The sequence below is a fragment of the Macaca nemestrina genome, chromosome 16 (genome assembly GCF_043159975.1).
Source record: "Macaca nemestrina isolate mMacNem1 chromosome 16, mMacNem.hap1, whole genome shotgun sequence".
In the NCBI taxonomy this organism is placed as follows: Eukaryota; Metazoa; Chordata; class Mammalia; order Primates; family Cercopithecidae; genus Macaca; species Macaca nemestrina.
The window spans coordinates 50,658,586-50,802,764 of record NC_092140.1 but is presented as its reverse complement, the minus strand read 5'-3'; the positions used below and the strand labels follow the sequence as shown (position 1 = coordinate 50,802,764).

Sequence of the window (144,179 nt, the reverse complement as noted above, 5' to 3'; positions counted from 1 at the left end):
ATAAGAAGGCATATTCTTCATGGCCAATGCAGAATGGCCAATGCAGTTTTTTTATTCAAATCACTAAGAAGCATTGGCATACATATTTTTTGTATTAATCTGGGTTTTCCAGGGAAACAGAAATGAAGAAGAATAGATGATAGATAGATAGATAGATAGATAGATAGATAGATAGATAGATAGATAGATAGATAGAAAAAAACTGGCTCACGGCATTATGGAGGCTGAGATATCTCAAGAATTGCAGCCAGAAAGTTGAAGATCCAGAAAAGCTGTTGGGTCAGTTCCAGTCTGAGTCTGAGTTCAAAGGCAGAAGACCAGCGATCCAGTTAAAAGAGTGGATCCTTCCATACTTCTCTTTCCTTCCTTCCTTATCTTATTCTTCCTTACAACATTTTCTTTTGTTCTTTCCAGGTCTTCATGGTTAGGATGAGGCCCATCCACACTGGAAAGAGCAATCTCTTTTACTAAGTTTACCTATTCAACTGTTAATGTCATTTTGCAGACACCCTCACAGACATAATTGGATTAATATTTAACCAAATACCTGGGCACTCTGTGGCCCCATGAGGCTGACACGTAAAATTAGCTATCACATTGTTTGCCTCCTGCACTGTCTCCTAAAACAACAGCAGACACATTTTGTGTGTTCCAAAAGTTTTATAATTTTGAAGCCCACTTTTCAAAAAACAGAAAGGTAATATTAAAACTAAAAATAAGTAGCAAAAGTAATAGTAATTTAGAATAAGAGAAAAATCCTATCAAATAGAAATTTTACAAATAGCAAATGATAGTGATCACCATGAAGGGATGAATTCCACCTCTTCCTATCCAGGGCCTTCAGGAAAAAGCAAATAGTGTCAGTCTCGATCCAGATAGTATCACATCTGTAAATACAACACAATGATACAACAAGAAAATATAAATAAATTTATTAAATTAGTCGTAAGAAGAAGAGATATTAGATATGATATATATTTAAAAGAAGTTGCCTGCCAGGAAGGGTTTCTTAGTACTGCTACTGATTTTAATAGGAATCTAGATAAAGTCTATAACTTTAAAGGCATGATTTAAGGAAGAAGCTTTATTGGAGAATTGGAATCTTCACAAGAGTAGTCACCAGGACTACTACTATGAATAGGTATGCCAGTAGTAGAAAATCTATGCAACTTATTTGGCATAGATTTCATTTCAGTTCAGTGACCACGTCTCAATATGAATCTCCCATAGGAGATTTGTAGTTTGCATTTAGAGTCTCAAAGATGTTTATTTTGCTTCTACACAGCCAATGGGCCAAAATAGCAATTGATTGTGTGTAGGTCAATTGTGTGTTAAACACTCCCTATAGCCAAAAGCTGTTCTACTCCAGGGTCATTTTGCAATTGATCTATTGCTGGTCCACAATCAGTAGCCTTCTTCATTTATTCAAATGGCTTTCAGTCTTTCCTATTAAAACAAACTTTCAGTCACAAAGAGAATCTAGTTCTGAAAAGTTAATGCAGTCAACAGATCATCAATTCTTTTTGAGCAAGATAATGTGTCCCTTGGAGGTTATGATGATCACTGGGTGCAATGGCTATTCCATCATTACCTTTCCTGTATTTTGCTTTCATCCCAAAGGGACCAACTCCCATACCCGGGGAGGCTCAGCTGGCCCTGATTATTAGATTCACCCCCAGAAGGCTGTCCCAACCCTAGAAATAGCACATGGATTCCTTTCGCTTTTTCCAAAATGCTCTAAGCAAGCATCAGTGGAATTAGTTAGGCTACCATCAATAATATAAGGAATTAAGATAAATTCCTTAAAGTATAAAAAGTAAAACAGTTGAAATGCCAAATAAAACAGGATAAAATGGAATTCACTAAGTTAAAGAAAACTAAAAACTGAGAACATGCTTTGATAAAATTGTATTTATGCAATTTATCAGGTTTATATCATTCCTTTATAGCCTTAGTTGTATTCCTTATATGATATCTTATGGCTTTCATTTAATGTTAAATTTAATAATTCTTGAAATATTTGTAATTTCTATGGCATATCATTAATACGACAGCAATACTTATGGCATACAGAGTTCCACAAAAGTCTGTATTGTTAAACATACTTTTCTTGACGTAACTAAAAAAACCAAAAAACCTTCACTCCTGTAGATGACTCATGAATAATTAAAATACTTGCTAGCCAGTAATTAGAATCCTAACACTAACACAAATTATTGAAAAGTATAAACAATTGTCACTTTAGCCAAGAGCTCACACTTTTTCTTGCAAAAGAATGCGTGGTCATGATTTGTTTAGCCTGCTTTCCATACAGAAGAAAGTTTGCTAATAAGAATTTCAAAAGATCGGATAGCAGAAAACTAGATGTAGAAGAAAAAAATGAGTTACATATGTCTGAAATTGAAAAAACAGTCTTTGTAAAGTAATAGTTAACCATGTTAAAATAACAAAGCAATTTCATAGATGAAATTATGTGTATGAATAGCAAAATATCATTTTTATGGTAAAGAGGACAGATTAATTTTATTGCTTACCTGAGATGGGCTTGTGTAAAAAAAGAAGAGCCATAGGCATATTTTATCATCTGAAATTTCTTTGTAATGCTTTTAAAATTGCCAAAGAATATTTATTTTTGGAAAAAATTACTTCATGTACTCTTTGATTATTTTTAACAGAAAGTTCTCATTTGATTTTAAGTAAGTGTGCAGAATAGTAAAGTTTATAAAACCATCTTTTATTATAGATGTTTGGCCCAGTTTGTTTCTAAAATATGTAATTTATGAATTCACCTTTGTTAAAATCCATGTTTTTCACTCATTAGTTGAAATATATTTTTCTATATCCTTTTTATGTAAAGATCTCCAACTCTGTGTGACTGTGATTTAATACATCAGGAATAAGGAAGTAACCTGTAACTAGATAGGCTTATTGTGTATTAATTCAAAATACTTAATATCTGAGATGGGTCAAAAACATAGACTTGGAAGCATACTCCATCCAGGAATTTTCAGTGAAGATGAAATTAAATAATTCTTGAGGAGCTTGTGTTATTTTCAGATTGAAGAAATCCTGTATTATTGAATAAGTGTTACACAACAGATTCAAATCTACACTTACCAAGAACCGGTTGTGTTTCATGCGTATGTTGAATTAATTTGCATTATTTATCCCATTTAATATTTATAACAGCACTATGAAATTCTTTTTATCTTATTAAGTGAATTAGTAGTATGGTATGGATTTGTTTTATTTTTTAAGGAGAGTATGGATTCATGGGTTCGCTTTATTCATATTTTAGTTTGTACCTATGTCTCTTTTTTCTCTATGATTCTATGAATCACCTTTTCATTTCAAAAATGTCATTTCTTCTTAAATCATCAAAGTTTAAATCATTTCCTTATAAATAAAATCCTTATATCCAGTCACCAGTCATAAATGTGAAGCTGATTAAGAAACTTGCAGAAAATGTAAATCAACACTATTCTTTCTTCATCAAGCAAGTCAGAATAAAAATAAAACAAAATAGCAGCTGAATTCAACAGAATATTTCATAAACTGCAGAATAAATACTATATTAAATTTTGGATTATCTTTATCACATTATTAATGAGAATATGATCATTAATAGCAATTATCACATGCTTAGGTGCAATGGTTATCAAGGTGGAAATTTCTGGAATTAACGTTTTGCATAATAAGAAACAAATTTGGTACCAATTTAGAGATCTGAATTGGACTCCTAGACTAGCTTATTTGGCAATATTCAATAGTTCATTTACAACCTCCATTCATGGGAGAAATATAAAATTATTTCCTGTGGCAGATAAGATCAAAAGGCAAAAATTAGACATTTGTAAGAATAAAGTTTCTTTGTAGTTTTATTACATTGTTAAGAGATGATCTGGCTGGACACAGTGCCTTATGTCTGTAATTCCAGAGCTTTGGGAAGCCAAGGTGGGAGGATCACTTGAGCCTACAAGTTCAAGACAAGCCTGGGTAACAAAGTGGGGCCTGATCTTTACAAAAAAATAAAAAAATAAAAAATAAAAAAAAATTAAAAAAAATAGTTTGAACATACCTGTGTTCTGTACCTGCAGTCCCAGCTACTCATGAGGCTGAGGCAGGCAAGAGAATCGCTTTAGTCCAGAAGGTGGAGGCTGCAATGAGCCATATTTGAACCACTGGACTCCAGCCTGAGTGACAGAGAAAGACCCTGACAAAAAAAAAAAAAAAGGAGGGGAGGTAGTGGCTAGGTGTGGTGGCTCACACCTGTAATCTCTGCACTTAAGGAGGCCGAGGCAGGAGGATCACTTCCATCCAGGAGACCAGCCTACGCAACACAGTGAGAATATGTCACTACAAAAGTTACAGGAAAAAAAAAAAAAAAGCCAGGCGTGGTGGCTCACCTGTAGCTCTAGCTACTTCAGTGGCTTAACTACTTAGGAGACTTATGTGGAAGGATCAACTAAGCTCTTTTGGCAAAGGCTGCAGCAAGCTGTTATCACACAGCTGTACTCCTCCTGCCTGAGCAACAGAGTGAAACACTGTCAGGAAAGAAAAAAAAGAGAAAGAGAGAGAGATTATCTGTAATTTGGTCATAATAATCAAAAAGTAAATTATGATCCCTAAAACTTTGTATTTAACGTAATATCTTGAATTGTCAATGTAAGAACATACCTGCATGTTGGAAATTTAGAAATGAGAATCCCCACAGTGCTACTGATTTATGTACATTAGTTTTGTATCCTGAAACTCTAATGAATTTATTTATGAGATCTAGGAGCTTATTGGATGAGTTCACGGTTTTCTAGGGATACGATCCTATCATCAGAGAACAGCAACAGTTTGACTTCATCTTCTCCAATTTGTATGCTCTTTATTTCTTTCTCTTGTCTGATGGCTCAGGTTAGAACTTCCAGTACTGTGTTGAATAAAACTAGTGAAAGTGTTTGTCTGAAAAAGACTGTATCTTTCCTTCATTTATGAAGCTTAATTGTTTTAGATAGAAAATCTTTGGCTGATAATTGTTTTGTTTTAGGAGGCTGAAGATAGGATTTCATCCCTTCTAGCTTGCAGGTTTTCTGCTAAGAAGTCTGCTGTTAATCTGATTGGTTTTCCTTTATTTGGTTACCTGGTGTTTTTCCTCACAGCTCTTAAGATTTTTTTCTTCATCTTGACTTTAGATAACCTGATGATGATGAGCCTAGGTGGTGATCTTTTTGCAATGAATTTCCCAGGTGTTCTTCGAGCTCCTTGTATTTGGATGTCTAGACCTCTAGCAAGGCCAGGGAAGTTTTCCTCAATTGTTTCCTCACAAATGTTTTCCAAACTTTTAGATTTCTCTTCTTCCTTAGGAACACCTATTATTCTTAGGTTTGTAACATAATTCCAACCTTCTTGGAGACTGTGTTCTTTTTTAAAAGAATATTTATTTGTCTTTGTTGGATTGGGTTATTTCGAAAACCTAGTCTTCAAGCTCTAAAGTTCTTTCTTCAGCTTGTTTGATCCTGTTGCTGGGGCTTTCCAGTACATTTTGCATTTTTCTAAGTATGTCCTTTATTTCCTGAAGTTGTGCTTTTTTATTTACGGTATCTATTTCACTGAAGATTTCTCACCTCATATTTTGTATTTTTTTTCATTTCCTTAAGTTGGACTTCATCTTTCTCTAATGTGTCCTTGATTAGCTTAATAATCGACTTTCTGTATTCTTTTTCTGGCAATTCAGGGATTTCTTCTTGGCTTGGATCCATTGCTGGTGAGCTAGTATGACTTTTGGGGGACTGTTAACAGTTCCCAAAACTAAGAACTTTGTTTTGTCATATTACCAGAATTGTTTTTCTGGTTCCTTCTCATTTTGGTAGGCTATGTCAGAGGAAATATCTGAGGTTCAAGGCTGCTGTTCAGATTATTTTGTCACATAGAGTGTTCCCGTGATGTATTACTCTCCCCCTTTTCCTAGGAATGTGGCTTCCTGAGAGACAAACTGTAGTAATTGTTATTTCTGTTCTGGATCTAGCCACCCAGCAGGGCTACCAGGCTCTCGGCTGGTACTGAGAGGTGTCTGCACAGCATCTTGCTGTGAATCACCTTCAGGTCTCTCAGCTGTGGATACCAGCACCTGCTCTGGTGCAGGTGGCAGGGGAATGAAATGGACTCTGAGAGGGCCCTTAGTTGTAGTTGTTTTACACACTAGTTTTGTGCTGGTTGGCCTCCTGCCAGGAAGTGATGCTTTCAAGACAGCATCAGGTGTGGTAAGTATAGGGGAGGATCAGTTGGTGGGCAAGGCCCTAGAACTCCCAAGAGAATATGTCTTTGTCTTCAGCTACCCAGGTGGGAGGGGAAGAACCATCAGTTTAGAGTAGAGTTAGATGTATCTGAGCTAGGACTCTTCCTGGGTAGGGCTTGCTGCTCCTGCTGCGGGGGAGGGAGGTGTGGTTCCCAGGTCAATGGAGTTATGTTCCCAAGAGTATTATGGCTACCTCTTCTGTGTCATGAAGGTTGTCAGGGAAGTGGGGGAAAGTTCGCAGTTTCAGGCCTCACCTAACTCCCCCACAACCCAAAAGGCTGGTCTTACTCCCAATATTCCCCCCCACAACAGCACAGTTTGTTTCCAGGCAGTGGGTGAGCAGGGCTGAGAACTTGCCCCAGGCTACCACCCTCCCAGCTGAGAATGCAAGCAGGGCTTTCATATCTTCCCTCCTGTGGAGTCTGCATCCTGGATTCATGATTTTCCCTGAGCTCTGGCAGCTGTCCCCAAGGACCCCAGTAATACAAGTCAGAAATGACTTTCCTGAGGACCCAGAGGGCCCACAGGGCTTTTTTAGCTGCTTCCTCTACTCCCGTATTTCACTTGGCTCTCTAAATTGTCTCACTTACAGGTAATTTTATGGTCAAATCCTTTCCTGTGATCCCTCTCAGGTTCCCCAGTGCAGATGTGTATTTGGGGGAGGATGATTCCTTTTTCCCACTTTCACAGTTTGGGCACTCACAGTATTTGACTGTCTCCTCGGTCCTGCAGGAACCATCTGCTTCCTTCAAAGGGTCTGTAGATTCTCTTCCCTTTCCTGGTTTATTTTTGCAGTAATTCTTGGAGCAGAAGTTCACAATGTGAGTCTTCACATACTGATCTGTCTGTCCGAGTGGGAGCTACAATTTAGTCCTGCCTCCTATCTGCCATTTTTTGCTACTAAATTCTTATTTTCCATTCCTATTAGTATATTATTGTAAGACTGGTTTCTGTGTTAAGATTGTGATTAAAACAAAACATCAAAACCGTTTAGAGAGTTATATAGATTTCAGTTTGTTCTGCTTCCTTTCTTCTATTTTATATTTGTTCTGATTATATTTACTGAAATGTAATTTTATGTTTGTTGAATCTAATAATAAAAAAATGGTTTCTATTTTGTGTGTATAATGTTTAATCTCATTTTATTTTTTATAACATTTTTATTCTCATAATTGTGTCATTCCACAAAAGAATGGGGAAAAATAACCTTTCAGCTCAGATAGTTGGAAAAGCACTGCCATTAGCTCTTTTAGTGGTGTGGTATTATATATATTTGTCTTATTTATTTTTTGCTATATCACAGCCATTTTCACATACTCTAAACTTCTAGCATTGCACGCTGCATGTTCCATGCTTTTCGGAAGAGTAATGAGTAAATAAACTTCCAAGGCACTTGAAGTAAGCGATGAATTCACAACAATGGCTACATATGGTGGCCTTGAGCTTCAGTAACTTCAGGTAGCAAGAAGGAATCACAAATTCGTGATGTACCCAGGATGAGGGATAATTTGGAGTTCACAGGCAAATGCGAAATGCACATGACATTTACAGTCAAAATTTAACTTTTTCAAAACTATGCTAGGTAAACAAAACATGGCTTCAGACTCAACTTTTCTTGCATTTTCAGGACCTCTGCTTAAAACAAAAGGCTTTAAGTAAACAGTTGGAGACAAAATAATCTAGTTAAAACATCTTACTTTTCCGAAAATTGCCTTTAATTGTATGTCTTTCTACATTTTTAGTGTCTATTAATCTATCCACCTATCTCTCTTTAAATATATCCAAATATCTGATACCTATAACTACAATTGATCTCTTTAGCTGTTGTTCTGAACTTTCAGTTCCCTATAAGACTCTGTATCCAGTTACTATTTCAAACACCACAGACTAAAACTGAACTCATCTTACTTTTCTACAAGTCCCAAATATGAATTTCACATTTTTATTAGTGCCACAATCTTTTACTCATTCATATTTCTAAGCCTGTAGTCATGTCTGATTTTTATTCTAACTTTTCATATACTCTATTGGTAATATCACAACATGCCCAGCAGTTGTATTTTTTTTCTTTATTCTGACCTGCTTGCATAATTTCTGACCCAAATGTCCTCAGCCATATTTATATATGCAAATCAAAACAATATTTTAAAGCCCAGCTAAAATGTCATAACTTTCCTAGTTTCCTTTGATTCTCTCAGCATAAAGTAATCTCTCCCTCCACTTTAGTATTTCAACACTCTGTTTTAAACATCTTTTGCTTAGAGAACAACTTTATTGTATAATATCATTTTTCATTTTGGAGGCAGAGGATGTCATTTATGTCTTTCTGTATATACCATACTATCATGAAAACACTGTCATTTCTATATTACAAAATCAAATTTGCAGAAGGAAGTTTTTGCGAAGATTTCTCAAATTATGTTTCTCAGTAATTTTAATATTATACAGAGATAAATACTATCAAAGGAGAGGAGAGTACATATTTAATTCTTTTTCACTTAGACTACTAAACAAATATAAAGGATTATATTGTCATTGAAATTGTTGAAAATTGCATTCTGAACAATAAATGCCTTTATTTGCTGCAAAATAAAGTATTTTTAAGTCATATGGAAGAATTTCATCATGTAAGTAGTCATGATGAAAAAGAAGCAATTATTGCAGAGCAATAAATAATAAATGGTTAAACTGGTAAACTAATAAACAAAATGCATTAACTATCAGAATGGGGAACTTACTGATAATAGCTTGAAGAATGTACACAAACTTGAGGGAAGATTTCCACCCTATTTCATAGAAAATTTTGATGTCATTAGAAGTTCCAGACACATGAGAAGAGTAAACTGCAAATCCACATGTAAATACAAGTTTTGTTTTGTGTTTGTTTCTAAACAAAGCAACTAGATAAGAAGAAAGGCAAAATGATGATGATATTATAAATTTGATTTCAAAAAGTACTGTATCAGACGCGTGTGGTGGCTCACACCTGTAAGGTGGGCAGATCGTTTGAGTTCAGGAGTTTAAGACCAGCCTGGCCAACATGGTGAAACCCCATCTCTACTAAAAATACGAAAATTAGCTGAGCATGGTGGCTCAGGTCTGTAATATCCGCTTCTCGAGAGGCTGAGGCAGGAGAATTGCTTGAACCCAGAAGGCAGAGGTTGAAGTGAGCCAAGATTGCACAACTGCACTCTGGCTTGGGTGACAGAGTGAGACCTTACTTCAAAAATAAAAAATAAAAATAAAAATAAATTAAAAAGTGCTGTGTCTAATAGAAATAGTTTCAATTCTCTAGAAAGTATTTTTCAACTTTCACAGAAGCTTTAAGGCATATATGATAAATGTGCAATATGTTTATAAAAGTTATGAAGTTGGTGCAAAAGTAGCCATGGATTTTGCCATTATAATACCCTCTTGGAAACAGAAACATTGAAATCATATAATCATGCCATACACAAAGACATGTATAATTTAAAGAAGTAGAGATTATTATAAATATTTATACTAATTCAGAGTTAAATGACTGATTAGTTGATTAATTGATACAATCAACATTTATAGGGAACTATTACATGCACTACACTCTCCACAGCTGAAAAAAAAAGTACATAGTATAATTAGTTTCCTCAGTGAATGCAGTCTGGTGAAGGAGACATACATAAAAATAGTTTTAATGCAGGATGTGATTTTTAAAACTTTCTGTAGAATTCTTTAGGAGCATAAAAGAGATAAAATAACTGAGAATGAGAGAACAAGAATATAAAGAAATAGCTTTGTATAGATGAAGTATTGACTAGCTCTTAAAAGTTGTATCAGTATTAATGTGTTTTTGTTGTCTATTGCTTGCAGTGAATCACCCAAACTTTAGTGGTTTGGAACAATAACAATTATTTTATATCTTTCACAGTTCTGAAGGTTGCCAGTTTGAGACAGACAATTTTCTTTAGTGGTCCTTCAGGAGTTCATATTCAGATGGAGGCATAGGCTAGAGTCATACTGAATTTTTCTTCATGCAAGTGAATGCTGGTTGATGCATCAGGTTGACTGAGGCCAAATCTGGCACATTCGGTCAAAAAAAGGGAACAGAAAAAGGAAAAGGAAACTCTACAAGACCATTTTACGTTGTCTGACTTTCTTTGTGGTATAGTGGCTTGGTTCCAGGAGTCAGCATCCCCAGAGAACAAGGCAGATTTATGTGACCTTTTTTTAACCTAGACTAACATGTCATTTACCCTCATTTCCACTATATTCTATTAGTTAGGTCAGTCACAAAGGATCGCCCAGGTTCAAGGAGAGGACTTTGAAAGAGCATGTGGAATAAAACATACTATATCAGACATGTTTGGAAAAGACAAGCTGTCACTCTGTGTTTCATATTCAACTTATGAATGAACGAAGAGAAGCAGGAAACTTCAGCCCAGTTAGCAGCTTGCAGAGAACATTGTGATTTTCTCGCCATTCATTGTATTTGCCCTCGATTAGATGCCCTTGTGGTTCCAGGGGCTGAGCCAATCAACAAACTTCCTTCCCCTAGCCAGAGCCATTGCTTCACAGATAAGTACATGCCCCGATTCACCAAATCTAAAGAACGCTTAGGACATTTTTCATGACTGAAAAACTCTTCTTCTCAAATATGGATCAAAGCTTATGTAGCCTAACAACTATTTGAAGTCATTTTATGTTCATGAATAGTAATGCATTAAAGTGAATTTGAAACTATGAGTAGCAGATAGGACAGATGAGAAGTTTTACATTTGTGACATTATTGAGTCACTGGAATGGGCAAACCTTGAAGTCTGCACTATCTTCCAACTGTGTGAGTTAATAAATTTTACATGATTTATGCCAGTTACCATGGAGTTTACTAGAAACCTAAACACTCCACAGTAAATGATTTGGACTGCACCTTGCTAAGAACATGAGATAATTAATGAATTTGTAATGTGAGAGGTGGATTGATCTGATATTTGCCCTAGGAAGATAAGCTCAGAAGCAATATGTAACATGTGTTGGAAAGAGACATAACTGCAGACCAGTTATGAGATGTGAACTGTCCCAGATGATAATGGAATTTTACTTAGGAGGCTAAGAATGGAGATGGCATGTCAAACATGAGAGTCATTAGGAGATTTAACTGATTTTTAAAATCATAGGATTCTGTTGAAAGTAACTGGCTATATAATAGTAGTATAATTCAAAAAATATGCAACATAAGAAGAAAAGTTGGATTCAGGGAAAAACAAAATGTTTCTAGTTTAGTATGGGTGTGCAGGGAACATTTTTTTTCCTCTATCTAGATTTCTGATTATACTTTTTGAATTTTATTTAAAAATATGTGTTTTATTAGCTGTCTTGCTATGACTTTTATGAATATCGAGAATCTAACTTACGTTCAGGAGAGGACAGAATTGTAAGCAAGACACAGACCTTGTTTTTGAAGTGGTTTAGAAAGATTTTTAAAAATAATTTTGTTAATAGATATATTGATTTTGCATTGTTTTAAAACATATTTAATAACATTGACAGTGGAATTTAGGGTAGGATCCTTTCTATTATTGCTTCTCATGCTTTTGTCTTCATCTCAGTACTTCAGCACCACATAATAATCATTTTTTAATGCATTAGAGGAGAACCAAAGTAACTAATACAAGATCTTTCCTGCTACCTCGTAAAAATTGCTACTCCCCAACTAAGTTGGTGCTCTGTCATTAAAAGACTTATAAATATAAAGAACATTTTTCAAAAGGCTTCCAATTACCAGGGAGAGGCCAGGGGTCTCAGACAATTCTTTCCTGGGGCGTGCATTGAGGAAGATTATAGTGCCCTCCTAGGTATTTAAACAATTTCCTGACTGGTAAACTGTAATCCTGGATAAAGTGTGCCTAGAGATTAGCAGCTTGGGTTTGCTGTTATTTCTGCTATTTTCTCTGCTGGGTAGAAACTAAATATCATCTTCCAAGGTGACAAATAAGTCCCAGTTAGGCAGTGCACACTAAGTCATCTTAGATGTAGCTTCCAAATTTTATGGATATACTTGACATATGTTAAAATATTATGTAAAATTGAATAACTTTATCTACTTGAATAAAATTATTTTAGAGACTCTGCTCTGATTACTATTATGATTGTATCTCTTCTTACTCAAATTCTAAGGAAGTATCCTGTTAGTTCTGGAATACAGACAGTATCATTTGTCTCCCAAGTACTATGAGAATACCAGAGCAAAAAAGCTTTATAATCACCGGCAGAGTTTAGATATAGCTCCTTTAAGGTGGATGTAAAAATTATAATATAGTAATATAATTTAGCTACACAGTGGTAGGTCTGAAAAGAAACAAGTTCAAATTTACTATTTTTTCTCTTAGAACAAACATCAAGAGAAAATTATAATTAAGAACAAATAAACTGACATCTTGCTCCTCAAAGTTTCTAGAACTTAAGGTTTTGATCAACTTTGTATTAGGTATTTCAAAAAAACAGTACTGCACTATTTTTTTCAGATAACTTTTAAAAACCACAACTCTTTTATATTTGACCTCTCTCTGTTCACCTTTCCCTTCTCCAACCGTGGCAAATCCATAAAACCAATTTTCTTTTCTTATTATATTATTCTGTTAAAAATATTTCTGTTTTCCAGTGGACACAGGCTGACATTACAGGTAGATTAACATGAACATGATTTATTCCCTCCTCTGACTTTTTTAGAAAGCTGGCCTAATTGCTGCCATTGTTATTAAGACTACTACAGGAAGTCAAAGTGTTTATCTTCCCAGACAGGATTAAGAAAATATACTGTGGAGGTGCCTTTTCACGACCTTGAAAAAAACTTGTACATACAATTTTGCATCCTAATTTCCCTCCCCACTATAGCTCCAGGAAGCACTATGGCTAAATTGGTTAAGCTGGCATTGGTACTGACAGAGGACAAGAAACCAACCAAAACGAGTTACCTGAAATTTAATCTAGTCCTAGATGCCAGCTAGTATCCAAGGAAAACTTCCATCCAAATTTAGACTATTGCAATTTAAAAGTACCTTTATTTGATCTAAATCAAAACATGTTTTGAAAATGCTTTCTTTAGAAATGTATTAAGAGCAAGTTTCCATAGATAAAGAATGACTAAAAGTAAAAGTAGTTACATAATTCAGTGAAGATGCTGTAATGCAATACTTTAGCTTTTCTCTGTTGAATCTCTTTGAAATAATTAATTAATTTAGGACTCTGTCACAACCTTTGATAAAGAGGGCATAATTAATTATAGTATTCAGTTCAATTTAAATGGACAGTCTTTTTTCTGTTTTCTGTATTATTACTTTATGTCCTCATGCCCCACTTTCACTTCTTTTCTCACTGCCTTCCTGTTGTTGTTTCATTAATATCTATTTTCATTCACAATCAATGACAGCGATCTATTTATATCTCTATCTCTATAATCTATATCTCTATCTATCTATATATCTAATTCTGGGTTTACTTGTTGTCTTTTTCATTTGATACTCTGCTTTAACTTATATCCATGATGTTGAGTGAGTGTACATTCAGTTTATTGATTAAAACAACTGCATAGTACTAAGTGGTAAATACTCAGTTTGCTACCTACTCTCTATCACTGTAAACAACTGCTGTAGGCCGGGCACAGGGGTTCATGCCTGTAATCTCAGCACTTTGGGAGGCTGAGGTGGGTGGATCATTTGAGATCAGGAGTTCAAAACCAGCCTGGCCAACATGGTGAAAACTTGTCTCTACCAAAAAAAAAAAAAAAAAAAAAGGCTGGTCCTGCTGTCAGGCACCTGTAATCTCAGTTACTGGGGAGGCTGAAGCAGGACAATTGCTTTAGCTGGTGTGGTGGAGGTTGCAGTGAGCCAAGATCACACCACTGCACTCCAGCCTGGGTGACAGAGCAAGACTCTGTCTCAAAGACAAAACAAAAGAAAACAAAACAAAATAGCAACAACAAAAAATAGCTGTATATATCCCCCTTACGAAGCTATGTGAAAATGTCTTTAGGATATTATGCAAGAGTAGAGTTACACACAAGTATTTCAAATCACTCTCCTCAATGACTATACTAGCCTATATTCATTCTGTTACATATGTATAAGTCTAGTGAAGCTTATAAATATTTAGTAATTACAAAATTGGTAAATTAGGGTTTAAATAAAATAATAAATTATATATTATATCAAATATCTTCATATATAAACTACTGTTTGGCTTAAAGATGTGATCATGCAACACTACTCTAGTCTTGAAACACAAGTGACATATATTTGATACTCATTTGATACATATTTTTATTAAAGACACACATATTCATAACAAATGCATCCAAAGTCAGAAAAAGTGTAAATCACATGTATGAAATTTTGTAGGAAAAAATCCTAGGAAAATACATATAACATATTCTGTATCATATTTCAAGTAAATGTGTGTGTGTATTTCTTTAGTTTTAAATTTATATATGAATATATATATATATTTAAGGCATCTGTTGCTATCAAATTTACTGTATGAAATATAATTTACATTATTTGACTTAGCACTCATGGAATAAGCATGCTTGTATACTAAAAAATAAAATTGAAAGAAAACCAAATATTTTTCTAAACAATTGCAACATTATTAGTAGGATTTGCTAAACTAATAAGATGTTATATGTAGCTATCTTTTGGAAAAGCCAATTAGAAACACAAATAGAAATCAATATGGTCTCACTTCTATTGGGAATTGCAAGAATGGGTTATATCCAGTGGGAAACTGAGAGAAAAAAATATTTGAAAGAACTTTGAAAAATGAGGATACCTGACGAATAAAACTTACCTTCTTTCTGTCAATCCTTCTTAGTTATTGAGGTAAAACTTGAATTATTCAGGTAGAATTTATTCCTATCACAATTCTATTTTCAACTGGCAAGGATAATATGAAAAAGAGGAAATAATTGAATGCCTCCATTTATTAATTTTTATTTGGTAGTCTAACTTGCTAGGTTTGCAAAGTGTTCAGACTGAGTGTTATATATTAATTTAAGAATGATCCTGGATTGTTTTCCAGTGCATTTATAGTGGCAAGGATACATTGATCAAATGCATAAACCAATAAAGTTACTTTAAAAGAATATCATTAATCCAGAGTTGTGACATGATAAAGTTCCAGGCAAAAAGAGAAAGAATTACTCCGTTATGTATTTTTAAAAGATGATTTATGAAATAAGTCAAATGATACTACATTAGGAATAAATATTTTTAAAAGGAAGTGCTTTCTCACTTTAGTTTTAATGGCTTTTTAAAGCCCCAGACCAATTATTGTTTAAGTAAAAAATCATTATATAATATATAGAACCAATGAGACAAAAAATACTTATAAAACCACTACACTAACAGAATTACTTAGCAGAGTGAATAATTATTTGTTCTTTCCCATCTCACAGAGATGCAATCACAGAAAATAAAATTGTGTGTACTTTGTTTGTGTGCTTTAGGTTTATACAGACTTATATATATTTTCCATGTTGCCACATATTCTTTATTGACTTAAATTTAAATGGATACAGACACAAGCTAAAGTAAATACAAGGGGACTTCAAAAAGTGCATGGAAAATGGTATTAAAAAACAAAATAAAAATAAAAACTTTATTTATTAACATAAACTCCATCGAGTTCAAGGCACATTTTTAAGCAATAATATTAGCCATTTAGTTCATTCCTAAAGAACTGAGGGTCCTGGGAATTTGTCCATGTCAATGAAGTCTTTTCTGTATTATTGCCTGAAGATAAATGGATGGCCTTTATATATATATATATATATTATATATTATATATATTATATATTATATATTTTATATATATATATATATATATGTTTAAGATTAGGAAACAAAAAGAAGTCATAAGGAGTCAAATCAGGACTATAAAGTGGATACCTAATATTTCCCCTGGAAACTCACACAAAATTTTCCTTGCTTGATGAGAAGAATGAGCTAGAGTATTGTCATGGTGAAGAACAACTCTCTGGTGAAGGTTTCCTGGGTGTTTTTTCACTAAAACTATGGCTAACTTTCCCCAAAACATTTTCATAATAAGCAGATGTGATCATTCTTTGGCCCTTCAGAAAGTCAACAAGCAAAATGCTTTGAGCATCCCAAAAACCTATTGCCATAATCTTTTTTTATTTACCAGTCACTTTTGCTTTGACTGTGTCACTCCCACCTCTTGTAGGCATTGCTTTGATCATGCTTTGTCTTCAGGATCATTCTGGTAAAGACATGTTTCATCTCCTGTTACAACTCTTTGAAGAAATGCTTTAGAATCTTGATTCTGCCTGTGTAAAATTTCCACTGAAAGTTATATTTTTTTCTGCAGCTAATGTGGGCACAGCTGTTTTGGCACCCATCAAGAGAAAAGTTGGGCCAACTTTAATTTTTTCAATCAGAATTGTGTAAGCTGAACTCACTGAGATGTATATGGTGTTGGCTATTGTTTCTGCTATTAATTGTGGGTTTATTTCCATTAGAGAACAAACAAGATAAACTTTTTTCCCTGCAAATTGCTGTGGATGGTCACCACTGCAGCCTTCAACCTCAATATTGTCTTGTCCCTTCTTAAAATGAGTTATTCATTTGTAAGCTGTTGATTTCTTTGGGACATTGTTCCCATAAGAAACTTTTCATAAAACGTCAAGAATTTGATCATTCTCCCATCCAACTTTCAGCATAAATTTGATGTTTGTTCTTGTTTCAATGTTAGTAGCATTTGTATTTTCTTATAGGGCTCTTATCCTTCTTGATACCTCAAACTAGATCCCAATTCAGACATGTAATAAGAAGTTAGTGTTATTTTATTTTGGTGCAAAAAGATTTGAAATCCATGCATTGTGTTTTTCATAATACAAATTTTACAGAACTTTATGAAGATCAGTGGTATACTATGATCCATTGATCCATTATCCTGTTATTGGAGGTTTGAATGTGTTTGCAATTACAGGTAACATCATTAAAATGTCTTCTTCATTTTAATTGTGCCATTTTCCAAATCACATTTTATATATTATTAAATATGAATTATTGAACAAAATTATATAAATAGTTTTTTAAGGCAATATTGCCGTATATTTCCAAAATTGAGTGCTTCCGTTTAAAAGCTTCATTAAACCACACTTAATTTCTACTTTGCTTCCTTAGCATTTTTTTAATCAATGATATTAAACTTATTTTATCAATAAGTTGTTTAGTAATGGTATTTATTATTCTGTTCATTCTTAAAATTTTTTTGTGTTACAAACAAATTACTATCTCATTTTGTGATAAACAATTTAATTATTGAAACAATTCAAAGTATAACAACCTATTATAATTTACTCAGTTGTCTTCTTTTTATCCTCAATATATGTAGTGACGATGATTTTTAATATTTAAAACATTGTATTTACTGCTTAATGATAACGTTTTATAATAATATTCACTCTATATAAATAAAAAGAGACTATGATATATTATTAGCTACAACGTCCCACCAATAATCTCTTCATTGTTAATGTGATATCTGGATCAGCCTGACAGAATTATATCTGGTTTGAAATATAAATCTTTGTATTTGTAAGTAAAGGTTAAAAATTTGTTTGATTTCTGATTACATAATGTTTCTTTTATATGATTAAAAAATTAAGGTTGAAGTACTTTATATTCACTAAATGCACATGCCACAATGTCTTATTTTTTTCTCCTTGCTGACATCAAATTTTATTTATTTCTTTACTTATTTAGAGGCCGAGTTTTGCTCTCGTTGCCCAGGCTGGAGTGCAATGGCGTGATCCTGGCTCATGGCAAACTCCACCTCTCAGGTTCAAGTGATTCTCCTGCCTCAGCCTCCTGAATAGCTGTGATTACAGGCATGTGGCACTATGCCCCGTTAATTTTGAATTTTTAGTAGAGACAGGGTTTCTCCATGTTGGTCAGGCTGGTCTCAAACTCCAAACCTCAGGTGATCTGTCTTCCTCGGCCTCCCAAAGTGCTGGGATTACAGGTGTGAGCCACCGTGTCCGGCCGACATCAGATTATTTTTAAGAGCACTTACTTACATGAAGAGGGGAGAGAGAAGGGAGTGTCCTGAGCTGCAAACAACTTTTAAAATATAGAAAATGCCAGAAATATCTGATCAAAATATGTTGATCATCAGACTTATAAAATTGTTTGTCTTAAAAATATATTTTAATTACTTCAGTGTTCATTTGTTCAACAAGTACTTATTGCATATGTACTATATGTCAGGTATTGCTGAGATGGAAGACAAGTAATTACCCTCATGGAGCTTACATGAATGAGACAGATATAAAATAAACTAATGATGTAGACAGTAACAGACAATAGAAAGTGAAGGTATTGTGTGTGTGCGTGTGTGTGTGTGCGTGTGTGTGTGTGTGTATTGGGAGATAAGCATCAGAGAATAATTTCACATATGTGGTTGTTGAAAACTTCCTTATGGAGATGACATTTATAAGCAATACTTGTCGGAACTCTTACATACAGTTAGCAGATGGTAACATTTAAGTCCCGCACAATGCTGAAGCGTGCCATTCATAATGGAGTGGCTGGCATCTTGGCTATGAATAACCTGTGCCAGAAATTTTTAGAGAGCCCTTGGATGTGCAATGTATGGGTTGATTATGTACTTTTCCTTTATAGATTCTGAAGCTTAGGGAGAAAGAGAAAGAGGGCATACAAACGAGGGTCAGGTTACTTTTATTTGGTGTATAAGGCAAGAAATTCCTTCACTTAATACTCCAACCTCATAACAGCATCTGACTTAATTCTGATTCTATTTGTTTCAGTATTACAGAGAGAATGGTCTCTCCAGTGCTGTTTACAAGCACAAACTCTCTGTTCCCTTTTATATGCGGTTTCACAAAATATTATTTCTCTCTCCTGTGTTATAATTCTTTCCCTTTCTATCACATACTTTTTTACAAAACCAAATAAACTCTCATAATCCTTCCTGAATAATTTGCCTAGCTGTTGTCCTATCTTTTATGTCCCTTTACATAAAGTTTTTCTGTCCCTCTATACATTTTCCTAGAAATTACAGGATAAACACCATTTTAAAGCTTTTTCACTTGTGAATATTCCTCCCATAGTTTCTTTTTACACTTGGACTTCTTGACAGAGAAAAATATCATTTTTAGGAATGAGTCTGATGATCATATCATTTTAACAATGTTTCCTTCTATCAATATTACATTTCAGTCACACAGTGTTAGAAACCTCTTTCTTTGCACTATTGACCTTAAGTTACTTGATAAATGTGTCTTATTCAATTTATTGTTCACACTACTAAGCCTAGAACATATATATAATGAGAGTTCCATAAATATTTTTTGGATGATAGATTGCTTAAATGAATGCATGAATACATGTTAATTGGCTAGATATTAGCCATACGGCCTAATAATTATTTAGTTCAATCCAATAATGGAGAACCTACCATCTGTGAGGCACTCAGATATGACCTGCTAGTATAAAGCAAGCAAATGAAGAGTCTGAAAATGGCTTTTCTCATTATTTTAGCAGAAGAATTAAAAAAGGCAATATAAATCACAAATGCAACATAATTTCCCGTGAAGAGATATGCAAAAACTTACCTGGCACCATAGAGGAGAGAGTAATATATTTAACTGAAATGGTCAAATAAGGCCTTTTGGAGAAAATGATGTTTGAAAAATAACTTAAGAGAAGTAGACATTCTCCAGACAGATTAAGATCACAGTCATATAGACAGAAAAAAAGAACATGTTAAAAAATGATGAATAAAACAATTATACAGAAAATAAGAAGGCATTACCGTCAGATGAATCCAGAAATAAATTATTAGTATAAGTTACTGATGTTTTCTTGGGGATAAGTGGACTTTATTGAAAAGTGACTTGGTCACATGTACATATTTTTAAGAAGGGACTATACTGAGAGCAATGTAGAAGGAGAAGGATTAGAAATTAGAGAAAGTGAAGAATTATAAAAATTTACTATTTATCAGGCATTCTGCTAAAAATTTTAATTTATTACTTTGCACTTTACCCTAGCAGTTAAAATGTAACTTAATTTTACAGATGAGTGATATGAAAGATAAAAAAAAAATACCAAAAACACATGAGAAGTTCGTGGAGTTTAAATTTGAACTCTGTTATTTTTATTCTCTGTTATATTCTGTGAATTTAGGCTATATAATTTAAACAATGCACTATACTATTTCCCCCCAAAATAATCATAGACATTTATAGAATATCTGACATGAACTTGATAATACACTGTAGTATTACATAGATTTTCTCATTTAGTGTCCATAATATACTCAATTGAAAACCATTTTTCTTATATTGTGGATGAGCAAGCTTAAGATATGAAAGTTGGATAATATAAACAGATTTATACAAATGGTCAAATACAGAAAAAAAGTTGTCTGAGTTCTAATTCCAATGCTTATTCTACTCTAAGTCATTATGGTAATTCATGAGAATTGCCATACTAAATAGAAAGCAGAGGTCTAGAAAATAGATAAGAATTAGAAAAAGAGAGTGTGAATTTGTTTAGTAGTATCAGACTGTTATTTGGGTGAATATTAGAAAACAAGTAAGAAATAATAGCAAGAATGGAGTCAATGATATATAAGAGCTGTCTATGAAAAATGAACTCAAAAAAATAAATTTTACCGCATTTCCTTTGTGGTGTTGAAATTAGCAATTGATGTAAAACATTGTAAATTGATGTAAAAATTGTAAAATTGATAAAAAACTAAGCACATTTGATATAATTTTATTTTCAAAGAAGAAAACAAAACTTTCTGGCATTTCTAGACCATTTTTCATTGATATGCTATTTTGCAGCAGGATAGATACAAGAGTATACTTGTGACCAATCCGTATGACTATTGAAACATAAACCATTCTACCCAATTAATTACATTTCCTTAAAAGAAAAAACTTATAAAATGGATTTAAAAGAGAAATTTCAACTTCTAGCTAAGTTAGTGGCATTTATCATAACACCAGTGAAAGTTCAAATATTTTTTTGTCTGTTAACAAGAACAAAAACTCTGCATATTATCGATGTAACTCTTATTTGTAGTATTCTATGATTGATAATTAAAATAATTTAACCTATATTAAATCCCAAGCAACTTTGGTGCTTAATCATATTATATGTATTTGACATTTTATATATGAAAAGCTTGACTAATAGCAATTAGTGGAAGTCAATTTAATAATTATAAATTATTTATAAATGTCAAATCCCAAATGTAAAAATGAATAAATTATGAGTGTACAAGCGAGCTAAATAAGTCTTTAATTTTGACATGATCAATATATTGAAGCTTTAAAAATTTTTGTCTGAATATTTACAAGCAATATTTATAAATAGTGTCTCAGGAGCAAAGTAAATCAGGTTTCAGAAGCAGGGCATGTTACCATATGAGTGGTAATTTTGAATTAAATTGAACGTCATGGATTGCTGTTTGTTCCACCACGTGTTCCCACATGAATATAGACACAAAATTCTTCAACAGTACACTAACAAACAGAATATAACAATATATAAAATGACATATATTATCTAAACAATTGGGACTTATCTAAGGAAAGCAAAGTTGGATTAACATTTGATAATCAACTACTGTAATACCATACCATAATAATTGAAAACAAGACAAAAGGCACATGACAATTTCAATAAACACAGGAAAAAATCATTTGACTAAAGCCAATCCCCTTTATCATAATAAAGGCTACTCAACACACTAGGAAAAGAATGAAATTTCCTCAATATGACAAAAAGCTGCTGCAAAAACTCAACAGGCTGCAAAATCTTAATGGTGAAAGATTGAATGTTTTTGCCCTAAGTTCAGGATCAACACAAGGATATCCAATTGTATAACCTCTATTCAATACTGTTCTGGAGGTAATAGGCTGGAAAATTAGGTAGAAAATAATAAGAAAGCACTTTCCAGGTTGATATAAATTATTAGCTCTAGTAATTAGAGCTGCCTCATTGTATAACTACTTACTTTGACATTTACCATTTTCACACCAGTTTCAAGTTGTTATTTGGTTTTATATGGCACCCATATAAAATGCATTTCAGCAATAAAGAACCACTTTTGTAGATATTAAGTGCCTTTTATTAGGATTTTCTCATCTTTCCTTTGATGCTGCAGTTTTCAAAGTGGGCTTTCCAAGCTGAATTTGAATGTTGCCATTGTGGTATCTTTTCTATTACCCTGTATCCTTACCCTCATCAAGATTATTCAACTACACCTCCTGTGGTTTGTATTTTTTGCACGTGATTTCATTGTGTTATTTATAGAATAACGTTATAACAATTCATTCTGTTTCTCTCTCACATGATGCTATAAACTATATGATGGAAGGGACTGCATATCAATCACATCTGTATTTTTGGTAATTACTCAGTACCTGGTACAAAAGAGCAAGAAATAGGTGAAACATAGTGATGATACATCTATCAATGGAAATATCCAAGCTTGGATGAAATAACTACCCATCAGGAATTATAGAGAAGCACAGGTGATAACAGATCAGATTGTGGTTTAATATATTCCAAGAAGTTTTCTAAGTCTAAGAATTTAAGTGTATGAGGCTAATATGTGTAATTATTTTCTTAGTAATTATATCCATGTGGATTACAGGGTTTTAATAATTAACACTAAAACATAAATAGTGCAGTGAGTATATTATTCTGTAGTAAAACATACCCTGAACTTATCATAATATAATTTCACATGAAAGAATAAAGTCTATGCAAAAATGTATGATATATGCATATTAATACGTTATAAGAGTGTGAACATTCCAAAGTAACCACATGAAAAAGAAGACTCAGAACTACAGATGTTTTTCTTCTGAATTTTTTCAAGATTTTCTTTTTTTCTTTGAAATTTTGCAGTTTGAATATGTTATGCTCATGTTTAGATTTTTTTAAATATTTAACCGTCTTAGTGTTTTATAAGTTTAGTGGACCTATGGCTTTGAGTCATATTCATATTTGAAAATTTTCAGCCATTATTACCTCAAGTATTTCTTCTGTTTCTTTCTTCTCTCTCTTTTTCTTCTGATGTTTTAATTTTGCATTTGTGATACCTTTTGTAATTGGCCCATTGTTCTCACATATTCTGTTCATTTGTTTAATTCTTTCATTTTATTCTCTGTTTATCAGTCTGAGAAATTTTATTAGACATATCTTCAAGCTAAATTATTTCTTCCTTAGCCATGTTCAGTCCTCTGATAAGTCTGTCAAAGGCATTCTTCATTTCTGATACAGTGTTTTTGATTTCTAGCATCTCCCTTTGATCTGTTCTTAGACTTTTCATTTCTCTTTATTTCATTTCATTACCCATCTGTCCCTGTGTGTTGTTCTCTTTTTCTGTTAGAGTTTTTAACACATTAATCATAGTTATTTTAAATTACCTGTCTGATAGCTCCAAAATCTACTTTGAGTCCGTTTCTGATACTTGCTTTGTCGCTTCATTATGTGTATTATTTTGCCTCATAACGTGCTTGTAATTTGTGGTTGAAAACTTAACATGATGTATTGGTAAAAGGACCTGAAGCAAATAGATCTTTAGTGTGAGATTTTATGTTTATCTGGCTAGGAGTTAGGCTGTTTTTACTGTTTGTTATTGCTGTAAGTGTCAGAGGCTAACATTTCCTCTTATTGCCTTTTGTTTCTTGTTGTTGTCCTAAAGTTTCTCTAACAACATTTAAAAAGTCAGAGTCTTGGTTATTTCAATTCAAATCCCTTGTTTTTAGACAGAGTTCTGATTAATGTAGTGCTAAGTTGTAAGGTTTCTCTATTAGGGTAGAGAAAATCATTTGATAAATTGTTATCTCCATATGTTAGTGGATGTCTTGACTTTTTCCATTCAGGAAGCTCTATCTGAGGTATTATTTGCAGTTGTAGCTAAATATTAGTTAATTTCACTCTAAACTACTATAATTATTTCAGATCTATCTCTCTCAGGGGCAAAACCATGAGGGAGTAGAGGGGTCACCGGGACTAGAGAAAGAATTGCCTTGTGCTGCTCCATATTCCATCAGTCAGAACATATTCCCCTTTTGTCACGATTTCACCACAAGTTATTCACAGATACATATGTTCATGACAAGGAAACTTAATTTCCCCTCAATACTATCCCAAAAATTCACATATTTTCTTCAAGGTAAATATATTTAAATGTTCAGAAATAGCCTAGTTTATTTCCTGTTGTATCTTTTGTTTTTATCTATTTCTAAATCTAATTGATTTATAATACACTTGCTGTTTACCCATCCCCTAATAGGATGGCAGTTGTCCTAAAAATAGAATTCAAGGCTTGAGATTTTTAGGTATGACATTAAATGTGATACCTGAACTCAGTAAACGATTTTGAAGTCAGTCTTTATGTGAGTTAGAAATGAGTATTTATTGCACTAAGACACTATATTTGAGGCTTTATTTGTTACATCTTACTGGTATTACCTTAACCTGTTACTTCTCGACTTCTATATTTTTCCTGGAAATAATAAGCTTTGTTGGTGCAAGTATAAGCACTTTAGAGAACACATTGACATTACTTTCTATCTGTCCCTTTCAAAAATGTATACTTCTCAGCTCTCTTTGCTACAACCTGTTGCCTCCAAATTTAATCTCTCAAGCTATCGATTTTTTATGGCTTTATTTGCTCCTTGCTAAACCCAAAGTCTAGTTATATTCTAAAATTATTCATCCTTAGACTTTTTTTTTTTTTTTGGTATAACTGGGCTGCTCATCCTAAAGTGTGTGAACCTCTAACTGTCTGCTCAGTTACTGTAGAGTACTTACATCTTTGTTGAAAGCTCACTCAAATATCACAAAAAACACTCCTTCAATTGGGGATTTAAAAATTTTATTGCATGTAGAATACCTTTTGAATGTTATTGCGTATCTCATAGCAGTTTTCACAAGCAGTTGCCAGTTTTTTGAAGCTTTTATTCTCACCTTGTTGCCCATACCAGTATTTTGCTGAGAAATCACTTTTCTTTCTAAATCTGCCATGCAGCTTCTTGTCCTAATGTAAAAATATTTCTGTCCATATATTCTCTCCTTGTTCCATTTTGACTTACTGAAATAGAAGTATTTTGTTAGTTACATGATTAAAAAATACAAATTGTTCAAATATAAAATGCAATTAAAACCATAGATATTTGTTGCATGCTTCTTTTTTGCACTGCTGATAACAATGATGCCATAGCAAATTGTAAATTTATGTTAGGGTTCTTTATGTCTATCGCTGCATAGTGATACAGTCTGCATTTCTAATCTCACCATTGCTTCACTTGGCCATGAATAGGGCCGTTATCTAGCTAGTATGCACCAGTGGGTCCCAGGTTGCTCCAGTATGGCAGGTGTGCATTTTGTTAGCTAGAGCCCATGCTAGAGCAATTGTTATAGAAATTCAATGTAATCCTTGATCATATGTTTGAAAGATAATATTTATAAGGTTGCATTGATGTTTATCAGCTTATGTTGTTCTGCCATTTAATTTCATTAAATAATTTATTAAATATGTGTGTGTGTATATATATATATAATATATATATGTTTACTTTGTGTTTGCCTTGTGTGCACAAACAAAATCATCTACCGTTCGTCCCCACTTATAGCTAACCTGTAGTTAGATGAACTTAAACAAATATTTGCCTAGAAACTCTGCCTGTCAACTGTACATGAAGTGTCTACTTAGTAAAACCTTAAGGTTGTTTTTAAACTCAGCACTTTATAATTCACTTGAGCAATTTCCCTCAGTTCAAATGAAAATGAAAAACTGAACTATCCAAGATTTTTTCTATAGTAGAACATTCTTGAATCCTTGAATTGTGAGCAGACAATTTCCTTACAGCTCCAGAAATGTAATGATACTTTGAATCAATAAAGATACATGAGAAGGGAACTTCTAAAAATAGGCATCCAATAATTCTAAACTAAGATTCTTAAATCACTCCACAAGGATAGGATTGCTTCAAAACTTGGTACTTTTTGTCGAGGGCTTTTTAGTAAGAGTGCAAGAGCTTGAATCAACTTTAGAGGGTTCATCATTCCGTTGAAAATAGGAAGATCATCAGTCTTACTGACATACCTTCCTCTTGAGCTAAAACAGTTATTTTTTAAAATTAAAAGATTGAAATACTACTCATAGAATCAGACTTCGTCATTCATAGGAGCAAAACCTAGACAGCATGATTCATTTAAACTGCCTGCTTTCAGTATCCACACACTTGTACATGAAGGAGGTATAATTCTTATTGATTACTTTTACCCAAAGGGCTATGTCTCTTGTTTTCTCTGCCCTAATATTTAAAAGTGCATTATTTTAAACAACAAAGCAACATTCTGTATGTTTTTTTCTTTCTTTGATTCTGTTACAGTCTTAACAACAGAATAAAACTAGCTAAGGAATATCTTTGAGTTCAAACAAATGAACAAAATAGCAGCAGCAATGCTCCCCTAGTTAAAACAAGATATAACATTTCAATCCTTCAAACTCAATGGATAATTTCCAGTATGTTTTTCATTGTATTTGCCATATTTTGCATACTGGATTTTTCAGTTTTAGAACAGAAGCAACATCAATTCTCTGAAAATATTGCTGAGCCAGTACATGGATTCAAGTAACTCCCTCCTATGCTTAAATAGAATAGTAAATTAATGAAACTTTGGAATTGGATCCCAGTCATAGCCAAGTCACTAACAAGCTATGTCAACTGGGAGGTGCCTCTTAAATTCTGTCTGCTTCCATTTACTGATCTTTAACATAGAGATTACACTAACCACACCAGGTTACCATAGAACAGCTAAATAGAATAACATGTGTCAAGTTCTGCCATACAACCTGGTAATCACAAAAGATTAATCTCTGTAAAACTCAGCAAGACATAGACAATCACACTTGTGCGTGCACACACACACACACACACACACACACACACACCCCACAGGACAAATAAAGTTAACACTTCTTCCTCTTTCTTAAACTTTCTTCTTCAAATTCAGAGTGGCATATTTAAGAAACAGAAGGATATCCTGACAATTACTATAGATACTAACTAGTTATAATGCCTAGTGTGGAGATGGTGAGACAATGAGAGTACCTTGTAAATCACAAAATAATTATTTCATCTGGAAACATGATGTTTCAGCAGACAATTCTTGGGGTGGCTGCTGGGTTCTTAAATTTTCTTCTCTGTAAATGGCCAAATCAGCATGTGTGAAGCAAGTTCACTGTGCACTGGTTGCCAACTTGTCTGGGTCTGATGAGACAGAACACTCATGTATACAAGTTACATGAATTGAGTTTATTATTAAAACTTACAGATAGGCAACAAGAGACAACAGGACCCTGGGAATCAATATGAGTCAATCTCCTAAGCTTCAGAAACATTGCTTGGAGCAGATGGAGTCTACTGTGTGTGTGCCCCCTTGTATTGTAGTTGAGAGACCCTGAAAAGCAGCCCCTCCTACGTTTTTTATGCAGGGGCAATGAGATCCCCAGAATAAAACGCATCCCATTTCTAGGGGGAATTAGAAGAGATCCTGGGCTGTTTCAGGCATCTTCTCATAATCTCAAGGTGTTGCATTCCCAGCACATTCTACAGTTATTCTTGAGAATTACAAGAAAGAAAGGGGATAAAACTGGTTTCGTCCAAGCCCACCCAGAGAACTGTCTTACAGGATGAGATCCCAAAATCATAGCCACAATATCTGATTGTGGAACAATTACATTCTTTCTCTCCTCATAAGAGGCATTTAAACTTTACAAACCCATGTCCAATTCTTAAGATCTAGAGAAATGTTAGCTTTACCTACTCTTCTGACTTGGATTCAATTTTTATTTCTGGAACCTGGAGTTTATCTGCCTTGGTTTTAGCTTTAATTGTGCATTAATGACTATAAGGCAAATCACTGGGCCCACAAAGCTTCATACTTGTGGAACACCTTTCCTATACAGGCAAGGTACTCAGTAGAGCAGTATCAGGAAAAGGATATGCACTGAAATTTGTCCTGATAGCTAAGGCACAGACTTATTCTTCCTTACACTGTTCGGTTGCCTGGACCTCCAGGTCTCAAACCATCACCAGCATACCTACAAAGCACTTTGTACCATGAAGTCCAAAGTCTGCCCCGATCTCTTATATAAGCTGGCTATGTAAGCACATTCCAGCTATGTGACCAAGCTTTATCTTTCAAAACCTTTCAGGCTTCACTAAAATTAAGTTCAAAATCACAAATTCAATTACTGTTACTAAATAGCTAGGATGGTATGGTCTGCTCCCAAAACAACTCACAGATCTATGATTACAAAACATTATTAGTTTTTATTCCATATATTCAATAGCATTGGCCCAAAAGTCTTGTCAGGCTCCCAGAAACCTTGGGAATAAGAATTGGTCAATCCAGAGTAGCTGATTAGTCCATTTTAGGTAGTCTCAGATGCAAGTCTGTATCTAAAACTTACTTTCCTTCATTATTGGTTTCAGTATTTTAATCTGAAATTAGGCAAATGAGATGGGGAAAACAATCCTTTAATATTAGTTCAATTTGTTCTATTGACTGGATGTCCCTTAGTTTCTTTTCTTCACATCTGAAGAAATAAAAACTGAAAGCAGTTTAATTACTTGTTTAAAATCACAAGGTAATAATGAGACCTGATTTTTAAATTGTCCAAAATTGTCATTGAGCACTGCAGTGTAAGAGACCATAACTGGATCTGTATCTATCAAGGTGGAGTCTTGTCACATAAAGTCTTCTGTTCATTATGTCAGTAGGCTTGTAATAGGAATATTTTGAACCAGAATACTGTAAGACTCATTTTTTCTGTTTCTTGAATCCAAGAAACATGTAATGTCATACTTACCTAATCTATGCTTCTATTACAGTGGACACTTTTGATTAAATGGTTTCTTTAACAAAAATTTACCTGGCACCTAAAACAATGTTTTGTGTATATTATCAATTTAAATATATATATTGAACATAATTTTCACTAGATAGAAGAAATAAGCTACTGTAGAAAAGTCCATTTCAAGAATAATGTTTCTTTTTCTTTTTTTTATTATACTTTAAGTTCTAGGGTACTTGTGCATAATGTGCAGGTTTGTTACATATGTATACTTGTGCCATGTTGGTGTGCTGCACCCATGAACTCGTCAGCACCCATCAACTCGTCTTTTACATCAGGTATAACTCCCAATGCAATCCCTCCCCCCTACCCCCTCCCCATGATAGGCCCCTGTGTGTGATGTTCCCCTTCCTGAGTCCAAGTGATCTCATTGTTCAGTTCCCATCTATAAGTGAGAACATGCAGTGTTTGGTTTTCTGTTCTTGCGATAGTTTGCTGAGAATGATGTTTTCCAGCTGCATCCATGTCCCTACAAAGGACACAAACTCATTCTTTTTTGTGGCTGCATAGTATTCCATAGTGTATATGTGCCACATTTTCTTAATCCAGCCTGTCACTGATGGACATTTGGGTTGATTCCAAGTCTTTGCTATTGTGAATAGTGCCGCAATAAACATACGTGTGCATGTGTCTTTATAGCAGCATGATTTATAATCCTTTGGGTATATACCCAGTAATGGGATGGCTGGGTCATATGGTATTTCTAGTTCTAGATCCTTGAGGAATCACCATACTGTTTTCCATAGGGATTGAACTAGTTTACAGTCCCACCAACAGTGTAAAAGTGTTCCTATTTCTCCACATCCTCTCCAGCACCTGTTGTTTCCTGACTTTTTAATGATTGCCATTCGAACTGGTGTGAAATGGTATCTCATTGTGGTTTTGATTTGCATTTCTCTGATGGCCAGTGATGAGGCAATAATTAATAGCCTACCAACCAAAAAAATTCCAGGACCAGATGGATTCACAACTGAATTCTACCAGAGGTACAAGGAGGAGCTGGTACCATTCCTTCTGAAACTATTCCAATCAATAGAAAAAGAGGGAATCCTCCCTAACTCATTTTATGAGGCCAACATCATCCTGATACCAAAGCCTGGCAGAGATGCAACAAAAAAAGAGTATTTTAGACCAATATCCCTGATGAACATCGATGCAAAAATCCTCAATAAAATACTGGCAAACCGGATCCAGCAGCACATCAAAAAGCTTATCCACCATGATCAAGTGGGCTTCATCCCTGGGATGCAAGGCTCATTCAACATACACAAATCAATAAACATAATCCAGCATATAAACAGAACCAAAGGCAAAAACCACATGATTATCTCAATAGATGCAGAAAAGGCCTTTGATAAAATTCAACAGCCCTTCATGCTAAAAACGCTCAATAAATTCGGTATTGATGGAACGTACCTCAAAATAATAAGAGCTATTTATGACACACCCACAGCCAATAGCATACTGAATGGGCAAACCTGGAAAAATTTCCTTTGAAAACTGGCACAAGACAAGGATGCCCTCTCTCACCACTCCTATTCAACATAGTTTTGGAAGTTCTGGCTAGGGCAATCAGGCAAGAGAAAGAAATCAAGTGTATTCAGTTAGGAAAAGAAGAAGTCAAATTGTCCCTGTTTGCAGATAACATGACTGTATATATTAGGAAACCTCATCATCTCAGCCCAAAATCTCCTTAAGCTGATAAGAAACTTCAGCAAAGTCTCAGGATACAAAATTAATGTGCAAAAATCACAAGCATTCTTACACACCAGTAACAGACAAACAGAGAGCCAAATCAGGAATGAATTTCCATTCACAATTGCTTCAAAGAGAATAAAATACCTAGGAATCCAACTTACAAGGGATGTAAAGGACCTCTTCAAGGAGAACTACAAACCACTGCTCAGTGAAATAAAAGAGGACACAAACAAGTGGAAGAACTTACCATACTCATGGATAGGAAGAATCAATATCGTGAAAATGGACATACTGCTCAAGGTAATTTATAAATTCAATGCCATCCCCATGAAGCTACCAATGAATTTCTTCACAGAATTGGAAAAAAACTGCTTTAAAGTTCATACGGAACCAAAAAAGAGCCCGCATTACCAAGACAATCCTAAGTCAAAAGAAGAAAGCTGGAGGCATCATGCTACCTGACTTCAAACTATACTACAAGGCTACAGTAACCAAAACAGCATGGTACTGGTCCCAAAACAGAGATATAGACCAATGGAACAGAACAGAGTCCTCAGAAATAATACCACACATCTACAGCCATCTGATCTTTGATAAACCTGAGAAAAACAAGAAATGGGGAAAGGATTCCCTATTTAATAAATGGTGCTGGGAAAATTGGCTAGCCATAAGTAGAAAGCTGAAACTGCATCCTTTCCTTACTCCTTATACGACAATTAATTCAAGATGGATTAGAGACTTAAATGTTAGACCTAATACCATAAAAACCCTAGAAGAAAACCTAGGTAATACCATTCAGGACATAGGCATGAGCAAGGACTTCATGTCTAAAACACCAAAAGCAACGACAGCAAAAGCCAAAATTGACAAATGGGATCTAATTAAACTAAAGAGCTTCTGCACAGCAAAGGAAATTACCATCAGAGTGAATAGGCAACCTACAGAATGGGAGAAAATTTTTGCAATCTACTCATCTGACAAAGGGCTAATATCCAGAACCTACAAAGAACTCAAACAAATTTACAAGAAAAAAAACAAACAACCCCATCAAAAAGTGGGCAACGGATATGAACAGATATTTCTCAAAAGAAGACATTCATACAGCCAACAGACACATGAAAAAATGCTCATCATCACTGGCCTTCAAACATAATGTTTCTTTGAGAAAACATTTAGAAAAAGATGCAAAAGATAGTACAGATAACTCATATTTTTCTAAAGTAGGTCATATTTTGTTTTCTATTAGGAAAAAATACACATTCATGCCTTTAGTTGTTTTACAAATAAATACAAGTATAACATATTTATCACTAATGGTAAAACATACTCAAGAGGGCTTATTTCTCCAATGCTAACAGACACATTTGTGAAAGTAATTTTTTTGAGACAAAGTCCCACTCTGTCACCCAGGCTGGAGTGCAGTGACGCAATTTCGGCTCATTGTAACCTCTGCCTCTCTGGTTCAAGCGATTCTTCTGCCTCAGCCTCCTGAGTAGTTGGGATTACAGGCTCCAGCCACCAAGCCTGGCTAATTTTTTGTATTTTAGTAGAGATGGCATTTCACCATGTTGTCCAGGCTGATTTCAAACTCCTGACCTCAGGTGATCCACCCGCCTCAGCCTCCCAAAGTGCTGGGATTATAGGCATTAGCCACTGTGAACAGCCAAGAAAGTAATTTTAAGCATCAGTTTTCTCGGCATCATTGTAATCACCACAGATAAGGTATACTTTTAGGACAATCCGATAACATTATCTCAATAAACAGAAACTTAATTGTTCCAGTTTCTCAGGCCAAAAACCTTGAAATCATCCTAGGCTTTGTGTCCCCACATTTAATTGGTCATCAAATCTAGTCATAGAAAATTCTAAATTATATCAGCAATCCATCTATATCTCAAAACTTCAGCGGTTATTTCTTTGGCCCAAGTCTCCAGCATCTCTGGGTCACTGTGATTGCCTTCTGAATTGTCGCTCTGGTTTTGTGCTATCACCTCTCCTCAGTCTATTTTCCATCCAGCAGTCTGAGTGATCCTCTTCAAAAGTAGATCTTGCCTCTCCTTTGCTTCACAACTTCTCACAGTAAAAGCCACAGTCCTTACAATATCCCAGAACATCTAGCGCTTTTGTTTCCTCCCGAGCCTTTATCTCAATTCCTCCCATTCTGCCACTTGTTCACTCGTCTCAGTTTCACTAACCTCAATCTTTCTCGAAACTGTCAGGCACACTTCTGCCTCCAGTTCTTTGAATTTGCTCTTCCTTTCATCTCAAAAGTTTATTTCTCAGACATATGCCTGCCTAGCTACCTGGCCTCTTGCAGTTCTTTGTTCACATACCCGCTCTTCAGTAAAACCATCCCTGGGTACACTATGCCCTTCCCATCATTTTTTTTTTCCTTTGATTTTTGTCCTTGATATTTGTGACTGAAAACATGCCAATGATTTACGGAAACTTTTTCTATAATTATAAAATAAATCTATCAAATGTGGGAATGACTAGAATGGCCAACCTCCGTGGTTGATGAAGCTGCTAGAAATGTTTAGTTGCCTAAATTAGTTGTTAAGGTATGTGCTTTCAACTTGGCAACTGTAATGCAATTTAAAAACATATCCGATAAAGATTATTTGTGAAATGCCTAGTAAGAGTCAAGGCACCTAACTGAAATAAGTAAAAGTGTTTAAGCCAGAAAAAACAATTATTTTATTGTATTATAATAAAAAGAAAATCAAAGTCTCCAGTCCAAGATTTTTGTTTTTTATTCTTCCCTTGTTTCCTCTCCCCCTGCCTGTGATTATATCACCTTGACTGGAACTATTATTCAACAGAGAAGTCCTTCAAATGTAATTGCAAAGTCAGAGACCTACAGGGAAATGGGGATCAAAAACTCTCATCACTCCAGATGCTACAAAGCCTTCCCTTCCAGATGCTACCGATTTTACTCCCCAGGTATTTTTAAATTAGGAATCTGTCTTAGCTGGTACAAGAAGACAAGAGGTCAAGCTAAACCATATGATTCACCTAAACCTATTCAAAAAAGAAAGTGTCCTAGGAGTCTTGTTGCTATTATAAAGGATTACTTAGTGAATCCGATTGCTGAGTTTCTAAATATCTCAGCAGTTTGACAAAACTCGATGTTTTGACTTATCAGGCCAGAGTCTGAAAATAGTGAAACCTTTATCAGAGTCTGTCTGAAATCACAGAGGCTGTTCAGAAATACTGATGACTGCTTACTGTGGAAAAAAGCAGAAGTGCTGCTTCCTGGACTAGAATGCCACCATTACATTTTCAGGACTTACTTCTCAGCAGAAAACAGGATGATATACTTTGATCCTTGTTCCTGAAGTGTGTTAATAATTACTTAGGAATATAATTTTAGAAGATAGATATATTTCTGGGCAAGAAGTCTAAAATGAGAAAAGAGTATATTTTAAAATATCCAATGCATGGATAAGGATATATTAATAAACTTTTCTTTCATTTGTTTGTTCTTGGTATTGAGTTTATAAAATATATGAAAAAAATACATTTGATTATATTACTTCTTTCTAACTCAGAAAGGCATAACTATTGACAGGCATCAAAAGTTGTTCTGAGAACAACTTGTATCTAAAGAATGTGAGTAGAACTCAGAAGGATATTATATTTGTTTATTGAGCCTTTATTCTAAACTTTCGTAGGTATTCCATGTCATAAAGACAACTCAATGTACTAAATGTGCTAAAATCAAACTCAGACTAACCCTTTCATACAGAAAGAAGGAGAGTGGGGAAGGATACAGCAATAAGAAGGAGAAAGAGATTAAGGCAAATGCTGTTTAAAATTGCGGAGGATATTTAAGAATCCAAGTAAAGATTACTATTCAGAGAAGAATAATGTCATTCCTAGGCAGAACTTCAAGTCTATCTGGCCAAAAACTAGCTGTGTGACACAGGCAAGTTTTCTAGCCTTTTTATGCCTCAGTGTTCTCACCTATGAAATGATGAAAGCTGATTATCAATAAATCAAATGATGAGGAAACTAATACCAATCCTCTCACTGAGATGTTATGAGGATGAAATAAGATAGTAATGTTAAATATTTCTTTAACAGTTGTTACAATAACACGTAAATATGTCTTAAATGTGCTATTTAGTCCTTCCAATAAGTCCATTTGTAGATAAATGGAAATAATATCTACAAATGGACTTATTGGAAGGACTAAATAGCACATTTAAGACATATTTAAAAGGCCCAAGAAAGTTATTTTTAAAAAATATCACTAAGTCTAATTTTCTATTGCTTTGCAGTAGAACTGAGTTTCTTCCCAGTAAATTAAAAAAACTTCCAAATTTTACTGATTCATCTACAAGACTAAGAGGTTGATAATAAGATTGTGGATATTAATCAAGAGTTATTGCTATGTTCCTAATGCTCTTTATAACTTCAATTTTTAAACAAATATCTCAACCTTGTAAAATTATTCTAATGAAGGATGCCATTCTAGTCTTGTGAAGGTACAAATTCAAAAATTCTGGAAAAATGTATACTTATGTATACTTTCTATGATTTTTCTTAAAAACCTGAAAACATACAAAGCTTTGAAATAGGAATGAAAGCCTTATATATGTTTTTCTAGTATTTATTATTACACTTTCTCTTAGGAAATATTTTTAAAATTTATTTTTTTGAGTATTTTTGTGTCTTTTAAAATGGAGAAAAATATAAAATAAAAATAAAACCGATGAAAATACAAAATACAAACAATCCTATTTTATGTGAATGTATTATAGAATGTATTATCTATATTTTAATTTGTTAGCTAAAAGATATATTCTAAAGCCTAGATGTGGACAAAGTACCATTTTGTTCCTTAATACATATTTCCCAAACATTTTTATGTTTCTAATAGGAAGAAGATTTGACATCTGAAGGATGTCTGTACATTGATCCTCATAACCCTAGGGCTTTTACCACCTGTCAGAAAATTTCATTACATTAATAATTCATTTCTTTAGTTGCTTCTCCACTTGTTTTAACATCCAAAAACTTTACTAAATTCAATATGATGGTTTATATGGTGGTTTTCTGATTGAAAATTCTTCAATTTGTCAGATTAGTAGGATATAGGTAGAAAGAGTGTGCTGTATAATTTACCAAAAAGGTTAGTTTTCTTCCATGTGAAGAAATTATAAGCAAAGTTTTAATTCTGGATGCATGTTTTAAATGCTTAGTTAATAGTAGAGTATACATTAAAATTTTAATAAATTTAAATGCTAATACAGTGAACAAAATAATTTACAAGGTCCAACTAAAATTCATATAGATCATTTTCTTAACCCATAGAACACAGAAGAAAAGTTTGTCATTGATGACTGGTAAGTTCAATTTTTTTTTTCATCTTACCTAGCATATATCCTTCATTTTTTTCTCTTCTCCTTTTATTACTGTAATTTATTGCTGTTTTTGTTGTTAATTTTACCATTCTGTTCAAGCAATGAAGAATATGTAGAATATAAGTTGGTTTTGGTTGAATAGTATTGAAATCCAGAGTTTATAAGATTTTGGATTAATATTTATAATAAAAGAGTTCAAAAAACAACTAAATTAGGAATGCTGTCTTTAAAGTAGACTTCTTGTAGTCCACAATAAAGGAAAACTATTTTATAGATAACATTTCTAAAATATAATAGAAAAAGAAGATAATTGCCTGTATCAATAATATAGCATATGATGAAATTGGAATAAATAGAGGCAGGCTTTTCACCTCTAAATAGTGGATGTTTTGCTGTATTACATAAGAACAAAAGTTAATTTTGCAGCTGGCTTTAATATCTTGTTCATGCATATCACTGGGCTATGATACTACAGAAAGTTTTCTATAGTACGAATTTGAAACCATAATTCCTCACATTATAAATTAATACAGGTTCACCTAAGATTATATTTTGAAAAATTTATCTCAAGTACATTATTATATGTCACAAATAAAAATGATTTTCTTTTTTTTTTTTTTTTTTTTTTTTTTTGAGACGGAGTCTCACGCTGTTGCCCAGGCTGGAGTGCAGTGGCGCGATCTCGGCTCACTGCAAGCTCCGCCTCCCGGGTTCCCGCCATTCTCCTGCCTCAGCCTCCTGAGTAGCTGGGACTACAGGCGCCCGCCACCGCGCCCGGCTAATTTTTTTTTTTTTTGTATTTTTAGTAGAGACGGGGTTTCACTGTGGTCTCGATCTCCTGACCTTGTGATCCGCCCGCCTGGGCCTCCCAAAGTGCTGGGATTACAGGCTTGAGCCACCGCGCCCGGCATGATTTTCAATTAATATGCAGTAATTATAAATTATTTATTTTCCAAATTGTAGATTTTTCAGGAGCAATTTTAAATGATTCTCTTATCTTTTAATTAAATCAGTACATTCTACAATAGGTTGGTGGTTGTAATAATATTAAGGCATTTGGATTAAACTTTTGATTGACAATTTTTGAAAAGTAAATGTTCTTAAAGTGCTGTCTTAACTTTTTTGCAATTGTGTTTTCCTAAGAAAAAATTTTTAAATACCTTTTACTGTCATAACTACAACTTTTAAATCTGATTTTCAAAAATGCATTGATTTATTTTAATTATAAAGATGACACTTATCTTTTGAAAATCAAGGATTATTAATAGTCAATTTAAAATGCCAAATGGCAAATGAATGCATTCAGCTCTAGGCTCTCTGTTTTAAAGTCATGGAACTTTCAAGAAATGTTCACTTTGAAGTAATCATGCAATATTGTGCATGATTTTCATCACCATTGGGTGATTAACTTTAAAATTGTATTTTTCAAGTAAGTATGTTATCCCTAACAAACTTAAGTATATAGCAAAATTTCTAAAACATGGAAGAGCGAATGATATTGCAGCTAAACCACATATCAGGTCATCTTCCTTTTCCAGCAGCCGGAAGGAGTGAACTTTTCTGTATGTTTTAAGTTAGGCCACAGTAAAATGACTTGCTTGTGACAATGAATATCATTAAAAAGTCAGGAAACAACAGGTGCTGGAGAGGATGTGGAGAAATAGGAACACTTTTACACTGTTGGTGGGATTGTAAACTAGTTCAACCATTATGGAAAACAGTATGGTGATTCCTCAAGGATCTAGAACTACATGTACCATATGACCCAGCCATCCCATTACTGGGTATATACCCAAAGGATTATAAATCATGCTTCTATAAAGACACATGCACACGTATGTTTATTGCGGCACTATTCACAATAGCAAAGACTTGGAATCAACCCAAATGTCCATCAGTGACAGAATGGATTAAGAAAATGTGGCACATATACACCATGGAATACTACGCAGCCATAAAAAAAGGATGAGTTTGTGTCCTTTGTAGGGACATGGATGCAGCTGGAAAACATCATTCTTAGCAAACTATCAGAAGAACAGAAAACCAAACACTGCATGTTCTCACTCATAGGTGGGAACTGAACAATGAGATCACTTGGACTCGGGAAGGGGAACATCACACACCGGGGCCTATCATGGGGAGGGGGGATGGGGGAGGGATTGCATTGGGAGTTATACCTGATGTAAATGACGAGTTGATGTGTGCTGACGAGTTGATGGGTGCAGCACAGCAACATGGCACAAGTATACATATGTAACAAACCTGCACATTATGCACATGTACCCTAGAACTTAAAGTATAATAAAAAAAAAGTTAAATAAAAAAAATGAATATGAGTAAAAGTAATAGCTCTCATTTCTGGGCAGAAGTATTTAATTCCTCATCCTTGATTCTGCAGATCCAGTCCATGTGAATACATGTTTATGAGTAGGTGCCCTGCAGACCAAGGAACTTAACTAAAATGCTAACATAACTTTTGGAAAATTGAGAATGCTTGGAACTGAGAAATATAATTACATAGTGTCATATCCGTTGTCAACACAACATAACTGTTCTATCCTGACTGATATATCCTACATTAAAAAAATGATGATTGATGCATTTATCTAAGCTAACCTATTGTTGTTATGAAGTCAAGAGTCAAAGTCAAATTCCATTTAACAATTTATTATAGCTTCTTCATATTGCTTTGTCTTCCATTGGGCTTTCAGATTTACTTTTTTCTGAGCTAATCTTATTCACATGTGCATAGTATTATTATTAGAGGAGTAATTAAAGTAATATGCATTCTTTATAAATTATCTGCCCTTTGCAGTGAAATAAAATCGTCGCTCAGTATAACTTAACCTTTTCATAGTTTATAATCCATGATGGAGCATAAATAATGTGAATTCTTTAAAATGAAGCTGTCAGAGGAAGAAATTACTGTCTCATTAGACAACTAGGTTATAATAGTTTTGAATTATACGTAGTTACTTATTAGCAGCTACAATTATACCTCATATGGGTATTTGGAATTCATGCAGCTTTAATAAATAACTTTGTTGAGATGGTGCTCTGAACATGATAAACCGGTCAGTTTTATGTTATTGTTTAATATTTTTCTTATAATTATATAGTTTGGCATATATATGTATTCAAAATAAGGCAGTGTGGTTTTATTTTTCACTGGCTTATTTTTATCATTTAATTAAACCTAAAAACTATACTGAGATAGACAGATACAAATTTCCTTTTTTCAAATGTATTTTTTTTGTTTTCTTCATGTTTTCAAACTTTCTTATAAATTGCAGTATTTGTAACATTAGAAAGTAAATTCTACACTTATTATTATTCATAAGAGACAATTTTTGAAGTTAGGTTGGGTAATTTTCAACAAAATGATGCTATATCTTCTGTGAAAGCATGAGTTTTGTTGTTCAAACGTTTTAAAGGATTTGAATACATAAACCAATTTTTAAAAGTCACCTATGAAATTTCTTTATTCATTTCTGAACATCTGGCTATTTCTTGTTGAATTAGGTTTTAAATTAATATTTTAATGTTTCTAAAATATAATCAATCAGAAATACTTCATTATTTATTTCACTGACTTTCAGTTACAATACCTATTTCAAATAAACATCTATATAGGTTGTGATAGATGGAACACATTTTGCTCGAAGTTACACACACTCGCAAACACACACACACACATATAAACAAACACACAAACAGAGATGAAATTAATTACTCTAGGTCACTGACTATTTTGTTTAATGCACAGTTACCATTTAAACCATACATTCATCCTTTGATATTATGTAGTGATTGGTTCTAGGACCCCTTGTAGATACAAAATTCCCCTTAGTGATACAAAAATGGTATAGTATTTCCATGTCACCTATGCATATCCTCCCATATACTTTAAATCATTTCCAGATTATTTATAATACATAATACATTTACATATATAATGCAATTTATATATGTAACACTATATTTTATGTAATGCTAGATTCATATATGTAATGCTATATATATTACATTATATATGTAATATCTTTAGATATTATATCTTTATATATGTAATATCTTTAGATATCTAAAGATATTACATATATAAATAATGCTATTTATATATGTTTATATATACAACTATATGAATAGTTGTTTATTGTATTGTTTTTTATTTGACTTATTTTTATTGCATTTTATAAGCTTTTTTTTTTAATAAGAGCTTGATTACATCCATGGATAGGGAACCCATAAATATGGAGGACTGAATGAATATAATAAAATTTTAAAATAAGAGAAATTGTTAGTAAATTATGTAAGACTCATTCATCTTCAATATTTTAACATTATTTATTAAAATGAACACTTATTTACAATGCTTTTATTATATTCTAAGCACCAGACTATTCAAGGAGGATTAAAAAAATACCAGTGTATACAAAAAATGCACCACTAGTGGAAGTAATATTTTTATTAATTAATAATGAAGACTGCCCCTGATACGGTTTTGCTCTGTGTCCTCCTGAAATCTCTTGTAATTCCCATAATCCCCATGTGTCAAGGGTGGGACCAGGTGGAGGTAATTGGATCATGGGGGCGGTTTCCCCGCTGTTGTTCTCATGGTAGTGAGTGAATTCTCACAAAATCTGGTGTTTTTATACACCTCTGACATTTCCCCTTCTTGTACTAACTCTGTCCTGCCACAATATGAAGGTGTCAGCTTCTTCTTTGCCTTCTGCCATGAAGTTTTGTAAGTTTCCTGAGGCTTCCCTAGCTATTCAGAACTGTGAATCAATTAAACACTTTTCCTTTATAAATTACCCAGTCTCAGGTATTTCTTCATAGCAGTGTGAGAAGGAACTAATACAAACCCTTTGTTTGCTATTTCATTAATATCTTTAAGCAATTTCTAATTTGATTTTTTAAAATTTGAATTTTTGTAGGTTTATAGTAAGCGTACATATTTATGGGGTACATGAGATATTTTGGTACAGGCATGCAATGTGTAATAATCACAAAGTGGGAAATTGGGTATCTATGCCCTCAAGCATTTAACTTTTGTGTTAGAAACAGTCCAATTATACTCTTTTAGTTATTATTAAATGCCAAATTAAATTATTATTGACTATAGTCCCCTTGGTGTGCTATCAACTACGATTTTATTTACCCTTTTAAATTATTTTTTGTACACATTAACCATCCCCACCTTCCTGTCACCCACCAACTACCGTTCCCAGCTTGGTTACCATTTGGTACCGACTACCATTCCCAGATGGTTACCCAGAAGGTAACCATCTTTTAAGCAATTTTTATGACCATTTCTTTATGTTTTTAAGTACTTGTAATTTTTATTTATTTTACTTTATTATTGTATTTATTCATTTATTTTATTAAGTACTTGTAATTTTATTTCCATTTGGTGCATATACACATTGCAATCCCTATATTAGGTAATGGAAATACTAGTATAAAAAATGTACTTTGAATAATAGCACTTTCCATCTGATAATCTAAGAGTCATTGCTATGTAATATACAATTCAAAACATATTGTGGCTTAAAATAGCTGCATTTATTTAGCTGACAAATAGGTTGGTCAGCTGGAAGATGACTACTCTAAGAGAGTTTTGTTCAATTTTTAGAGGTCAGTTAGAGGATCAATGACAGTTTGGTTTTGCTAATCTCGGCTAGGGTTTTCTCTGTATCTGTAAACTTGGTAGAGTTGAAACAGTTGACTCAGCTCTACCTCACATATTTTCTTATGCACCACCATCCTAGATTGGGCTTGTTCACGTGGAAAACTTCAGAAATTCAAGAAAAAGAGCAAAAATTTACTAGATAACTTGAGAGAGGCTCAGAACTGACAACCTGTCACTTCTGCCACACTCTACTGACAGAGGCATGTCCCAGGTATATTAGTCAGGGTTCTCCAGACGAACAGAACTAATCAGATATATGTATATCTGAATGGGAGTTGATTAAGGAGACTTGATTCACACAGTCACAAGGTGAAGTTCCACAATACTTCGCCTGCAAGTTGAGGAGCAAGGAAGCCAGCCATGGCTCAGTCCAAATCCCAAAACCTCAAAAGCCGGGAAGCCGATACTGCAGCCTCCAGTCTGTGGCCAAAGGCCTGAGAGCCCCTGGCAAATCACTGGTGTAAGTCCAAGGGTCCAAAAGCCAAAGAACTTGAAGCCAGATATTTGAGGGCAGGAAGCATTCAGCATGGGAGAAAGATGAAGGTCGGAAGACTCAGCAAGTCAGCATTTTCCACCTTCTTCTGCCTTTTCCTAGTCAGTCTGGCAGCTAATTGGATGGTGCCCACCCACACTGTAGGTGGGTCTTCTTGAGGGTGGGTCTTCCTCTCCCAGTCCACTGACTCAAATGTTAATCTCTTCTGGCAACACTCAGAAACACCCAGATACACCCAGAAACAATACTCTGCATCCTTCGATCCCATTAAGTTGCCATTTAATATTAACCATCACACAAGGCCAGCCCTTATGAAAGGGTGAGAAAGTTGACCACATTTCTTGGGAGAATCTGCTAAGTCACATGGGAAGGGTTTTGGCTACAGAGAAGGAAATAATCATAGCCTTTTTTCTTTTTTCAAGATAGTAAATCTGATATGAAAATAAATGTACATTTTGAATAAACATAATAATGCTTTTCTATTTTCACATTTGATATCTAAGGCCATATCATGTGCATGAAAACTAAATGGGCTGGAATTCATAGAATCTGTGAATTTTGTTTAATCTAGTTCTCAATTATGATAAATACATGAGAGAACTATAAAATTTGTAAGTAAATTTCCAGTTTTGTCTTCCATTTCTGCAACTTTTTATACCAACATTAAATACTCATTATTCCTTCAATGGGCTTCTCATTTATTTCTTTACTTATGCTCTATACTTTAGGCCCACATAAAACTTAATGATGTATGAGCATAGCCTAAACATCCCCTTTGTTTCAAATTCTGTTTTCTCTAGAACAAAGTCACATGTCTGGAATCTCAATCTGACTTTTTTCTTTTTGTAATTTCTTTGTCATATTAATGTATATAACTTTTGATATAAAATCATTTCCATTTCAAATATTGCTTGTGTGTGTTTCTTCTCTTTGTTATTAGAGAAGTTTTTAATAGAAAACATTTTACTCACCAATTTTTTATTACTACAGTGAGATAATTTTTTTTATTAGAAGCCTACAAAGGTAAGAATATTAGTAAACATTGGCAGAATGTTTCAACATAATTGTAAAAGCTTTAAAGTGGTTGAAGCAAAGTAAATAATTTAGGAGAATGAGGTAAGCAGAAAAGGAAATGTCTACATGGCTACAGAGGGAGATTTTAACAGAAATAAGCCAGAATTTTACCCTCCCCCCAAACACAGACACATGAAACTCTAAAACAATTAGAAACTAAAGGCATGGGTAATTGGGACTTCAAAGGTGATGCGAGTCTAATTATTATTTCAGTTTAATAGGTGACAACAATGACATTTAAGGAGGTTAAGTGACTGCCATAGGTTTCACATCAATAGTAATTTGTGAGACTTGTATTAGATCTTCAGATTCAACATCTGGAGTTTAAGAAAAGCTTTCTTTTACTTTGGAAATCACTTTCCAACAATAGCTAGATCTATTAATTTTACTTAAACAGCGTATTTACCTTCCACTCTCTATTATCCTGTATCATGTATTCTAACTTTTCTTATATGTTCAATTATAATATATTTCTCAAAGGTTTTAATGGCATAACAATAAAAGGATGGCAGGAATTTAGAAAAAGAAAATTCTCTGTATGATCCCAGACAAGTTAATGACTTTGATAATCAACTGATTCAATTGTAACATGAGAAAAATTAAACTATTATAAACTGAATGACTGCCCCTCCCCCAAACCCATATGTTGAAGCCCTAACCCCCAGTGTGACAGAATTTGGATATAAAGTCTTTGGAGGTTAGATCAGATGAGGTCACGAGGATGGAGCACTTATAATAATGGTGTCAGTGTCCTTTCAAGCAAAGACTCCATATGGCTTGCCTTCTATGCATGCACAAAAAGGAAGTCATGTGAGCACCAGTGAAAAGGCAGCAGCAGTCAATAAGCCAGAAAGAGAGGCAGAACCTGACTATACTGACATCCAGACATCCAGGTTTCAGACTTCTAGCCTCCAAAACTGTGAGAAAATAAATTGCTATCATGTAAGCAACTCAGACTACAACACTTCGTTGTGACAGTCTGAACTGACCAATACAAAGTACTAATCCATGTAAGAATTAACTGAAGGAAAAGAATAAACAGTTGACTTTTCTTCAATCTTGTTGGTAAATATATGCAGGGAAATGATGGATATGAATAAAAAAAGTTATAAAAATAGTAACCACAGCATTATATAAGTAACCCTGCCACAGGCATGCCATGTTTGTATTATTTATAATAAACTGTATTCTAACATAAGCATTTATTCTAATTTGCAAATAAAGATTGTGCAGAGAAGAGTTAATGTAGCAGGCTGGAGACTGATATCCTTAGAAATAACTGTTCTTATGGTTGTCTTTTAGATGATCTGGGAACATGGATTACAGGAGAGTTCCTACCATTCCCAAAATTTATAAGAGAAACTATTATACCTAAACTTTTTTTGAAAACAGTATGGTTTTTGACAAATACCTACTTACCTTCTCAAAACTGGGAATTTTGATATATACAAAGCAAAGAGTGCCTACGTGACCAACCCCAGTAAAAACCCTGGGCACTGAGTCTCTAATGAACTAATTAGAATATGCTAATGAATGAACTAATAAAATATTGATAGACAATATTTCATACGTATATGAAATATTTCATATTTCAATATTTCAGTATTTTATATGTCATAACTCATTGTTGGAGGTTATAGGCCTGTGTGACTCCACTGTGAGTGGACTTTTGGATACTTGTACCTAGTTTCTTGTAAAGTTTTCTGCAATCACCTTTTACTTTTGCAGATTTAGCTTTGTATCTTTTTGCTGCATTTAATAATAGCCATGAATATAACTATATGCTAAGTTCACTGAGACTTCCTAGCAAATTGCTAGTCCTGGGATAAGTCTTAGGGACCACTGATATAGGCTCAGGGAGCATAATTTATTTTCCCTCCCCATTTTACCTGATTGAAAGAATCTGTGATGTGAAAACTCACACGGCCGGGCGCGGTGGCTCAAGCCTGTAATCCCAGCACTTTGGGAGGCCGAGACGGGTGGATCACAAGGTCAGGAGATTGAGACCTTCCTGGCTAGCCCGGTGAAACCCCGTCTCTACTAAAAAAATACAAAAAACTAGCCGGGCGAGGTGGCAGGTGCCTGTAGTCCCAGCTACTCTGGAGGCTGAGGCAGGAGAATGGCATAAACCCGGGAGGCAGAGCTTGCAGTGAGCTGAGATCCGGCCACTGCACTCAAGCCTGGGCGACAGAGCGAGACACCGTCTCAAAAAAAAAAAAAAAAAAAAAAAGGAAAACTCACAAGTAATAGAGAGAAAAGAAAAAATAGTATTGAAAAAATAGTATTAATATTACCATGAAGCTACTTGGGAGCTCAAAGGTGCAGTGAGTCAGGATTCCTCCACTGCACTCCAGTCTGGGAAACAGAGTGAGACCTTGTCTTTAAAAAAGTATTTAATTAATTCATTTAATATTAACATGAAGAAGAAAAATATATTATTACCTGAATCAAGATCATGTTTGGCATACCTCAGTTTATCTTTAAATTACACAAGTTCAGTTTCACTTAACAACCTTTTATTTAAAGGTGTGTATCAAAAAGATAGAAAACCAAATCAAGTTTATTTAAAAATACTACATCAGTCCCTCTTTCATCACTTCCTCCAGAGTATTCAAAGACTGTTTGAATCTCTTTGAAAGTTTCTAAGATCTTGGTTTATGAATTTGGGTTCTCCTGTGGTGGCTGCATATAAATTTAAGACAGTTAGGTCTTCTTGTTGAATTGAACCCTTCACCAGTATGTAATGCCCTTCTTTATCTTTTTTGATCTTTGTTAAAGTCTATTTTGTCTGAAATTAGAATTGCAATCTCTGCATTTTTTTTCTGTTTTCCATTTGCTTGGTAGATTTTTCTTCATCTCTTTATTTTGAACTTATGTGTGTCACTGCATGTGACATAGGTCTCTTGAAGACAGCATACTATTGGGTCTTGCTTCTTTATCAAACTTGCAAATATGTACCTTTGAATTGGGGCATTTAGCTCGTTTACATACAAGGTTCTATTGATATGTGTGGATTTGATCTTGTTATCATAATGTAAGCTATTAACTATGCAGATTGTTTTGTGTGATTGCTTCATATTGTCACTGGTCTGTGAACATAAGTGTGCTTTTGTAGTGGCTGGTCTTCCACTTCCATATTTAGTGCTTCTTTCCAAAGGTGCTGTAAGGCAAGTTAATTGATAACAAATTCCCTCAGCATTTCCTTGTCTGAAAAGTATCTTATTTTATCTTTTCTTATTAAGCTTAGTTTGGCTGGATGTGAAATTTTGGGTTGCAATTTCTTCAATTTGAAAATGTTGAATATTGGCACCCAATATCTTCTGCATTGTAAGGAGATACCTTCTCACACCAGTAAGAATGGCTATTACTAAAAAGTCAAAAAATAACAAGGCTGACAAGGTTGCAGAGAAAAAGAAAGATTTACACACTGTTGATGAGAGTGTAAATTAGTTCTACCATTGTGGCAAATGGTGTGGCAATTCCTTGGCGACCTAAGAACAGAACTACCATTCAGCCCAGCAATCCCTTTACTGTGTATACACCCAAAGGAATACAAATTATTCTATCACAAAGATACATGCACACGTATGTTCATTGCAGCACTATTCATGACAGCAAAGACATGGTATCAACCTAAATGTCCAGCAATAACAGATGGGATATAGAAAATGTTGTATATATACACCATAGAATACTCTGCAACCAAAAACAAAACAAAACAAAAACAAAAACAAAACAAGATTACTTTGCAGGAATATGGATGGAGCTGGAGGTCATTGTCCTTAGAAAACTAACGTAGCAACAGAAAACCAAATACTAGAAGTTCTCACTTAAAAGTTGAGCTAACTGATGAGAACACAGGGACAAATAGAGGGTAATATCAGACACTAGAAGCTGTCAGAGGATGGAGGTAGGGAGTGGATTAGGAAAAATAACTAATGAGCACTAAGCTTAATACCTGAGTGACAAAATCTAATCGGTACAACAAACCTGTGATGCAAGTTTACCTATGTAACAAATCTGCACATTTACCCCTGAATTTAGAATAAAAGTTAAAACAAAATTTAAAAAAGAATATTTAAGAGGAATTTAGAGGGTCCAGTTACTTGTTATAAATTTTAACTCCAGAGAAAGCAAATACTTTCCTTTCCTTGGTCTTCTTCTTCTAATTTTCTATAAGAATTCTCATTGGACAGGAATAGAGAAGAGCACATGAGCTTATCTTAGTCTCACATTTATGGAATACTTTATTTTTCTCTATTTTCTTCAAGTTCTGTTTTCCCTGAATGCTATTCTCTTTTCTGCGAAGACATTCATCTCTTTTCTGCAAAGGCATTTCTGTGAAGACATTCATCATCATCAGGTATTTTAAGCTTGGGTAACACCAATTTTGTGGCCTATAAATATGAGCTAATCTCTTTGGGCATAAAGACCAGAGCAATGAAGTTTGCATGGATAAGACCTAAGGCCAGCAGACAAAGAGGACACCTATTTGAGAATATCAGGTCTCAGTAAATATACTGATTGTATTATGTGCCTGTGCTCTGGACATAGGTGTACTGAAGAAAGGCATATAGGTATAAATGGGAAGGAGAAAATAATCATTGTGAGAGGAAAATCAGTAAGAATATGGAAAAACTAAACCAAAACAAAGGGAAACTTCTGCTATGGAAGTTTCCTTGTACTGCTTTCACCTACTTCATGTTCTTTTCTGTCAAAGATTAAAGAAGGCCTTTTACAATCAAATAGCTATGGCCCAATAACAAATTAAAATTTGCTGATGACATAATATTTACTTCTAATTATGATTTACATAATTTATTTATTAAACAAATATTTTTCAAGCCACCACATTTTGCTAGATAGTAAGAACACAGTGTTAAGCAAAATTTAGTTCATTTAACTATGTATTGGTTTTAAGAAATCGAAATAGATCACTTTAACACAAATTATTTGGCTGATACTAAAGCTGCCATATAAAAGTGTTCTGCTTTTCTAGTGGATGTTTTCATAAGAAAATTAATAATATATTTATATTGTGTTTTTAATATGCTTTGCATTTAAAAGAGGAAAACTGTTTCCTTCATAAAAGATGAGAAGATAAGTGATATGAAAACTTGTAATTAAGATGACCTTGGTTCTAAAGTTATTAACTAAATATTGGATTTGTTCAGAAATTAAGATATAATACAGGTCCTTGGATTAAGAATGTTTGCCATCATTCATTATTCCATAATTGAGGTCATTGGACTTGTAAATGTACTATGGCAAAATTAATTCACCAATGCAATATCTAAAATCCTTTAATTCTGTACTTGGAAGTTTGAAAATATGTCTTTCCATATCTTGAAATCCTTAAATTGAGTATTATGTGTATGTATAAATGCAAATAGTATATAAGTCATAAAATTGAATATTAACATTGGCTAAAGTTTAAAGAAAAATGACAAATTAAATTGGTAGCTGGTTATGATAATGTTTATGCTTTTAGATTTTATAATGATAGAGAATATTTAGTTTACTATGTCATCTTTTAATTTGGAAATTTTTTTTAATTATGGAGACAGTATGGGGAATTTTATCTCACTTATACTTTGCTCTTAATTATAGTATGCATAATGTTCTTAAAAACTGTTAACTAGGGTTAGGCTAATGTGCTAATAGATTATTTGATAAATCATTATTATTATAATTTTAGATAGTTATTAATCTATTCTTGCTCAGACTTCTTTGATTAAAACTTCCCTTTAGATATGATTTTATATGTTTAGATCACTCTGCCATTTGAACTTTATTAAATTAAGAGAATTTTAGGTACAAGCTAATATGTTGGGTTGATTGGGAAAATGACTACAAGTTTCAATTTTCAATATTAATGTCATCTGCAAATCCTCTCATCAAGAGTTTGAACGTATTTTCTCACTCTTAGTTAGCCTAGGCTGGCTTTTCTTTTCTTGAGCTAATAAGAGTTATAGTATGCTAGTTGCAAGCAGTCCTAGAGTCTTCACACATTTCCATTTTCTATTGAAACCAACATGAGAACAAGTCTGGGCTAAGTTGTTAAAAAACAACAGTGTAGGTGGATCAGAAATAAATTGTTCAACTGAGGACATCCTTGCACAGTTAGGCCACAGCCAAATCAATTCGTGGCAGACAGAAACCTGAGGCCAGATTAACTGAGTCTGCCCTAGCAATCTCACAAACCTATCAGACTAATGAGAAATAAGTGTTTTTGTTTTAAGTCGCTGAGATTTGTGGTCTTTTATTACAGAGTGATATTTAAGTGGTATGGCTAGGAAACCTATTTTTTTGTATAAATATTATACTAATAATAAAAATTGGAAAATTATTTTAGAAATTGCTTCTGTGAGTGCAATAGTGAGATTCTGCTGACACATTTGTTATTAAGCACAAGTCTTAATTTCTTTAAAATTTTGCATTTAAGATGAGTTTTAAATTAAAATATTTTTCATCAAAGAACTGTAATAGATTCTAATAAATGATACGCATAGAATGAAAAACTCAATAAATAAAATTAAGAACCTAATGAATGGATTTAAAACACATTATACGTAGTTAATAAGATAGGTAATAAAGGACTGAAAAAAGAAAGAAATGTCCAGAGTAAAGGATAGTACAGAGTCATAGGAGGTAGAATCAAAATAGCAAACACACTGGTAATTGAGTGCCAGGAAAAGAGGAGGAAGAAAATAAATCAGCATCAATATTTGATGACCTTTTGCATGAAAGGTTCATGAAATTGATGTAAGGCATAAAACTATGAATATAAAAACCACTATAAATACTAAGCAGGATAAATAGCAAAAGAAAAATATTCTGACACATGACACTATGCAACTATTAAAGATCAAATATGAGAATAAAAATAATAAAAACCAGCCATGAAAATTTGCATAAGGTAAAAAAGACTAATTATTTTAATGCTAATTGGTTTTAAAAATGAAGAAACTGATCTTTCAATGTCATGTGTAATTTATTAAGGCAAATATTCCAAATAAGAGAACAGGGATTAAAAGCCATGTATACCCAGCTCAAAAGTTCATGTGCTTTTCACTGCCCTGCCTTCCCCCACTTCACATATTCCCAACTTCCACAGATTACTTGACTTAAATTGGTTTCTTTAGTTGTACGTAAGCTGAATAAATGATATGTTTTTATCTTTAACGTCTTTGCATTTTTCTGGTTGTTGTCCATCTTAAATACATGTAATCTAATTGTACGCTACATGACTTCAAATTGTGTGCAGAGAGACATCAAGTAAGTGCTGTGGCTAATTAAATCTAAAATGGTTTAATAAAACATAAAATTCTCATTATGATCACGATTATCATCACCCTCATCATCAGAAAATAGAAGTGCAATGCCTGTACGAACATGATATATCTTGTTAGGGTTATAATATGCAAATTTAGACTGGCTTGATTTGGATTCTAATTTCTTCTATCACTGGCATTGAGCTTTGAAGATGTCACATAATCCTTATGTTTTTCCTTCTATAAAATAGGAAAAGTAAAAATGATTTCCTCACTGCATAATTTTGTTAAATAAACAAAATATTCCATATAAACCAATTGTTGCAGTGTCTAGTACGGGAAAACCACAAAATAATTGTTAATAAAAATAAATATTACTATTTAAACCAAAAAGTCTAGTCTTGAGAGTTTATAAAGTGATACCGAAAATCTTAAGAGCACATTAAGGCTTTTTCAAAAATGAAAAAATTTGAGTAAATATAAAAGTTCTGACAATCGCATTTGTACAGGCAGTACATTTTGCAGAATGAATTTATACATAGAAAAAGAGTTTGGAAAAACTATTTAACATCATTTTTACCTTGAAAAATCTTCAGCTCTCCAAAAGTGATTTCACCAATTTTTGGTTTAATTTAGGGAATTTTCACTACAAAAATACTTGTGAAAAACTCAGGATAAATGATACTACTTTAGTCATTTTTACACAACATTCAACATATATGTTAAATGTACTTGACGTTTTAAAATTTATCTGTATATATCTTGTAGCATAAAGAGGATGTCAATGTCAAATCTGTCCCATTTATATCTAGAAAACAATCAGAAGACCTTAACATTTTCAAAGTATATAAATGTATTCTATTAAAGATAAACTTGAGAATATATGAATAAATATGATAGACTCAAAGCAAATAAATTACATCACCTTATAAAACACAAAGAATGTAGAATTATGCTGAAATTAATATAGAAAACCTGAAGCAACAATAGATGAAAAACAAGCTTTATCCATGTCTATTTGATGTCACTTTACTGTGACAATAACTTTAATACATAATGGAAAACAATGCTGCCTTCAGATGGCAATACATCATCATGAAGCTTTATTATTTGACTAAAAGAAGTGATTTTATTTCATTAAATTTTGTCCCTAAGACATGGTCACTCCACACAACCTTAGTTTAGCAGTCACTATTATCAAACTCAAGGAAATTATAACAACATTTATGCATCTCTCTTGACAATAGTTTTATGTAAGGAATAATTAGTTAAAGACTCTATTATTAAAAAGCAGACATCTAAAAGAATTCTCAGATGCATTGCAGCATAATTTCTCACCACTTGATACAAATAAAATACAAGTTTTCAGGAGAAGCATGCCTTTTACTGCCCCAGGGAACAGAGAAGCCACATTCAAAGGAACTCTTCCTTTGGGATTGCATCCAAGAGTGGCAGACAAATCTTTTACACTTGTGAAAAAAGAAAAAAAAAAAAGTCCAAAGAGCTCCTGCTTATACATTCACACTTAATAAATCCAATTTTAGGCATATCCCTATTAAAATGAGAACAAATCCCCTGAAACTTTCACTCCTCACTCTCTTCACTCTTCAATGTCTTTATTTTAGACTTCCGTTTAGATTTTTGAATAAAGTTCAGCTTCTGCTAATTTAGTGTGCCGTGTTTAAAAAAAAAATAGTGCTAGTGCATTAACATAGAAAGCATATTTGCAAACATTCAACACACCACACTTATTCAGTAACCTCTGGGCATAGGAACTACCTGCGATTTTATTTTTTTATTTCCCAAGAGATATTGCTGGGTAAATTTTCTTAGCATCACATGGATATTTATTTTCTTGCTAACATATGATCAACAACTATCTTTTAAATAAAACTTTTTTTTTGCAATTTAAATAAGCAAGAATACATGAATACAATTACACTGAAAAAACAAAATGGCAAAATGTTTTATTCATCCACTAGACAAATACATATTGGGTGCCTACTGTGTGCCAGGATATTTCAGATTCTTGGGAGACAACAAAACAAGCATAAATCTTGCTCACCTGGGAGCATATCGAACATGGCCAAGAGAGATAAATTACTCAACAGGAAAATGTAGAACACTGCCAGAGTTTGTACTTTTTTTAGTTGTAATGGAAAGCTACTGGAATGTGTTAAGCAAAGGAGGAACAGGGAATGACTTAGGTTCATGGAGAATCATTCCTGCTCCTTTGTGGTAAGAATGGAAATGAAGAAAGCAGCAAGGAGACGATTACGGAGGTCCAGGTATGAGATGATAGTGATCATTAGAAAGTAGGCACCAAGGTTAGTGGGGGTGATCATATAAAGTGGTCAGATGTAGTATGTTCATGTAGGAGGTAATCTCTTAAAATGTTTATGTCTTGAATATATTTATCTTTTTAATAAATGTGTGAAAATTTGGGTAGTTCCCAAATTATCAGATAGAGGAATGTTTTAAACTACAGAGATGGTTACAACCTGTTGGTTAATTTGCATCTTATAGTAATTAATCACTTCAAGCTATGTAAAAAACAGTTTTTATAGTTTTTAATTTTTTTCATTGTGAACATAGTAAGTGGAAAATATTTAACTGACAATCAACTACTTTTGAAAACAAGTATTACTTTTGAAGTAATCATATTTGAATATGAGTTAACAATGATAGTTTTGTATTTTAAATATATATCTATGCGCATTATTAAATAATATTTAAAGACTAAAGTCTTTAAAATTTGTAACTTCTTTGAAAACATACAATTTTAACCTATTAAAATATTCGGTGGATACATAGTTGAGAATAGCAAATACATAGTAAATACTGGCTGGGCGCGGTGGCTTAGGCGTGTAATCCCAGCACTTTGGGAGGCTGAGGTGGGCGGATCACAAGGTCAGGAGATCAAGACCATCCTGGCTAACACGGTGAAAGCCTGTTTCTACCAAAAATACAAAAAAATTAGCCGGGTTTGGTGGCGGGCGCCTGTAGCACCGGCTACTTTGGAGGCTGAGGCAGGAGAATGGCGTGAACCCGGGAGGCCGAGCTTCCAGTGAGCCGAGATCGCGCCACTGCACTCCAGTCTGGGCGACAGAGGGAGACTCCGTCTCTAATAATAATAATAATAATAATAATAATAAATAGCAAATTCCTGTTCAACTACCTCAGTTGAAGAATCCCAACTATTTCTTGCCATATAATTAGAGAGAATGAAACACATTGACACAAGAAAGTGTAAAGTACAAAGGAGTGTATTATTTTATGATTCTGATAGGAAAATGACTATATGGGCAATTATTTGGCATGCACTAGTAAGCTGAACCAAATTTTTATTCATTAAAAATGGCAGTTTCTTAAAATGTTAAGTTTGGTATTTGACCCTCTATAATGTAGTGTTTTGGTTTTTTTTTTTTTTTTTTTTTTAATACATTAAGTTCTCGAATACATGTGCAGAACGTGCAGGTTTGTTACATAGGTATACAGGTGCCATGGTGGTTTGCTGCACCCATCAACCTGTCATCTCTGTTAGGTATTTGTCCTAATGCTATCCCTCCCTTAGCCCCCCACCTGCCAACAGGCCCCAATGTGTGATGTTCCACTCCCTGTGTCCATGTGTTCTCATTGTTCAATTCCCACTTATGAATGAGAACATGCGGTGTTTGGTTTTCTGTTCCTGTGTTAGTTTGCTAAGAATGATGGTTTCCAGCTTCATCCATGTCCCTGCAAAAAAAACATGAGCCCATCCTTTATTATGGCTACATAGTGGTGTGTATGTGCCACATTTGCTTTATCCAATGTGTCATTGATGGGCATTTGGGTTGGTTCCAAGTCTTTGCTATTTTGAAAAGTGCTGCAATTAACATGTGTGCATTTGTCTTTATAGTACAATGATTTATAATCATTTGGGTATATACCCAGTAATGAGATTGCTGAGTCAAATGGTATTTCTGTTTCTAGATCCTTGAGGAATCACCACACTGTCTTCCACATGGTTGAACTAATTTATACTCCCACCAACAGTGTAAAAGTCTTCCTATTTCTCCACATCCTCTCCAGCATCTGTTGTTTCCTGACTTTATAATGATCACCATTCTAACTGGCATGAGAAATTATCTCATTGTGGTTTTGATTTGCATGTCTCTAATGACCAATGATGATGAGCTTTTAATCTTTTATTTTTTATTCCTTATACTTTAAGTTCTGGGATACAAGTGCAGAACGTGCAGGTTTGTTACATAGGCATACACGTGCCATAGTGTATGCATCCATCAACCCGTCATCTACATTAGGTATTTCTCCTAATGCTATCCCTATCCTAGCCTCCCACCTCCCTACAGGCCTTGGTATGTGATATTCCACTCCCTGTGCCCATGTACTCTCATTGTTGAACTCCCATTTATGAGCCAGAACATGTGGTGTTTGGTTTTCTGTTCCCCTGTTAGTTTGCTGAGAATGACCGTTTCCGGCTTCATCCATGTACCAGCAAATGATTCATCCTTTTTATGGCTGCAGAGCATTCCATGGTGTATATGTGCCACATTTTCTTTATCCAGTCTATCGTTGATGGACATTTGGATTGGTTCCATGTCTTTGCCATTGTGAACAGTGCGGCAATAAACATACGTGTGCATGTGTCTTTATAGTAGAATTATTTATAATCCTTTGGGTATATACCTAGTAATGGGATTTGTGGGTCAAACAGTATTTCTGGTTCCAGATCCTTGAGGAATCGCCACACTGTCTTCTGCAATGGTCGAACTAATTTACATTCCCATCAACAGTGTAAAAGCCTTCCTATTTATCCACATCCTCTCCAGCATCTGTTGTTTCCTGACTTTTTAAAGATCGCCCTTCTAACTGGTATGAGATGATATCTCATTGTGGATTTTATTTGCATTTTTCTAGTGATCAGAGATGCTGAGCTTTTTTTTCATGTTTTTTGGCCACATAAATGTCTGCTTTTGAGAAGTGTCTGTTCATATCCTTTACCCACTTTTTGATGTCTTTTTTTTTTTTTTTTTTTTTTTTTTTGTAAATTTGTTTACATTTCTTGTGTATTCTGGATAGTCGACCTTTGTCAGATGGATAGATTGCAAACATTTTCTCCCATTCTGCAGGCTGCCTGTTTACCCTGGTGACAGTTTCTTTTGCTGTGCAGAAGTTCTTTCGTTTAATTAGATTCAGTTTGTCAATTTTGGCTTTCTTTGCCATTGGTTTTGGTGTTTTCGTCATGAAGACTTTGCCCCTGCCTATGTCCTGAATGGTATTGCCTAGGTTTTATTCTAGGGTTTTTATGGTTTTAGGTTTTACATTTAAGTCTTTAATCCATCTTGAGTTAATTTTGTATAAAGTGTAAGGAAGGGGTCCAGTTTTCCCGACACCATTTATTAAGTAGAAATCCCTCCCCATTGCTTGTATTTGTCAGGTTTGTCAAAGGTCAGATGGTTGTAGATGTGTGGTATTATTTCTGAGGCCTCTGTTCTGCCATTGGTCTGTATATCTGTTTTGGTACCAGCACCATGCTGTTTTGGTTACTGTAGCTTTGTAGTGTAGTTCAAAGTTAGGTAGTATAATGCTTCCAGTTTCGTTCTTATTTCTTAGGATTGTCCTGGCTTTACAGGTTCTGTTTTGGTTACATATGAAAATTAAAGTAGTCTTGTCTAATTCTGTGAAGAAAGTCAATGGTAGTTTGATGGGGATAGCATTGAATTTATAAATTACTTTGGGCAATATGACCGTTTTCATGAATTGATTCTTCCTGTCCATGAGCATGCAATATTATTACATTTGTTTGTGTCCTCTTTAATTTCATTGAGTAGTTGTTTGTAGTTCTCCTTGAAGAGGTCCTTCACATCCCTTGTAAGTTGTATTCCTAGGTATTTTATTCTCTTTGCAGCAATTGTGAATGAGAGTTCATTCATGATTTGGCTGTTTGTCTATTACTGGTGTATAGGAATTTGTGTGATTTTTGCACATGGATTTTGTATTCTGAGACTTTGATCAAGTTACTTATCAGCTCAAGGAGACATTGGGCTGAGATGATGGGGTTTTCTAAATATAAAATCATGTGGTCTGCAAATAGAGACAACTGGACTTCCTCTTTTCCTAACTGAATACCCTTTATTTCTTTTTCTTGCCTGATTGCCCTGGCCAGAACTTCCAATACTGTGTTGAATAGGAGTGGTGAGAGAGGGCATCCTTGTCTTGTGCTGGTTTTCAAAGGGAATGCTTCCAGTTTTTGCCCATTCAGTATGATATTGGCTGTGGGTTTGTCATAAATAGTTATTATTTTTAGATATGTTCCTTCAATACCTAGTTTATTGAAAGTTTTTAACATGAAGTGGTGTTGTATTTTATTGAAGGCCTTTTTCTCATGTATTGAGATAATCATGTTGCTTTTGTCATTGGTTCTGTTTACATGATGGATTATATTTATTGATTTGTATATGTTGAACCACCCTTGCATCCCAAGGATGAAGCTTACTCGATTGTGGTCGATAAGCTTTTTGATGTGCTGCTCAATTCAGTTTGCCAATATTTTATTGAGAATTTTTGCATCAATGTTCATCAGGGATATTGGCCTGAAATTTTGTTTGTCGTGTCTCTGCCGGGTTTTGGTGTCAGGATGATGCTAGCCTCATAAAATGAGTTAGAGAGGAGTATCTCTTTTTCATTTGCTAGAATAGTTTCAGAAGGGATGGTACTAGCTCCTCTTTGTACCTCTGGTAGAGAAGATGGGTGTGAATCCATCTGGTCATGGGCTTTTTTGTTTGTTTGTTTGTTTGTAGGCTATTAATACTGCCTCAATTTCAGAACCTGTTATTGGTCCATGCAGAGATTCAACTTCTTCGTGGTTTAGTCTTGGGAGGGTGTATGTGTCCAGAAATTTATTCATTTCTTCTAGATTTTCTAGTTTATTTGCTCACAGGTTTTTATAGAATACTCTGATGATAGTTTGTATTTCTGTGGGATCAGTGGAGATATCCCCTTTATAATTTTGTATTGTGTCAATTTGATTCTTCTCTTTTTTATTCTTTATTAGTCTGGCTATCAGTCTATCTCTTTTGTTAAATTTTCAAAAAAACGGCTCTTGGATTCAATGATTTTTTGAAGGGTTTTTCGTGTCTCTATCTCCTTCAATTCTGTTCTGATCTTAGTTATTTCTTGTCCTCTGCTAGTTGTTGAATTTGTTTGCTCTTGCTTCTCTAGTTCTTTTAATTGTGATGTTAGGGTGTTGATTTTAGATATGTCCTGTTTTCTCCTGTGGTCATTTAGTGCTATAAATTTCCCTGTAAACACTGCTTTAGCTGTTTCTCAGAGATTCTGGTATGTTGCATTTTGTTCTCAATGGTTTCAAATAACTTATTTATGTCTGCCTTCATTTCGTTATTTACCCAGTGGAGCAGGTTGTTCAGTTTCCATGTAGTTGTGCAGTTTTGAGTGAGTTTCTTAATCCTGAGTTCTAATTTGATTGCATTGTGGTTTGAGAGACTGTTTGTTATGATTTCTGTTCTTTTGCATTTGCTGAGGATTGTTTTACTTCCAATTATGTGGTCAGTTTTAGAATAAGTGCTATGTGGTGCTGAGAAGAATGCATATTCTGTTGACCTAAGGTGGAGAGTGCTGTAGATGTCTACTAGTTTCACTTGGTCCAGAGCTGAGTTCAAGTCATGAATATCCTTGTTAATTTTGTCTAATATTGACAGTGGGCTGTTAAGATCTCCCACTATTATTGTGTGGCAGTCTAAGTCTCTGTGTAGGTATCTAAGAACTTGCTTTACAAATCTGGGTGCTCCTGTATTGGGTTCATATATATTTAGGATAGTTAGCTCTTCTTGTTGCATTGATCCCTTTACCATTATGTAAGCCCTTCTTTGTCTTTTTTGATCTTTGTTGATTTAAAGTCTGTTTTATTACAGGTTAGGATTGCAACCTCTGCTTTTTTTTTTTCTTTCCATCTGCCTAGTAAATATTCCTCCATCCCTTTAATTTGAGTCTATGTGTGTCTTTGCATGTGTGATGGGTCTCCTGAATATAGCACATCAATGGGTTTTGACTATTTATCCAATTTGCCAGTCTGTGTCCTTTAATTGGGGCATTTAACCCATTTACATTTATGGTTAATATTGTTGTGTGTGAATCTTATCCTGTCATTATGATGCCAACTGGTTATTTCGCCCGTTAGTTGATGCAGTTTCTTCATAGCATCGATGGTCTTTACAACTTGGTATGTTTTTGCTGTGGCTGGTACTGGATTTTTCTTTCCATATTTAGTGCTTTCTTCACAAGCTCTTTTAAGGAAGGTCTGGTGGTGACAAAATCTCTCAGCATGTCTGCAAATGATTTTATTTCTCCTTCACTTATGAAACTTAGTTTGGCTGGATATGAAATTTTGGATTGAAAATTCTTTAAGAATGCTGAGTATTGGCCCCCACTCTCTTCTGGCTTGTAGGGTCTCTGCAGAGAGATCTGCTGTTAGTCTGATGGGCTTACCTTTGTGGGTAACCCAACCTTTCTCTCTGGCTGCCCTTAACATGTTTTCCTTCGTTTCAACCTTGGCAGATCTGATGATTATGTGTCTTGGAATTGCTCTTCTCAAGGAGTATCTTTGTGGTGTTCTCTGTTTTTCCTGAATTTGAATGTTGGCCTGTCTTGCTAGGTTGGGAAAGTTCTCCTGGATGATATCCTGAAGAGTGTTTTCCAACTTGGTTCAATTCTCCCCATCACTTTCAGATACACCAATCAAACGTAGGTTTTGTCTTTTCACATAGCCCCATATTTCTTGGAAACTTTGCTTGTTCCTTTTAATTTTTTTTTTCTCTAATCTTGTCTTCACACTTTATTTCATTAAGTTGATCTTCAGTCTCTGATATCCTTTATTCTGATTGATTAATTTGGCTCTTGATATTTGTGTATGCCTTACAAAGTTCTCCTCCCGTGTTTTTCAACTCCATCAGGTCATTGATGTTCTTCTCTAAACTCTTATTGTAGTTAGCAGTTCCTCTAACCTTTTTTCAAGGTTCTTAGCTTCCTTGCATTGGGTTAGAACTTGGAGGAGTTTGCTATTATCCACCTTCTGAAGCCTGCTACTGTTCATTAGTCAAACTCATTCTTCATCCAGCTGTGTTCCCTTGCTGACAAGGAGTTGTGATCCTTTGGAGGAGAGGAAGCATTCTGGTTTTTGGAATTTTCAACCTTTTTGCAGTGGTTTTTCCTCATCTTCATGAATTTATCTACCTTTCATCTTTGATGTTGGTGACCTTCAAATGGAGTTTCTGTGTGGACATCCTTTTTGTTGATGTTGATGCTATTCCTTTCTGTTTGCTAGTTTTCCTTCTATCAGTCAGGCCCTTCTTCTGCAGGTCTGCTGGAATTTGCTGGAGGTCCACTGCAGACCCTCTTTGCCTGGGTATCACCAGCAGAGGCTGCAGAACAGCAAAGATTGCTGCCTGTTCCTTCCCCTGGAAGCTTTGTCCCAAAGAGGCACCTGCCAGATGCCAGCAAGAGCTCTCCTGTATGATGTGTCTGTCAACCCCTGCTGGGAGGTGTATGTCAAGTCCTGCTGGGAGGTGTCTCCCAGTCAGGAGGCACAAGGGTCAGGGACCCACTTGAGTAGGCAATCTGTCCCTTAGCAGAGCTTGAGCCCTGTGCTGGGAGATCAGCTGCTCTCTTCAGAGCTGGCAGGCAGGAATGTTAAAGTCTGCTGAAGCTGTGCCCACAGTTGCTCCTTCTCCTGGGTTCTCTGTCCCAGGGAGATGAGAGTTTTATCTATAAGCCCCTGACTAGGGCTGCTGCCTTTCTTTCACAGATGCCCTGTCCAGAGAGGAGGAATCTAGAGAGGCAGTCTGGCTACAGAGGCTTTGCAGAGCTCCAGTGTGCTCCACTCAGTTCAAACATTGTGGCAGCTTTGTTTACCCTGTGAGGGGAAAACTACCTACTGAAGTCTCAGTAATGGTGGATGCCCTTCCCCTGATGACGCTCCAGTGTCCCAGGTCGACTTCAGACTGCTGTGCTGATAGCCAGAATTTCAAGTCAGTGGATCTTAGCTTGCCAGACTCCATGGGGGTGGGATCTGCTGAGCTAGATCACTTGGCTTCCTGACTTCAGCACCCTTTCCAGGGGAGTGAATGGTTTTGTCTCACTGGTATTCCAGGTGCCACTGGAGTATGAAAAAAAAAAAAAAAAGTTGTTGTCTGACCAAATGGCTGCCCAGTTTTGCACTTGAAACGCAATGCCCTGATGGCATAGGCACCCAAGGTAATCTCCTGGAGGTTGCTAAGACTGTGGGAAAAGCATAGTATCTGGGCTGGAGTGCATTGTTCCTCATGTCACAGTACCTCACAGCTTCCCTTGGTTAGGGGAGGGATTTCTGACCCCTTGTGGTTCTGGGGTGAGGTGACTCCCCACCCTGCTTTGGCTTGCCCTCCATGGGCTGCACCCACTGTCTAACCAGTCCCAGTGGATGAGCTGGGCATCTCAGTTAGAAATGCAGAAATCTTCTGTGTTGATCTCGCTGGGAACTGCAGACTGGAACTGTTCCTATTTGGCCATCTTACTAGTCATCTCTTCTATAATATAGTTTTTAGAAATTCTTTCTAATTTGAACTTGCATATATTCTAGACATTTCATTCCTAGATATTTATGCTCACACGAAGATTTACGGACAATGTTTTATAGCTTTATTTGTAAAGCACCAAATTGGAAATATTCCAAATATCCATCAACAGGTAAATTAATAAACGAATTGAATACCTATACAAAATACTATTTAGACATTTTTTAAAGTGTTGATTAACACCAAACTGTGAATAAATATGAAAACAAAAACATGTTAGTAAAATAAACCCCACGAAGTGAGTACATAATGTGAGATTCCACTTATATAAAATGCTTAAAAAAAGAAAAAGAAACTATAATGACAGAAAGGAAAATAATAGTTGCAGAAAGGAGAGGTGGTAGGACTCTATATGAATTACAAAAGAAGATACTCTTGGGGCTGGTGGGTATACTTATCAATTTAATTGCAATGTTTATTTGAGTGGCTTATATGCATATCAATTCAACAAATTAAAGACTTGCTGCACTGATTATTTTATGTCAATTAAACCTCAACAAAAATATTAGAATGTATCAACCAGCATGTTAAATATTACTAGAAGGAAGCACTTTTCAAAGGATTAATATAAGGGATTATAGTAAATCCTAACATTAAATAAGTTTTTATTATTATACTGTATATTCTTTCATATTATTATGTTTTATTTTTGCTTACGTTTTGGCTCTTTGAAATCTGTTAGCAAACTAGATATGGGAAATTTGCTAACTATTTTTAAAATTGCTTCATAATTCTGGAGTCAGTAAATAAATGGGGTATAAATACAAACCATATGGGATTTTTGAAATATACTGTCATGCTCACTTTGGCAGCACTTATATTAAAATTGGAACAATACAGAGAAAACTAGCATGGCTGCTGCACCAAGATGACACACACATCTGTGAAGCATTCCATATTTTTACTGGAATAGCCAGTTTAGAGAGAAACATAACTGACCTGATGGAACTGAGAAACACAACATGAGAAATTCACAGTATCAATAGCAGAATAGATTAAATGGACAAAAGAATCTCAGAGCTTGAAGACTATCTTTCTGAAATAAGATGGACAGACAAAAATAGAGAAAAAATAATGAAAAGGAATGAGCAAAACCTCTGAGAAATGTGGGACTATGTAAAAAGACTGAACCTACAACTGATTGGGCTGCTTGAAAGAGACAGAGAGGACAGAACCAAATTGGAAAACATACTTTAGGATATCCTCCAAGAGAACTTCCCCAACCTAGCAAGACAGGCCAAGATTCAAATTCAGGAAATCTAGGGAGCCCCAGAAAGATACTTCACAAGAAGGTCAACGCCAAGACACATAATCATCAGATCCTCCAAGGTTGAAATGAAAGAAAAAATGTTACAGGCATCCAGAGAGAAAGTCTGGGTCACCTACAAAGTGAAATCCATCAGACCTCCCAGTGTAAACCTTACAAGACAGAAGCAATTTGAGGCCAATATTCAACATCCTTAGAAAAAAGAATTTCCAACCCAGAATTTCATATCCAGCCCAACTAAGTTTCATAAGTGAAGGAGAAATACGATTATTTTCAGACAAGCAAATGATGAGGGAATAAGTCACCACCAGGCTTGCCTTGCTAGAGCTCCTGAAGGAAGCACTAAATATGAAAAGGAAAAACTGTTAGTAGCCACTACAAAAACATACTGAAGTACACAGACCACTACACTATGAAGCAACCACATAAATAAGTCTGTAAAATAACCAGCTTTGGTTATTATGACAAGATCAAACTCACACATAGCAATATTAACATTAAATGTAAATGAGCTAAATGTCCCAATTAAAAGACATAGAATGGTAAGCTGGATGGAGTCAAAACCTGTTGGTATGCCATCTTCAAGAGACCCATCTCACATGCAACGACACACATAGGCTCAAAATGAAGGGATTGAGAAAAATTTACCAAGCAAATGGAGAACAGAAAAAAGCAAGGGTTGCAAACCTACTTTCTGACAAAACAAATTTTAAACCAACAAAGATCAGAAAAGACAAAGAAAGTCCCTATATAATGGTAAAGGATTCAATTCAACAAGAAGAGCTAACTATTCCTAAAAATATGTATACCCAATAAAGGAGAACCTAGATTTATAAAGCAAGTTCTTAGAGACCTACAAAGAGATGTAGACTCCCACATAATTATAGTGGGAGACTTTAATGCCACACTGACCATGTTAGACGGAACATCAAAACAGAAAATAAACAAAAATACTTAGGACCTGAACTTAGCTCTGGATCAAGCAGATCTGCTCGATATATACAGACCTCTTCACCCCACAAATAACAGGATATACATTCTTCTCATTGTCATATACACTTACTCTAAAATTGATCACATAATCTGAGGTAAAACACTCTTCAGCAAATGCAGAAGAACTGAAATCATAACAGTCTCTCAGATCAAAACAAAATCAAATTAGAACTCAAGACTAAAAAATTCACTTAGAAACACAAAACTACATGGAAATTGAGCAAGCTGTTCCTGAATGACTTGTGGGTAAATAATGAAATTAAGGCAGAAATCAAGAAGTTCTTTGACACTAATGAGAACAAAGAGAAAATATGTCAGAATATCTGCAATGGAGCTAAAGTAGTGTTATGAAGGAAATTTGTAGCACTGAACACTTACATCAAAAAGCTAGGATGATCTCGTATTAACAACCTAACATCACAACTAAAAGAACTAGAAAACCAAGAGCAAACAAACCCAAAGAAGGTGGAATGTAAACAATAACCAAGATCAGAGTGGAACTGAAAGATAAAGACATGAAAATTCCTTCAACAAATCAATGAATCCAAGAGGTTTTCTTTTTTTCTTTTTTTTTTGGAAAACAACAAACAAACAAACAATAAAATAGACTACTAGCTAGACTAATAAAGAAGAAAAGAGAGAAGAATCAAGTAGACACAATCAGAAACGATAAGGGGGATATCACCAATGACCCCACAGTAAAGCAAACAACCATCAGAGAATACTATAAACACCTGTATGCACGTAAATTAGAAAATCTAGAAGAAATTGATAAATTCCTGAATATGTACATCCTCCCAAGACTGAATCAGAAAGAAATTGAAACCCTGGGTAGACCAATAATAAGTTCTGAAATTGAGTCAGTAATAAGTAGTCTACCAACCAAAAAAGCCCAGGACCACATGGATTTACAACTGAATTCTACCAGGGGTACAAAGAAAACCTGGTACCATTTCTACTGAAGCTATTCCATAAAGTTGAAAAGGAGGGACTCCTCCATAACTAATTTTATGAAGCCAACATCATTCTGATACAAGAAACCTGATCGTGATACACCAAAAATAGGAAACTTCAGGCTAATATCCCAGATTAACACTGATGCAAATATCTTTAATAAATACTGGCAAACCAAATCCAGCAGCACATCAAAAAGCTTATCCATCATATTCAAGTTGGTTTCATCCCTGGGGTGCAAGGGTGGTTTAACATATTAAAATAAATAAATATAATTCATCATATAAACGGAGCTAAAAACAAAAACCAGATGATTTTCTCAATAAATGCAGAAAAGACCTTTGATAAAATTCAGCATCACTTTATCTCAAAAATTCTCAATAAACTAAGTTTGAAAGGAATATATCTCAAGATAATAAGAACCACATATAACAAACCCACATCAAATATCATACTTAATGGGCAAAAACTGGAAGCATTCCCCCTTGAAAACCATCAGAGGACAAAGATGCATCCTCTTACCAATCCTATTCAAAATAGTATTGGAAGTTTTGACCCGGGCAATCAGACAAGAGAAAGAAAAAAAAAAACGGGGGTATTCAAATAGGGAGAAAGAATGTCAAATTATCTTTATTTGCAGATGGCCCTATATCAAGAAAATTCCATTGTCTCAGCCAAAAAACTTCTTAAGCTAATAAAAAACTTAAGCAAGTCTCAGGATACAAAATCAATGTACAAAAATCACCAGCATTCCAATACACCAACAACAGGCAAGAAGAGAGCCAAATCAGGAATAAACTGTGATACACAATTGTTACAAAAGGAATAAAATATCTAGGAACAAGGCTAATAAGGGCAGTGAAGGACCTTTTCAAGTATTACAAACTATTGCTCAAGGAAATCAAAGAAGACACAAACAAATGGAAAAACGTTCCATGCCCATGAATGGGAAGAATCAATATTGTAAAAATGGCCATACTGCCCAAAGTAATTTATAGGTTCAATGCTGTTCCCATTGAACCACCATTGACGTCCTTCACAGAACTGAAAGAAACTATTATAAAATTCATATGGAGTAAAAAAGGAGCCTGAATAGCCAAGACAATCCTAAGCAAAAAGAATAAAGCTGGAGGCATCACGCTACTTGATTTCAAACTATACTACAAGGCTACCATAACCAAAATAGCATGGTACAAAAACAGACACATACACAAATGGAACAGAATAGAGACCTCAGAAATAAAACCACACACCTATAACTATCTGATCATCAAAAAACCTGACAAAAACAATCACTGAGGAAAAGATTACCTATTTAATAAATGATGCTGGAAAAACTGGCTAGCCATATGCCGCAAATTGAAACTAGACCCCTTCCTTATACTTTATGCAAAAATTAACTCAAGAGGCATTAAAGACTTAAATGTAAAACTGGAAACTATAAAAACCCTTAAAAAAGTTCTAGGCAATACCATTCAAGACACTGGCACAAGCAAAGATTTCATGACGAAAATGCCAAAAGCAATTTCAAAAGCAAAATTTGACAAATGGGATCTAAGTAACTAAAGAGCTTCTGCACAGCAAAAGAAAGTATCATCAGAGTGAACAGGCAGCCTACACAATGGGAGAATATTTTTGCAATCTATCCATCTGACAAAGCTTTAATATGGAAAGTCTATAAGAAACTTAAGCAAACTTACAAGAAAAAAGCAAACAACCCCATTAAAAAGTGGGCAAAGAACATGAACAGACACTTTTCAAAGGAAGACATACATGTGGTCAACAAACATGAAAAAAAAAATCTCAACATCACTGATCATTAGAGAAATGCAAATCAAAACCACAATGAGATACCATCTCATGCCAGTCATAATGGCAATTATTGAAAAGTCAAGAAACAACAGAAGCTGGTGAGACTGTGGGGAAAAAGGAACACTTTTACACAGTTGGTGGGAATGTAAAAAAAAGCCATTGTGGAAGACAGTGTGGCAATTCCTCAAAAATCTAGAGTTAGATATATTATTTGACCCAGCAATCCCATTACTGAGTATATACCCAAAGGAATATAAATTATTCTATTATAAAGATACATGTACACATATATTTATTGCAGCACTATTCACAATAACAACGATATGGAATCAACACAAATGCCCATCAATTATAGACTGAATAAAGTTAATGTGATACATATACACCATGGAATACAAGGGAACAAAATCCATAAAAGGGAACAAAATCTTGTCCTTCGGAAGGACATGGACAGAGCTGGAAGCTGTCATTCTCAGCAAACTTTTGCAGGAACAGAAAGCCAAACGCTAATGTTCTCACTGAAAAGTGGGAGCTGAACAGTCAGAACACATGGACACACAGTGGGGATAGCTACACATATTGGTGCCTGTCAGGGGAGTTGTGCGGGAAGGAAGCTCATCAGGAAGAATAACTAATGGATTCTGGGCTTAATACTTAGGTAATGGGATGATCTGTGCAGCAAATCACCATGGCACACATTCACCTATGTAACAAACCACATATCCTGCACATGTACTCCGCAACTTAAAATAAAAGTGAAAGGAAAAAAAAAAAAAGAAAATGTAACCAAATTAAATTTAAATTAAATGATTTAAATTAAATAAAAATGATTTAGTTACACCATTTGATTAAAAGATTGAATCAAATAAGATCTAGTATTTGATGGCACAGTATGGTGACTACTGTCAATGATAATTTACCATGCATTTAAAAATAACTAAAGCATTATAATTGGGTTCTTTGTAACACAAAGAAAGGATAAATGTCTGAGGTAATGAATACCCCATTTACTCTGCTGTGATTATTATGCATGGTATGCCTCCATCAAAAGATCTCATGTACCCCATAAATGTACACATCTAACATGTACCCACAAAAATTAAAAGTAAAACTTATTTAAAAAGACAAAAAATAATGCCTATTCCCCTGTCTTTTGTATATTTAAATAAGTGACATACAATAAATATAAATAATGAACAAAGGCTTTACTTAGCTTAGTTACCTTATTATTACCTTAGCCTTATTAATTGCAAAATATTTTATAAACTTGAGGTAAATATCATAGATAAAGTTCTAATCAGCTGCCCATAAGATATTTAGGACATTTTTCTAAATACAAAAATTTAAATTCCTATGCTTTTGATGGAGCATTTACATCGGAAAATTTTAAATTGCATCATAAAAGACAGAGAAAAGTGAATTATTATTTCCAGGAAGATAGAGTAACCTTTGTATTTTAATAAGAAGCATATGATTAATGCCAGATTCCTATGACAATTCATGACTATATTATTGGATATTTTGATTCTTCATGGCTTGATTAAAAAATAATCTTAATGGAACATTAAATGAGGAGTAGAGAGACAATCTGTAATCTGAATCAAATTATTCTCTGGTCTAATTCATCCCACAGATTCTTAGAATAATTTATTCCTCACAGTATATTTACTGATACATTGCTGCTTAAAAAATAACTTTATTTAATAACGAATTGGTTATATATGACTACAAATAACAAGAATGTCTTTTTCAGGTATCAAATATAAATTTCTGAAACAGTGACTGATAATGCAAAACAAAGGGAAATTAGCGTTTAATGGAATATGGAGGGTCAGGTGTGTATAAAATATTTCAAAAAAAAGAAGAGTACCTTAACATTGTAATAGAAATGCAAATGGTTAATCACTCTTTATTCCACCAGGAGAAATGCACTTAAAGTAATATAATACGAGCCAAAACTTATTTGAGAAAAGAATCAAAAGCAAAGATGCCAGGGAGAATTTATATTAAGTTGCAAAAAGTAAAGTCTGGGTTAGATAGAAAAGCAATTCTCTCATTGCACATGATAGAAATAACAGAATATTTAGACTTTCTTTTCTTCTCATGAGAGAACACTCAATAAATTGAGATAAGAGCATTTTCTTCTATTTCCATTTTAGACATTATATTATTTTTTCGTTTCTCATGCCTGGTTTTGTTAAGTAAGCACTGTCTTGTAACCAACAATCATTCTGTCAAAGGATAATAATTTCTTTTGCTGTACTTTTGTTTAGTTTAACACATACACACACCCCTTATTTTTTAACTTGTATATTGGATTACTGATTAATTGTTGAGGCACTGTTTGGACAATTAAAAATTAGAGACTCCTTTTGGTATAAAGATTTTTATAAATTGACTTGGTTTAATATTAATTATCATGAAATAGGTAATAGAGCATTTGTCCAAGATAATTACATATACATGTAGAAGATTCGCGCCCTTTTCAGTTTTTCCTCCCTTTGTATTTTTAACTTGTTTCTCAAGGATTTTGTCTGCAAACGTACTGTCATTTGTTACTTGTGAGGCGAACATTGTTAACATTAAAATTTGTCATTGGTGATTACTGTAATCCTAAACTTGAGGTGAAAAATATTCCTCCTACATTGCTGCTACTATATTGGTCAAAAATAATTATATAAATTTGTAATAAAACAGACCTTGTTGATTTTCAGAAGAATAACAAACATTAGCATAGAGGAAAAAAAGTTATCTACAAAGTTGCCTACATAGAGAAATAACCCTTCAACAATATTATAAAATTTATTTTAGCTCCGAAATGTGTTGATCACATTCACATGAGGAAAAACATCATGTTTTATATTTATTTTAGATATTTACATAAAAATAAGGCTCATAAATAAATCTATATTGACAAAGAAGGACAATGTTTGAGCTGTACTGAGAATGACAACTGTGATGAATCAAGGGCAACTAACTGTGAGAGTTAAGTTCAAAAGGAACTGACTTGATGAATAGCAATTTTACCGCAGGCCACAAAGTGCACGAGGTCATTGTCTTCAGGCTCTTCTGAATAGTCTGTGTTCATCCGGAATAATACAGGAAGGATAGAAGTTGTGTGAGATGAGATAGAAGAGATCACCTACAGCCTCAAAATATATTAATGCTCTTTTTGCAGCTCTCACCATCTTTTAGAAATGCTTAAGTTGATGCTTTTTTGATAAACTGCTTAGTCAAAAAAAAAAAATCTTGAGAATGTGCTAAACAACTACAATTGAGCTTTTATTGTCAGTAAATAGAAAACTTTCATCATTTAATGCACAACACTACACTGAGTGATGGTGGAGTTAACGATTAAACAAATGCCTGATTATATAATTATGGTCAAGAATATGATATGCTTTAGTTATAAAGTGCTTTTATTGGAAACAATTTGTCCACTCACCTTCAGATCTCAGTATAAAAGTGGATTCTCAGAGTGATCTCCCTTAATGCACAGAGTAAAATAGGTTCAACTACCATAGATGTTTGCAAATCTCTATACACGATTTGGAAATTATTCATCACTTTACTGATATGTCTCTGTTGTTCACTAGACAATGTGCTCTATGATAGTAGGCAACATATTTGCTTTGTTCAATACTGTGGCCCAGAGTAATTTGGGGGGTACATATTAGACATATTGTGCATACTTGCTAAATAAATATATGAATCAATTGATTTTACAAGTGAAAAACTGGAAGAACCACCTGTATAATATAGATACTACATAAATGCAATGTGCTATAATTATGAAGTAGCATGTGGTCATTCATATTTCATTAACATGAGAGGCAGAGAGATTTTTCAAAAAGCAGAAAACCAAGAATCACAGGATTGGGTTTATACAAGAAGTGTCACTAAAATTTCTGTGGTCTAGGCAAATGTACTCATAAAATTAGGGTGAAAATTCATTGAGATAATAAATGTAAAATGTTCTATAACACACTGTATTTTATATATTTGATGAGTCATAGATATTAGTAGTAAAATTGTGGCAACATAGCACTTGGCCTTCTGCATAGGTGACCATGCTACATGTGTTTTTCTTCCTGGCAGTCACCTTCCATACAAGACTACAATCTCTCCCCATTCTACTCAGAAATGTGAACGTGACCCTTGTTGGCAATGAAAGGTAGAAACGCATGAATCAAGTGCAAATGTCTTTTCTCTTCTGCTTTGATGTATGGAAATAGTCCAGATGGAAGCTGATTTGTCATTTTAGTCCTACAAATTAGATGACATTAAGCAGAGCAACCACTGACCCATAATTAAAATAAAATGGGAAAATGAAATAAAGGTCTGTTTTAATAAGTTTCTATGATTTTTAGAATATTTTCTATGACTGTGTGACATGACTTAATCCAACAGATTTAACAACCCTCTTTTTTAGTTAGAAGCACTGAAAATTTGATGGCAAGATTACATAAAGAAAGAATGATTGCTATAGTGGTCCAAAATATGATCCAGAAACTTATATCAGAAGAAGTGTTGAGAGTAAATATTTTAAATTTTTCAAGCAAGCAAGCATTTTTTTTTTTTAACTTTGAAAGGTGCCATTAGAGTTTTAAAATAGTAAGCTTTAAGGCAATCTTAAGATTTACACTATAAACAACTGGTGGGAAATAAAGTAGAAAAACCAGCCTAGCACAGGGCAAGAGTCTAGAAGTAGTGAAGACAGTGTTTAGGTGCTAGTGAGTGCCTGAGAGGACCCTGTGATCACGTGATTCCTGGTTTTCTGCTTTTTGAAAAATTTCTCCACTACTCACATGAATGAAATATGAATGACTGGGCCATAGGAATCCCCTACCACCCAAGAAAAATGTAGACATCTGAAATGAGAGAAAATGTACTCCCGGCATTTGATGAGCTGCCAGACCTCATGATCACTGTCCAGTACTAGTGTGATGAAGCACTGGAGGCAGTTGTATGGTGAGGCACTGCTAGGCTGAGGATCTCTAAGACAATCTCTGGCTCCAGTCTAGATATCAGATGACTGCTGCCCTATACTTGACTCTAGGTAAACGAATAGAAGAACCACCAATGTTGCCAATACACAGAACCATGAGAAGTAATTAATTCTTATTTAAGCCACTGTTGTGTTATGTAATGTATTAGCCTACTTGGACTGCCATAACAAAATATCACAGTCTGGCTTAAATGTCAGAAATTTATTTTCTTACAGTTCTGGGGTCTATACATCTCAATCAAGGTAACGTTAGGGTTGGTCTCTGGTAAGGTCTCTCTTCCTAGTTTGCAGATGGCCCTTCTGGCAGTAGCTTCACATGGTCTTTCCTCTGAGTGTGCGCAGAGATAGAGAGAGAAGGGTGTTTACTTTCATTTCTTGTAACATCATCAACCCTATTCTCACAATAATGACGTCATTTAGCAATTATCGCTTTCTTATGGGCTCTATCTCCAAATAAAATCCGCTGGGAGATAGGGATTCAACATCTGAATTTTGCCACAATTCAGCCCATCACATGTAACAAAGGCTAACTGAAACGATATATATTTTTGAATTCTCTTTAATGTCCCATTAGTCAATTCATTTATTTCTGGAGCAATATTGTACTGTTAGTTTACAGCTTTAATAATGACATCTATTTGCCTGGAGCAGTGGCTCTCGCCAGTAATCCCATCACTTTGGGAGGCCAAGGCGGGTGGATCACCTGAGGTCGGGAGTTCAAGACCAGCCTGACCAACATGGTGTAACACTATCTCTACAGAAAATATAAAATTAGCCAGGCATGGTGGCACATGCCTGTAATCCCAGCTACGCAGGAGGCTGAGGCAGGAGAAGTGCTTGAACCCGGGAGGTGGAGGTTGCAGTGAACCAAGATTGCGCCATTGCATTCCAGCCTGGTGACAGAGGGAGACTCTGTCTCAAAAAAAAAAAAAAAAAAAAAAAAAAAAAAAAAAAAAAAAAAAAAAAAAAAAAGACATCTGTTAACAAAATTTCCTGCTTTTATTATATTTTCTCTTTTTTTGACATTGATTTATTCATAAATATGTTTTAGTTTCCAAACACATTTTCCCTGATTTCTCTTTATTTTTGCTTAATTGGATTGTGGTTATAGGCTTCTATTTTTAAAATAAAATGTTTTCTTTTAGCTTTATTAATATATATGGACAAAAAATGATATATATTTAAGTATACAAGGTGATGATTTGATATACATATGCATTGTGAAATTTTTATATACCTGTTATATTTATACAAATAAAAAGATACAATCTTTTTAAATGACTCTGTTTTTGATATTTGACTGTTGGATAGCTTTGAGGTCTAAATTCCCCCTTTCGGTTTTTGTGCTATTTCTGGAAAAGCAGACAGAGTCCACAGGCACCTTTCTTTGATAAATAGGAAAGATCAAACAGCACAAACCCAAGCTCCTATGCAAAAACCCTCTCCCGGCTCCTCCACCTTAAACACTCAATAAAAAAGTCCCATTATGAGAGTAATAAATCTTTTTATACCTTGGTGTATTTGTGGTATAATCAGTCTCCACATCCATATCAGTTTTGGGTTGGGGGGATGGATCCCACAGGGAACCAGAAAACAATTGGTGTGTGAACAGGATAGTCTAGGTAATGACTACTACCTGTGGCCCTTTCTGCCGTGGTTCACTGATTGGCTCTGCTCTCTGCTGGACAGTATGCACTTTGAGCTGTTGCCAGCTGACTTTCATGTGCTTTGAGCTTTACGTCTTAGCACAACATATGTTACCTCTGTCAAGGTTCTGCTGCATATTTAACTGGTATTATTTGAAAATTTTGGTAGTTGATGCTCAAGAATACCAGTATGGGATTAGGGATCTTCCTTAACATGGCGCTGATTATGTGTCTCAGTCCATACCTATCTGTGTGTCAAATTAATCATTTATCTTGATCTAACCATAAGCTTTGATTCGATCTAGACATCAATAAAACATTGACTCACATTCTACTGAGTGCTTGGGAAAACACCTATATACTGTACAATTTATGGACCCATTAGGTGGTTGCTTAAATAACTATAGTCACTATTTTTGAACGCTGATGTCAATACTCTTAATATAAGATAGGTCTCTAGGAATCCAAATGCTGCTACCGCCACCTGTACTTCTATCACAACAGAGATTCTGATCCTCAAACTTATGGAGGAAAACATCCAAGGAACATTGGCACAGATCTTGGGAAAATGTTGTCTTGAATCCTTTACAGTGCCTTATCTTTCATCCACCCTCTTCCTTAAAAAGCCAGAGGGCACCATCACTCTATTGGACAAGGATAAAATGGTCGGACTATGAGTCTGATAAATGCTGTGGTTTGTCAACATACCAAATAGCATTCAAACCTGGCTTTTGCCTAGTGCCTCTAAAGCCAATAATGCAATAAGTACTTTGGGGAGTCTCTCAACTGTGATGACAGCAATTTGGGAACTTCTGGAGGGAGAAACTTATAAATATTAGGAGTGTAGGGAAGGAGCCTGAGAACATGGGGACTAATGGACAAACACACAAAATGAGCTACCATCAGTACAAAAAGCAAGACAGATGCCTAGATACATAATGATAAACCAGAAACTGAGACAGAGGCCCACAGTCTGATATAAATGGAAATAAATTTACTTAAAGAATTTATCCAATAGAAATATTAAAAGGGTGCTGTGTAGCACTTACATCTCTACATCATAGGTTCTAAATTTATTTTAAAATCTGCTGAAATATACCTATTGACAATTATTCATGGCCTTAACTAATATAGGTGACAAAATTGCTATTATGCATGGACATCATACTAAATTCACTAAATTTAAACAAAGTACCTCCTATTTTCTTAAGGAAGTTACCAGGCATAAAACAGAAAACTAACAGATATGTATCAACTTAACCATGAGACATGTTGCTTTGCCAAAATTTCTCATGGCCATAGTATTCATTGCCCTTAAAATATCCTATAGTGGCCCTTTGACTCAAGTAAATAATTGAAATAAAATTATGTCTTTGGCACTTAAAATTATCTTGACAAATATAACCCTATGGATCTTCTACTATTTTAATTAAAAGAGTTGATAAAGCCTAATATAAATTAAAATGTGGACTTCAGTGTTTGAAATTTACTTTGTAGCCCTATGTAGAAAAGAATGATTATTTTTACTATTTTACTGTTAAATAGCCCAATTTAATCTGTTCTTAAAACTGAAAATAATGAGGGACATCTTGCAGTGGCAGTGGATGACCATGAACTCAAGGTGGCTCTACCCATTAAAGTTCACACATATAATATTACTGAAATCATTGATTCCATCCAATCAGCAACTAGTAAATTCTTTGTGGTACTAGATTTGATTAACATGCTCTGCTCAGTGCCTAGTTAGGTGAACATGTTCTGTTTAGTGCTTATTTCAGCTGCAGTGCCTTCACCTTTGAAGGGATATACATTTTCCTGGCTACTGATGGGGTGATACAATAGCCTTTCCATCTTTTACAGTGTTTGTAGGAAGGATCTTAGTTGTATCCAGCTTTCTCCAGGAGCACAGGTCTGATATCACATTGATGTTATCTCCTCCAAGGAGAGTTATTTGTCACACATACATGCAGGACGTAAAAGTAATCACAAAGGAGTTTACAAAAAGTAGGGGTGGAAATAGGTTACAACTCTGCATTTACAACAAGGTCCCACCACTTCAGTTAGATTTCTGAAAATTGTTTGGTTTGCTAAAAACTGTTCCATATCTGACACTTTTAGAAAAAAAATAGTAATAATAAAATAAAACTATAGAGCTTCTCAGCACTAAGAATGTTGAAACAATCTTGACTTCTTTTAAGGTTCTGAGGGTTCTAGAGGCAATATATTCCTATTTTAAAAGTTTTCTTAGCCTAATTTATGTTATAACTCACAAATCATCCCACTCTGAATGGGATTCTCTGCAACAAGAGGCTCTAAAATCTGCCCAACTTGAAATTCAACAAGCAGTCTCATGAGTATCCCCTAAAGATTTCTATAAAGGACAACTTGACAACTTCTCTGTTCTTAGTCTATTGCCGGATGAAATCACTCTGAAGAAAATCACTTTCTCACAGAACAACTGGCCAGATGTACAACCCCTAAAATCAACTTGATGATGATAACTGAAATTCATGTACTCTTCCGATAGTAGAATCACCAAGTACACAATGAATACCGCTGGGTTTCTGCTGCTACCCATCCCCTAACCAGAACATCAATTTTTAATTTATATATTCTGAAGATGTGCTATTAGAAATATTTACATTTATACATTTTAAAAGATTTAGACTTTTAAGGGTATTTTGAATTCTTATTTTCTAGTAAAAATTTTATGTAAAGTCTATATTCTCAGATATAAATGTGCTATATCAGCTAGTTCCAGTTACTATATATTTGGCTAGATCATCTTTTATTCCGAAAACGTGTCCTTTGTTTGTAGGTATGTTTACTTAAAAAATATAGATAAATTGAGCAGTTTAATGCAGTTTTATAATCTTTGTCTTTTTCTAGGTCTTTTTAAGTAATTAATAATTATTATATTTACTGAACTACTGTTATTTCTCAAATATCTTATATAATTTCTGTTTACACCACCCCTTAATGTGGTTTTTCTATTTTCTTACTTTTTGATTTAATTTTTTTCCTTATTTTCTCTAACAATTTGTAACTTAAATATGTCATTCCTATTTCCCTAATATTATCTGGCAAATTTTTACTGTGACACTCACCTATCAATGTTAGGGCCACTATTAGCATATGATTTGTCATCTAATTCAGGGCATTGTTGAAAGTAGGAGTTATATTTATGTTTATAGTGAGACATGCAGTTTATTTACATAATTATACATTTAAAATATCCTGGGAAGCCAGAATGTATGTCAACCAAGTAATTGTTAAAATTAACATCTCTTTCCACATGCTAAATGAAATAATGATTTTTTTAAATTATGTCTTTGCTTGTATCGACCTACAACTTTATCAATTATATTCTTTATCATTACTTTTTGTATCTCAAAATTTATGTTTGAAGTAATTTTTCTTCATCATAAAATCATCTGTTAGATCTTTCATTAGAAAATATCTTTCATATAAAACATTGGTTGGTAGAAAGTATTTTTATTCCACTATCATTCTTGAAAGATATATTGACTGTGCGTTAGAATTCTAAGTTAATTATTTTCTCTTGGTACTCTGCAGACTTTCATTTATTCTTTGACTTCCAGTCATTATTTATCTCTTCTCTGGTTGCTGTTAAAGTCTTTTTTATTAACTCTAGTTTTACTAAGATGCATTGAAGTGAAATTTATATTTTATGCATTATGATTTGAATTTGGGGCTTTTTAAATCTGTGTGTCAACACTTGCCATAAATTTTACCATTACTTCTGAAATTATGACATATTTACACACTTATTTATATTTTTATTTCCAGAACTTCAATTAGATGCAGCTCATACTACCTTACTCTTCCTACCATGTCTTTTTATTGCTTTATGTTTTACACGTTTACTACTTTAATATGTCTTCTCAGAATTTTCTTGTTATATATTTCACTTTATTAACTGCTTTTCAGTCTTGTCTGCTAAGTAAGCAATGTTGTTTTATATAAATTATCGTTGTAAATTTCTAGTGGTTATATATCTCTTTCAACTGAGCATATTGACTAGATCATCCTCTGCCCATGCAAAGCTGGCCCAAAACACAGAAAAATAACATTAAAGTTGACCTGATTACAAATATCGTATAAATATTGCATTCTCACTAATTTCTTCTTTCCCTTTATATCTTCTGAGTAATTCAAATTGGATGCTCATGAGAACTTTATTTATCATTTTTGTCTGACTTTGTATCTAGAATGAATTTGGTTCAATGCAGCTTCTAACCACCAGGATATGCAGGCATAAAAAATGAGTCACAGAAAATATATTTTCATAGGAAGCTTATGATTAAAGAAGAGAAATGACGTTTTCATGGAAACCCACAGCATGCAGAATCATAAAATAATTTCCATGTAAGAACAGATAATATCCAGGCACACTGGCCACAGTGTTCTTCCTTCAACGCTCCCCATGCATGCAGGGCACATCTCTAAAATATTTGCTTGACATCTCCTTTACCTCTCTCAAAGATTTGCTCAAATCTCATCTTCTCTATGTGTCCTTATGCCCGCAATACTGCACCATGAGACATTACCATGGGAACCACTCATAAACCATATTCTACTTTAAAAAAATGTAACATTTATCATATATGCATATATATTTTTATATGTAGATGAAATAAGCCATCTCTTTTTTTCTTTTTTACTTTTAAAGATTTTATATAGAACAGTTAAGCTCATGCCACAATAGAGCAGAAAGTACAGAGAATTACAGTAGTCTCTCATTATCTGTGGTTTGACTTTTCAGTTTCAGTTACTTTCATGTTCCAAAAATATTAAATGTAAAATTCCAGAAATAAACAATTCATAAGCTTAATATTGCACATCATATTGAGTAGCATGATGAAATCTCATGCTGTCCCACTCTGTCCTGCCCAGGGACCAGGGCCATGAATCATCCCACCCATTAGTCACTCAGTAGGTCTCTTGGTTATCAGACTCATTGCCATGGAATTGTAGTGCTTATGTTTATGTAACCTTTATCTTATTTTACTTAATAATAGCCCCAAAGTACAAAGGCAGTGATGCTGGGATATTTTTATCTGTCATATTTTATTAGCAGTTGATGTGGTTTGGCTGTGTCCCCACCCAAATATTATCTTGAATTCCCATGTGTTGGGGAAGGGACCCAGCGGGAGGTAACTGAATCATGGGGGTGAGTCTTTCTCGTGCTGTTCTCATGATAGTGAATAAGTCTCATGAGGTCTGCTGGTTTTAAAAATGGGAATTGAGCTGCACAAGCTCTCTTTGCCTGCTGCCATCCACCAAAGATGTGACTTGCTCCTCCTTGCCTTCTACCATGGTTGTGAGGCCTCTTCAGTTATGTAGAATGGAACTGTAAGTCCTATGCACCTCTTTCTTTTGTAAAATTTTCCCAGTCCCAGGTATGTCTTTTTTTTTTTTTTTTTTTTTTTTTTTTTGCTCTTGTTGCCCAGGCTGGAGTGCAATGGCACAATCTTGGCTCACTGCAACCTCCGCAGCCCGGGTTCAAGTGATTCTCCCGCCTTAGCCTCCCAAGCAGCTGGGATTACAGGCACGTTCCACCACCTTGGCTAATTTTGTATTTTCACTAGAGACGAGGTTTCTCCATTTTGCTCAGGCTGGTTGAGAACTCCCGACCTCAGGTGATCCGCCCGCCTCGGCCTCCCAAAGTGCTGAGACTACAGGCGTGAGCCACCATGCCCGGCCCCAGGTATGTCTTTATCAGTAGCATGAAAACTGACTAATACAGTAGTATTGTTAATTTCTTAGTATACCTAATTGATACAATAAAGTGTCTTTATTGTAGATAGGTATATATGTATAGGAAAAACACATAATACTGAGTTGACCCTTGAGCAATACAGATTTGAACTAAGCGAGTCCACTTTCATACAGATTTTCTTTCATCACTGTCACCCCAGAGGCAGCAAGACCAACCCCTCCTTTTCCTCCTCCTCCTCAGCCTACTCAATGTGAAGGCAATGATGATAAAGACCTTTATGATGATCCACTTCCACTTAATAAATAGTAAAACATATTTTCTCTTTCTTAAGACTTTGAATAATATTTTCTTTTTTCTAGCTTACTTTATTGTAAGAATACAGTATATAATAAATATAACAGACAAATATGTGTCAATTGACTGTTTCGTGTTATTATAAGGCTCTGGTCAACAGTAGGCTATTAGTAGTTAAGTTTTTGAAGAGACAAAAGTTATATGCAGATATTTTATTGCATGGGGGACTGGCACCCCAAACCCCTATACTGTTCAGGAGTCAACTAAAAATACAAAGTTTGGTACTATCTGTAGTGGTTTCAGGCATCCTCTGGAAGTCTTAGAACTTCTACCCTGTAGATAAGATGTGACTAGTGTACTATATGCCCACTGCCCACATCCATGCATTTTCTCCCCTATTATCTACATCCCCTATCACAATTATACCTTTGCTACAATTGGTGAACCTACATCAGCACCTCATAATAACTTAAAGTTCATAGTTAACATTAGGATTGACACTCTATGGGTTTGGACGAATGTGCAAATATCAAACTGACACAATCATACAGTATATATCCTTTTCAGATTGGCTTATTTCACTTAGTCATATTCACTTAAGGCTATGTCTGTTTATGGCTTGTTAATTCATTTATTCTTAGTGCTGATTAATATTTCATTGTGTGGATGTGTCACAGTTTATTTACTCTTTCACTTATTAAAGGACATTTTGGTTGCTTTCAAGTTTTGGAAATGATAAACAAGGGTGCTATAAAAATCTGTTGTGCAAGTTTTTGTGTGGACATAAGTTTTCAACTCCTTTGGTAAGCATACAGGTGTGCAGTGGGCAATTGTTGGACTTTATGTTTATTTTGTAAGAAAGCTCCAATGGTCTTCCAAAGTGACTGTACCATGTTTAATTCTCACAAGCACTGAATGAGAAGGCTTATTACTCCACATACTTGCCAGCATTTAGTGTTGCCATTATTTCAGACTTTGATCATTCTAAAAGACATGCAATGGTATCTCATTCTTATTTTAATTTGCATTTTCAATCAGGTTATTTGATTTGTTATTGTTGAATTTAAAGAGTTCAATATATATTTTGAGCAACAGTCCTTTATCTGATGAGTTTTTTGCAAATATTTTCCCCTACCCTGTGATTTGTCTTCTAATAATCTTAGCACTGTCTTTTGTAGAACAGAAGTTTTTAAATTCATCTTACCAATTTTTCTCTGTCTTGGATCATGTGCTTGGTATTGTATCTAAAACGTCATCACCATACCCAAGATCATTTAGGCTTCCTCCTGTGTTATCTTGTGGTAGTTTTATACTTTTGTGTTTTACATTTAGATCTAAGATACATTTAGGGTTAAATTTTGTGAAGGATGTAAGGTCTGTGTCTAAATTTCATTATTTTGCATATGGATACCTAGAAGCTCCAGCACCATTTGTTGGAAATACTGTATTTCCTCTATTCTATGGCCTTTACTCCTTTGCCCAAGGTAAGTTGATTTATGATAAAGTATATTTATTTGGGTTTATTCCTGAGCTTTCTATTCTAGTCTTTCTATTTATTTTCTATTTTGTTGATCTATTTGTTTATTCTATCACCAACATTCACCATAGTTTAGCCTCTATGACATTTTCCAGTTGACTGTACTTTTTTGGTTATAATCTGTCTGTCCTATCCAGAATATGAAATACACAAAGATGGAGAATTTCAGATATTTTGTTTGATCTTTCTTCTATCTTTTTTTCTATTTTTCTTTTCTAATTACTCTAGTGTACCCCCAAATGACGACTTCAGTTCCTGTACATAATAGTTTCTTAGTACAGATTTGTAGAGTGAATCCAATAATTAGGCTCCATTAAAATGCCCAATGTTATGTAGTAATTTTTAAATCAGGAGATTGTATTTGCTTTTACATAGACTACATGTTTACAAATCTATTTGCATGATATGTTCTGAGCTTCTAGATTTTTCTGATGTATAGCCTATTTGGACAAACTGTTGTTTAAAAGTTTGTGTCAAAATATTTGAAGGTGTACACTTTATTTTAAACTTTGAATACAGCACAACTTTGAGTTGTTCACATTTTTAAGAGGTACACAAGTTTCCCCGACATCACTTATCAACTATCTGCAGCAGTTGTGCCTTAACACTCTCAGTTTCACATGGTAATATAGAAGTGCAACAAACACTAGTTTTGTTCCTTCCAAAAGGGTTTACCAAAATACGTTTTAGAAATAGCTGTGTTTCACTGTTCACTGATTGGTCAAACTGTGCTGCAGGACAGAATATAAAATGAGTGTAGCCAAGATTAACAAGCAGATGAATGCCACCCAGGGAAGAGGCCTACATGATTTGGGGTCAATGAGAACCGAAAACATGTACACTAGGCTCAAGTGGTATGGTACAGCTGTTTATTTACAGCAAAAGAAGAAAAAGAGTGCAAGACTTTGTTTCCCCATGGCCAGAGGACCCACTCCGTAGACGATGTGGGCAGGGTGGCTGCAAGCACCTCACTTTGTACTGCAGTAAAGGGACCATGACCTCTCCCCCATGGGGTCTGAAATACAGAAAGCTGGGGGCGTGCCAGAGGATCACTGAGGCTTGTGCGTAAACAGAATATTTAAGGAGCATATATCAAGTCTAAACAGGGAAAAGTATTTTCTTGCTGGAAATATGAAAAGCCCAGCCTGGGCTGGGAGGGTTTTCTATCTCCCAATAAGAAATATTACAGGCCCAAGGCCACTCTTAAGCAACCATGCAGGTAGCAAGGAGTTGCATATGCTGTCTTTGTCAACTTCTTTGAACTTAACTTTCTAATCTTTAAGCTATCATGTAATTTTGTACCTCACATCTTCACCTGTGGCAAGCTTGCCATACAGCATGTTGGACTGTTTCAGGAGGGTCATGACCAAGATTTATTTACTGCTGCAGCAACTAACAAACATCCATCCTTTAGAACTGGGTTGTAAGAAAGAATAAACTCTTGTTTATTTGGTAATATATTAAGTGTATTTAGGGGTGCCTAATAATATGTATGATGGAATTATACATATTATAATTCCATTATAATTATATTACCATTAATTATAAAATTACATTACAGTTAACATATTATAAATCTAAGTAGTTAAGTAGGATGTTTGAATTCTAATAAAGCGGTGAATAGGACCATTACCTATATACAGTATTTAAGTTTTAAAAATTTGTGCTGTAGAGTGGATTTATAAAAATTTTCAAAACTGTTTGTTTATATAGTGCTCAAAAGCAGGATAACTAAACATTAAAAGGACTTTACTTTTTAGAAAATGGACATATTTTACTTGTGATAGCCCAAGTGATCATTTATATTCAGTTCATAAGATAATTACTTCATGCCTATGTCCTGAATGGTATTACCTAGGTTTTCTTCTAGGGTTTCTATGGTTTTAGGTCTAACATTTAAGTCTCTAATCCATCTCGAATTAATTTTCATATAAGGAGTAAGGAAAGGATCCAGTTTCAGCTTTCTACTTATGGCTAGCCAATTTTCCCAGCACCATTTATTAAATAGGGAATCCTTTCCCCATTTCTTGTTTTTCTCAGGTTTATCAAAGATCAGATGGCTGTAGATGTGTGGTATTATTTCTGAGGACTCTGTTCTGTTCCATTGGTCTATATCTCTGTTTTGGTACTAGTACCATGCTGTTTTGGTTACTGTAGCCTTGTAGTATAGTTTGAAGTCAGGTAGCGTGATGCCTCCAGCTTTGTTCTTTTGACTTAGGATTGTCTTGGAGATGCGGGCTCTTTTTTGGTTCCATATGAACTTTAAAGCAGTTTTCTCCAATTCTGTGAAGAAACTCATTGGTAGCTTGATGGGGATGGCATTGAATCTATAAATTACCTTGGGCAGTATGGCCATTTTCATGATATTGATTCATCCTATCCATGAGCATGGTATGTTCTTCCATTTGGTTATGCCCTCTTTTATTTCACTGAGCAGTGGTTTGTAGTTCTCCTTGAAGAGGTCCTTTACATCCCTAGTAAGTTGGATTCCTAGGTATTTTATTCTCTTTGAAGCAATTGTGAATGGAAGTTCATTCATGATTTGGCTCTCTGTCTGTTACTGGTGTATAAGAATGCTTGTGATTTTTGGACATTAATTTTGTATCCTTGGACTTTGCTGAAGTTTCTTATCAGCTTAAGGAGATTTTGGGCTGAGACAATGGGGTTTTCTAAATATACAATCATGTCATCTGCAAAGAGGGACAATTTGACTTCTTTTCCTAGCTGAATACCCTTTATTTCTTTTTCTTGCCCGATTGCCCTAGCCATGGGCAAGGACTTCATGTCTAAAACACCAAAAGCAATGGCAACAAAAGCCAAAATTTACAAATGGGATCTAATTAAACTAAAGAGCTTCTGCACAGCAAAAGAAACTACCATCAGAGTGAACAGGCAACCTACAGAATGGGAGAAATTTTTTGCAATCTATTCATCAGACAAAGGGCTAATATCCAGAACCTACAAAGAACTCAAACAAATTTACAAGAAAAAAACAAACAGCCCCATCAAAAAGTGGGCAAAGGATATGAGCAGACATTTCTCAAAAGAGGACATTCATACAGCCAACAGACACATGAAAAAATGCTCATCATCACTGGCCATCAGAGAAATGCAAATCAAAACCACAATGAGATACCATCTCACAGCAGTTACAATGGCGATCATTAAAAAGTCAGGAAACAACAGGTGCTGGAGAGGATGTGGAGAAATAGGAACACTTTTACACTGTTGGTGGGATTGTAAACTAGTTCAACCATTATGGAAAACAGTATGGCAATTCCTCAAGGATCTAGAACTAGATGTACCATATGACCCAGCCATCCCATTACTGGGTATATACCCAAACCATTATAAATCATGCTACTACAAAGACACATGCACATGTATGTTTATTGCGGCAGTATTCACAATAGCAAAGACTTGGAATCAACCCAAATGTCCATCAGTGACAGATTGGATTAAGAAAATGTGGCACATATACACCATGGAATACTACGCAGCCATAAAAAAGGATGAGTTTGTGTCCTTTGTAGGGACATGGATGCAGCTGGAAATCATCATTCTCAGCAAACTGTCGCAAGAACAGAAAACCAAACACCGCATGTTCTCACTCATAGGTGAGAACTGAGCAATGAGATCAGTTGGACTCGGGAAGGGGAACATCACACACAGGGGCCTATCATGGGGAGGGGGGAGGGGGGAGGGGGGAGGGATTGCATTGGGAGTTATACCTGATGTAAATGACGAGTTGATGGGTGCTGACGAGTTGATGGGTGCTGACGAGTTGATGGGTGCAGCACACCAACATGGCACAAGTATACATATGTAACAAACCTGCACTTTATGCACATGTACCCTAGAACTTAAAATATAATAAAAAAATTAAAAATTAAAAAAAAAATAATTACTTCAAAGAGCTACAAGGTATCAAAATTCTTATTTAGAATGACATGTATTTTATTGTTGATAAAACAAACAAGCTTCCGTTGTAATCAATAGATAAGATATATAACTATTTATTTTATAATTTTATTTAATCCTATAACTCTAAATCATCATTTGATTAGAGAGCTGAAAAGACATTCAGCCTACAGAGGTTAATTATATTCATTTATGTCACTGAGAATAGCAGATTATCTAATTTTATATGCAAATGGATATGTAATAACATAAATTACATGTTAAATTTCAGATATAGAACAATAATGAAACCCTTGCCACCTTGCAATTTATACAGGAAAATTATAGTGATATTGGTTTTATTGATCTTTTGGACAAACAAAATGTATAGAGATAGTCCTCTAGGTCAGAAAAATGGCTTGTTTAAAAAATAATCACAGGAAAAATCAGCATAAAGTCATTTTACAATGTTCAAAAGACACTAGTATACTCACAAAAGTAGTTATTTTAATTGCTAAAAGTATTCACATATGGAAAATTGTTTCTACCATTTGCATAAAACATGCATGATATGTTTACTCTCCAAAAGAGGTTGGGAAATTTTAACAAAAAGCAGCATATCTGCTGAGTATGTATCTGCTGAGGGGCCTATATGTTTTAAAAGCTTAAGTAAAATCCAATGCATTTAATTGGAATTGTTTTAAGATTTATATTTGGGTGGGGGCATTTTTAAATGAACTTCCATGGTTCTTAAATATTATTCTTTCAAAGAATTTATTGAAAAAACTGAATATTGATGAATAATGGAGCTTATCTTAAAGTCCTTTAATCGACATAATCTAGCAAAGAAATTAGCTCATGTTTCAGAGCTCATTTGTGTATAGAGACCAAACATCATTATCTTTTTTCAGTATATATTTATGTTTTCTCAAAAAATTAGTATACCAGAATAGTTCTTAAGATATATATGCAGATATACATATATACACATACACCTATATGTACACACATATATAAATATTGGTTATAATTCTTCAAAATCAGTGGTTATTTGGGATAATAACTCCATGTAGAACATTTTCTTGAGGGAAAACATTGTTATTGATAACTTCATAAAAAATTGTGTTTTGATTTGACTCACATCATTCTTTTGTTGAGAAGTTTTCCAGGTTAGCTTGAAGCCTAATCACGTATTCAGATTATCCTCAGTGGTTCTCATCATTGTCTGCACAGAACAATCACCTGAGGCTTTATACAATACAGGTCCCTGGGTGCCATCTGTAGGGATATTGATTTAATTGGACTGGGTTGCATCCAGCACACTCGGGTTTTTAAGACTTCAAGGTAATACCAGAATGCAGCCTAAGGAGAGAATCACTGATCTAAGGATTGATTTTTGTAAATACTAGACATATTCAAGATAATCAAAACTTTAAAACTTAATACATTTTTATCTCCATTGTTTCCACACAGCTCCATCAATATTTTAAAACCAATCAGCCAATAGTTAGATATATTTAACACACAGTTTCCTCACCAAAATATATAATTATAATTAAAAATCAAATAGTTGATGATATGATTATGTATTTGTTCACTCTTTATAAAAATATAAGTAGTTAAACAAGTTGGAATTTTTATGAATATACTTTTATATCTGAATTAAAATCACTTCCTGTGAAATTCTGTAGTGTTTGGTGAGGTGAGGCATTTCCCAATGGGAGGCTCTCTTGTGTTTCACTATTATTAGGAACTTGTGTGAAAGTAAATGTAACATCCACTCAGTATGTAATGCTTCCTATAAAAGAACTGCAAGAGCCCCCAAATTAGTGTTCTATTAAGGTATTGTTTTAATGATGGTAATTATCACTGATGGTAATGTGACTGCTTCCTAGGAGCTAAAGTAAACAGTCTTACTTTGAAGAATGTAATACAGAGCATACTGACTCATATAAATGAAATAGCCTTATAATCTTGTCAGAGGACCTGTAACACCTTGTGGGACTTATAGAAACTATGTTAACTTGGATCTCTTCCTATTTACATAACGAGTTTTAATTTATGTCATGTACATTTCCCACACTGAGTTAGACTGAGGTCAACTCTGGATAGTCTCACTGTTCCAGCAGAAGCCTCATGAGATCTAGAGCTCCAAATTTGTCTACAGAGTACTCTGTAAACACACACACACAGAGGTGCATGCACACATACACAACCACACATAAACATACCATGAAGAAACAGAGGTAATTGCAACTAGATAAGACAAAAAAAAAAAAAAAAAAAAAAAACAAAGAAAAAAACCTCAAAGAGCACAAAACTACAACACAAAACCTCATTATAAACAATAAAACCATTCACAAATAGAATAATCAGAAGACAGGTTAAAGAAACAGTATTGTCTATGAGACACAGCTACAAATAGACTGAGGCATGCATTAAAATGATTACTAAGCCTAATGTTCTTCCACTAATTCTTCTTAGCCAGAATAGCTGGGGACAGGAATGAGATAAAGGGGGTAATATTTTTCTATACTCAAAACTTATCATAGGCTTGTGTTTGAAGCATGGGTGACAGGGGTGTGTTTCTCTGCAGGATTTCTAAGATACATTGTTATCTCTTTGGGCTTGTGTATTGTAGCATGGTAAAGATGAAAACTATATAGCTTATGAGCCTATGATCAGATTTCTGCCCTTCAAAATAAGTACTTCCCCTAATACTAATTGATATTTTCAAGTGTAAATTCTACAGAATAACGCATTTGCATCCTTAAATAATGGGATTCAATTCACTACTTTTTTTTTTTAATTTTATTTTTTTTATTATGTTTTCTTAATTTATTTATTATTATTGTACTTTAAGTTGTAGGGTACATGTGCATAACGTGCAGGTTTGTTACATATGTATACTTGTGCCATGTTGGTGTGCTGCACCCATCAACTCATCATTTACATCAGGTATAACTCCCAGTGCAATCCCTCCCCCCTCCCCCCTCCCCATCATAGGCCCCGGTGTGTGATGTTCCCCTTCCTGAGTCCAAGTGATCTCATTGTTCAGTTCCCACCTATGAGTGAGAACATGCGGTGTTTGGTTTTCTGTTCTTGTGATAGTTTGCTAAGAATGATGGTTTCCAGCTGCATCCATGTCCCTACAAAGGACGCAAACTCATCCTTTTTGATGGCTGCATAGTATTCCATGGTGTATATGTGCCACATTTTCTTAATCCAATCTGTCACTGATGGACATTTGGGTTGATTCCAAGTCTTTGCTATTGTGAATAGTGCTGCAATAAACATACGTGTGCATGTGTCTTTATAGCAGCATAATTTATAATCCTTTGGGTATATACCCAGTAATGGGATGGCTGGGTCATATGGTACATCTAGTTCTAGATCCTTGAGGAATCGCCATACTGTTTTCCATAATGGTTGAACTAGTTTACAATCCCACCAACAGTGTAAAAGTGTTCCTATTTCTCCACATCCTCTCCAGCACCTGTTGTTTCCTGACTTTTTAATAAAAAAAAAAAAGAGCCCGCATCTCCAAGACAATCCTAAGTCAAAAGAACAAAGCTGGAGGCATCACGCTACCTGACTTCAAACTCTACTACAAGGCTACAGTAACCAAAACAGCATGGTACTGGTACCAAAACAGAGATATAGACCAATGGAACAGAACAGAGTCCTCAGAAATAATACCACACATCTACAGCCATCTGATCTTTGACAAACCTGAGAAAAACAAGAAACGGGGAAAGGATTCCCTATTTAATAAATGGTGCTGGGAAAATTGGCTAGCCATAAGTAGAAAGCTGAAACTGGATCCTTTCCTTACTCCTTATACGAAAATTAATTCAAGATGGATTAGTGACTTAATTGTTAGACCTAATACCATAAAAATCCTAGAGGAAAACCTAGGTAGTACCATTCAGGACATAGGCATGGGAAAATACTTCATGTCTAAAACACCAAAAGCAACGGCAGCAAAAGCCAAAATTGACAAATGGGATCTCATTAAACTAAAGAGCTTCTGCACAGCAAAAGAAACTACCATCAGAGTGAACAGGCAACCTACAGAATGGGAGAAAATTTTTGCAATCTACTCATCTGACAAAGGGCTAATATCCAGAACCTACAAAGAACTCTAACAAATTTACAAGAAAAAAACAAACAACCCCATCAAAAAGTGGGCAAAGGATATGAACAGACACTTCTCAAAAGAAGACATTCATACAGCCAACAGACACATGAAAAAATGTTCATCATCACTGGCCATCAGAGAAATGCAAATCAAAACCACAATGAGATACCATCTCACACCAGTTAGAATGGCGATCAATTCACTACTTTAAAGCACATCTTTTTTACAAAGGTAAATGCATAGTGTTGTACTTTTCTGGAAATGAAGAAACAAAAAAAGGGAACATTGATTTTACAAAATTAATTTCTAAAATCAAAATAATTTACTTTTTATGTTATTGTTAACGTGACTTGTTCATTCAGTGAGACATAAAATTATTCAAATTTATATAGCAATGTCCATTTAGGCAGCATTAATAGAAAAAAATTCTTTGACAGGTATGAGATAAATTTGTTAACTCACTCAAAAATATTTATTGAATGGCTGCTATGTTCCAGGCCTTATTCCATGTTCCAAGAATATAACAGTGAACAATACAGACACACTTCCTGACCTCACAAATCTTGCAATCTTCTGATCTTTGAGAAGATTTATTTTTAATAACTTCTGAGATAGAATTATCCTTCATGGTGTCATAATAATTTAATCTTTACATTCCCAACAAAATTCTTATATCAGTAATATAATTGACAATTACAGAAACCAACCTTTAAAAATAAAAACTTAATTTACTCAACATATTTTCAATTCACTAACAACTTATAACTACAATTTAAAATTGTAAGAGAGATAATTTTAAAATAATCTTCCTGTGATCTCTATAAAAGTTTCTGACATGCTATAGTTCACATTACAACATCAAAAAATAAAGATCTAACAGTCTCATTTTGATGTTAAGAAAAAAAAGCTCTATTATATCAAAACTGAATTAAAAGTTAAGAGAAAGGTCATGCATAGCTGTTTTGATTTTTTGTAATTGCATTACTTTTATTTTTTAATTTAAAATATAATTGCTAGGATTAATAATCCTTATATTGTTATTTACTACATAGTTATGTAAAAGTAGTGTTTTATTATATTTTTGGTAGTTGATTTTTCTTTCCTCTAACAACTTTAATTATTTAAATTTCCTGTACATATTTGAGTTTGTGCCCTCTGTTTTATAGCATCGTAATGGAAGTGCTACTCTGTTGGAGTGAGGAAATTCTATCTGGAGTATGGGACAAGGTATTGATTTCCCACTGTAGTAGGATAATGGTTTCTTAAATATCCAAGTCTTGTTGAATGGGAGGGGAGCAATGTGATCCAACAGACAGACAATTGTATTTACAATCAAGAAACACAATTTATGCTCGTATGATTTTGGCCTACCTGATTCTTCATATCCATTCAAAAGTCTTATACTCATCCCATAATGGTCTGTGGTGTTATTCACAACAAACAAACCAATGTTCCTTATCCTTTCTCCAAACTCTCATCTATTTTGAAGCTCGTGACAACAGTTTATGACACACATTGCCCCTTTTTGCCACAGCTATTTATAGCTCTCCAGATCTGTAATTTAGTCTCCCTCATTCTCTGAAAATTCAGTAATTCAGCTTACTATCTTTCTCTTCCAAACTATCCCTGCAACTTTTCAGTAAATTTCCTATCCATATACACTATGCTTACCATATCCATTTACACATGCAGTTCCTTTAGAAATTCTCCTTCAATGGACTTCTGGCCCCTGTTAGTTCAGCCACCTAAACTTTGAAAATTACCAGTAACAGCTAACCCCTCTTCCTCATTTTTACTAGGTTCATTCCATCTTCCAATCAATCCATTGATACTACTGTATTTTCACTGTTCACCATGTCTTTCCTACCTATCTAACTTACATCTTATGACCACTCATTATAATCTCTTTCTTTTGTTCATAAAGCCTCAATACCATTATCAACACTCCTGCTTTATTTTCCTGAAAAAATGTTTACTGTTTTCACTGGTCACCTGTTCTAAGTCATCATCGAATAAGTGAACTTAAAGGAGAAAACCTCACAACAATGCTGAATGATCTCATTTTAATATCCTGACCATTGAACTCAAGGGATTCCTTAAGGCTGTAGGGTGATACCACTCCATCTCCTTATTCAATTTACTCTCCTATTATTCTGCATAACTGTTCCAATTACTCTCCTCTCTATGGAACTACAGCATCTTTTTCCAGATACAAAATCATGGCTATTATTTCACTGAGAAAGTAGAAAGTGTATGAAGGAAACGCCTGCATGAGCCCATCATCAAGTCTATCAACCCTCCTATACTCCTATCCTCTTCCCACAACAAATGAGCTATATGCTCCTATGTAAGTCTCAGCTCTATACTTGTGCAATGGATCCTATTACCTCTTGTTTGCAAAGTGAATGACTCTAGCAACTTCTCTATCATGTTCCTGTATGATCAATGTTTTCCTTATTATTTGGATATTTTCATTTGCGTAGAAACATATTGCAGTTTCTACTGGCTTAGAAACAGAGCAACAAAAAGTAAATAAAAGTCCCTTCACTCTGCCTCTTCCTTTAATGCCTGACTTGACTGTTCTATTCAACGAAACTCATTGAAAGTGTAACTGTACTTACTGTCTGAGCTCTTTCTCTTCCCATCCTCTCTCCAACAAACTTCAATCAGACTTTGCTTCCTCTACTCTGAAGAAATATCACATGCTGTTGTCATCTCTTCTCACCTGAATCCAGTGGTCAATCATCAGTTCATGTTTAAGTTGACTTAACAGTATCTTTTCACACCCTGTTATCATTCTACAACTTTTAGAACATTAATTTCCTCAGACCACAACTACATTCTACCTTGGCTGCTGCTTCTATTTTTTTTTTTTTTTTTTTTTGCAAGTTTAACCTGATAATTTATTTGTGGGAAAAAAAAGCTAGTTTTGATGAGAAAAAGTTCAGTCCTTTTCTTGTAAATACAAAGAAACTCAACAGGAACTTTAAAGGTTGTAGGACAGAAAAGGCAAGAGTAACTCTTGTAATTCTTTTCAATTAAACAGACAAATCAACTTGAAGAACAGTGTTAAAACACTATTCGGCCTGAATATTTATTAGCCTATACATCCTGTTGTTCAATTGTGTTTTGATTTTTTAAAAAAGCAAACCAACGAAATTTATAAGAGGTATTGCCCCATTTAGAGTGCTGAAAATAACTTAGTTTCCCTCTCCAAGGATACTTTTCATCCTCTAAAGCATAAAATGCTATATAATATCTTATGCAAATTAACCAGTGTTTTTACAAAAGTAATGCAGTTTTGGACTGATGATATTACACTGCATTTGTGGTAAAGTACTAAGCATAAGATCAATTAGGCATTTTCAGTCTAATCAGTTTCTAAGGATATCATTTAATTCTTGGCAATATATAATAACTGGTATGATTTTGGTATTTAAATCATAAATTGTGGAGAACAAGAAGAAATGTATTATAGTAACAGGATTTATATCTAGCAAACAGTTGCAGTGTTGAACAAAGCTCTTCTATGAACTTCGTGAATTTGTTTTGCCGTTGGTCACCTGTAGTAGAGCCTTGATTTGATTCTTCTGTCTTCATGCTTTTTCCATCTGCAGTCTTTAACATTTCTTCATCTTTGCCATCATCATATAGATCTTTTGACATTAATTCTCTAGCTAATTTGATACTAAGTCATTCGTTGTAGTGAAGCTTCCTTTCAATTTCAAATTGTCTCCTTTTATCTCCTTCCTCAGGTGAGAGGTCACTAGCCTCCTGTCCACTGTTTTCTTGTTCTTGAACCCTATACTTTGGATCCAAGCCTTCAGCAGCAGCTAATTTGTTAGCTAAGATATCTGCTGCCATGGCTTCAGTGGTTTCTGTATCACTACATGCATCTTCACCATCCCCATCTTAACGACAGTAAGGAGTGCTTGGTTCATCTATTTTCATTAAACCATCGTCTTTGTCTGCTGGATGATATGTCGCCAGGATGTTCATTTCTTTCCACTTCTGGAATTTTTTGCTCCGCTCCTCGTCGACACTCCCGCTGGGCTGTTCAGCCGACGCCACCATAGGGGAAGCTGTAGAGGTCTTGTTCTTCAGGATCCCTTTGATGGGCCAGTGCGAGGCAGTCCAGGCCGCCATTTCCGGGCGCTCCTGCTGTTGGCTCAGGGTCACCGCTTGGCGTCGGGTCCGGAAGAGAAGAGTCGGGCCATGGCAGAGACAGTGCAGAGAGCCGCGGTGCCCGCTTAGGGTAAAGCGGCCGCATCTGCTGTCTCAGAAGCGGCTACCTGAGTGGTTGTCACGAAACAACGACCCCCGCGCCACAGCCAGCGCCGGAGGAGTGGCGGCTGCTTGCGGGCCCTTAGCCGCCGGCACTTCAGCCGCACTAGCCGGGAGACGCCGGCAAGAGCTCCAGCGCTGGAGGGACGCCACGCCAAGCGGGCCCGCTCTCTCGGGATATCTTAGTTTGGTTTAAATTCTATCACACTGGCAGCTGTTTCTCACTCCCCTTTGCTTGTTCTTTCTCATTTTGTGGGTCGGAAATCTCTTGTATGTCTAAGAACTCAGACTTCCGACTACTTCTCTATTATTTCTGCACACAGTTACTAAGTTATTTCATGCAGTCCAATGCCTGGAAAAGCCATCTGTATGTTTGACGTCTGTTATATCACTTTATTCCGAGGTCTGCTTTTGTTTTCGGCACATCATAAGTCCTTTTAAAATACTTTGTGAATAAATATAGAGATGAGTGAGACCTAAAATATCAGGTATCTTTATACAAGGAGCCATTGAGATGGTTATAAGCAGAACCAGTGCCAGTCTTTGGACTTTTGATCTTATATTGAGTCCAAATTAGGAATTCCTTCTTTCATTATCAATTTATTTTTAAATGCATAATTTTTCTCCTAAAAATGGTGCCTGTCAGATGATTGATGCCTTTATACTTGAATATCAGTCATTAAACATTTCATTTACCGTCAAAATAGTACTCAGCACTATTAAATCTCTTTAATTTTGAGAATGGATTGAATGACTTGCAGTGTCATGATATCTGGCAATTTGGATGTTATAAGAAATACAGTTGATAGAAAGAGACAGATAGATGACAAATAACATAATATTTCTTACACAAATTTTCAAACAATTAAATTACAGCTTTTATTTTTATTTTGGACTAAGATATAACTGGTATTAAGTCAGGAATAGTGTGATCTTTGGAAATTCATTTATAACCTCACATTCCTCCTTTGTAAAATGAAAAAAAAAATAACTTTCTCAGTGAGTTGTAAGGAGTAAACGAAATAGTTTAGAATAGTGTCTGGCATAAAAAAAGCTCTTTAAAAGTTAATAATAATAATTATGTAATCAGTTAATTCAAATTGACATCAAATTAGAATTATATTTATTAAATACATTTGTGATGTCAAGATACACTAATATATCTAAGATTTAAAACTGAATCATAGTTAACTTCTTTTCAGTGTTCTTTCCTTTCGTAACAAGTGTGTGGTACTTATCTTAATATTTTTGTTAGTGTTTTACTTGAACCATAAAATCACTACATGACTTCAGAATACAGTATTCCTAGCAGCTGTTTCTCACTGCTGATTCACTAACATCTGTTTCTCATTCCTGATTCACAGAACTGGCTGTGGTAAGAAAATAATAATGCATATTAAGCTGATTATTTTATATGTTCTCCAAATCAATCCGTTTCTAGACTACCTCTCTTGGCCCACTATTATAGCATATTTTTTGCAAATATCGGGACATATCTACAGCTTCTGTAATCATAAAAAATCATTTTCAGTCTTGGCACTAAAACTATTTGCATATATTCAGAAGAATATTTGATTTTGACCTTCGATTCATTTCCCTAACATTTTTCAAATTTATCCTTATTGATTCAATTAATTATTTATGAAATGTACTTTTTTCATGCCTGCAATATTTTTTATGTGTTTGACACAAATGTTTAAGTTAATATAAAATTTAGGTTAAGTACATCAAATACTAAGAATGCTAGTTCAATATATGGTGACCTTTAGAGAATTATTTGTGTTAGAAAATACACTTTGTCAATGAATGCTTACTTAGAAAAGCATTGTGTCCCGCTCAAGTGTTGCTTAAATAGAATTTATACAGTAATAGGTCATCTTAAAAAAATATGCCAGATGGTGAAGGAACTGAGGAGCAGGTTGAGTTAATGAAAAATGCATTGATGATGCTAGGACATTTGTCTGAAATTATAGAGCAAATTGTGGGGGAAGGCACAAGTAAGAAGGAGGTTTAATATTCAAAAGGTGTTTTTTAAATTAGTATCAGCAAAGACCTATGTCTTCTTCCAACAATATCTTAAACTAAAAAAGTAGACTAGTGACACAGGACCCCAGTGGTGCTTTGCCAGCTGGTGACTTCTGATGTTGGTGATGCCCCTACCCAGGATTGCCCTTGAATTGCCACAGGAGGCACCCACCCAATTGGTTCAGTGGGCTGCCTTTGACTTGTGCTCCAGGCTGGATCCAGTGCTCACCGTGGTATCCACGTTCAGCCTGCCGCTCAGCCAGGCATGCAGCAACCTGCTTCCACCTTGGGCACCTGCATCTGAATGAGGGGAATGCAGTGGCTCCCAAGAAACTCGGAGACACCAGCAACTCAGGATCCCCAAAGAGAGTATTATTCCCACCTTTTGCAGCTCAGTGGACAGGGGTGTGTTAACAGCTTTTTCAGTCCTGTTGCCCAACTCCAGCGTGTGGTTCCTGGGCTGACAGCCACACCGCTGCTTTCTGTTGTATGGGGCAGTCGCCCAACACTGGCAGAGGACCTTGGGCTAGAGTGCTTCAGCCTTTTTCATACCCACATTTGGCAGGTCCCAAGTTCTTGCCCCACTTCCAACAAGAATGAAGTTACTCTGACAACTGAAGGATGAGCAGGGCAGAGACTTTTACTGAGCGACAGCACAGTTTATAGGAGAGAGGGGACCCAAAAAGGACCGCCCCCTACCCAAACTCGAGTAGCCTGTGAGGTGTCTGAGTCCGACTGTGTCCTTGGTTTTTATGGGCTCAGAATGGAGGAAGTGCATGCTGATTTGTCCATGGGCAGGAGGAAGTGGTGCTCAGTCGGTCCATGGTTGGGTGTGGAAAAAGCACCATCTGGCTGGCTGATAGGCGTCAAGGAAGTTCCCACTCCTGGTCGCAGACTCTACTTGGAACTGGAAGCCCAGCCCCCAGACTTCAGGCTATCCTTGACTTGATGGTTGGGTCCCACCAGGGACCTGCCCTGCCTAGGAACCTGTCTGCCTCCTGCCACCATCAATAGCATCTTTTATAAATGTAAGTTCACAAATACTGCATCTTAGATTGTAACCATTTAGTGCTAGCATTGAATAATTATGTACTATAAGAGGAAATATTTTAAGACAGAATTAGTGACTATAGTTAAAAAGTTATAAGTTGAGCTATTATCTGTTTATTTTTGGATAGCGGGGTGTCTTTTTAGTTGCTAAAACTTTTCATTCCAGTTTAATACAATAAACTTAAAAAACTGTTTAGCTAAAATGTATATTCCATCATCTTAATTCAGTTTTTATGTCTCCTCATGCAAGGAGCAAGAGGTTGGTAGACAGTTTAATTCAAATGAGAGTTCAGAAATTAGAAACTTGGAAAAATTGCCAAATAGCTTGCACCAGGCACTCCTTTAAAGTAAACACTAAAAGATATCAACTCATCAAGCTGTGTCAACACTTTGATTCTCCTCATTTATTCTTCAAGGCAACTGAAAATCCGTGAGATTTGTAAGGTATTGACCATTATGTTTGCATCCTCTATGTTTCAATGAAATCCTTTTTTGCCTATTATGTAAGTGTTCCCAAAACCAACTCATTATATTCTATATCAAAAATATAATATTTTAATTATGGAAACCTCTCTTAATTTTTCTCTTAATATACTTATAGTATTTATTCCATAACTCTAGGTACAATTATATATGTGAATACATTTATATGTTTTAAAGTCTCAGTCATTTTTGGGTTTTATCAGAAAATGAATTGTTTTCAAACTCAGTTTGAAGTCTTCATTAAAAATAAAATCTAATGAATTATGTAGTGAAATTCCTTTTAATGTCACTTATATATAACTAGAATTAAAGAATTAAAACAATATTTTCCATGGTTTCAAAAACTATCCTTCTCTTCCACTCTTATTGACATAGTCAGTGAATAAATTATCTAATTTACCATGTTCTCACATAGAAGTGTTGGTTTCACCTTTTTGAAAACATGATCTTCTAGAAAATGGGGAAATGCCAGCATGCTAAAATCAGCAATCTCTACGATGCCATAGGCATAAGCAGAAAAAAAAAAAAAAGTCATGATTCCCTAAGTTAATTTCTGAATAAAATAAAAATGTGTGGAATTGGGAGAGCGTAAGATAGGCAAAAGAAGATTAGAAAAGTTACAGAAAATCCTTGAAGAAGTGACAAGCAGGATAGAGACAGGTCAAAGTAGATTTATTTTTATGTCAGTATTCACTTATAAGTTATGGTGGACTTCTAAGCTTACACGTTTAACATATCCCTACTTTGCTCATAAAGTCCTGAAGCATGATTTTATTCAACTATAATTAGTTTGGAGAAAAAGTGATTTGAGAAATGATCTCTTTTACATAATGATATTTTATGGATAATTAATGTTCATAACATTAGATTTTTAAGAAAGCAAATAAAACAATGCTAACATCTGTTCTGATCCACATTTTAATATAACAGTTTTCACAGATAGTTTGTGATTTTGCTTTTCAATTATCCAGGGAAGTGGATACATTGTGTTTATATGTGAAATGACATACAGTTACTTTAAGATTTTAGAGAATATGATAAATGAAGAATTAAAAAGTCTCATTTTCCAGCTTCTAATGTTCCCTTGAAGAGAATGCCTAAGGTAAAAGCAATGTTAGTTTTTCACCTCATTTCACTGATGCAGTGGCAATTCACAGAAGTGCCTCTGTAAGTTAAGAAGGTATATCGAGGTGTATAAATTTGAATGCATTCGTGCATTTGATTTTTACTTCAAGCTGCATTTTTCCTTTATATCAGAAAACCTTTGAGACACAAGTGGTTAAATGAAGAATAATTAGAAGCAAGGTAAGATTGAATAAGCATAACCCAAGTAGAGAATGATGCCTCAACACTTTCTATTAATGAATATTTATGTCCTTTTACTGCTTGTACAAACACATATTTCTGTGCATATTCAGTTAGCTTTAATACTTTAAATAAAATTTTTAAAGGTTTAATTTTAATACATAACTTTTGCTTGAAATACATCTTTATTTAAATTATTTATTCCATTGTACCCATCATAACCTTTTATTTTAGATTCTGGAAGGTTCCATAATGTTTGGTTAAGAATTTATTTCTCTAAATGTTGAATAGTTCATGCATTTAATGAGAAATATATAATCTTGTATTTCTCTAAACTTGCAAATTCACTTATACTTCACGTAAGAATGCACCATCAATTTATTTATTTTTAAGATAAACTGAGGCCGGGCGCGGTGGCTCAAGCCTGTAATCCCAGCACTTTGGGAGGCCGAGACGGGCGGATCATGAGGTCAGGAGATCGAGACCATCCTGGATAACCCAGTGAAACCCCGTCTCTACTAAAAAATACAAAAAAAAAAAAAAAATTAGCCGGGCGAGGTGGCGGGCGCCTGTAGTCCCAGCTACGCGGGAGGCTGAGGCAGGAGAATGGCGTGAACCCGGGAGGCGGAGCTTGCAGTGAGCTGAGATCCGGCCACTGTACTCCAGCCTGGGCGACAGAGCCAGACTCCGTCTCAAAAAAAAAAAAAAAAAAAAAAAAAAAAAAAAAAAAAAGATAAACTGAAAGGAATGATTAAGATAGTATTGCTCGAATTTACATTTCATTTTTAGAGCACAAAATAATGATTTTCATATCTTCATAATGTATATTATAATCCTCAAAGGTCTCTAATATACAAAATGAATTTTTCACCTTCCTTCTTTGTTTGCTTCTTTACCCTATTATTATTCTTGCTTTGTGACATTTTGTTTCTGCCATCTTACTGACAAAAATAAAAATATTTTCAAACATGTCATATTAATATACTTCAAAATGTATTATATATTGTAAGTAGTCTCTGTGCAAATTAATGCTCTTATCTTATTTGAAGTTTGTTTATTAAAAATATGATTAGATTTTCTAGATATTTTATGGTTTACTTTTCTTTAAAGTGTTTGCATTAATCACTGTGATTACTGTACTTTTTCTAATTTACTTTTTGTTCTTCCTCCTATAATACTGTCATTCTCCCTTTCCTTCAGCTAACTGGAGTACTTAGTTAATTTATTTTTTTCTGAAATTAACATTTAATTATTCACTTCATAATTGTGAAAAAGTTTTATCTATATCCCGTGATATTTTGTTTCATAGAAAGGTTTCTTTTCACAAAATGTATTTGGTTATTTGCATTTTTATTTTTTATGGAACTTTTAAGCAAATCCTAAGGAATCTAGAAAAGCGAAATCAATCTTGAAAAAGAGCAGATATGAAGATTATGCACTACCATATATCAAGGGTTCCTATTCTGCAATAATTAAAACAATGTAGTATTAAACAAAAATAGAGTGTACTCTAATGGAACAAAAGCAAGTCCAGAAAGAGACTCACCTCTATAGGCTCATGATCTCTCTCTCTCACTCGCTCTCTCTCTAAATATATATATATATATGAAAAAATGTAGCTTATTTTTTTAATAAGTCATGCTGAGGAAATTTGATATACATATTGGATTTAAAAGCACCTTGAACTTTAACCTCATACCGTAACAAAAGTCATGATTTCCTAATAATTCAAGATAATTCAATAATTCTGTGTGTGTGTGTGTGTGTATACACATGCACGGGGCCAAGACTTGACTGGATACTGCAAAAAAGAGTACAACCAAGTTGCCTGATAATGAAACATATTCCAACTTGCTCACTAATCTTTGGAGTCCTTCAAATTAAACAACAACAAGATAGCAATCCTCACCTATCATAATGTTTATTTTAATTAAGCTAAGTAAACATTATTCCCTCCATGTATTTAATAATCTTTGTAGAACACATAGCACAATATTGCTTTTTCTCATTAGAGAATCACAGTGTGTGTTTCCTGAAGTAGTACAATATTCTAAGTAAGATTTAATCTCAGTTCACAACTGACTGAAATTCAAGGGTAATTTGTAGTTTTAAAATATCCCCAGGTGAAAGAAATATTGTATTCCTTTTTTTTTTCCTGAGCAAAATATATCTGTCCCACTCCACTCACTCTCTCCAGAGTTAAACTTTAATTGTTTATGAAGATTGCCCCTTGAAAGCATTTGAGCGTCCTGAGTGTCCTGAAGTTTATACACTTCAGGGAAATGGGAAGAGCTTCCTGTTGTTGTCATGACTGACATGCGCCTTCCTGGGCCGACTTGGCACCTTTCCTGTGCCCACATGGCCCCTTCAAAGTTCAATGGTAAATCCCCCTAGAATGATTGTTTCTCCCATAGGCAACGTTCAGCCAACTAGGCTTTTGCTTAGAACCCCAAGGCAGAAGTGCTACATGTTCATTTTCAGCCTCTGCAAAGACTTATATATGCAAATTCTTTGGGATTATTCATGCAAACAGCATTCTAGTCCCTAATGATCTCAGTTTAGGATTTCCAGCACTATTTCTAATGTCGTACTACACCTGTCTCCCACATCAAAGCACCGGTATTTCAATTTGCCCTGCCTCTGAGATAATCCACTTTAATCTGTCTCACTCCCTATTGCCTCTAGAAGCCATATTAGAAAAAAATTTAACATTTCATTCATTCTGGGAGAAAGATAGCTTAAAATCATACTGTGACTGCCTGCACATGATCTTTGTAAAAAAGAAAAATAAATAAAATTATTCCTTTTTCTCTGGTAATGTATTCTCTACTATCAAAATTGTGCATGTGAGGGGAGGAATCCATTCACTAGGGGAAGGAAATCAACAAAGCTCTATTTATCTTAATAATTCCTATGCTCCACAAACAAGAATAAAGTAAATTCCACCAGAGTAATTCAGAAATCTTTATGTATGATAATATTTTCCTTACCTAAAATGCATTTACAGGCATTTATTTCTTAACATCTCTTTTTTCAGCCACATTAATTTTCACACTGAAATCTATGATGCTTAATACTTATTGATGGCAATTAGAAAAAAGAAGAAAAAGGAAGTTGGTAGTAAAATGAAAAGTAAAGAAAAAGGTAGATAGATGGGCACATTTTTGCAATAATACTTGGAACATGTAAATGATGCAGATGAATAAATAAACTTAAATCTACAGGCCAATATCTATGAGAAAAAATGCTGAAACAAAAAGAGGAGGTTATGCCAGACTTTGTTTTTTGCTGTGATGGAATCAAAGATAGAAAGGTAGAACTAAATATATATTTAGCAGAAAAAGAGTGTGCCTACTCTACTAAATAAAAATTATCTTGGTGACAATCAGGTTTAAAAAATATAAAGTACAAATTTTAAGAAATCAAAATTCTAGATAAAAGTCAGATAACTACGCTACAAAAAAACAACTTTGGATGAATATTTTCTGAAAAATAGAAAAACTTGAGTTAAATTTCATAAAAGTACCATCTGAATACTCTAGAAAGAATAAATTCTGACAAAATTTTTAGAAAATAAAGATTGGTAAGTGAAAATTAATTGTCCAGGGGCTTTTATAAGTAATTTAAATGTCTATGACTGCTTGACCCGATGTCCATGTTATCGAACATTTCAATGATCAAGAATCAAGGTTTATGACACTGCGCTATAAAAACTGGTAAAATTGTCACAGAGCTTAGAGAGGTACATGTAAATAGGCGACTAATAATTGTGTCTTTTGAATAAATTAAATACATTAAATACAAAAATAGATTTCTGGAATATTAAAGAAAGTTTAAATTTATAGATATAATTTAGAAATGATATGACTAGAGATGATAATTGAAATATTACATTGGCTAGCACTTTCTGGGAAAAAGCATTAAAAATAACATCGACAGTGTCCAAAGCTGCTCTTTGAGAATATTCAACAGAAAGTGCTCAATTGAATAATTTTACTCATTACATTGCTATGGTATATGCTTGATTCAAATCTCTTTCAGGAGTAGATGTACGGCTTAGATTTTCCTTCCACTACAGTACTACCGAGAGTAATAATCAAATGGTAGTTGTAAATGCTAGTTGATTGATTACTAAGCAACTTATAAGCTTTTTTCCCCTTTAATAATGTTCTATACTTACCAGGTTGTATCAGTGATGAAATGTTCAAGGCCTGAAATGTCTACGATTAATGTCATTCTTTGTGATAAGATATTATTTAATCAGAAGGACCATGTCCAAAAGAAAATATGTTTCCTGGGAAAGGGAGCATATCAGCCTATTATGATACATTCATGGATAAGAAAGACCAATCATGAACTCTGGGTATTCCTACTTTGATGTTGCAGAGATTGCAATTACATTTGCACTAATATATTTTCAGCCTGAAATAATACATTGAGCTTTTGATAAATGCCCTAAGAAATGATAATGTTGGCTCCAAAAAAGATTTCTGCCATCAAGGGGACTAAAGGAGTTAAAACTGGAAGCACACCCTGGTATTAAAACCAGGAAAATAGTGGACCCTAGGAGATAGACATCTACTTTTTAAATTGTGTTTTTTGGGAAAAGCAAAAATATTTTATTCTCATTAATAGATTTCTTTCACTGAATATAAACATAAGCTTAGATCTTGATGTGATTAAAGAATATATTCTTTTTTATTCTTTTTTCTTAATGCTAATCTAATTAAAGCTTTTCATGAGGTATCCCATAATTTAGCAAACAATTATTTTCAAAAATTGGAACAAAGTTGTCAGCAACTGTTCAACACTGATAAACTCCTGAAACACTTTCTAGCTTTGGTTCATCAAAACAGACGGTACATTTTAGTCAAACACCCTGATGATATACACATTTTAAATATCTACTTTTTATATATTCTTTAATTGTGGAATTATTGGAAAATTCCCAAATGTTCATTTGCCTCCTTTTTTTAAAAATGGGCACCTACCACTTCTCTTCTGATTTTTAAACTATGCATTTAAACATTTTATTACTATTAATATTAAAAAATAACCCTTGCTTTTTGATGTAGATATGCTGACGTTTTTTCCTCATTTGCTGCATTAATTTGATAATAATTTGAAATGGTCCTAAGTTATTCTGCCAATTTAAGACTACACACACACACACACACAAAAATAAATAAATAAATAAAAATAAAAATTAAATAGAAGTAGAAAATAGTTACTAAGCAGCCAAACTTTGATATATGTAAGTTGCTGCTTTGTTTTGTTGAGTTTCAGAACTTAAGGAGATATATTCTTTTCCCAGTTCTTCTGATTTATTTTTACTCAAATCCTAAACATTCCATTAATCTTCTGTATGTTTGACATTGTTTAATATCAGTGAGTACTTATTCCAAAATAAAACTCTAATTCCATTTCTTCTTATGACTTAGTACACGTTGTTTATGGTGACTCTTGCCTGAAATAATGAGATGGAAGTTTTCTCTCTTCTTTCTCTCTCTCTCTCCTTTCTCTCACACACACATGCAGACACACGTGTCTGTACAGACACACACAAACACTCATGCTCATAAGATCAATATTTACTGAGTGTTCACTCAGTTACAGGCATTTGCTCTACAATTAGTAATACAGCAGTACACAAGACCAAGTTCTTAACCTCTTAGCCTTTTGCGAATTACATACTGGCATCTGGGTCTACTTGTAAAAGTTTTTTTTTTTTTTCTGACTATCATGTAATGTATGTTCATTCATGGCTTGTGGGTAATATATTGGTGTATTAGAAATTTAATGTTTATATAGTTAAACTAAATATAACATTTAGTTAACATTTGAAAAACATGGAACGTCTTTATATAGTTAAACTTACTAGTTTCTAGCAGTGCCAATGAAATAAAACAATAAATTATAATTTAAATGGTATTTAATCCACAAAACTATATCTTAACTTTTAAAACAATCATTCATATGATCAAAAAAGAAAGGTACTAACAATACTACTGCATGGTTAGTGAATAATTCTCAATAAAGTAGAGAACAAAATGGCCAACTACAAACTTATAAAGTAAGCTTATAAGACATTGATTAAGCAACAAATTTAATATTAACTTATATTATTTTCTGTGAAAAAATTAAAGTTTAAACAAGAGGTGTACATAAATAATGTGATAAAATATTTGAACCAATGAATATCATATCATTTTTCATGTGTTCATATGTAGCTATCACTATTTTTTTGTTCTGCCCATGATAAAATTGTGGGAAAGATAGAATAACTTTTACAAGACTAGTATTAACACTTCCATTTTTAAGATAAGGAAACGGATTCAGAAAATACACATAAATATGGAAGAAAAATTAATAAATTATAAGAATATGATTTAAACCCAGAACTGTCATCACCTTCTAAAAATTCTCAATTGTTCTAACTTAATCCTTTATGATATTATGTTCAAAGTGTGGGCTCTAGAGAAAATATGACTATTGTTTTAAATAAACCTCTACTACTTACTGTCTGTGCTTTCTCCAGTGCTAAATAAAACCATAATTCAGTTTCCTTATCTCTAAAATTTGGATGACAATGGTAACTATCTTATAGGTATTATGGAAATGATTTGAAATAGTATGCCATGTCTGTTATGTCAACTGGTATTTAGCACAGACTCTATTGATCTTAATTTCACTTCTCTTTTAAATCTTCTCTATCCAGGATGTGTATGTATGCAGTGTGTGTGTTCTTTTTGTTAGAATTACCAATTACCAGCCCTTACCTTTTGGCAACACATTAAGCACACAGAAAAAATAATCCCCATTTATACTTTTCCCACTTTTAAAGTATTAAAATTAATGACATAGAGCATGCAATCAAAACCTGCTGAACAATTATATAATTCTAATATCATGCATATCATTTCCATTGTTAGTGAAACTAATAATGTTAGCTCCACTTCAGTTAAGCTGAAACTATCTCCATAGCCTTTTCCATGCATTGCAGAAGCAATACCTTGTTGATCATCAAATATTCCTGAAAGTCATTGCAATGTTAGCATAACTCTAGGTTAGCACAGTAACACATCACATTTCTCCTTTGCTATTTTTATTTTTCTTAGTGAAGTAAAATTTCTTTATTCTTCTTTCAGCTTTTATTTAATTTCATTTTCTCTCTTAAGTGCTATTTATTCATACATATTAACTATTCCTTGTATAAAATTCTTAGAACCAGAAGTGTATAAGATTTTGAATTGTTTGGGATTTTGAAATATTTGCATACACATAATGAGACATCTTGAGGTTGAGACACAAATCTAAACACAAAATTTATTTTTCATAAACACTTTACCAAGATAGTGTGAAACTAACGTTACATAATATTTTTAACAACTTTGTGAATAAAATAAAGTTATTGTACAGTGAACCATCAGAAACCAAAAGTGTTACTATCTCAGCCACCCATGTGAACAATCTGTTGGGTTTTTTCTCTTTTTTTTGGCATCACCATCATGCCTAACTCTGAATTTGTAACTACTGATAAGCATTTTCTTATATTTCTTCACACGTAAGTACTTAACCATAATAAATAAAACATAATATTGATACAGTGAAAAAATAATATGTTTAGGTTAACTAAGCAGCACACTAGCTTCACCAGAACACCTTTAACAGCTGTTAAACAGCAACAACAAAAAATAAGAGTGGGCTTTCAGTCTCCACCTAAGAAACTGTGTTTTGATTAAAAGGTTATTGTACACAGTATTTTATCTTTTGTAAGTGAGAATAAAACACTAGAAACAGTTGCCAACCAGGAAGTGGATCCTCTAGGAATGAGGAAACATTCAGCTGGATGGCTTTTTTAAATGCTTCCTCCAGAATCATCTGTCTCATTAAAAATGCTCTTAGTCTTAGAAGTCGCTTTCTGATTTTATGAACTGACAAGATATCTGTTTCTGTTATGAATGCACGCTGCTTTAGCCCTTCAATAAGCTAATCACACATTTTCACCATGTTCTCATGGGCCCTTTCTCTGCAATGTAAACATCATCTTCATGATCACTATTTTCATGATCACATTGATTCAGAACCATTTTGGCTATATGATCATCAGTCAATGAATGAAAAACTGTATTCTCATTATCACTGTTAAAACTTCCTAAATTCCACTTCTTCCAGCTTACTGAGGGACTCTGAAGGTATTTTTTGCATATGTAAGGAGATCGGACATCGTTTTTTCTCTCACTTGATATGTGGAATTCTTCAAAGTCACCAACTTATTCATCATCATCACTAAACATGGTTACAAACTAGAGGCTATTCCAGGCATGCACAACTGTGTCTTTAGTCACTTTATTCTAAGCACTGGCAACAGCATAGATGACATCCTTCATGCTAAACTACTTTTGCAAATCTTCTACCTTTACATCTCTGTTCACTGCTGCTAGCATGCTCTTCAAAAACTCTTTTTATATTTACTCTTTATTAATCTAAGGATTCCTTGGTGATATGACAGAATTAATGAAGTCATATTTGGGGAAAAACATGTGGCATAAAATTATTTTTGATGAGAATTTCAGCTGGAGGATGAGCAGAACAGTTGTCAAGGAATAACAAAATCTTGCAATCATCATCCAGTCCAGCGTTGTTGCAGTGAGCTTGAGCTGCTGGAACAAAATGTTTGTGAAATCAGTCAAAGAAGACACCTTGATGATTCATGCTTTTACTCCTTGAAAAGAGTGAGGATGCAAGCTTTTTCCTATCAAAGGAAGTTTATACTTATGATTGCCTGTTGCATTAGTACATCCCAGACACTTATTCGGTCCGGTCCTTTGCATACTTACTTCCTATAGTGACTGTCTTATCAGCTCTAGTCAATGTCTTTCTAGAGCAACAACACTAAAACAGAAATGAATATTTCATCAGCATTATAGACTTGTTCTGGTACCAGATTTTCATCAGTGATAACCTTGGTACACTCATTAATAAGTTTATCTACTGCGTAATGATCAGCAGATGCTTTATCACCATAAATCTTTAAAAATTTAATGTCTTGATTTTTCTTAAACTTTTGCAATCAATCTGTTTGATATTCACAGTCCTATTCAATTTTCTAATTGATCATAATAGATCTTTGCTAATGTCATGATCCACACACCATTAAGTGACATGTGTACACTGTGATGCTAACATATACATTTTGGTTACACAATTTACATTTTTATTTTTAGTTTTATGCAGTGTTTTGGTATTTTTGCATTATCTTCTTCTCATCACTTTCAGCACAGATCTTCAACAGTTTACCCTTAAGTTTCTTCAGGGATATATATATATATGTTTTTTTCAGGGATGCTAACGTATTCACTTTGGTTACACAACTTACATATTTATTTTTAGCTTTATGCAGTGTTTTTGCATTTTTCAATATCATCTGCTCATCAATTTCAGCACAGATCTTCAACAGTCTATTTTTGTGTTTCTCCATGGGTATATATGGCAGTTATTCCACCACCATATTCTTCTACAAGATGTTTCACACGTACACTGCTGTCCAGTTTCTCTGACAATTTGACTTTCTCTTACATAGATAAACAGAAATGCTTTACTTTTTCTTATTACCATTACCCACAGAGATATTTGCAGAACATTTTAACATTTTCAGTAATGTCTTTAGACCAAAGAGCAGAAAATAAGCAATAAAATGCACAATAAGTAATGCACATAAGTCTTGGCCCCATGCAGGGCACTGGTGGGAACACATATCCAGCCTGTGCATGCGCCATATTATTATCCTTTGTAGGAGGGAATGGAAAAGATATATCATAGCTGAAGTGGACTAGGAGAGTCGTTTTTCCTTGGAGATGCTGAATAAACTGTGGGTTGTGCCTTTTGACTGCAACCTATCACATGAAGTTAGGCGTGGAATTTTCCACTTGTGGCACCATATTAGCACTTAAAAAGTTTCAGATTTTGAAGCGTTTTTCATTTCAGACTTTCAGATTTGAGATGCTCAACCTACTATGGGTTCTGATATATTTCTTCACTTAATTTTTGTAGATATTTAGATTCTAGGGTTACACTTATTTTAATAAAATACTTAATGTATATTTGATTTATAGTGAAGAAAAGCAATATGTAAAAAAGGAGAAATATAAAAATAGCTATTCATTATTGTCCTTTATCCACCATTGAACTCACATCTTTACCACTTAATTTGTAGGAAAATTTCATATTTCAAGTATTTCTTGAAACACATAATCATGAGTTTCAAGTTATAGATGGTTTTTCGAAGAATGAAGGCTATGAAAACATTGGTTTCATTGGTAAAACAACACTTTAAGGCAATTTTATGAATATATGAGTAAGTATTTCCTGAACATCTATGATGATAATGCAAAGGAAAAATCCCAGGTTGTGACATAAAAATTTGTAAAATACTTCAATTGAGTAGAAACAACTGTGCATATTACTTCATGTCAGTGAGGCTCAGTAGTTTACTCTGTAATATGAGAAAATACTACTTTCTTTACAGTGTTTCTCTAAGAATTTAATTGCACATTACTTTGGAAAGCACTCTAAGATAAAAGTTTTTAAGTTTTATATATACCAAACATACAAAACAAAATAGCATAATATAATACACATCCATGTATTTACTTCCCATAATCAACAACTTTAATCAAACTTGCTTTATATTATTTCTAAGTATTAAAGAGGGAGTCAAAATTTTCCTCTCCTGAACAATTTCTATTTTATTCTTTCCCTCTCTAGTGCTGCTGTGCAACTCTCATAGTCATATTTCACATTATCATTAAGTATGTGTGCTTGAACAATATTCAGAAATGTTTTATAATTTTTCTTAATTAATACATTTCATCATAGTACACTTATTCCAAACATAGTGGTTTCTTACTCAACATTATACTTTTAAGATTTATTCACATTGATGCATTTGGGTCCAGCATAATCAATTGCTGTTTAATATTCTATGAAATAAATGTTGAGTAAGTTAAGGATATTTTCAGTTTTACATAATGGAAACTCCCATCAATCTTCCATTTAAATTTAGTGGTTATTTTCTCAAATAATAAAGATTTGGACAGAAAGTCAGTCACTAAATAATGTTATCATAAGCCAGACTCACCTCTTTCCATCAGCAATCCTCACATTCATTCTTAGACCTGTGGCCTCATAACTGAAAGCTAGTTGCTTCAATTCACCACATTATAGCAAAGACTTGGAACCAACCTAAATGCCCATCGATGATAGACTGAACAAAGAAAATGTGGCACATATACATCATGGAATAGTATGCAGTCATAAAAAAGGATGAGTTCATTTCCTTTGCAGGGAAATGAATGAAGCTGTAAACCATCATTCTCAGCAAACTAACACAGGAACAGAAAACCAAACACCTTTCTCTTTTATCTCATTTAGTAGTCTAATAATCAACCTTTTGCATTCTTTTTCTGGTATGTCAAAGATTTCACAATTATGTGGATACAGAGCTTGAGAGGTAATGTTATCTTTTGGAGGTGTTACATACATACTGTCATATTGCCGGAATTATTTTTCTGGCTCCTTCTCATTTGGGTAGACTATTTCTTCAAATTATTTTTTAATTTATTCTTGATTTGACTGTGTTCTTTTTTTAATTTTTTTTTTCCCTTAAGGATGTGAATTCAATGTTCATAGTTTATTGTGGCGTAATTTAGCTCTTGATGTTTTCAGGGGTAAAGACTCTGTATCAGCTCCTTGGTTATAGAGCGCCTGTGTATGTGGATTCCTCAGGTGGTGGTTGTAGTAGAAATGTGCTCAGTGTATGAGCAAGTTTACTGTCTCCTATGAAGCTAGAATGGCAGAGGTCTGTTGAACCCTATCTCATTCCCTTGTGGTTTTCACTTTATTTATTTTTCCCAGTATTCTATTTATTGGGTTGAATCGTTCTGGCTTCAGTCCAGTAGGGAAGGTGTCCCTGGGTAGAAACAAGTTGTCGCTAAAGCAGGTGGGTAAATGCAATATGCAATGGTAGACAGAGGTCACAGTCTTGAGAGGGTGGCTGAGGGATTACCCAATGTAACATGCTGAGGTCTTATCAGAGGGAAGAGTGGGAACTACCTCAGCTCTCCTGCCAGGCTGGCAGGAAAGTGATCCATGTTCTAGTTTTATTAATCCATTCTCACACTGCTATAAAGAACTACTTGAGACTGGGTAATTCACGAAGAAAAAAGAGGTTTAATTGACTCACAGTTCCACAGGCTTACCAGGAAGCATGACTGTGAGGCCTCAGGAAACTTAAAATCATGGCAGAAGGTGGAAGAGATGCAAGGACCTTTTTCACAATGGCAGCAGGAGAGAGGGGGAGAGAGAGCGAGAGAGCGAGAGAGCGAGAGAGCGAGAGAGCGAGAGAGAGAGAGAGAGAGAGAGAGAAAGTGCAAAGGGGTAAGTGTCACACACTTTCAAACAACCAGACCTCACGAGAACTCACTCACTACCAGGAGACCACCAAGGGGGAAGTCCTCCTGTATGATTCAATCACTTCTCACCAGGCCCCTCCCCAACATGTGAAGATTACAATTTGAGATGAGATTTGGATGGGGACACAGAGCCAAACCATATCACGGTCATCCTCTTGGCCCAGTATTCTGACTATTCAGGTCAGACAGGCACCTCTTTTCATCTGTAGGGATGTCGAGAGGACTTTCAAGTAGAGAGGAATTGTTACCTTACCCCTCATGCAAGCCTGAACCTGAAGAGCACTCCTTTAGTGGTGATGCAGTCACCCTGAAGTGTTCCAGAAAGACTGTTTATAGGTACGCCCATGCTGAGGTCCCATGAGAGAAGTCCCAGTCGTGTCTGTATGATGAATGAGTGGGAAAAGAAGTCCTCTTCTCCCAGACCTCTCACAAATATCAGGACTGCCTATTTGTATAGAGCTGCCGGTATTCCCTGCTGAGCCCAGCACTGCATCTGTGCCTCTACTAAAAGAAACTTCCCACCAGCAGAAAACTTTTGGTACTCAAAACCTGCCATCTGGATTGTTTTGTGCCATGGAATGTTCCTTTGATGTGGTACATTCTTCTTTCCCCTAGGAGTAGAAAATCCTGAGAGCTATACTACTGTGTATGCTGCTGCTTCTCTGGGTCTAGCCATACAGAGGGACTGCCACACTTCAAGTGGATGCTTGGGAATGTCTGCAAGGGATCCAGTGATGTTACCTGTCCTCAAGTCTCACAGCAGTGGGTACCAACACCAGCTCTGATGGGGGTGACAGGTTAGTGACATAGACCCTGTGAGATTCCTTGGTTATAAATAGCCTTAGTGTGCTGAATTTCTCCATTGTTGGTTGTAGTAGGAATTAACTGGTCCTGTGGAAAGACTCAGGAGTTCCTGGTTAGCCAGGTTATGATGGCAGCTGAGGTTATGCACAAATTTTCTCCATAATGAAATGCCATAATGAACTGTGCCAGTTGACCTCCAGCCAGAAGATGACAGTTGCAAAAGAGTGACAGTTATGATAGTAACAGTGGGATTTGTGTTTGCCTTGTGTTACCTAGGGAGTTATTCTGGATTCTCAATGAATGACCAGGGACATGGAGATCCCCAAAATTTCTGTCCTTTGTGGTAAACTACCAGGGCAGGCTCAGGTGCAAAGCCATGTGGGGGCTGGATCAGATAGTTCCCTATTCTGTCTTTCCATTCATGGGGCAAGCAATAGCCCCTGTGGGGATTGGGTGAGGATTCTCAGGATGCTAGGATAATGTTCTAGGGGGAAGCAAGGCTGCCTTTGTTGCACAGTTTACATGGGGGAGTTCAGCGTAACAGACGATGGTAAGCCCCACCCAGCGCTCATGTAGTTGGCAAGGCAGGTCTCACTCCTGCAGTATTCTGCTAGCTACAGCTAACTAAATTCCAGGCTTTCTACACGTGGAACTCAAAACTGTCCCAAGCCATATGCCTGCCTTTAAGATCATGCCCCTGCTTGACCAACTGTTAAGCAAGGGTGCCCAGCTCCATCACTCGTAGCTGCAGCACACTTCCCACTCAACCCCTGGTTCTGGCCAAGGGAGTTCATGCCCACTCAAGATTATATTGTGAATTTTATCTGGGAGCTTCTCTGAAGCTGTGACCACTGCCTTATTTAGCTGGCAGACTTTCCTGAGGTCCCCTGTGAGGTAGAGTCAGAAATGGTCTCCCTCCCATTTACACTGGAGTTAGGAATGCATGCAAGTCTCTTCCAGTAGCTGTACTTACTTTTATATTCCCCATTGCTGCCTAAATCAGTTCCAGTGCTGAGTAGAGGTAAGGCCTTCCCACATGGCCTTTGTTGCCAGGTTCCCTGCTGGAAGTGTATATCCTGGAGGCAGTTTATCAACCAGGCTTACAGTACAGCATACAGCCTGCGCTTTTTTCCAAAGAGTCTGGGGTTTCTTTTAGTTTTTCTAAGTTCCTGAATCTCTTATTGGAAAAAAGTTCACAGTTTGAGTCTCTACACATTATTTTGTCTTTCCAGGTGGGAGAGGCATGCTAACAATGCATTTTTTTTCTTTACATCCTTGTTCTATAAGTTTTTTTCCTTCCTTCCTTCCTTCCTTCCTTCCTTCCTTCCTTCCTTCCTTCCTTCCTTCCTTCCTTCCTTCCTTCCTTTCCTTCCTCCCTCCCTCCCTCCCTCCCTCTCTCCCACTCTCCCTCCTTCTCTCCTCCCTCTCTCTCTGTCTTTCTCTCTTCTTTCCTTCTTTCTTGTTCTTTGATAGAGTTTAGCTCATTACCCAGGCTGGAGTGCAATGGTGGACCTCGGCTCACTGCAACCGCAGCCTCCTGAATTCAAGAGATTCTCCTGCCTCAATCTCTCAAGTAGCTGGGACTACAGGTGCACGCCACCACATCTGACCAATTTTTTTTTTTTTTTTTGTATTTTTAGTAGAGCCGAGGTTTTGCCACGTTGGCCAGGCTGCTCGCAAACTCCTGACCTCAGGTGATCTACCTGCCTCACTTTTTAATTGTTATTTTCTTTACTTTTAAAACATTTTGTTAAAAATGAAGACACAAACACACGTTAGCCTAGGCCTACAGAGAATCAGGATCATCAATATTATTGTCTTCAACCTCCACATCTTGCCCACTGAAAGGTCATGTGGGACAACATGTGTGGAGCTGTCATCTCCTATGACAGCAATGCTTTCTTCTGGAATGTCTCCCGAAGGACCAGCCTGAGGCTCTTTTACACTTAACTTTTTTCTTTTGTAAGTAGAAGGATTACCTAAAATAACTATAAAAAATATAGTAGAGTAAATACATAAACCAGTAACATGGTAGTTTATAATCATTATTAAGTATTACATACTATATACATAATTGTATGTGCTATGAAGGTAGGTTCATTTACACCAGCATCACCACAAACATGTAAGTAATGTGTTGTGCTATGAAGTTATGATGGCTACAACATCACTAGAGGGCAGAAATTTTACAGCTCCATTGCAATCTTATGGAACCACCATCCTATATGCAGTGGATTATTGACTGAAACTTCCTTACGTGGTACACGACTGTAAAGTACATTAACTGCCTTAAATAAAAATCTAAAAGTTTATAATCTTTTATTTCTTGCCTTACTGCTGTTCTTTTTAAAATTATTCATTTTAAATAACTAGAAATACTTATAAGCTATACTTATATAACCCCAAAAACAAGATTCTAAAAATATGTGGCACCTATTCTAACAAAGTATTCTCAGGGGAATTTTGAAAAGTTCTAAAATGACCCCTCAAAAATGTCCACTACAATTATTTGTATATGGCTAGTAATAGATCATGTACAAATTCTCAGAATGGTAAATTTTAGGGGAATATCTATATTATTAGATGAAAAGATAAAGGATTGTTTGATTAAATATTTATATAGTGTTATTTTCTCTCCTTTTGGCAACATAGTGATGATTATTACAGATTTATTTCTGTTCAAGGTCAAAATATTATTCTAATACTGACTCAATTTATTTTACATGTAAGACATAAATTCTCACTTTCATTTTAAAAGTTTTATGTTATGTCTGAGACATTATGTTCAGAACTATTTTTGCAATGTCAACTAATATTTGAGTAAGTTTTTGCTTTGAAAATTTCCTAGACAAGTAACTAGATTTTGTTTAATGCATTCAATATTTGAACTTTTTGTTAGTTAACACAAATTTATTATAGTAAATCAGATATTTGGTAAATAACTATCTAAAAATATACTTTCCAAAAAATATAGTTAATACAAGCAGTCGAGCTGAAAATATAACTAATGAAATATTATATAGGGATTTTTTTATTCCTATGATTAGCAGTTCTTGAGCTTTTTTATGATTTCAGAAAGAGCACTAACCTTAGAATTTATTTCTATACATAGACATAGTCTAAAGAACACATATGTATGAAATAATCAGTACACACACAGCACACAAGCCATGCTCTCCATATCTTGTACTTTCGCCATAAATGTGTAAATGGAGAGTCATGCATAGATATTTTTAAACATTTTTAATTTTGACATGTACATTTGAGTTTGAAACTAGGGACTTACGTATAAAAATTCAAGCTATATCTTTACTGATTAAAACTTTTCTGGTAGAATCATTGTGAGTTAGTAAAAGAACAAACAAAAATCAAAAGAGAAAAATTATTTCGATTGATTGCAGAAGAATGAAATTGTTATAAAATCCCCAAATTTACGTTTGAGTATCCAACACACAATAAGCCAAACACTGATACAACAGCGCTTAGGAGGAGAGAAAGGTTTTATTTGATTTGGCCAAAATGAGAGGGTGGGAGAGGCAAATTCTCAAATCCGACTTGCCTTTGAACATAACTAGGAGCTTTAATGAGTTAAGTCCGTATACGGGAGGTGAGATCTGATGGTCAAAGCCGTTTCCATCCCTCCTCTGATCAGACTTCTGGATACTATCAAGGAGGTCTGCATAACCTGACATTATTGTTCTTTAAAAGAAAAAAATTTCATGAATTTGTAGGCCACCCCTGGGGGTTAGAATATGAAGTTAATCAATTACTAGTGACTACCTTCTATCAAAACGACTGTGTGCAAGCAAGCATGCACGCATGCAGGAAGAGAAGGACAAAGAGAAAGAAAATAAGTGGAACAAACACCTTAGATTTTTACAAGTTACAAAGTGATATAAGTGGCATTCACGGACAAAATAGAAGTTTTAGTCGTTGTAGCATGTGTCACCTGCTCATGAGGCCTCTAAACCCTGCTTATACATACTCAATTGTAGTACACCCCTACACTTCCTGTTCATTAGCATATATGCAATCGCTTTATTTACAAACTGAAAATTCAGGAAGGTGAGCATCATAAAAAAATTAAGCAAAAGATAGAGAATATGTTTATGTGAGTATATGTAAGCATACTTCTCAAGTCTTAAATTCTAGGTATCTATGATACAATAAACACGAACTTGATGGCACATTAATAGTGACACTTAGTTTCCAGGGTAAGCTGTTTCTTTAGATGCTTTGGCTAACAATGACAATTATACACTTTAGGCTGCCTTAAAATTCTTTCATTTTACCAACTTTACAAATGTTATATTATATTCCCACATGTAAAATAGTGAATGTTTTTATGCTGGACTATTTCATCTGTTACCTTTGAATTACAATAAAAAACTTAAGAAAAGCTAATTTATTTAAAAGGAGAAGACAGAAAGAAAATAGGAAAATGGCTATTTTATTTCCTATTCAACATATTCTAAATGAGAATCAGTATGTTAAAAGTTACTAGCACCCAAGCCTAGTAATGCCCATTTATTACTATTTTACAAACAAGAAACTGAGACAATGAAGTTAGGTCTCCAGCCTGTAGAAATCACTCCTAGCTGAGAGCTCAACTGGAATGAGAATCTCCTTTTTAATTTTTTTTTCTAAAGTCTGTATGGTTCCTGTCATCCAAGGTTGTCTCTAAAACATAAAATTGTCCAGAATTAATTACTGTTGCATATGTCATCAATTCTAAATATTTTGAAAGTCATTTTTATTGACCTTGTCAAGATGTTATGCTACACTGATTAAAATATAGTTGACAGTTAATACTCTATAAAGATCCCCTTTGAGTATTGTGGTCATAGATAGATTCACATGTTATTAGAAACTTTACATTTTTCAGTAAAATTTAGACACAATTTTAGATTTTTTTTTATCTCCAACACAAAATAAATATTTCTTGTAGTTTTAGGAAAATTGATATAAATGTCAAACCATTCATATAAACAATCTATTGAATTTACTTTAATGTCAATAATGATCTACCAGTATAGATTAAACCACATGTAAATCTGTTTATATGACACTTTCAAATAGTTGCATTTTAGACAAGTATATTTACATTTCAATACAGTGGGATAGTGTAAATTTCATCTAGCAAAGGTAGTACTTAGATTACATTCCCTATTACATTTTGCCTATCAATGCATGTGAAAATTAAAATATTGATCTGTATTGGTGTATAATCATTAATAATCAAGAATAATAAATAATCATTATTTAAAAGCAATAAATACTCTTTAATTTTTTAGATATAGAAAATTTAGAATAACCTCATTTATTAAAAACATGAAATATATGCACATTAATGTAATATTTAGCTTCCTAGAATATTCCCATATGAGAGAAGGCTATAAGTAAATGAATACATAAATATAAATAACATATTTACTTTTTTTTTTTCTATGCAGGATTCCATTTAACAAAGTATAATGGAAGATAAGTTTCTTGAAACATTTTTTAAAATGTAATATAGGTACGCATTCTGATTTCTTACTATCTATCCTTATATACCAAGTTTGACATTACCTCTGCCAAAACAGAGAATGGCATATCCCATCAAGCACCTAAAGTTTTCTGAGTAAATTCTTGTTTTAAATGATATTACTGAATCACGTTAATCGAATGATTCCACTGAACGTGTTTTCACAGCCTGAGTTTCTGCTGTTATATTCAATTGTTTTAATTACTTTGATCTTCAGTAGATTTAAATGTTACTTTTTTCCATTTGCTAAACATACTCGAGTTTCATATTATAATAACCTGAGAGTAAATCAAAGAGGAAAATTTAAAAAGAGACTAATTAATTGTGATGCCTTTATATTCCACTGATTTTTTTTTTTATTAGAGAAGGTTTAAATTGTTCATCTTCACATTTTATCACTTCATTAGGAAAAGCAACCTGTATTATCCAAGTTCAAGACTAACATCCTACAGGAGCCATAAACTTTGATCTTGCTAGATTGATCACTGCCCTTTATCTTCTTTCTCATAAATACAGAGATAAAATAGAGACTCAGCTGGATGCACCCTTTAGCAATTATTTCCCCTATGATCTTAACACTAGGATAACAGGCCACATGTGAAACGAGTTATGGACTCTGATAAAGATTCTCAGTACAAATTCAGTTTTACTGTATTTCATTCTGACATTTCTTACACAGGTGTTTTTTTGGTGACTTGCTTATTTAAAAGGTGCCACTTCTTATACATGGCTAACTATTAAACTTTTTGAAGCTTTGGCTTTATTCTGCTTTTGCCATGACATAACTAAAAAAAAAAAAAAAAAAATGGTGTCTGCTTGAAGTGATAATTGCATCATTTACATACTGTGAAAATTCAGGAAGGAGACAGTTCTATTGTGCATTCCAATGAAAAGATTAGACATGAGAATTATATTTATTAGGATATTTATAAATAAATGCTCTGACTTTATGTCTTATATGTCTTGCCAATATTTATTATAGAATCTGAGAATATGAATACTTACTCCTTATTCAATAGGAAGAGAATCCAGTGCCAGGATGAGAAAGCACTCCGCAGTTTAGTTTTGTTTCCCTGGTCAATTTTAACATAGCTTTAAAATCCACACTAAGCTTAATATTTTGTACTCCTGTATTTCACTCTTAAGGTTTTATCTCTAAATAATCATTTTAATTTTACACATATATTATATTATTGTCTGAGACCATGTCTATGTCTTTCCCAAACTTTGCTAACAAAGAAACTTAAACTCAAAGAAGTTTTACATTTACTTTACCTGAACTTAACTCATAAAGTATTATTAAAGTATTTCTTCCCACTCATGACATTTTGTCATATTCATTTATACTGATTATTTTTAGTATTCTATAACTAATCTGGAATATGTAAAAAGGTCATCTTTCCTAATATGGATATATAAAGCATCAGGCAAAAATGGCATCTCAAAACACAGTTCTGAAAATAAAATAAATTACCTTAAAACAGACACTGGTTTTCAGGGTCACAATACCTCATAATCAAATTTTTTACTTGAAAGGGGCACTTCCTTGTGAGTTCCTGATTTATATCATCCAGAAAACCTCCCCACAAAGGAGAATGTTTTTCATATTTTTCTTCCTCCCAGTTAGCTATCCAGGCTCATCAACATTTTCTCTTGAGCATAGCAAGAGAGATTTCTACTATAATATAATGATGTCCATCATCAAAAATTTCTACAGAAATATAATTCAAATTGTTAGATTATAGTTTTTAGAAGTGTAGTTCTAGGAGTATAAGATATTCCATTAAAGAACAGATTATTGACTTTATAGTCAATTAAGCAAAAATGTCATAACATGAAAACCAAATACAAAAGTGAGAGAAAAATACTTCTTCCCCAAATGTATTCTTATAGTGAACAAAGGCCTGTTTCAATCACTATTTCTAGGAATACAAAGAGGCGCAGAGATTTTATTTTTCCTAAGTCTTCCTCAGCTCTTCTCCCTCCGGCTTGCAGTTCTCAGAATTTACCAAGAATGTAACATCTGGAGACAAAGGGGAGCTGTCCGAAATAACCCGGACTATGTCCTTATTCCTCTCAGAACAGGATGTTTTGCAAACCTGAACTCGGTGTGACAAGTTGTTTCCAAGGTGTAAAACCCACAGTGGAGTGCTCTCAGGTCCCTTAGCAGCAGTGTATTGTGAGGCATGCACAGACAAGACTCTATTCAACCTAGGCAGTTTTCCTGAACCTTGGAGCTCAGCTTGCAGTGGATCCTAGGGCTTGTATATCCCTGATGACTATTTGCGAATGATATGTACACTTTGCCTGACTTGTTGTGCCAGTATTCTGTCTCAGCAGACTCATGCAATTGATAGAAAACCTTTAGGGTGAATCATTGAAAGGAAGCAAGAATGGAAATTATAAGACCTCATAAGGCCTCACAGTGAAAAAACATCATTTTGCAACTTTGTGTTGGTCTGTGTGAGTCACAAGGCCAGTTCAGTTATTAGGAGTGGGAAAATGGCTACTCAGCGGCAATCAACTTACTGGGTTGTAGACATAGGAAAGATGATTTAGTCAAGACCATTATTGTGAAAATCTACCTTATCTGCAAAGAGTATTATTAAATTGATATAAGCAATGGTAAAATTTAATTTTACTACAATTTTGTTGTAACCTCAAGGGGTAATACTATTTTTTATCACCATTTATTTTCTATCACCATTTACATTTTATCACCATTTATTTTCAATTTCTATCACTTGAACTTAACTAGCACTAAAACCATGTAGTGTTTCTTTTTTTAAAATTTACCTATCTGGGTGATAGACACTGTTTTAACAATAAATAATCATTAAAATGGAAGTATATAATTAATAATTTATCATGGAGAACTAAAAATTGAAAAGGATAATCTACAGAATTTTGTGAAATAAAAATAGATCTACTTTTTTTTTTTTTTTTTTTTTTTGAGACGGAGTCTCACGCTGTTGCCCAGGCTGGAGTGCAGTGGCGCGAGCAAGCTCCGCCTCCTGGGTTCACGCCATTCTCCTGCCTCAGCCTCCTGAGTAGCTAGGACTACAGGCGCCCGCCACTGCGCCCGGCTAATTTTTTGTATTTTTAGTAGAGACGGGGTTTCACTGTGGTCTCGATCTCCTGACCTTGTGATCCGCCCGCCTCGGCCTCCCAAAGTGCTGGAATTACAGGCTTGAGCAAAATAGATCTACTTTTATCACTACGTGGTACATTCCATCAGAAAGTACTTATGTGAAAGTTTGCTAAGATTATAATACAGGATATTGGAATGAGAAGAAAGAGCTTTCATGAAAGAACAGTTTGAAGTGAATTGGAGAAAATTTTCAGAACTGTGCAGTTTGTTATAATTTGTACTGTATATTTAGTCAGATTAATTTATTTAAACATATTTAGTTGACATAAAATTGTATATATTATGTACACATGTATATATTGCATACCAATTGTATGCATAGTGTATGTATAGTATATATTAACGCATCTATCACCACACACACTTACAATTTGTGTGTGTGCATGTGCATGTGTGTGTGTTTGTGTGTTTGTGTAGGATACTTAAAATTTTCCTTATCAAATTTCAAATAAACAATACAATATTGTCAACTATACTCACCATGATCTTTGTTAGTCTCATAACTTACTTATCTTACAACTGAAAGTTGACCAACATTTTCCCAATCCACTTTTCCACCAGCCCCTGACAACTACCTTTTTACTCTCTGCCTTTATGAGTTCTATTTTTTTTTTAGTTTCTACATAAAAGCGAGATCACGCAGTATTCATCTTTCTCTGAATTGTTTTACTTAATAATTGTTGTTGCAAATGGCGGGATCTTCTTCTTTGAGTGAGATTTTTGAGATATCTAAATGTAAGGGGAAATGAAAGCGTTACAATTTCTGTTATTTCTGAAGGTAATATTTTTTCTGTATTTTTAAACATAAGAAATTTACGTATTATAAATTACATCCAGGAAGTTTAGTAGAGGGTGGGTTTAAAAAAATTGTTATCTACATTATTATGCTATTTAATAATTATTACATATATGCATTTAATAGAACTATAAGAAAAAAGAGATTATCATCAAATTTCATAACTCTCTTCATGGTTACATAACATTTTTCTGCTTACCAATCTTGCTCTTTCTCTAGTTCAGAATGTTGATTATTTCATGCTGTTAAGAATATTTGATCCAATCCCATGATCAGCAAGACCTAACAGAAAATGTAAAGGATTGTACCAGTGCAGAGGCTGGTGCTCTCCCACTGCCTTTTACTGTTTATACATTGCATTTCTTGGGTTTCAAAATAAAAGACTTTACTCTGTCCATAGTGTTCATTATTATTATAGATTTTAATAATAGAAATGTAAAGATTATATATATAATGCATCCCCACATTTGATAACACTAATATAGAGTTGATAATGATTAAAAATGCTCTTTTTAAAATATCAGATAAGATGTACTGATGAGTTATCACTCACTTTTAATGATTTATGTGTGTCGCACTTATGAACTTCCTGAGAAACTAAAGTTCTCTCTGATACATTCTTATGACTGACCTGCAGATGGAATATAATCAGTCAAAAACTTGAGCATTATTTCCTAAAGAAAATCAATATTTATTAAGACACGAGTTATATAGTGTTACAAAATAATTTTAAATTGCTCCTTGGAAAAACAAAGTATATTGTTAGAAATTGAAAATGATACTGAAATGTTAAATTACAAATAGAGTAAAATTGATAAATTGAATAATTGCTTAAATTATAGTGAGTATCATATCATGAGCCCACTTCAATTTTTCTATGGTCCGTAAAATTTCTCTTGGAGTCCTATCTGCATGAGGGATTGAGGAAACTCCCCAAAAAAGTGGAACACCTAGTGAGAAATGTTTTCTATGTGCAGTGCCTTAAGCTTAAGAGAAAGAAAATGAAAGATATTTAACAGACCATGGTGCATGTCATTTAGGATAAAAGTCTCCCACCCATTTTCCACACAAATACACACATTCTTCACCTCTAACTCCCTAGGGAATAAGTAGAGTGAATTGTTAAAAAGAACAGTAAAAACAACAACAACAACAACAACAACAAAAAACTATTTTCAAACCAAATAGCTGTGAGAAGACTCCAATAACAACTCAATCTTGCCTTTGTACCAGAATAATAAAATGTGTCACAAAAGTGGAAATAGGAGTTCTCTCTCCATGGGTAGGATGAATTCAGGGCAGGACAGTGAGGTTGTCAGGTTATTTCTGTGATAATAACAGAAGGTAGATGCTATACTACAAGTGTTGCTTTCTGTAAAAACACGGTTACTGAGCAGCATCTAACAAAGAGCCTGATACCTATTAGTATTTAATTAGATATGTATGTAATCAATGAAACTGAACTGATACTGCTGCATATCCAAGTTTAAGAAAGAGATAATGATTTATTCAATTGCACTAACAATATCTTGAGTTGTGCAGCAGTGCAGGTGGTGGGAATTGTAGAATTTGTATTTAATACTTATGAATAAAGTTAGTAGCTCCGGAAAGTAACTCTGGCAACTTTAAAAGGAACATGATTCAAAAGCATTGTAATAACATTTAGTTTCCTTTATGATCATCTTTTTCAGGTATCAAGAATGGTGCTTCCTTCATGAATAGTACAGACCTTGCCAACGGATGAAATTGACAGAAATAAGAGGGAATTATTAAATCTACTTTGGAAGTTAAGAGAGACCATTCTTAAACACACAATAAATGCATTATAGGGGCTCAGATATTTCTGGGAAGATTGTGAAGATATAGACTGATTGGTGTTCATGTAATTGTGACGGTAGAGACTGAGAGCAGCAAAATATTATGTATGCAGTTGACATCTTATACGAAGAATTTGGAGCATGGACATTACATGATTGTCTCTCAGCCACCCTATGGAAAACTGAATTGTATGGCTGTACTTCCCTGGAATTTCAACCCGTAAATTAAACTCAATTATTTGTAGCCGAGGTTCTTAAATAAAGCAGCATTATTTAGAATTATCTTTGAATCGTTAAAGATATACTGATGTCCAGAACCCATCTTCCATGATTTTGAGGTGAGGCCAAAGCATGTATTTTTAAAATTCTCTCCAGATAATTCAAATATGCAGCCAGGTTTGGGAACCACTTACTTGGAAGAAAGTTTTTATGCTACAGTGACAAGAGTAGCACATCTTGGTCTTCTGAATTAATCTCACTGACTAGTACTAATGAGTCATAATTAATAAGAACTTTTAAAATAGAACTATTTTGGATTCATTAAGCAAGTAAGGTTATAGAGTAGAGATTTCTATCACTAGTTGCCTTAGTTTACAGGTAGACTACTTCTTATAGAGAAATTATATGGGCTCATTGGTATACTTCTTATTGAGAAAACTAAACGTTAAAAAAATGTACATATTAATAGTCAAATGCAGGAGAGGCTTCATGATGGCTGACTAGAGGCTTCTGGTACTTACCTTCTCCATAAAGAAGAAACAAAACAGCAAGCAGATAATTCAAATATCTCATATAAGACAGGACACTGGAATTCAACTGAGAAGTGATACAAAAAACCTTAAGCGAGGAAGGAAACAGAAGTGAGGCAGCCTGACTGGCCAGGATTGCCTAGAAGCCTGGAGAGGTTCTCAATATGGGATACAGTAAGTGAGAGAACCCCAGAGGTCTATGTTACCACAGAAAACTCCTGCAATTCCTGCCATAGTAGAGCCCCTTGACTCTTCTGAGCCCTGAGACTTAACATAGGAAGGTGCATGGGAACCATGCAATGACACTGCTTCAGAGAGGGAGCTCACACTGGGTCCCACATAATTCCCATAGTCATAAGCAGCTACAGCAAGGCACCATTTCGAGAAATAAGCCCCCACCATATTTCATTTTGCCCTGGGGACTAAAGAATTCTGCATCTCCACATCCTGTGGGCCCCACTGACATCAGTTACCTGCAGCCACCATTGTGGTTGGCTGCTGCTTCCAGGGCTGAATCATGAGCCACTTGCAGTGACCCCTGCAGCAACAGAGCCATTGTGCATAAACGAGGGACCTGGGAACAGATTACCTCACCTGCAGTCAACAACTGGGGTCTTAGTACGTGTTCCCTAGTCACCTACTTATGGTTGCTGGCATTGGAAGGAACGTTGCTCACTTTCCTCAATAGCAGGGACATAGCACAGCCACTGCCACCCCAACCTGAGCATTCCACTGAGGGAAAGGGGATAACACTGCACCTGTCTACCACAGCCAGTACCTGCACCCACCAACATGAGACCTGAGGACAGGTGCACCTGGCCCAGTTCTGCCCATGCTCTGCCCCTGTGAGTGCCAAAGCATGCCATCTAAGACTTGGGGATAGCCCATCCAAGGCAACATGGCTTGTACCTGTGCATTCCTCACAAGAACCTGAGGTTGGTACCACTCTACCTGCCCTTATCAAAGTAGCTGGAACCCACCTGCACATGCCACCTGTGGACCTGGGGAGTGGCCCACAGAGCCACCACCAGAATCAGCATGGACCACTTTTGACAGTCAGAGGGTTATCCGACCATGTTATTGCCATTGCCTATGCCATGCATTTTGCCCAGGGTCACAAGCACCCACCCATCTACCCCTCGCATTACTGCCACTTCCAGCATCTAAGCAAGTGGCCCAAGAATCAGCTCACCTGACCAGGTAAAACCAGTGGCAGTGTATACCACTCAAGGGCCCAATGACAAGCAGCCAGCCACTGAAACCACTGTGGCCTGACAAGGGGCCCACCTGGCATAACAATTCCCAGTAAAATATTATAATAACCTGCATTGAAACTGCACCTTAAGCCATTGAAGAAATCACAGCACCAATAATACTGTTTATAGTTTAAGAAAACACATGGAGATGACACTACTATACGCATCCAGAATCAAAGCCAATGTACCCTACCCACCAAATGTAGTTTGGATATTTGTTCTTATTAAATCTCATGTTGAAATTTAATACTCAGTGTTAGAAATGGTGTCTAATGGGAGGTGTTTGGCTCATTGGGGCAGATGACTCATGAAAGGCTTGATGTCCTCTCTGAGATAATGAGTGAGCTTTCACTCTATTCACACAAGAGCTGGATGTTCAAAAGAGTCTTACACTTTCTCTTGCTCTCTCTTGCTCCCTTTTTTGCCATATGACACCCTCCTCCCTCCCCCATTTGCTTTCCGTCATGATTGGAAGTTTCCTGAGGTACTCACCAGAAGCAGATGCTAGTGCCATGCTCCTTGTACAGCTATAGAACCATGAGACAAATAAATATCTTTCCTTTATAAATTACCCAGTCTCAGGTATTACTTTATAGTAACACAAATGGATTGACACCAACTACCATAATAGATACATCTTCAGAATAAAGCCCGCACCTATGAAAGCAACTTGAAAACATTGGAAGAAGCAACCCTTACACTTGGAAGAAGCAAGCACAGAAATCAATGTAAGAACACAAACAACATAAAAAATATTAAGGAAATATCATACTTTTCAAGGAACACAGTATTTCTCTAGCAATAGATTCCAATGAAAAATAAATTTATGAAATTCCAGAAAAAATGATATTAACAAATAGTGAGATACAAAAGAACACAGAGAAATAATACAAATAAATCAGAAAAGCAATTCAGTGCATAAATGAGAAATTTATCAAAGAGATAGAAATCATTAAAAAGACCCAAACAGCACACTTAGAACTGAAATAGAGAAAAATAAAGAATACAACACAATAATAGGAACTTCAACATCTCACTCTTAGCATTAGGCAGGTTATCTAGACAGAAAATTAACAAACAAACATTGGATTTAAGCTGCATTTAAATAAAAGGACCTAACAGACATTTACAGAACATTTCATCTAACAGCTGTAGAATACACATTATTCCCAAAAGCACATGGAACACTCTCTAGGATAGACAATACAATAGGACACAAAATAAACTTCAACATGTTTTTTAAAATTGAAATCATATCAAGTATCTTTTCAGATTTAATGGATTGAAACTAAAAATCAGTAACAAGGACTTTGGAAACAGTTATATAGCAATTAAACAAAATGCTCATGAATGATGACTGTGTCAATTAAGATATTAAAGAGGAAAGTATCTTAAAACAAAAATCAAAATACAACATACCAAAACCTACGGGATACAGAAAACACAGTGTTATGAGGAAAGTATATAACAATAAACACCTAAATAAAAAAAGCAGAAAGAGTTCAAAAGAATATAGTGATGTGCCTAAAGGCATTATTAAAACAACAACAAACTAAACTAAAAATTAGTAAAAGAAAAGAAGTAATAAAGATGAGAGAACTAAACAGAATAGAAACTAAGAAAAAAATATAATGGATCAATGAAATGAAAATTTGTTTTTTTAAAAAAAAGATTAAAATACGGTTCTATGCTGGAGTAACCTAAAGAAAAGACCCAAATAAATAAAATTAGAAATTAGAAAGTAGACACTACAACCAACACCACAGAAACACAAAAGATCATCAGAGACTATTGTGAACAGCTATATACTAACTGACTGGAAAACCTAGAGGAAATGAGTACATTCCGAGATGCATACAACCTACCAAAACTGAATAAGGAAGAAACAGAAAAGAGGAACATATCAATAAAGAGTAATGAATTTAATCGGTAATAAAAAGTCTCCAAACAAGATATGTCCAGGACTAGATGACTTAATTCCTGAAATCTATGAAACTTACAAAGAAAATCTAATACCAATTATCCTCAAACTATTCCAAAAGAATTGAAGAGGAGGAACTTCTTAACTAATTATCTGAGGCCAACTCAACCATGATACCAAAACCAAACAACGATGCAACAACAACAACAACAACAAAAAATACGAACCAACATCTCTGATGTATATAGAACAAAAATCCTCAATAAAAATATTAGCAAACCAAATCTTTCAACACATCAAAAATATAATACACCAAGTTCAACTGGGATTTATCCCAGGAATGCAAGGATGGGCCAACATATGTAAATTAATCAACATGGTACATCACATCAAGAAAATGAAGAAGAAAAACCATATAATCATCTCAGAGATGGAGAAGCATTTGATAAAAGTTAACACCTCATGATGAAAATGCTCAAGAAACTAGGCATAGAAGAAATGTATCTCAATATAATAAAGGCCATCTATGACAAATCCACAGCTAACATCACACTGAATGAGGAAAAAGCTAAAATTCTTTCCTCTAAGAACTGGAACAAAAAAAGATATACACTTTTACCACTTCTATTCAATGTTGTACTGGAGGTGCTACCCAGAGAAATCAGGCAAAGGAAAGAAATAACAGGTATCCAAATTGAAAAAGAGGCAGTAAAATTGCCCTTCTTTTCAGACAACATAATCATACAGCTAGCAAAACCTAGAGACTTCACTAAAACATTGTTAGATCTGATAAATAAATTCAGTAAATTTTCAGGGCACAAAATCAACACACAAAAATCAGTGGTGCTTTTCACTTTTCTTTTACTTTTTCTTTCTTTTCTTTCCTTCCTTCCTTCCTTCCTCCTTCCTTCCTTCCTTCTTCCTTCCTTCCTTCCTTCCTTCCTTCCTTCCTTCCTTCCTTCCTTCCTTCCTTCCTTCCTTCCTTCTTTCCTTCCTTCCTCTCTCTCTCTCTTTCTTTCTTTCTTTCTTTCTTTCTTTCTTTCTTTCTTTCTTTCTTTCTTTCTTTCTTTCTTTCTTTCTTTCTTTCCTTTCCTTCCTTCCTTCCTTCCTTCCTTCTTTCCTTCTGTCTTTCTTTTTTTTCTTTTTTCTTTTTTTTTGAAGGATCTTTCTCCATCACCCAGGCTGGAGTGCAGTGGTGCAATCTTGGCTCACTGCAACCTCTGCCTCCCAGGTACAAGTGATCCTCCCACCTCAGTATCCTGAGTAGCTGGGACTACAGGCATGCACCACCAGGTCTGGCTAATTTTCTCTACTTTTAGTAGAGATGGGGTTTCACCATGTTGCCTAGGCTGGTCTTAGATTCCGGGGCTCAAGTGATCTGCCTACCTTGGCCTCCCAAAGTGCTGAGATTATAGACGTGAGCAACCGTGCCTAGCCAGTAGCATTTATGAACTAGCTGATAAAGAAATAAAAATGGCAGTCCCATTTGCAATAGCTACAAAATAATAAAATGGGATTAAATATAACAAAAGAGGTGAACAATCTCTACAAGAAAAACTACAAAACATCGATGACAGAAAAGAAAGGGGACACACACACACACAGATAGACATCCTATACACACATGGATTGGAAGAAGTTAATATCATTAAAATGAACATATCTCTCAAAGCAACCTCCGGATTCAATGCAATCACTATCAAAATACCAATGTTATTTTTCACAGAAAAAGCATAAACAATCTTAAAATTTGTATAAAACAACAATAAAAATGAACCTGAATAGCTACAGCAATCCTGAACAAAAAGAACAAAACTGGAGTCATCACATTCCTTGACTTCAGATTATATTGTAATTGTACAGCAACCAAAACAGCATACTATTGACATTAAAAAAGTCACATAAAACAATGGAATAGAATAGAGATCCTGGGAATACATCCATATATTTACAGCTCAATGATTTTTCGACAAATATACCAGAACATAAATTGAGGGAAGAACAGTCTCTTCAATAAATGGTACTGGGAATATTGGATATTCATATATACAAGGATGAAATTGCACACCTATCTCTCACCATATGTAACAATGAATTCAAGATGGATTAAAGACTGAAGCATAAGACCAGAAACTATAAAACTATTAGAAGAAAACGTAGGGAAAACACTCCAGGACATTGGTCTGGGCAAACATTTCATGAGTAAGACCTCAAAAGCACAAGCAACAAAAATAACAACAGACAAATGGGACTATATTAAACTTAAAACTTCTGCAAAGCAAAGAAAAAATTAAGTGAAGAGAAAACCTGTTGAATGGAAGAAAATATTTGCAAACCATTCATCAGACAAATAACTAATATCCACAATATACAAGAAACTCAAACACCTGAACGTAGTAGTAGTAGTAATAATAATAATAATAATAATAATAATAAGTGGGCAAAAGGACAAGAGTAGACATTTCTCAAAGGAAAACAGAAGTGGTCAACAAGTATATGAAAAAGTGCTCATCATCACTATCATCAAGAAAATCTAAATCAAAACTACAAAAAGATATTACTTACCCCAGTTAGAAATTTTTTTTCAAAAAGACAAAATAACAGATGTTGGTGTATACATGATTGTTGGAAATGTAAATTAGTATAGCCTTTATGGAAAATAATATAGAGATTTCTCAAAAACCTAACAACAGAACTACCATAAGATCCAGCAATCCAAATCTGGGCATTGACCCATAGCAAAATAAATCAATATATTAAAAATATTTCTTCATTCCTGTGTTTATTATAACATCATTCACAACAGCCAACACATGGAATAAACCTTGGTGTCCATCAGTGGACAAATGGATAAAGAAAATGTGGTATATATACACAATGGAATATCTTTCAGCCATAGAAAGACTAACATCATGTTGTTTGCACAACGGGAATGGAATCAGAAGTAATCAGGTTAAATGAAACAAGCTAGGCACAGAAAGACAAATATTGCATGTTCTCATATATGAGAGTTAAATAATTTGATCTCATGGTGATAGAGAGCAGAATGATAGATAGTAGAGGCGGGGAAGGGTGTGTGTGATGGGAAGGATAAAAAGAAGTTGGTTAACAGGTACAAACATATAGTTAGAAAGAATAAGTTCTTATGTTTGATAGTAATGTAGAGTGACTCTAATTAAGAAGAATGTATTTAATATTTCAAAATAGCTAGAATAGAGGACTTGTAATGTGGATAACACATAGAAATAATACTTAAGGTAATATACACCCCAAATACCCTGACTTAATTATTACACATTCTATGCAGGTAACAAAATGTCATAAGCATAACATATGTATATACAAATATTATATATCAAAAAAAAGTGATTCAACATTAATATAAATGATACAAAATAAGAATATTAGATTATGCTGTAGACTGTAGAGTATGTTAAAGACTATATCCATCATTTATTTTTACTGTAAATCATAAATTAATATGCAAAATATCAGAGTTAATATTTGGCCTGATTTCTGCTTGAGTCCATACTGTATCAACATCATTATGTTTTTTACCAAGTTTTTCTCTCTGGCCCAATGGATCACATAATATTCAATGGTCAATTATGCATAATTCTGGGGTTCCTTTTTCTAATCACAATTTAACTAGCAGTAATCCTTGAAAATGGTATGGGGAGAAAAAAGCATACAGCTTTTTCATCCTCCTATTTTTAATCCCTATGAAAAAAAAAACTTATTATTGTGGGTGAGGTTGTAGGAAAAAGGAATGACACTGCTGAGAAGAAAAAATATGAAGGTGAGCGGAGAGAAGTCAAATATAAAGGGGGAGATAAGAACATGGATAAGCAGGAGTTCAGAGACAGAAAGAGAGAACAAGGTGAGAAAGGAAAAAAAAAAAGAGGAGAGGAAGAGCCAGGATAGGGGTCCAAGGGTCAGCTTTCTTCCCCTTTTCTATTTGTTTAAGTCAGATCTTGGTTCCCCAGCCCCGGTTTTGGCCAATCCAAAACTGGAGTGTGGTCTTACTCAGCAGAGGAATAACTTTCAGTTCCTATCTATCATTAAATGTGAATAATGTACTGATTGTATATAACATTAAGCCATACCAAAATTTTTAAATAGCTGTTTTCCTGGGGCATTTTAAATAATTGTCACTACAGGTATTTCATATCCTCTCTGAGTCATCTTTTTCAAACTCAGTGATTATACCACATGCTTAAATTCATATCAGATGTAGCTACATTAAGTTTATTTTATAGTTTGTCAAGCCAGTGCTATAATAACTTTTCATCCCAAGATTAGTTTCTTTTACAGCAACAAACCATGACATGATCCAAGCAGCACAGCTTTTGTGACTGTTATTACGCATGCACAGTCGCGTCTTGCCTTAGCCAGTGTCTGTGATTATTCACTGAAGAATTTTGCATATACTCATTATCCACATGAGAGTCTTCCTCTTCCTTATTTGTGCACGGCTCAGGAGTGAGACCTCGTGCATGTTGCAATTTATATGTAAAATGAGTTTATTTTAGGAATGTTCGTCTTTCAACACTAAGGGATACGTACTCTTGGTGAAATGCATGCATAAGTTCCACAGTGTTAATGAGAGTTCTACAGGTTCATGAATAGAAAACGGGAAAACCTTTGGTCACAGACAATGTCTCCAGCAGTGAGCAAGGAATGTTCACTTTCTGATCTAGCAGTTATCAAAATCAGCATGAGTTCTTCTTTCTCTGGTAGGAACTACTTGATTGGGAACCTGATTCGGGTCCCTCAGGGAATGTAAGATGGAAGAGAGTTATTGAAGAGACATTATAAAATATTCATGAGGAACTCACATCTGTAGTATTCTTTACTATTGCCTGTGATACAAATAGTGTATAGAACATAGTTTGTCCACTTAACATGGATCTCTAATCTGAAGTAACAGAGAATTTTAAAAAGATGACTAGGAAAAAAAAGAAACTGAAAAATCACTTTCTAATGATATTTATGTATAAGTTAACACATAGAGTAGGACAAACAGAAATTTTGTAAGTCAGTACATTACTTTCATTATTGAATTTAGACAAAATTATAATTTTTCATATAATTTTTACTATAAATTATTCATTTAACATTTTACTTTTTTTTTTTTTTTGGTTTGTTTCAGAGGCAGGGTCTTGCTGTGTTGGCCAGGCTGCAGTGCAGCGACATGTTTATAGCTCACTGCAGTCTCAAACTTCTACACTCATGCTTAGGCTCCTGAGTAGCTGAGACTGGAAGCGTGTGCCACCATGCTAAACACAATTATTTTTCTGTAAAAACTGATAGAATAGGACACAAAGCAAATGCATGATTTGCCTCTGGGAACTATTTGATAAACAATTGGAAACATAAAAAAAAAATAGATATTAATTCAGGTAGGATACCCTGACATGCCAAAACATATTTCACAGATGTCCAGTCATTTTAGGCTTAGAGAGAAAAGAAAATTAGAAGTTCTTATTTGGACATGGAGCTTTTCAGTTACGAGATGAATAGGTATTGAAATTCAAACAAGGTGTAAGACAAATTATTAAAGTTGGGGAAAAAGTTTGAGTAACACTTATTTTAAAGTGAATATGGATTATGAATTCTTCCTTTAAAGAGGGTACATGTTGGCGATTTGGAGGGACAAAATTAGTACAACAGTTTTAATTTATTGTGCATGACCACAAATACTAAGCTGAGATAGTTTAGCTTTGATACCAAGAATTATTATCAACACTTCAGAATTTTGCATAAAAAACAAATTAATGACATTTTAAGTATTTTGATATTTCTAGATGTTTCTCGGTGAAAAACATAATACAATGTACATGGAAACAAAGTATAAAGAGAAGTTCAATATCATGGTGATTGACACATTTACAAATATGTGTAGAATACTGCTATGTAGGACAATATTCAGAAAGATATTCTCCAAAATCTGGCCTCAGTTTGGAAGACAAGTTAGCCACTTTAGAACTTTAGTAAAACTGAGAAGGCATTTAAAAGTAAAATCATAGTAAGTTATTGACTAGATTGTATTGAGATCTTCTTAAATATGTGTTTCTGGTAGCTGACACAGGTCATTGAGAAAGAAAAACAAAAGTCATTTTTTTTTCATAAATTACATTTACTGTAAAGAACATTCTAATATCTTTTGTACTGAGTGTTGATCATTTGATCAACAGGATTTTTAAACCCTACAAATACAAAATTCAATTTTGAATGTGAGTATAAATTAATATATGTATGTATAGCTTTAATAATAAATGACTTAAGAAAAGTATAGAAAATAGAGCCTTCTTAGCCTATTAAAAGGAAGAATGAAATAATTAATCAAATCTTCCCCCATTTTATTATGATGCTTATCATTTTTTCTGCACCTATTCTGGCTATGGGTTTTCATTTATACTGGTACAGTAATCTTCAAAATTCAACCAGTAAATTTGAAATCTTTGAATTCTCCAACATACCTACATAGTTCAAATATCTTACTGTACTTTTTTAGTTAATACATCTTTAGACACATTAAATAAAATTTGTTGTCAGAGACTTTTACAACTACAAATTGAAAACAAAACAAGCATATCTTCTTACTAAGTGAGCATTTCTTGTTTGGGTAAACCCCTATGTGTAAAATATTCCCTAAGTGTTGGAAAATTTTCTTCTATATTCTTCTACATTTCTACATATTTTATCTTGTAATATGGTTTTATCATAACTTAATTCTTGCAATTCTCAGCTTTGCTATTGTATCTTTTATCCTCCCAGAGCTCTACATTTTCATGTGTCCAGTATTCCATCTCATTTTCTTTGAGATGTTTTTCCTTTATATCAAACTAATTCAATAAAAAAATTTAAAATACCCAAAGTGTTGCCATTTTCATAAAAACAAGTAATATTCCTCCCTATTCCTCCAATGATACTACCCCTCCTGAAACTGTATTGACTTGAAATATTGTTTGTTGTGATATATAGTATCAAGTGAGTAACAAAATTCAAATTTCCTATTCCCTTCCTCTTAGGCATTTTTCAGTCAACTGTAGCTGTGTAGCAAATATGTGTTCATCGAGGCATATGACACATATGGAGGGAGTTTTAGAAAATAGTTATATTTTTCTTTTTCCTTTCTTCCTGTAAGTTAGATATGATAGCTTGAAGAAAGAAACTATCCAGTGACCATGAAGAAAAGATCATAACAACATTTAAAAAAACCGTAGCTCTATTATACTTGAGCCTTTTACAGCTAAACCAAGGCTGGCAGCCACCTACCTCCGGACTTACGTCAGAAACAATCCCACATTCATTAATCACCATAGGCAGATATTCTCTTGCTTTTTTTTTTAATTTTTAATTTTCTAATTTTTAATAACTAGGACTACAGACATGTGCCACCCTGCCTGGCTAATTTTTTTTTGACTTTTAGTAGAGATGAGGTCTGGCTATGTTGCCCAGGCTGGTCTCAACCTTCTGAGCTCAAGCAATCCTCTCACCTCACAAAGTGCTGGGTTTACAGTTGTTAGCTACCATGCCTGGCTCCCTTGCTATTTTTAATGTGAAATTTCCAATTAAAAAATGTGCACTAGATATTGATTGTTTCTCTTTTAAATGTTCTCCAGGCTTAATGTATAATACTAAATATAATAATCTACATCAAGGGTAAACAAACACTGTCTGTGGGCTAAATCTGGCTGGCCAAGAGTTGTTGTTTTTTGTTGTTGTTGTTGTTGTTTTTTTTTTTTTTAAATAAATCTTCATTACAGCACAGCTATGCTTATTCTTTTGAGTCTGCGGCTGCTTTTGTACAACCATGGCAAAACTGAGTAGTTGTGACTGAGATTATTTGGCTCACAAGATGAAAAATATTTAATAACTGGCCCATTACAGAAAAAAAAAATTTGTCAACCCCAATCTAAAGGAATTAGGCTAGAATATATATGTCTATCTCTTTTAAATGCATATTATCTTATTCTTTATAGAAGATGAAATTCTTAAAAGAATTCTCTAAAGAATCCTGTATTGGGCCGGGCGCGGTGGCTCAAGCCTGTAATCTCAGCACTTTGGGAGGCCGAGGCGAGCGGATCACAAGGTCAGGAGATCGAGACCACAGTGAAACCCCGTCTCTACTAAAAATACAAAAAATTAGCCGGGCGCGGTGGCGGGCGCCTGTAGTCCCAGCTACTCAGGAGGCTGAGGCAGGAGAATGGCGGGAACCCGGGAGGCGGAGCTTGCAGTGAGCCGAGATCGCGCCACTGCAACAGCGTGAGACTCCGTCTCAAAAAAAAAAAAAAAAAAAAAAAAAAAAAAAAAAAAAAAAAAAAAAGAATCCTGTATTGGCCGGGTGCGGTGGCTCAAGCCTGTAATCCCAGCACTTTGGGAGGCCGAGACGGGCGGATCACGAGGTCAGGAGATCGAGACCATCCTGGCGAACACCGTGAAACCCCGTCTCTACTAAAAAAATACAAAAAACTAGCCGGGCGAGGTGGCGGGCGCCTGTAGTCCCAGCTACTCGGAAGGCTGAGGCAGGAGAATGGCGTAAACCTGGGAGGCGGAGCTTGCAGTGAGCTGAGATCCGGCCACTGCACTCCAGCCCGGGCTACAGAGCGAGACTCCGTCTCAAAAAAAAAAAAAAAAAAAAAAAAGAATCCTGTATTTTAAATGTTCTCTAAAGAATCCTATATTTTAAAATGAATTTTTTTCAAAAATATATTCTATGTAAGTAATAGAACAAAATTTACACAAATGTGTAAAATAATTTTTACAAGGACATAAAATAATTTTTCACCCAGGCATGGTGGCTCATGCCTGTAATCTCAGCACTTTGGGAGGCTGAAGCACACAGATCACTTGAGGTCTAGAGTTCGAGATTAGCCTGGCCAACATGGTGAAACCCATGTAAACCTGTAACCTGGAGGCTGAGGAATGAAAGTTGCTTGAACCCAGGAGTCAGAGATTGCATTGAGCCAAAATCATGCCACTGCACTCCAACCTGGATGGCAGAGTGAAACGGTGTCTCAAAAAAATAAATAAAAATAAAATAATAATAAAAAATTTAAAAAAAATCAACTCAGAGCTACTAATATTATGAGATTTAAAATAAAGGTCTAAAATATATCAACTTGGTTTATGCTGATTTTAATTATAATTTTTCTTTGAGTTACATTTTCAAAATGATCAACATTTAAAATAGAATTTAATTACCACCACATAAAATCTCAAATAAGATCTAAACTGTAATCAAAGGAAAACACTACTATACCAACAAGGGTGAACTACCACTCTAACCTGATTCTTGTTGGAAGGAGGGCTCAAATTTAGTTGCAAAAACAATTCTGTATTTTCATCTACAATCCACAGAGACTAAAAGAACAACATACTATATTATTTTAAAACATCTTTACTTTTAGTCTATAAGATTTTCTTTGATGCTTTCATCACACTACTTTCCTGCCTTAAACCTTATACCATCTGTAGGAATTTCAAGTCTCTATAACATACCGTAAAATTTATTCACACCCCAGTACCTGTCTATACAATGTACTATAACATGGACATATAATGCCCCATGCCACTAAATTGCTGATATATATCATCTGTGTTCATAGCACAAAATTTTATACATAAAATTGTATATAAATTCAATTCTTGTCCATATTCCATAAATGAGTATTTCTTGACACCCTGTCAAAGTGGCTCTTAAAACTATTGAAGGAAAGGTTTTTAGTAATTGTTTATTAATCCAAAATGCTCTATTTCTGTTCAAACTATTATCAACAACACTTGATCTCTTTCTCAGCATATGGTTGTGCTTCCTACTTCACTTAGATAACTGAAGCAATAAGAGACTTAAAGATCAGCAATCCCCAAACATTTTGGCACCAGGGTTAATGGAAGACAATTTTTCCAAGGACGGGGGAGTGGTAGGGGATGGTTTTAGGATGAAACTGTTCCACCTTAGATAATCAGACATTAATTAGATTTTCATAAGGAATAGGCAACCTAGATCTTTGGCATGCACATTTCACAGTAGTATTCACCATCCCATGAGAAGCTGACGCCAGGCTGGTCTGATAGAAGGGGGAGCACAGAAGGTAATGCTCACTGGCCCGCTGCTCACCACCTGCTGTGTGGTCTGTTTCCTAACAGGTCTTGGACTGATTACCGGTCTGCAGCCTGGTGGTTGTGGACCCCTGTATAGATCACTTATCACGTCTCTTTTTACTGATTTTATGTCTTTCTCACTGGATAGTGTGGTTGAATTGCCTAAGGGTAAACTCTCCAATACGTAATTCTCTCTCCTGACTGTTTGAGGCATGACGTCAGCTATTCCACCATTTTCCTTTTGTATTATCAAATTGTATTAATAATGTTAATTAATATAAAATATGCTATAATCTAATCTAAAAAAACTATTTTGCTGTTTTATACCCTGCCAGATACCACAATATTTCTATTTCAATATTTATTTTGGAAGAGTTGTTTACCTGTATTCTCAATTCCGCTGCTAACCATTTTCTCTTACAACTTGTCCAGTCAGTATTTTGCTGTCACCCTTCCAGGAATTTGTTTTAGGTCACTAATGATCTGCACATTTTCTAAACACAATGGTTAGCTCTCTTAGTCTTCATTTCCTTTGGCCTCTCAGGAAAACACCAGTTTAACAGGATTGTCCTTCTCTCTTGTGACTTTCAAGACCCATATTCTTGAAATTGTCATCCTATTTTACTCTTACTACCTCTCGATTTCCTGTGTTATTTCTTCTCTTCTGTGTAACCACAAAACATTGAAATACCCCAGATGGCAGCTGTCATATCCTCTTTCTTCTCTTTCTACACACACAATGATGGAGAAAACACCAAGATCATCTTCTACACGATCTCTAACTGATGAATTAGTCACTATTAGTATATAGTATATTAGTATACAGTCACAATAATGCATATTTTATACCTCTGAATATGGTGAAATAAAGTTTAATACTGGTTAAATATATTTCATATGTGATATATACGTAATTCAGTTTCATGGTTTTAAATATTATCTGTATGCAAATAATCCCTCAATTTGTATGTGTCACTATAATCGTTTCTTTGTATTCTAGACAGATATATTCAACTACTTACCATGTATTTCTACTTGAAAGTCTATTACTCATTTCAATAAAACTGTGTTCCCAATTAAATTCCTGATCTTTAACACCCAAACTTTTCTTTTCATTTATATCCGCTGTGAAAAATTTCAGAATCAAAATGGAATAACTAGTGCTGAAAAAATCCACACCCTGATAAATACAGCTACGGAAGGCTATGAAGATAGAATTCTTATGCATGCATGCCTGATAACAAAAACTGTAAGGAAAGACTGCAAAAAATAACTTTTTACACTGCAAAAATTTTAAAAATGCTTCTACAAGGACATCCGCCCAGCAACTGCCTGCCCAGCCTTGACCTGGGATGGCTCTTGTACCAAAATATAATAATTATCTCAAAACAATTATGTAATCTTTCTTATGCATTCCCTTTGTCTTCCTTTACCTCCTAGAACACACACCTGGTTTACTGTGGCAGACATATTCTATTTGCCATGCTTTATTTCCAAATAAAAATTATTTTCTTTCAGAGAGACTCTCTCTGTTATTTAGAATGACCTAAATGATGTCCAGTAGTGGAATCAAAAAAAGGTTCATTATTGGAAAAAATCAGTAATTCTTGAAACTGGTGTTCAGCATTCACCTGAACCTTCCTTTCTTTGGTAGAGGCTTTTTAATTTTATTTGGGATTTGTTTAGTTATGGGGCCGCCTTTCATAAAGGGCCTTACTTCCCTCCTGAAATGATAAGAGAGTTTTTGTCCTTTTTGGACAAAAACCCTTTTTTTTAATTAAGTATTTTTCTGATTTGAGTAATTTGGCTTCTGTAGGATTTACACTTGTCTCTGAGGCTTAGCTTTTCCAGGGAATTTCCTTTTCGTTCTTTCTTCACATCTAATTTCATATTTTGTTGTATCTGCATGCCTGGGTTAATATTTTGTGAACAATCTTATTTTGGTTTTATTTTGTTTTAGTTATGCTCGTCTGTAAATGGTTTAGCTCTTATGCCTGACTTGTTTTTGAAAATCTTCTGAGAGGAAAAATAAACATCCAAAATAATGGGTGCAGGATGACTCATTAAAAGCCACTAAGGCAGTCATCACCATTTCAAAAACTGGTTCAAACTCTTGATATTCTCTGTCAGGATGTATAGGCCTTTGCTCTTGAGTAATTAATAAGAAATCAAATAGGATTCTCAAACTTTAAAGCATGTCAAAGTTTTCTGAGAATACAGTTGACTATATTATGACCAATGTTTGTGTACATTTTTTTAACTGCTGGGAAAATTACATCAACACAAACTTAGACTTCATTTGGTTGTTGTTTAAACTATCTAAAATAACTTGCAACTGTAAAGTTAGCATGTAGAGTATACATATTTTGTATTGCTCTAGTTTTTCTGCTGCACACTTTGAATATGCTTCAGAGTTTTCTGCTGGTGTGGAGATAAAACTCACTACCAATGGCATTCTAGCCAAGATTACTTTAAAAAATTTTAAAGAACTTTCAAATATGACTTTACAAATTATAACAGCTACATGGTAACCAACAACCTAGATAACTGTTGGAAATGTAAATTTACGTTTTTCTAACTAACAATTGTTTAGATGATGGAAGAGTTAATTGAATGATTGATAGTCTAAAAGGAAAGAACTAGATAAATGATACATGTTTATAGAATTTAGACCCTTAGATGACACAGGTCAAAATTTTGAACTCAGAGCACTGACGTAAGATATCGCTGTCCAGTATAAAATTCCTTTTTCTGCCATGAAGGAGACAGAAAGAAAAATATGAAAAAAAATCCTGCTAAAGTGCTTGCCCACCTGCATTGACTAGTCAAGCAAATTAGACCAACAAACAAAAGATAATTTTGTTACTACAAATTCAAGATCATTTGGAGATTTTATTTTTTAAAAATGTACAAATCAGCCAGTCCTAGTTAAAATGTAAACATTGAAAGCTTAACCATAAACTCATTTGAAACTGAAAAATGTTATTTTAAAACCAAACTGCTATGGTTTACTCAAACTGCTATACCCAAAATTTTGGTTCAGAGTCTTCATTAGATTACCTAGTAGTGCAAATAGCCCTGTGAACAGGCCTCATTGTATCAGAAATATAATTTGGATTCACATGTATTTTATAAACAAAAGAGTTGTATTACTGTGCCGTGACTAAAATTCTAAATTGGAAGCTACAAGATCTTCGTGTATGTATATATATGTTTAGGTCTTGATGTGGTTTGGATCTGTGTCTCCACCAAATCTCACGTTGAATTGTAATTCACAAACTGGGAGGTGAGGCCTGGTGGGAGGCAATTGGATCATGAGGACAGTTTCTCATGAACGGTTTAATATCATTTCCCTTATTACTGTCCTTGCAATAGTGAGTGAGTTCTCATAAGATCTGATTGTTTAAAAGTGTGTAGAACTTACCCCTTCTCTTGTTACTGTCCTGGCAATAGTGAGTGAGTTCTCATGAGATCTGATTGTTTAAAAGTGTGTAGCACTTCCCACTTCTCTCTCTCTTCCTCCTCCTTCAGCGATGTGAAATGCTGGTTTCCTTGGGGCCTGCCGCCATGATTGTAAGTTTCCTGAGGCCTCCCCAGAAGCCAGGCAGATGTCACCAAGCTTTCTGTGCAACTTGAAGAATTGTGAGTCAATTAAACCTCTTTTCTTTATAAATTACCCAGTCTCAGGTCTTTTTTATAGCAATGCAAGAACAGTCTAATACAGGTGCATTTAAATCTATGTGCATATTTTATTGTGTATTGTGTCTATGTAGTAAGCTCTACCATAGACATTCAGAAATCCCTAAACATGGTTTATTCAGCTTGGATTAAATAAATGAATGTTCATATAAAATATATAGTGATTAACTCAAATTTCTTTTAGTTTACATGAATTAAGTAAATCTTTGATAAATAAAATAGTTGTAACGTAGTCGGTAACATAAAAATAGAAATGTCTTCAAAATTGTCATCATGCATTTTTGCATAGGTTTACTTATTGGTCAGACAGTTTTTTTGTTTTGTTTTGTATTTTAAGAAATAAGGTATTGCTATATTGCCCAGGCTAGCCTTGAACTCCTGGGCTCAAGCAATCTTACCATCTCAGCCTACTGTGTAGCTGGGACTACTGGCATGTCCATTTAGACAGTTTTATGTTTTTCTCATTAAATGTTTAAAAGTGTCAGGATTTGACACAAAGTTTATAAAACTACAAACCCAGGCTAAACCAGAATGATCTTTATTTATGCAATTCTTTAGTAATCTAATATTGTTGATTTAATGAAAACAGGTGGATCACTGGAGTTGTTGGAAGAATATGTACATATTTAAGATTCCTATTTAGTTGAACAACTTATATTCCATAGATTATAAAAATAGTTAACAAAAACGTAATGAAATGATGAGTTTTGTCCAATATCTCAGTTTTATAGTCTAAGCATAATTGTTAAAATTTAAATTAGCTAAATATAAATGAGATAAATGTTTACAAATTAACTTTCTATGTAATGTGAAGTCTTAAAGCTATATTAAATTAAATAATAGATACTCATTAAATGTTTGGGCCATTTTCAAATAAGATAAAAATACTGAAACAATTTGTTAAACATAATACTAAAACAATTTGTTAAACAAACATATGTTTGTGCTTAGCTTTTTAAATTTTGGAGAAAGACTATATTTATTTGAGTCTATTAATACACATAAAACTGTGTTATGAAGAAATATTATTTTAAAAGTTATAAAATGGTTCTCATCTATAAAATACTAATAAATGATGGTTCAAAATTACTTGCTTCCTAGGTTTCCACTGGAAATTATAGTTACTAAGAGTTCAGTATATATAATCCCATATACAAAGTGTATTAAACAAGAGTTTTTGATGACAAAATTTAAGAAAGAGGAATAAATAAAAACTTATTCTTGATTGAGGAAAAATAATAATTTTGACTAAATTCAAATATTATTAAATGCTGTTCCCAAATATAAAATTAGGAAAGAAATAGGAACCTAAGAGAAAGAAAGGCACTAGTAAGAAGGAGAGACAGATGTTAAGCAAGTCATGGGTATAAAAATGTGTTTTTGACAACAAATTAATAAGAAAGAGTATAATTTTGTATGAGGAAAAATCCTTGTGTGGTACATTTTTTTCCTAAAGTAAAATGACTGGTTATTTAAGTATGGGGAGGTATAGGACATAGAAGAAAGTATAAGCATGCTGTCAGAAATCTCAGTAAGTTGTAAAAAGGTTGGTGAAAGATGAATTTATTAAAAGAATTTGTGTATGATCTAGTTGGTTATAATAGGAACAAATCGTTTCTAATTCTTTCTAAATATTTGAGCTTTGATGTTTAAAATATGCATATAAAACTAAAAATATGGTCCCCATACATTAGAACAACAAGTTTTTCTTAAAGTATTGATTTGCTCTTAGTACATATTACTAGACGTTTTAATTTTTAATTCTGAAAATTTTTTTGGCTGCCATCATCTAACCTGCAGACAGTTTTTATTTTTTGCCACATTTCTTCCTGAGATCAACTTAATTTTTCTAGTTTCAGTTTAGAAATGCTGTCTTTTCATCCAAAATAGTAATTCAATGTTTTGAGGTAGACTTTTCCTCTTATAGTTTCTTAAATTCATATTTCAGAAGTTCAGCTTTGGAATATAAACCATTCTATCATAAAGACACATACATGCATATGTTCACTTCAATGCTATTCACAATAGCAAAGACATGAAAGCAATATAATTGCCACTAGTGGTAGGCTGAACAAAGAAAATATGCTACATACACACTATGGAATACTATGCAACAATAAAGAACAATATCATTGTAGGAACATGGATGGAGCTGGAGGCCATTATCCTTTGCAAACAAATACAAGAATAGAAAATCAAATACTGCCTGTTCTCAAGCATAAGCAGGAACTAAACGATGAGAGTGTATGGACATATAGAGGGAAACAACATACACTGGGGCATACCTGAGGGTGAAGGGTGAAGGAGGGAGAAGAACAGAAAAAATAATTATTGAGTACCGGGTAATGAAATAATCTGTAAAACAAACCCCCCGTGACACAAACTTACCTTTATAACAAACCTACACATGTATGCCTGAACCTACAATAAAATAAAAGAAGTTCTACTTTGGCAGTATTTTGTGGTATACGATTTGAAAGTCATGCATCATTTCCTTCAGGTATTTTTCTCCTTGAGAATGTCTGTGATAACAACTCACTTTGAACTTTTTCGTCTGCTTATGTAATATTTCTCCCCCTGGTTCTAACTAGAATGTCATGACCTACCACTAAAATGGTTATTTTAAAGGAAGAGAAAAGCAATGTTTTCCTACAGTATAACTTGATTCTATATGCTTGGCTTTTCTGGATATGTCTGAATTCTTCTATGTAACCAGGAGATGTCACGTGGTTTTACTTTTTTTCAGAGCCATATATTCCCCTGCTCAAGGAATTGGTTTTCTTATATATGTTTCTTTAAGTTGTGATATATACTTACAACCTTGGACACATTCTTCCTGTGTCTAGGCAAATTCAAGTACCTTTCACTAGGCTTACCCTCAAAGTAATCTAAATGAGCTTTCTACAAAGGAGAGCAATCGCACTGCAGGAGGTTTTTCTTTACCTTTGATAACTGATGTAAAAAACATAGATTTTGGCTGGGCGCGGTGGCTCACGCTTGTAATCCCAGCACTTTGGGAGGCCGAGGCAGGTGGATCACGAGGTCAGGAGATCGAGACCATCCTGGCTAACACGGTGAAACCCCTTCTCTACTAAAAATGCAAAAAATTAGCGAGGTGGCGGGCGCCTGTAGTCCCAGCTACTCGGGAGGCTGAGGCAGGAGAATGGCATGAACCCAGGAGGCGGAGCTTGCAGTGAGCCGAAATCTCGCCACTGCACTCCAGCCTAGGCGACTGAGCAAGACTCCGTCTCAAACAACAACAACAACAACAACAACACACAAAAAAACACAGATTTTACATTTTATCAAGATAATTTTCTATGTTGTATTTATTCATTTTTTATTGTTTAGGAAAACTGAGCTTTGAAAATACAATTTTTTTTTTTTTTTTACATTTGTGTAATTTTCTTTTGAAAGACTGCTGGAGACTTTTGATTATCACTTTTGTTAAATGAATGATTTATTTCACGTAGGACTATTGCTTCACAATGACTTTTGTTAAATAAATGACTGTTATTTCACAATGACCTGTGATCCTGTTTTGTTCAAGTTTTTCAAATATTTTGACATTCTGACAGTCTTCCTTAGGATCAAAATTCTAATTAAAACTTTCTGATCTATAACTAACTTTGGTATTTTTTAGTTAGACACTATTTTGTAGCGATAGTAAAGAATTTGGCTTCTTTGGTAAGTCATATGGTTAACATTGTCAAATCACGAGTGATATTAAATCTTCTTTTAATGCATTTATGGTTTTTTAATTGATTTAAATATTTCAAAATTATATGAAACTCTTAGATGTATAAGTCATCAGTCATAACTCTGAATACTGTTGTAGCCACAAGAATAACTAAGTTTCCTTGTCGGTTACTGATAATAATCTTTCATCATATTTTTTACAATAATTATTCTAAGTTTTTGTCATTTGTACTTATTACAT

At 34.5% G+C, this 144,179-nt stretch overlaps 1 long non-coding RNA gene, 1 other non-coding gene and 1 pseudogene across 2 annotated transcripts; 2 read left to right on the top strand and 1 right to left on the bottom strand.

Moving 5' to 3' along the window:
* The first annotated feature begins 52,901 nt into the window (after nucleotides 1–52,901).
* Nucleotides 52,902–122,786, top strand: LOC105495755 (uncharacterized). The gene is made up of 3 exons (XR_011614751.1): nucleotides 52,902–53,151; nucleotides 111,025–111,206; nucleotides 122,379–122,786. It is a non-coding gene; the product is annotated as an uncharacterized lncRNA (long non-coding RNA).
* Nucleotides 62,291–62,397, top strand: LOC112429193 (U6 spliceosomal RNA). The gene has a single exon (XR_003021342.2). It is a non-coding gene; the product is annotated as a U6 spliceosomal RNA (small nuclear RNA).
* On the bottom strand, nucleotides 91,791–93,712 carry LOC105495754 (protein phosphatase inhibitor 2 pseudogene; annotated as a pseudogene).
* Nucleotides 122,787–144,179: the final 21,393 nt, after the last annotated feature.